Here is a 144179-nt window from a genome sequence, read left to right on the forward strand (position 1 = left end):
CCGAAAGACGTGCTGGTTAGGTGCATTGGCCATGCTAAATTCTCCCTCAGTGTATCCAAACAGGTATGGCGACTAAGGGATTTTCACAATAACTTCATTGCCGTGTTACAAGCCTACTTGTAACTAATAAATTTACTTATTTAAACTCTTGCCTCAATCAACTTGGTCTAAAATGAATTAACTGCTCATTCAGCTCTTTGCAGTTGGTGGTGCTATTTTTGCCTATTTGGCAATAGAAGTTGCATCTCAAAGTAATTAATTTCTGAGGTGCTTCTGGAAGTACTGAGAAATGTGAAAGCGAGAGGCATGAACACAAGTATTTTTTTCCTTTCGATTCTCCAGTATCTATCCAGCAACAAAAAATGTTTGTTTACACTTCTGAATAGGTTTCTTGAAACACGGCCTCTAAGCTGAAAGGTTTATGTTGTTACATTACTCTGTTTTAGCAATTTCCATAGCTGTTTGCTGACATTCCATTGCTGGGCAGTTGACTCAAGGATCCACCTAGTCTTGGAATGATGGATTTATGCTAGGCTGCTGCAAATGAATTGAACATCATTGAGGTTGAGAGTCAGCCTGTGGATGCAAGAATCCAAATTAAAAGAATAATATGAAAGCATTGAAAGTTTAAGAAAAACCTGCACTTATATAGCACCTAATCATGTTATTAGGACATTTCAAAGTGCTTCACAGCCAATGAATTGCTTTTATGGTAGAGACAAGTGTGACAGCCAATTTGCCCATAGCAAAGATTAAACAAACATAAAAATAGAAGGGGAGTTAACCTCCTGTTGAGTAAGGGAAGAATGTTGGCCAGGAGCCCAAGAGAACACCCTACTTTTCTTCAAAGAGGGCCACCTGTTCCATCCAAACAGCAGAAAGCTTAACTTCCATCAAAAAGGCATCTCTAAGCATACAGTACTGTCTTATTATTAATCTAAATTATGTACTCAGGTTCAGAAAGGGACTTGAATCCATAATCTTTTGTACGTGTCTGTATTGTGTGAATAGGGAGGGATGTTGAGCCCACTGTCGCTGTCTGTGGGACTGGTGGTGGGGTTCAAGATCTGGTGAAACCCGGATATCGCGAATATGGCAGGGAGTTTTTATTTTCCTGCCCTCCAAATATCCCACCCGCAAATATCCCAACCCCCCCTCCCCCCAAATATGCCCCCCCAAATATCCTATCCACAAATATCCCACCCCCATTCTCCCATTTATCCCACCCCCCCAAATATCCCACCCCCCAAATTCTGTCTGTTCAGTCACATGACGACCGATGACAGAAAGCCGAATCCAAGAGTTGACATCATCCTCAAATTGAGGGACTGTCAATAAAGACAATGACCAGAATCCAAATGGAAAAAAACAATATGAAATCTGCTAACGTTTAAAGGAAGATAGAACTTGCATCCATATAGCATCTTATCATGTTTTTGGGGCATTTCAAAATGCTTCAGAGTCAATGAATTGCTTTTAAAGTACAATCAGTGTTCTTGTATAGGTAGATGTGACAGTCAATTTGCCCATGGCAAAATTTAAACAAACAAAAGAATGAATGGAGAATTAACCTATTGTTGAGCGAGGGAAGAATGTTGGCCAGGAGCCCAGGAGAGCTCGCAACATTTCTTCAAAGAGAGCCATCTGTTCTTTTACATCCATCCAAACAGCAGAAAGCTTAACTTCATCAAAAATACAGCGGGTGGGATTTTAGGACCTCGCTGACCCGAGACTGGAAAATCCCGCCCGAGGTCAACGGACCTTTCCATTGTCCGCCCCTCGCCCGCTCCAATTCCCGTGGCAGGTGGGGTGGTAGAATTCCGGCGAACATCTCCAAATATGCAGTACTGTCTTATTATCAATCTAAATTATAAATACTCAGATGCAGAGAGAACTTGAACCCATAACCTCTTGTATGTGCCTGTGGTGTGTGGCTGGGTGAGTGTGTGAGGGTGGGTGGGTGTGCGATAAGAAATCTACCAAGGCAGCCAAGCTGCCACTTAAAAAATATTTGATGTGAGCTACAGTTTCTCCACTTTGAAATCCTTGATAATTTACCAATGGATAATGGCCACACTTCCGATGTTCAGGAGTCCTGGGCCTTCTACATATAGGAAAGGAAAGTTGTCATATCTGTGATTTAATGGAGGAGTACCATCCCTTTAATCTCAGCGACCTGACACAAAAGCATCCCAGTTCTTGTTAATAATGTGTTCTATTTTTAAAAATTCAATTGTGGGACATGGGTGTCACTGGCTGGCCAGCATTAATTGCCCATTTCTTGGAGGGCAGTTGAGTGTCAACCACATTGCTGTGGCTTTGGAGTCACATGTAGGCCAGACCAGGTAAGGACGGCAGATTTCCTTCCCTAAAGGACATTAGTGAACCAGATGGGTTTTTCCAACAATCGACAATGGTTTCATGGTCATCAGTAGATTCTTAATTCTAGATTATTAATATCTGTATTACAAAAGAACAATCATAAATTTGGTGGAATGTCTTGTGAAAAGGAAGAGGGAAGCTTATGTAGGGATGAGGAAACAAGGTTCAGATGGCTCGATTGAGGGTTACAAGTTAGCAAGGAATGAGCTGAAAAAGGGGCTTAGGAGAGCTAGGAGGGGACATGAGAAGTCCTTGGCGGGTCGGATCAAGGAAAACCCCAAGGCTTTTTACTCTTATGTGAGGAATAAAAGAATGACCAGGGTGAGGTTAGGGCCGGTCAAGGACAGTAGTGGGAACTTGTGTATGGAGTCAGTAGAGATAGGCGAGGTGATGAATGAATACTTTTCTTCAGTGTTCACCAAGGAGAGCGGCCATGTTTTTAAGGAAGAGAAGGTGTTACAGGCTAATAGGCTGGAGGAAATAGTTGTTCGGAGAGAGGATGTACTGGCAGTTTTGAATAAACTGAAGGTCGATAAGTCCCCTGGGCCTGATGAAATATATCCTAGGATTCTTTGGGAAGCAAGGGATGAGATTGCAGAGCCTTTGGCTTTGATCTTTGGGTCCTCACTGTCCACGGGGATGGTGCCAGAGGACTGGAGAGTGGCGAATGTTGTTCCTCTGTTTAAGAAAGGGAATAGAAATGACCCTGGTAATTATAGACCGGTTAGTCTTACTTCGGTGGTTGGTAAATTGATGGAAAAGGTCCTTAGGGATGGGATTTACGACCATTTAGAAAGATGTGGATTAATCCAGGATAGTCAGCACGGATTCGTGAAGGGCAAGTCGTGCCTCACAAATTTGATTGAATTTTTTGAGGAGGTAACTAAGTGTGTTGATGAAGGTAGGGCAGTTGATGGCATATACATGGATTTTAGTAAGGCATTTGATAAGGTCCCCCATGGTCGGCTTATGATGAAAATAATGAGGTGTGGGATAGAGGGAAAGTTGGCAGATTGGATAGGTAATTGGCTATCTGATCGAAGACAGAGGGTGGTGGTGGATGGAAAATTTTCAGATTGGAGGCAGGTTGCTAGCAGAGTGCCACAGGGATCAGTGCTTAGTTCTCTGCTCTTTGTGATTTTTATTAATGACTTAGAGGAGGGGGCGGAAGGGTGGATCAGTAAATTTGCTGATGACACCAAGATTGGTGGAGTAGTGGATGAGGTGGAGGGCTGTTGTAGGCTGCAAAGAGACATAGATAGGATGCAAAGCTGGGCTGAAAAATGGCAAATGGAGTTTAACCCTGATAAATGTGAGGTGATTCATTTTGGTAGGACTAATTTAAATGTGGATTACAGGGTCAAAGGTAGGGTTCTGAAGACTGTGGAGGATCAGAGAGATCTTGGGGTCCATATCCACAGATCTCTAAAGGTTGCCACTCAAGTGGATAGAGCTGTGAAGAAGGCCTGTAGTGTGTTAGCTTTTATTCAGTAAGAAGTTTAACAACACCAGGTTAAAGTCCATCAGGTTTATTTGGTAGCAAAAGCCACACAAGCTTTCGGAGCTCCAAGCCCCTTCTTCAGGTGAGTGGGAATTCTGTTCACAAACAGAGCATATAAAGACACAAACTCAATTTACATGAATAATGGTTGGAATGTGAATACTTACAACTAATCAAACTGTTTGTGAACAGAATTCCCACTCACCTGAAGAAGGGGCTTGGAGCTCCGAAAGCTTGTGTGGCTTTTGCTACCAAATAAACCTGTTGGACTTTAACCTGGTGTTGTTAAACTTCTTACTGTGTTTACCCCAGTCCAACGCCGGCATCTCCACATCTTAGCTTTTATTAACAGGGGGTTGGAGTTTAAGAGCTGTGGGGTTATGCTGCAACTGTACAGGACCTTGGTGAGACCACATTTGGAATATTGTGTGCAGTTCTGGTCACCTCACTATAAGAAGGATGTGGATGTGCTGGAAAGAGTGCAGAGGAGATTTACCAGGATGCTGCCTGATTTGGAGGGTAGGTCTTATGAAGAAAGGTTGAGGGAGCTAGGGCTGTTCTCTCTGGAGTGGAGGAGGCTGAGGGGAGACTTAATAGAGGTTTATAAAATGATGAAGGGGATAGATAGAGTGAACGTTCAAAGACTATTTCCTCGGGTGGATGGAGCTATTACAAGGGGGCATAACTATAGGGTTCATGGTGGGAGATATAGGAAGGATATCAGAGGTAGGTTCTTTACGCAGAGAGTGGTTGGGGTGTGGAATGGACTGCCTGCAGTGATAGTGGAGTCAGACACTTTAGGAACATTTAAGCGGTTATTGGATAGGCACATGGAGCACACCAGGATGATAGGGAGTGAGATAGCTTGATCTTGGTTTCAGATAAAGCTCGGCACAACATTGTGGGCCGAAGGGCCTGTTCTGTGCTGTACTGTTCTATGTTCTATGTTCTAAATACAATGCTGTTTTAGCACAAAGATTTATTTTGTTCAATCAATTTCTGTTTTGCAGTGGCAATTGATGTCTCCAGTTCTTAGTGAGATGGTTGCCACCAGCCTACTAAAAATGATCTGATTGCATAAAAGTTTTGGAGACAACTGATTTATCATTACCAATATGATAATTGAGCATTTGCAATTCCATATTGTCTTAGTAAAACAAAGAACAAAGAAAGGTACAGCACAGGAACAGGCCCTTCAGCCCTCCAAGCCTACACCCATCATGATGCCTGCCTAAACTAAAACTGTACGCACTTACAGAGTCCATATCCTTCCATTCCCATCCTATTCATGTATTCATCCAGATGCCCATTAAATGCCGCTATCGTACCTGCTCCCATCACTTCCCGGGCAGCGCGTTCCAGACATTCACCACCCTCTCTGTAAATAACTTGCCTCGCACATCTCCTCTAAACTTTTCCCCATGCACCTTAAACCTATGTCCCCTAGTACTTGACTTTTCTACTCTAAGAAAGAGCATCTGACTATCCACTCTGTCCATGCCACTCATAATCTTGTGAACCTCTATCAGGTCACCCCTCTATCATTCCAGTGAGAACAAACAGAGTTTATCCAATCTCTCCTCATAGCTAATACCCTCCAGACCAGGCAACATCCTGGTAAACCTCTTCTGTATCATCATCCACGTCCTTTGGTAGACAGAAGCATGACTGATTTCTTCTCACGTATTATAGGGAATGCGCAAATACAGTCTTATTCGGGTATGAGACCAACACCCTTTCTTCACTAATGGAGAAATACAGGGCCCGATTTTACCAAAGCTTCGCGCCCGTTTTCGGGTGCTAAATCATGGTAAAGTTGGGCGTCGGGCCTATACCGCGATCTGCACCCGATTCCGAGCAGATCGCGGCTTTACCGACACTCGATTCGGGCACGGGTCCGGCGCGCACCCCGAATCAGGCGGTCTGACGATTTAAATGTATTTGCATGCATTTGCATGCATTTAAATCGACTTAATGAACCGCGAGCCCAACTCTACCGCCAAATCCCTCTTTACCGTCTTCTGGTCCGATCCGTGTCCGCGCTGTTACCGACCTGCAAAATAAAAGTCTGAAGTCGCCGCTGCAGCCTTCGAAGAGCGGGGTCAGAGACTGCAACGGCTCCCTGACCCAGGTCATCCTCTAGTCGGGGCGGGAGGGGAGGTGGAGAGGGGGTGTGACGTCTCATCCCCTGGGGGGGGAGGGGAGGGGGTGAGATGTCTCATCCCCTGGGGGGGGGGGGGGGGGTGTTGGTGGTGGTGGGGGGGGTGTGACCGATCATCCTCTGGGGGGAGGGGGAGGAGAGGGGGTGTGACGTCTCATCCTCTGGTCGGGGGGGTTCCGCTGCGTGTCTGCGGCCGATCCCTCCTGGCACCATCACTGGTTCACTACCAGCCACTACTCTTCCCTGCAGGTGCGAGAGAGTGGCTGGTAGTGTACCAGTGATGGTGCCAGGAGGGATCAGCCGCAGACAGGCAGCGGAACCCCCCTGACCAGAGGATGAGACGTCACACCACCTCTCCTCCCCCCAGAGGATGATCGGTCACACCCCCCCCCCCCCCCGCCCCCCCCGGACCAGAGGATGAACGTCAGCTTTCAGCTTTTTTTTCGCGCCTGGGGGCGCTCTGTCAGATATTTTTCAAACTGCGCGTGCGCAGTTCAGAGCTCCGATCGGTCCGGCAGCACTAAGCCCCGCCCACAGCGCGGATCGGGCCGGAGCCGGCAAAACGCGCATGGGCACGCTGGAAAGAGGATTCCAGGCACGGATCTATTTGACGCCCAGATCCGGCACTTAGACTCAAAATGGGAAATTCCCCCCACGGAGTTGAAATAACCATCTCAACCTGAAATGTTAACTCTGTGTCTCTCCAGGGTCGCTGTCTGACCTGCTGAGCATTTCCAGCAGTTTCTGTTTTTATTTCAGATTTCCGCCATCTGCACAATATGTTGCTTTTGTGTTACCCCTTCTGCATTACCCCATTTGCACAACATCTTGCCCCTGACAGCTCGGAAGACTCCTTGCAGGGCACGCTCTTACTGGTCTTTCACACCACGTTCCTGCTGCAGTGAGGTCGAAGAACTTGGCGCCCAGCCAAACCTCCGTTCACTGCAACAGGATGGGAAAATCCCACCAATGTGAATGGTGGTAATATTCTGGCCGTGTTATTTAACTGAGACTGGTTTTGGCAAAAGCTAATGAGGTGAGCCTGGAAATATTGACAATTCTGCATTCATCAATACCATGCTGGTGTAACATGTAAAAGGTGTACACTTCTCAAGCTGGTCTTGCTAAGTATGTAAATTTAGGTTACGTACAGGGCATACATGAATGAGAAATGTATGGTTGCACAAAGCAAATGATTTTCTCCCATATTTAACTCTTATAAGAGGCAGAAAACCACATTAGACATGCAGTGCAGAGTTAAAAATTAAATTTATGAATTGCAAGGTCTATGTTCGAAATTCCACAATTAAGTTTGGGCGGCACGGTGGCACAATGGTTAACACTGCTGCCTCACAGCTCCAGGGACCCGGGTTCAATTCCCAGCTCAGGTCACTGTCTGTGTGGAGTTTGCACATTCTCCCCGTGTCTGCGTGGATTTTCTCCGGGTGCTCCAGTTTCCTCCCACACTCCAAAGATGTGCGGGTTAGGTGGATTGGCCATGCTAAATTGTCCCTTAGTGATAGGGGGACTAGCAAGGTAAATGCATGGGGTTATGGGGATAGGGCCTGGGTAGGATTGTGGTTGGTGCAGACTCGATGGGCCGAATGGCCTCCTTCTGCACGGTAGGCATTCTAAACATAAATAGTTATCCGAAAATTGCACTTACTCTGTCGGCATTTTACTTGAAAAAGAATTGCTTTCTTAAAAAAAAGGTCCGAATTTTAAATATAATCATGGAGCTAAAGGTTTTATAGCGGCTCTTTTAGTTCCCAGTACATAGGCTGACTAGGCAGTTGAGCACAGTGTGGGGGTGAAACGGGATAACCCTCTGAATATACGCACGGGGATCACTGTGTGCAGATAGCCCACACCCCTTGGTTGCAATGCCAGCAGCACGCCAACTTTGTGTTGCCTGCTCCTTTGAATGACCTCCGCCTTGAGCCAGCACTAACCAAACCGGGTCGTCCATTGACTGGATTCATCAGGCGGAGGCCAAAATCACGGGTGGCTAGCGCTGATTAAATTTAACCTGAGCCTCTTAAAGGGGAGGTGTATATTTGGCTGGAGCAGGCGGAAAGAACCTGAGAAAGAGAAGGCACTAGCACAAGAGGACAGAGAGCAGGCAATGTTTCCAATGCTGCACTGGCAGGAGAGAAGGGAGGAGAGATACCCTGTATTTGCAGGCGTTCCACATGCCCTCCAGCCACATGGTTCAAAGGCACTGGGTTGCACACACCTGGAGCTGTCAACACCAGGTGTCTACCCCCAAAGACCTGAATGTAGTGCTGCAGGAATTTCACATGAGTTAAAATCAGTGAATGCAACATCAGATGCCGTATCCTAGCCTCGCACAGCACAATTAGCCTCAACCACTGCTCAGTGCACCACACCCCCATCACTCACCTAGCAAGCTCTGTCAATCAGGACATTCATAGTCACCTCACCCTCACGTACTGAGTACTGCTGCAAGCTCCACACCCACAGCTCACAGCCTGCACACACAACCAGCTGGCTGAGGCTAATGGTGCTATGTGAGGGTAGGAAATGGCGTTTAAAGTTGCATTCAACCATGATAACCATGTAAACAGGTTGCATGACACTCACTGATACACTTCCCTCTCTGCTGCAGGACAAAGTGGCACACAGCTAGAGGCAGCATGAACTAGCTGGCGGGGGTCAGGTGTGCCTGGATGTCGTAACCACCACCACCGAGGGGAAGGTGGTTGCCGTGATTGCGATGGTGTTTGCCCTGGCCAGGGCCAGCTGCAGGGCTGAAAGCATCGAAAATGATACTATACTGATCATTTAAATGCTATTCGCAGGCCCGGGACTGAATTCTCTGGGCCCGCTAGCCTCTCCCACCCCCCCAGGAGTATTTCACTCCAGTGGTGTTTAGAGTAGCTCCCCACTTTCGGGGAACTAGCGGCCCAACCCTGCTGGAGTGAAGGGGGGATAATCGGGGTTCCCCAAAGGGTCGGGCAGTGGGGGTGTGGTGCCCCCTTGAGCATTGGCACCCTGGCAGTGCCAGCCTGTGCCCCCCCTGGCACTGCCCAAGGGGCAAAGTGTCCACGCTCAGGGCATGGAGAAGTGCCAAGATGGTGCGGCGTATGGGGGCAGGGCATATGGGGGGGGTGGGGCATGATGGGGGTGGGCCTAAGGCCGATCGGTAGGGTGGGGAGTCCCACTGCCACTCTGTATTGGGACCAATGGGGCAGGAGGGAGGCCAGCGATCGGGGTGGGTTGGGGGGCAGGTCTGTCATGGGGGAGTCTGACATAGAGTGGGGGAGGTCTGGGTCTGCTGGGGGGGAAAGGGGGACTGCTGCGGGGGGGGGGGGGTGGTCTGCCTGAGGGGGAGGGGCAGGTGGGGGAATTGGCACTCCGGGGGAGAGCGGGGCTGGAGATCAGGGCAGTCCGGGATGGTGGGGGGTTCGAGGCTGGCTCGGGGATGGTCGGGGGGTCTGTGTTGGGCCATGGGGGTTTAGGGGGGCAGCACTGCGGGGGTCCTGGGTTGGCCAGCAATCAAGCTAGCCAGCAAATGGGAGGCTGACAGTTCGGTGCATGCGCAGAGTTCCACTGGTTTGAGCCTTCTGGGCGGGAATAGACCCTGCCCACTGAAATCTAATGATAGACACGCTGGTGGCCTCTGCATTGAACAGAGTGTGGGAGATCCTAGTGTGAACTCCCACTGGAAAATACAGCGTGAATTACTCCAATTTTCCTGCAAATTCAACACTTAGAAATTTTTGGGGAGAATTCCACCGGAGTCTCCCTTTGAACATCCAAGGGAAGAGCTATAATTTCATATGTTTGTGACCTATTGGACTGCAGTAAGGAATCCTCTTATTCACATCTCCTCAATTGGAGAGAAAACCAAATTCAAAAATCATGTTTAACATAGCAACTTTTCAGCTTCTGTTGTATCGTACTCCTTGTGAATTAACAATGACTGCTTAATATCATGAAACAGAAAATCCTCATTGGCAATAATACACACATTTGAAATGAAGCTTAAATGAAGTCTGAATGGATCTCCTACCTGTCTTTAGGATGGCAGTATATCAAACAACATCGGGCCAAAAGGCAGAGGGGGGGGCACATTCCAACCTGAACATGGCAAGATGGACTCACTAGGGTCTCTTATTCATAGAATCATAGAAACCCTACAGTGCAGAAGAAGGCCATTCGGCCCATCGAGTCTGCACCGACCACAATCCCACCCAGGCCCTACCCCCACATATTTTACCTGCTAATCCCTCTAACCTATGCATCTCTGGACTCTAAGGGGCAATTTTTAACCTGGCCAATCAACCTAACCCGCACATCTTTGGACTGTGGGAGGAAACCGGAGCGCCCGGAGGAAACCCACGCAGACACGAGGAGAATGTGCAAACTCCACACAGACAGTGACCCGAGCATCGAACCTGGGACCCTGGAGCTGTGAAGCAGCAGTGCTAACCACTGTGCTACCGTGCCGCCCTGGCTGTAAAACACTCTGGCATGTCCTGAGGTTGTGAAAGGTACTATATAAATGCAAGTTCTTTTTTTGTCTGGCCACTGACTCTGTCAACATTTGATTGGTGAGGGGAGGTGGGGGGATGAATTGTCAGAGAGACCCTCTCGCGAACTGCTCAGTGACAACTGGCCATGCTGCGTCCCCCGGGCAGTGGCACCGGCAGCTCTTGCCCCCCCCTGACAGGGAAGCCAGTACCAGGTTCAAACCATTTTGGTGCTACAAACAGGTACAGGTGCGTGTGGCCATGCCCACATATGTTCATGGAGAGCCTACATGTGTTTTTTGTATTAGTCAACGACATACCTGGAAACTCGGCACTTGTACCTGGTACCAGGAGAGAGGTGCTGGGTTGATTTTACCCAACAAAAGAGGTTATGGGCACTCCCACTGTGTCCCTGAAAGTCCCTTTGTAAAGGGGCAATTCAAAAAGATGAGGAATGTTCCTTGGGAATTTAACTCTGGTGGGTCTAACTTTTGCTATCGTTGAGCTGAGTGTGTCTAGTCTAACCTGGTTAGACTTGGTTGCCCCTATATTGGATACCTCTGAGGACCTGAGAAATGCAATCCCAAATTTAAGTGCTTCCCTAGCCCCTCTTTTGTTGAGAACCTTGTTTGAGTGGGCGATGGTTCTACCCTCAAAACATCAATCATAGAAGTTAAGGCAATTCCTCAGCCTCCCGGTCTTGGGAGACAATGGATCTGCTCCAATGGCTTACTGGCGTGACATCTCCATGACACTAGGATACCACCTCCCGCCGACTTCTGGGTCCCCGGAGCTGTGAGGCAGCAGCTCGAACCATTGGCCCACTGAGCCACCCAAGGCAATAATGTGTCAAAATGGCCATGAATATTCAACCTGTGTACAATGACAAACAAAATTCAAATTTAATCCAGCACTCGCCCCACCGTTTACATATTTGACTCTGCAAACTCTTATTTTACTTAGGTGTTTTTTTCTCTTAGGTGTTTTGTGTGAAATTAAGGATTTGTGTCTTAACATTGGTGCAATTCATTCAACCTGCAACCATCTGCAGACCAGAGTGCCATTGGGAAATTATTATTTTTGTGTGGATGTGGAAGGTTTGTTCGCCATTGGGCTGGTGTAGATAAAGTCCAGAACTGGCTTGGGTTCATGCAGCTCCTGTTCCATTAAAGAACAGATTGATATAAAAACGGAAGTGTTGAAATTTAGGTTAACAAATGGAGATGTTTTATTCAGACTTAGTTCCTCTGCTTCCATGTGGCACAATGGGCAATAGGATTCCACCACCACACTTGGTCCATTGGAATCTCTTTCGCTCCAGCTCAGGTGGTGTCCTGTTCTAGATGGCCCTGTTTAAATGTACTTTGCCAGCTCTTTTTTGGCTCGCCCCGTCTCATTTTTCCATCTGGTGCTGTTCATTCTACTGCCGCATTGGGCCTACGTCTAGGAGGTGACAACCCTCAGCTGTTTCTCCATCACCATGCCCCACAGATGCTTCTGAGCAATACTCTGTGGCACTTCACACTGGTGATGTTGTCTCTCCGCGTGATACCCTGGATCTTTTATAGGCAGCGTTGGTGATATGCATCCAACTTATATGACACCGTGCTGTTCTCTTCCATGTCTTGCTATCATATGTTGCACTTAGTACTACTATGGACATATAGGCTGGAGTTTTCCATCTGTTCTCGCTTGCGGGATCTTCTGGTCCTGCCGGCAGCACATCCCTGCTATGGGTTTCCCAGCAATGTAAGGGGTGGTCAGTGGGCAATCCCATTGACAACGGCAGGACCAGAATATCCCACTGCCAGCGAAGGGTGGGCTGCAAGAAACACACCTTGGGGAGGCCAGAAAATCCACCCCCCCCCACCCTCCACCCCCCCCCCCCCCCCCCCCCCCGCCAACCCCCCCCCCCCCCCCCTCCACCATACAGTCACAGCTTCATGGGCCATTATGATTCTATTTGATGCCCAGATCATGTGGATACCAGATGCTGCTTTGCTGATTCTTGAGTGGACATCGATCTCTACATTGTCCCCCCCTGTTTCTTCCTAAGTATTAGAAGCGGTTGACATCCTCAATGTTCTGTTGCCCAATGGTTGTGGGGAGGCCTTGTTGCCACCAAGTCATCATTGTCTTGGTCTTTTCGCTGCTGATGAGTAGACCGACCTTGGTGCCACTACTCTCAAATCTAGTGGTCATGTCTTGGAACAAGTGCAATTCTTCGTCCAGCTTGCAAAATTCAGGTCGATCAACTGGTGGGGTATTGCTATGGGATGCCAAAGTCAGCACAAATCTGAAACAATAGTTTTAAAGTTTAAAGTTTAGTTACAACCGACAGTTACAATATACAACCAATAATTACAACACAACTATAGTTACAACCTATAATTAACCGATAGTTACAACCTACCGAGTGCACAATGTGACTTCTTGTTATTTAGAACAAAGAACAAAGAACAAAGAAAATTACAGCACAGGAACAGGCCTTTTGGCCCTTCAAGCCTGCACTGACCATGCTGCCCATCTGAACTAAAACACTCTACCCTTCCGGGGACCATATCCCTCTATTCCCTTCTATTCATGTATTTGTCCAGACGCCCCTTAAAAGTTACTATCGTGTCTGCTTCCACCACCTCCCCAGGCAGCGAGTTTCAGGCACCCATCACCCATTTGTAAATACGTCAGGGCTGATTTTAACTTCTATGGTGAAAGACGTGGTTGGTTGTTAGGGGCCCAGCAGGTTTTATTTTCTTTGCCTCATTTGAATACCATCAGCTTGCTGCTTGACTGTTTTTAGCAGCTGATTGACAGGGGAGATGGAGATGAGGCAGCCAGCACATTGAGAAAAATGCTAACAGCAAGGTGTGGCGGGTGTGTGAAGGTCTTGCGGTTGGGAACCTGATGGAGTCTTCAACTGCTACCAAAATCAGTGGTGTGCACATTGGAGATGGAGTGCAGGAGCCCAAGCTTCTGCATTCGAACTACTTCCTGCACATTTCCCATCAATCAGGGAGGGTTAGGCCTGGATTTTCACTCCCAAGATGCGAAGGGGACTTGCCAAAAAACAACTCTCCCAGCCTATACCCTACACATATCCTCACACCGACACACTCCCTATGCCCCATCGATACCAACCAGGTCATTACGCTGGATCTCTGGATTACTAGGTTACTCTGGATTACTGCTAATTATTCTGGATTACCATGATGCCACCACCTCCCCCTCGATCACTTATACCAGGCAGGAGAAAAGGCCAAACAGTTTCTACTTGTGCTGTGTCACATGTATCCTCAGCACCACTTGACCAGACAAGGTCAGCAGGTCAGAGCTAATTCAATCAACATACATTCATCGGTAAACCAATGATACCTGCACTGGCTCGGCAACTTTCTTCAGACGGATAATGACGGCACATCTAACGACATTTTGACCATTGGGCCACGACCTTCTCAGCGTCGATACCTCCGCTACATGGAGTTATGAAGATGGTGGATACTGACACTGACAGTTGGGTGACAGTCTCTGACAGATTGAGCTTTGGAGGCTGACTGTCTGGAAGAGCATTGGAAGAGACGAAAGGAAACAAGACGTTCAGATGACTGAGAAGACGGCCCAGAGAAAATAAAGGCTGATGAATGCGCTTTCGCGGCCCATTGTGCGGCAGACATTGCCATGCCTGAGGGGGGTTCCTGAGCCACACCGGGCCATGGTTAACACTGAGTTGACCACCAGAACGCAAACCAGTGTCTTACAAGTGAGAAGGCAACCAAGCTTTGGCAACAACAAAACAGCAACTAACACTGGCATGCAAACTGATGGATAACGTTGATTGTTGCTTATTTCAGGTCATGGAATCTCATGTGTTAAAGCAAAAATAATTCTCACCCCAATCTTATTGTTGCCGACATTTGGGCAGCACGGTGGCACAGTGGTTAGCACTGCTGCCTCACAGCGCCAGGGACCCGGGTTCAATTCCGGCCTCGGGTTAATGTGTGTGCGGAGTTTGCACATTCTCCCCGTGTCTGTGGTGGGTTTTCTCCGGGTGCTCCAGTTTCCTGCCACACTCCAAAGGTGCGCAGGTTAAGTTGATTGGCTATGGTAAATTGCCCCTTAGTGTCAGGGAAGTTAGCAGGGTAAATATATGAGGTTACGGGGACAGGGCCTGGATGGGATTGTTGTCAGTGCAGACTCGATGGGCCGAATGGCCTCCTTCTGCACTGTAGGGGTTCTATGACTATTTATCAAAGTAATCTTGAATCCACACGAGAACATAGATACATACAGAATACATTTCAAGTAGGGATTATAGTGTTTAGAATATGCATACTCTGTGTACTTTGTGGCTTTTACCCATTGCGCTAACGCACTTCTTATTCAGCAGCTATATACCTGTGTTTGTGACCTTGCTACTCTTCTTCTGATGCAAATAACTCATCCAGTTCAGCAGGTACATTTTTGGCAGCAGCGCAGACTGAGGCACTCCTTGGGCATGGCCGCAAATTTCCCTGACAGTTGTCATGGGAGGGTAGACTGCCTTCGATTGGGGCATTCATGGATACGTGACCTAGGAACAGCATGCAATGGAAAAGAAGTCCAATAGAAGAAAATGGAAAATAATGGAATATTTTATCAAAATAAATAAAAGTAAAATAACCTCTAGTTTTACCCATCATCACAGAATCTTGGAATCCCTTCAGTGCAGAAGGAAGCCATTCAGCCCATTGAATCTGTACCAATCCTCCAACAGAGCACCTTACCCAGGACCACCCCCCACCCTAGTCCTGTAACCCCATGCATTGACCCCACTAATCCCCTAACCTACATATCTTGGGACACTAAGGGGCAATTTAGCATGGCCAATCCATCTAAACTACACATCTTTGGACAATAAGGGGCAATTTGCCATAGCGACTCCATCCAGCCCGCACATCTTGAGACACTAAGAGGCAATTTAGCACGGCCAATCAACCTACCCCGCACATGTTTGGACTGTGCGAGGAAACCAGAGCACCCGGAGGAAACTCATGCAGACACGGGGAGAACGTGCAAACTCCACACAGACAGTGACCCAAAGCTGGAATCGAACCCGGGTCCCTGGCCCTGTGAGGCAGCAGTGCTAACCACTGTGCCACCGTGCCACCCTGTGTGATTCAAAGCTGATGGTACGCCACAGAAAATTGCTACCTAAAAAGCAATTAAAAAGAAACTTTGCATTACTAGAGTTAGTGATTGAAACAGAGACCATGTATGGAATCTTACTATATTTTATCAAAGTGTCTGAATGAAATCCGACGTGTTGCTCTCCTGCTGCACTGTCCAGTTTTCAATCCAGAGCTTGAGCCTCTCTGAATAAAATAAATGAGTGGGTGGGGCTTACGTCATCATTCTGTTGGGGCGGGGCCTGATAGAGCTGGCAAGGCCAGCTCCACAGAGATCGGGGAGCCATCTTTAAAGGACGCCTCAATCAGCACTGAAGTCGAACTCCGCCCCCTGTCCCCATACCATCAAGGAGACATTGGGGGCTTCCCCCACCCGCACAATCATTGGGGGCTCTCTACCACAATGGAAGTATCACCACAATTTCCCCCTCTCAATTCCTGCTCCTGCAAGTTACTGACTACCCTCACCTCCCCCCCACCTCCACCCCCCGCCCCCCCCCCCCCACCCGCCCCCCCCGCCCCCACACCACTGACCACACATAACTGGGATTCCACATGAGGGCCTGCCCCTGGCACTGGCCTGGCACTGCCTCCTGGCACAAATTGGTACTGCCAGTTTGGCACTGCCATGTTAACATTGTGGCAGCATGGCAATTCCAACCTGGCAGTACCAACCTGTGCCAACGGCAGTACCAGGGGCCACTGCTCGGGCATATCCCTCTATGCATACCTTTGCGTCCCCGGGAGAGCCCCTTGACTAAATCTCAGCCAGAATACTCCCGCTGTTCATGTCCCGCCACCGCTGCAAGCAAGGATGGAGAATTAGGCTCTCAGCCAAATCTCCGTTCACCGCAGCGGGACTGGAAAATCCCACTTGCAGGAGAATTCCAGGCCTCGTCTTTCAAAATCTGTTGTAAACCTCGCTGACATGCCTCACGTTGGTGAGCTTGACTATTCAGTGAGGGGGATGTCATGTGGCAGGGGGCTGACTAATCTTTAATATATTAAAATCCATTAAAATAAGGTTCTTGCCCTTTGTGGGCATGAACTTGTGATGTGACTGGCAAGGGGCGTGGAAAATCAGGAAACACGACCCCTCCTGAGAGAATTGTGTTTCCTGATTCTCTCCAGACTTTCCGCCTGTGTTGCAGTTCTTTCTGCTGGTGAATGTGCGTGGAAAATTGCACCACAATCTCACATTTGCTCCAGACTGACTGTAGTCATAGGCCAAATTCCACCATTCATCAGAAATCCCAGCGCACCGTGGAAGGGATGGGGAGTCAGTGAACCATGTCTGTTTGTCATTCAAATTCAATCATGGACTGAAGGTCCTACCTGGCTTGCTGTAGTCAGGTGTCCTCTGCTGTGAGGCACTGGCTGGGGGCAGCCATGTTACCTTCAGGTCGAATAAAGACAGAAGCAATGTATTTTTCCATGGTGTCAGAAGTGGAGTTGAGATTAACTGTTGAAGAGCTGGAGAGAAGCCACAACCACTGAAAGAGAAACACAAAAATGTTCAGAGCAGCAGAAATCAGGAAAAAATAAATGAAGCCCTTGAAAGTAAGGGCGCATGCTAACAGGGGACCGACCTGCCTTCAACCTATAGGGCAGCTGCTATCGCTAACTGCAGTTCAACTGGAATTCAACAGTCCCGGTGCACAGTTACAACTGTTCCATTAGCTTTTTTTTGTTTTGGGCAGTGGGTAACTTGGGTAACTCACAGTTACACATGATTGTGCAGGCAATTTTTTTCTTTTGTCTGTTATGAAAAGGGGGATGTTTGGGATTGAAATACAGTCGTGTAATCAATGTCCTACCTGACTTGCCATAGTTGCGTGATCTCTGTCATGCTGCACAGGCTGGGGGTAGCCACGTTACATTCAGTTCCAGTAAAGTCAATGCACCAGAAGCAATGTATTCTTTAAACTTTTAACAATCATGTTTTCCTGACCTTTGTGCCTTGTGATCTGAGCACTCCACAGTGGAAAAAGGCAGCAAACTGTTCTAAATTCTTCCACACTTGCATGGGGAAGTTAAGGGGAAGAAAAACAAAAGGCAGGAGAAGCCCAGTGATTCCTGTGGAGGCCCAGAAGAGTTCCCTTACTTTTTCCAGCCCACACTGACACCATTAAAAGTTTTGAAGCATTGCTGCCCTGAAGCCTTCTTTGAATCTGGATTGGATTCCTGGGCATTAAGACCAAAGCACATGACCTACGGTTAAGGGAGAAATATTAGGATTATTTGACATGGTGGGGACCTGGCTTTTGAAAATTACTAATGTCGTTTTCCGCCTACTGAAAACCAGGAGTTAACATTAAGGCTGGCCAAAGTGTACTGAGAATGGGAAGGCAACTATCCTGTAGCTGTTTTAACCCCTTGCTCACTCAGTTCTTCCTGGGCTCGGGTGGTGGTGGGGATATAAAATCAGGATTATTAATTCTACTTCCTTCGTTAAAAGAGATTTTTTAATTTCGGTGTATGAAGTTAAAATGATTGCTTGCCTTTCGTTGCATTAGAAAATGATTGAAATAAAACAGTAAAAAGAGAGCATTAAAGTATAAAAGTCAAGCTGCAGAATCTACTGTTTAAAATTTACCATTCTAAGACAGGAGAAATCTGTAACTTTATGCAAGTTTCTACTCGTATAGACTATACGTGCTTTGAGGATTTGAGAAGAGAAACAAAAAGGCTGCTGCTCTGTTTATGTGGTGGATTTTCTTGCTTCTCTCTCTCTCTCTGTCCCACCCTCTATCTCATGGCATCATGAGATCATGACACATCGTCCACACTGCTGCTTCATGTAATCTTGTCTTCAGGCTCCTACTGCCTACTCCAATCTTGTGTTCCCTGTGCTATCCTCCTCACCTTCACTCTTCCAATGGATTTATATAGATTCACATAAAATTTGCAAACAGAAACAGGCCATTCAGCCCATCTGGTCTGATCTGGTGTTTATGATCAACACAAGCCTCCTCCCATCCTCCTTCATTTTATCCTATCAGCATTTCCTCTCACTCCTTTTCCCCTCATGACTTATCGAATTTTTCATAAATGCATCTATATTTTTCACTTTAATTACTCCACGTGGAATTAAGTTTATTTTCTAACCATTCTTCAGCTGAAGAGGATTCTCCTGAACTCCTTATTGAATTTATTAGCAACTACCTTATATTTATGGGCCATTGTTTTGGATTCCTTCACAAGTGAAAATATCCGCTCAATCTATCCTATCAAACCCCTTCATAATTTGAAAGACCGCTATTAGGTCAACCCTCAGGCTTCTCTTTTCTTCATGTTCAATCTTTTCCAATAGTGAGATTTACCTTTCACTGTCCCCTGGCTCCCTGGACTTCACTACCCTACTGGTCCACTGGTTTCACTCCCATCGCTCCTCCTGTTCTGCTGGCTTACCTGAGGCCGTAACACACCTCTGCTAGACTCCTGAATAAAGCTTTGCTCCTTCATGTCAGCTCTTCACTTCTCTGCCCTCCAGCAATGTGTCCAGTCACCACCTCCCTGATCTCCATCTTGAAGTCATTTCAAGAAGCTTATCTCTGACCAATCTTTAGGTCACTCCTTCAAATGTTTCCTCCTCTGACCTGATTATGTCCTTGTGAAACCCCTTGCATCTTTTTTTTATTTGTTCATGGGATGTGGGCATCGCTGGCTGGGCCAGCATTTATTGTCCATCGCTAATTGCCCTTGAACCTGAATGGCTTGCTAGGCCATTTCAGAGGGCAGTTGAGAGCCAACCACATTGCTGTGGCTCTGGAGTCATTTGTAGACCAGACCAGGTAAGGACAGCAGATTTCCTTCCCTAAAGAACATTAGTGAACCAGATGGGTTTTTCTATAATATATATAAATGCCCATTGTGGTTGTTCTGGAGGAAGAAAAGTTCTGTGTACGATCCTGTAAAGTGCAGTCATATCGATAAGTTTGAATTATTCTTAAACTACTTGTGGCTAAATGTGTAAATAAAGGGATCTTTCATTGCTCAGCCTTGGTCTAAATGCAGCGAGCCCAGTTGTTGCTTTAAAACTGTGGGTTTCAATTTCAAAGTGTCTTGATGACACTGCTTTAGGCAGCTAGATTAGAAGAGACCCAGTCAAATTTAACTCTGATGGACCGCCCCCTTAATCCTTACATAGACGAAACTAGTTTCACAAAAAACTCCCCTCAGTTGTCACTTACACACTGGCAGAGAGCAGCAGTCAGGCTGACGATCAGGGCTCGTTCACTCCAGGCTAGTTTCTACAAATTCTTAAGATTCCCTGGTCTTGAACTGTGGCAGATCTTCCGGTAAGTTTTAGGATTGAACTTTTCCCTTGCATGCTAAGTTAGTGCAGTCTGCGGTTCAAAAGAAGGTTTGAGTGTCTCAAGCTGAAAATCCTAATCACGGATTTGCTTGTTATTCAATAAGACCCTGTCCTGTTGAAGAAAAACTTAAGATGCATGCATGCTTCTGTTAGGGGATTTGTTGTTAAACTAACGTCATGAAACAATAGTGTTCATTAGTGTCCCAAGAACATAACTGAGAGTGTTGGTCTGGTATGTATTAAGATGTGAGCAGGATCAAAATATCACTACTGGCTTTGTTTTTGTATTTTTGCCAAAGAAACTTAACTCAGAAACAAGGGCTATAGCAATAGGGGGGGAAAAAGCAGAACGGTGTTTGGTCATGACAGTTGTAAAGGAGAAGATCAAGCTACTGCATATCTGAAGGGCAAGAACTTCAGGCATGTCCACTACGGTTTTGATTACCACGCTGTGTACGAAACATACAAGGTCAGAATTTCCAAACAGCAGAAAACCTGTCATTAAAATCTTGCCTTGCATCAGGGAGCAAATTTAACCTACGTTGTTCCCTGCTTGAAAGGAGTAGAGGTTTGTTTTTGCTAAATTAATCGAGGGGAGATAAGTAAATTTCAAATTTTGGGGTGATCCCAGATATGCACACTGTTGTACACAGAAAGCACTGGCTCCTGTTCATTGCAAAAGTGGAGGGGAAGTAAAGTAAACTAACATTTCATTTGGAACGTATCTCGATGGCAAATTGTGCAGTAAGAGAGGAGCAATAGGTTCAAACTATAATGAAAGGATATTAGGCATTGTGCATCTTGGGACTGCAAGCAGCTGAGTGTTAACTGATAAACAAGTGAGTCAAAGTAAAGTTTATGCTGCATGAATTGGTAACAACTTTGGAGTTATTTGTAATTTGCAACATGTTTTCTGGAAAGACTTTATAAACCTTAATGCGTGTTTGATATACTTGACAATATAGGTTAATATGGTCCATCTGAGTTTATATCAAGGGAGCTATCTGCAGGTTGAACAGAGTTTAGTTGTGGTATACATCAGAAAAAAATGTGATCACTCAAGCAGCCGCATTAACTATTTGGTGTGTAATGTAGAGCAATGCTAGAATGCTTGAAAGTTATTAAATACACTCCTGCTGCAATCACGTCCTGTCTCACAATGTAGGACGTAAGCCAACTGCTCAACGCATTTTCAACAACAATTGGGCAAAACACAGGTCGCCCCATGCAGTTCATGTTACTTCACAGCAACTACTTAATTGACACTTGTGAACTCCACTCACATGAATTTACATGATTTTACATATCTGGCATCTGTGCTGTCAGATTGTTTTTCTAATGTCCAGTACCGGATAAACAGCGATTTCCTCTGAATAAACATTGGAAAATCCAAAGCCATTCTCTTTAATCCTCATCACAAATCCTGTACCCTTCATCATTGATTCAATCGCCCTCCCTGGCTGCTGCCTCAGACTGAGCCAGACTGTTCATAACCTCAGTGTCCTAAATCACTCTGAACTGAGTTTCCTAATCCCTGTCCTCTACATCGCAAAATCCATCGACTTCCCCATCTATGGCATTGCCTGTATCCACTTCTGCTTTAGCTGGCACCCAAATCTGTGCTTTAGTTACTTCCAGCATTGACTACTTCAATATACTCCTGGCAGGCGTCCCATTTGTCAGCCTCCAGAAAATCATTCAAAAAACTTTACAGTCCCTATCCTAACCTGCACCCAGCCTGGCTCACCCATTACATCTATGCTTGCTGTCCATCGACAACTCCATAGTAAAACTGCCATCCTCATATTCCAATCCTTCGATTGCCTTGGCCTGCCCAACCTCCATAACATTCCCTGGCCCTCCAAGAACTCTCTATACCTACAACTCTGACATCTTGTTCAGTTGCTTTCAGCTGTCTAGGCCCTAAGCTCTAGAACGCCCTCTGTAAATACCTCAGCTTTTTTGCCTCTCTCTTGTCTGATAAAATGGCCCTTTCAATGTATCTCTTATACCGAACTTCAAGTTACCCATCCTAAAACCTCTATCTTTGGCTTGATGACAATTTCTGTCTGATTATGTTCCTGTGAAGCACCTTGGGATGCTTCACTACATTAAAGGTGACATGCAAATGCAGGTTTCTGCTGTCGATTTTGTTGATGGTGCTTTTACAAATTCCAGTGAACAGACTAACCTAGAATACCTACAGTGCAGAAGGGGGCTGTTCGACCCATCGAGCCTGCACCGACAACAATCCCACCCAGGCTCTATCCCTGTAACCCTATGTATTTACCTTGCTAATCCCCCTAACACTAAGGAGCAATTTAGCATGGCCAATCAACCTAACCTGATAAAGATACACACTTGAATCAATCTTTGTACAAAAAGCTTAACTTCCAGAGCTAACTAGTGGTGGTTTAATGTAACATCTCAAACATTGTAAAAGATGAAGAGGCGAGTGCTGTCTTTGCCAAAGTATATGATTGTATGAGGTCCATATGGTTCATGTCTTGCAGACAATGATGAATGAACTGTTTGTATGTGCAGTGGATTTTGTGCATATAACGTAGTTAGACTGGATGAGGTCTTGTCAGCAAGAAAATACAACCTAGACTGAGCTTTCTGGTATCACCCAGATTGTTCCAGTACTTCTGTGGAAAGTTAACTTTTTCTAACAGCTTTGTTAAGTATAACGCTTTGCCTATTGGAGTGAGGACATGTTAGTCTATACAAATTTATCATTTTGCATTCAGTAGGCTAAATACAAATGAAATGCAAGGGCAGCTTACATTCTGATCGCTTTTACTTTCAGCGTAATTATAAAGTTGGATCCTATTTCACCATGGGTCTGTAACATTTCAAGTCATGTGCAAACACCAACATTTTGTGGACTCGCTAGTCATTCATAGGATATTGAGACTTAAAGCTGAGGGAGCAGTGAAGTTTCACAGTAATTTTTATTTACAGCATTTTGCACTATAGCTCTTAGAGGCTGGTGCCAAAAAAGAAGTCTTGGCATTGGCTACTTTACATTGTTTGTTTGACTGTTAAATCTCCGGGGTGATTTCATTCTTCTTGAATATGCAGGATTGTTTTCAGTTTTGTTCTCGGATATATTCTCTCCCTCATGTCTTTTTATAGTAATGGGGCGTTTTGTAAAGCAAGGTTGTAAGTTTTTAATTCATTGGCGTTGATAGTGCCTTAGACACCAATTAGTTCCATTCCTCTCTGCATTGGTTTTGAAACAAAAATAAACAGAGGTTTAGCACAGAACTGCTAGGTCACAGACAGTGGACGGAATAATAGTTGGCCTTCTCTGAAATGCTCAGGCTAATAAAGACAGCAGCCCTGGCAAGCAAGGGGAGTCATATCTCTTCTGAGATTCCGGCCCCACCTCTGATTTTGACAGCTTGAGCATTGCATGTAATACAACCCAGATGTATGAATAACACCTAAGCTGCATGCCTGGGCTAATGGGTCCCTTTTATTAGGGAAATTTAAGCCTTTTTTTGTAGCAATTTCAAGTTATTTGCCAATACTGCTGTAATGACTCCACTTCAGAGGCATTTCATTGGCTAAAAAGCACTTGGGAGATTCTGTTGATATGCACTGTGTCTTACATCAGGGGAGAAAATTGGATAAGGTCAGTAACTGAGTGCGGGGGGTGGTGACATTTGATTAGCCTGTGCTCATTTGTAACAATAAGATAAAAGCAAATTACTGCGGATGCTGGAATTTGATGAAGAGTCATCCAGACTCGAAATGTTGGCTCTATCCTCTCCACAGATGCTGTCTGAGCTGCTGAGATTTTCTGTTTTTGTTGGTTTGCAACAATGTAGACAGCACACACACAGCCTGCTGATTTAAATGGAAGTGAAGTGGAACTAGTCTAGAGCTAAAGCATGTTTCAGCCTCAGCAGATGACCCAGGTTCATGAGAGGCTAGCACCCCTTGTTTTTAAAAGGCGCATTCTGGCTTTGGTAGCTCCTGGAAAGAAGGCTTTGTGAGCAGAAAGAGGAGTGGAAATAGCTCATCGGGCCAGCAGCAGGTTCCGAAGTTTTCCAGTGCAGCACTAGAGGCCTTGCTCCAGGAGGTGTCAGGGGAATAGAGAGATCTTCCTTCCCTCAGGAGACCAGGGGGTCTTCTATGAAGACACGGTGGGGGTAGTGGGACCAGACCGTTGTCACAGACACTAATCTAGCTTGAAAAACCTGGGTGTGAAAATTCAATTACTTCACATATGACTCGCATTCCAACCATTATCTTGTAAATTTGAGTTTGTGTCTTTATTTGCCCTGTTTGTGAGCACAACTCCCACTCACCTGATGAAGGAGCAGCGCTCCGAAAGCTTATGGCTTGTGCTACCAAATAAACCTATTGGACTTTAACCTGGTGTTGTGAGACTTCTTAGTGTGCCCGCCCCGGTCCAATGCCGGCATCTCCACATCTTCACATATGTAGTCAAGGCCAGTGAATAATCCACACATGCCAGAGTCTTTGAAAGGAACCACAGGCCTCATACGCTGCTCCATTCACTATACACCCTTCATTCACCAACCGACAACATTATCAACTCACATCTTACATTCACTGGCTCACCTTATCCTCACACATTTAGTTATAAGCTTCGCACTCACATCTCACAGCTTGTGCACACTGCCAACTATTCGACATCATCCAAACAAATTGTACCACACTCACTGACGCACTTCCCTGTCTGATGTGGACCCGGTGACCCATAATCAGAAGCAACAGCAGAGGACACAGGCTTGGCTGCAAGGCCTCACCCCCATGGAGGTGATGGTGCTGAGCATCATTAGGGTGACCATGACTGTGGTTGTGGCCAGCGGTGGAGCTGAAATCACAGAGGATGACGGTATGTTCCTAATCCATCTCCCAGCATCCCACAATCTCTTCTGATTTACAAGCTCCACATGGTGTAAGCGTTCACCTCTTACTTTCCCTCAGCTTCCCTGAGCACAAGCTAATCCTTGTCTCTTTTTGGTTGCCACTGGGTTAAGCTCTGGTGCAGGAGGGAAGAGGAAACAGGTGCACAGCCAGGCCTCCCGGGCCTAGGGCCTCTGGAGAATGCCCTGGAGGGCCATCTGCGGTCTCCCCCACTTAACGTCAGCAACCTTCCAGCAGCCACTGGAGTAACACTACTTAGCATCACTCAGAAAGGTGACAATACCCACAGGACAGGCGCTAAGGGAATGCACAAGGAGGTTATTTAATTTATAGAATAACTATTTTTTGTTGGATAAAGTTGGTTTGGAATCTTTTGTGATGGCCTTTTATTTTCAGCGCTGTGGCCAGGAGGAGGTTCTGCTGGTTCCTAACTGAGGGATGGTAAAGAATGAGACAGCAGAGATTTGGGGTTGTGCCCCATGGAACCGTAATTGAATGAGATAGTTACCGAAGGCCTGTCTGGAAAGGGGATGTACCTCTGGCTTCTCCTCCCTTTCCTCCTGCTCCACCTTCTCCTGCTTCCTGATCTGCCCACTGTGTCCCTGGTAGCACGGGCTGTGCCCACAGGGCAGGTTGCGGAGGATGCAGTAGATCATCATGAACCAGGATGTACGCTCCGGCAAGTGCTGGAGAGCTCTTTCAGAGGAATTCAGACAGCAGGGCGATTGTTTCAGCTCCCCCGTGGTTTACCCCATGACGTTGTGTGTGGCAGCATGGCTCTCATTGGACGCATGCTGTCCTTGTGTTGTTGGGTTGTAGAGTGGTGTCGTGAGCCAGGTGTTAAGCAGTTAGCCCTTGTTGCCTAGCAGCCAGCCTCTGCATTGCTGTAGTGGTTTTAATACTTAGGAAACAGTGAGTAGATTGGCACAAAATGAAAGCCCCGTGACTATCAGGATAGTGGGTGTGCACCAGCAAGATTTGGTGAGTACAGCTGCACCACGGAGTGGATTCGGCGATTACAACCTTTGTGGTTGTGCTACAACTCACTTTCAGAGGTGGAGCCCACAACGCCACTTGTGCGGAGTTGGTGGCACCCTGTTCCATTGGGGATCGAGGGCGGCACGGTAGCACAGTGGTTAGCACTGCTGCTTCACAGCTCCAGGGTCCCGGGTTCGATTCCCGGCTCAGGTCACTGTCTGTGTGGAGTTTGCACATTCTCCTCGTGTCTGCGTGGGTTTCCTCCGGGTGCTCCGGTTTCCTCCCACAGTCCAAAGATGTGTGGGTTAGGTTGATTGGCCAGGTTAAAAATTGTCCCTTAGAGTCCTGGGATGCGTAGGTTAGAGGGATTAGCGGGTAAAATATGTGGGGGTAGGGCCTGGGTGGGATTGTGGTCGGTGCAGACTCGATGGGCCGAATGGCCTCCTTCTGCACTGTAGGGTTTCTTTCTTTCTTTCTAAACATATCTTGTTACATCAGGCAAGATCTGCCTACGTCTCTCTGTCAGAGAGAATACAATGAGTCCCCTCTCCCTTCAGGCTTGCGACGCAGCAGTGAACAGTGAACTGGGATTGCAAACATTGCCAGCTCCAGCCTGGAAGGACTCAGACTCAAAGAAATTCAGGACACAGCTACCTTCACAGCCAGGGGCAGCACCATTCTCAGGGGCAGCACCATTCTTACTCTGCTGTCAGGCTGCAGGTACTGAGCAGCATCAGAGTTCTGTGAGCAGCTCCTTTGTAAAGTTCAAGCAACCAGCTCATGGCTTAGGGGAAAATAAGGGAAAGGCTCCCGGAAGACCCCCAGGTGGATAAGACCTCCTGCAGAGAGCCCTAATCTCCCACCTCCCTCTGCGAGCATCTTGTCCTCTTCTTGCCTCTGTTCCACTTTCCTTTCATGTTGCAGCTCAAGGCGGATGGAAAACAAAGCATCCATAACTGGGGGAAAGCGGTCTGGCCCTTGGAGTCAGAATCAAGACTTTTCCCACGTGTGGCACCACACCTTGTCAATCTCACTGGGCGCGATCTTACCGGCCGTTCACACCATGCTCCCACTGCAGCAAGATCAGAGAATTTGGTGCTCAGCCAAATGACCGTTGATCGCGGCGGGGTGGGAAAGTCCTGCCTGTGTGAACGGTGGTAACATTCCGGCTACTGACTTTAACCAACTCTGGAAATCACCAAGAATTCCTACAAAGGCAAGCGTAGTCAACGGAGATTAATAAGTAACTAACCTGAAAGCAGATGACGATTCCTTTAAACAGTGTTGGTGGTAGGTCTTTCCTACTGCTAAATGCAGTGCTCATGAACACTGACGCCATCGCTTGCCCACTTTGCATACTTCCACATTCTTAACAACCTCAGCAAAATTATGTCTGGCATTGGAAATGTTGACTTGGAACAAGACAGTATTTTGATACCAAAACAGCACCTGCAACGCAGAAAGCAGGGCTGCGACAGAGCCCAAATTGGTGGCCAAGTTCCTTGCGCGGAGTAAAAAATTCTCTCTTTATTTTATCATGTTGGAGGAATCAATTTAATTTTGTTCTAAACAGTATGACTCACCGAAATGATTTATTCAAGAAATATAAAGACAGATTTGGAACTTGGAAAGGGTTCTGTGAACTAAATATAGGAAACAGGCAGCACATGAATCAGAATGGATCAGATTTCAAATGAGTGAGACACTAAGTCCATCATAAGAACAAAATGGGAACAGGAGCAGGCCAGGCACAGTGGTTAGCACTGTTGCCTCACAGAGCCAGGGACCCGAGTCCAATTCTGGACTTGAGTGACTGTGTGGAGTTTACACGTTCTCCCCATGTCTGTATGGGTTTCCTCTGGGTGCTCCAGTTTCCTCCCACACTCCAACGATGTGCAGGTTAGATGGATTGGCCAAGCTAAATTTCCCCTTAATGTCCAAAGATGTGTAGGTTAGGTGGATTAGTGGGGTAAGTACGTGAGGTAACAGGGAGAGGGTAGGTGTGTGGGCTGAGGTAAGATGCTCTGTTGGGGTGTCGGTGCAGACTCGATGGGCTGAATGGCCTCCTTCAGCACTGTAGAGATTCTATGATTCTACAGCTGATTCCTGGGATGGCAGGCCTGCCATATGAAGAGAGATTAAGTTGGTTAGGATTACATTCACTGGAGTTTAGTAGAGTGAGAGGGGATCTCATAAAATTATAAAATTTCTAATACGGTTAGACAGGGTAGATTAAGAAAGAATGTTCCTGATGGTGGGGAGTCCAGACTTAGCGGTCATAGTTTGTGGATAAGGGGTAAACCTTTTAAAACTGAGGTGTGGAGAAATTTCTTCACCCAGAGGGTGATGAATGTGTGGAATTTACTACCACAGAATGTAGTTGAGGCCAAAATGTTGTCTGATTTCAAGAAGAAATTAGGTATAGCTCTAAAGGGATCAAGGGATATGGGGGGAAGGGGTGGAGGGGGAGATCAGGCAGCCATGATCAAAATGAATGATGGAGCATGCTCGAAGGGCCAAATGGCCTACTGGCGTTCTTGTTTCTATGATTCTATGTGGCCTCTCAAACTTATGCCACCATTGAATAAGATCATAGCTGATCTTCTATCTCAACTCCACTTTCATGCCCTATCAATTGATTCCTTAATGCCCAAACATCTGTAAATCTCCGCCTTGAATGGACTCAACAAAAGAACATCCGCAGCCCTCTGCGTTGGAGAATTCCAAAAATTCATAACACTCTGAAAGAAGACATTTTGCTCACCTCAGTCCTAAACAGGTGACCCCTCTTCAGAGGCTATGACCCTTAATTCCACACTCTCCAAACAGCGTAAACAGCCTCACTGCATCCATCATATCATGCCCTCTAAGAATTTTACTTTGCTAAACCTCATAAAATGTAGATTTATTCTTCTCAATCTTTGTTCACAGGCCAGCTCCCTCATACCAGGAATCAGCCTAGTGACCCCTCCTTGCATGTTGTTGTAACTCTAGCCATTCTTAGGTGGGCAGAACAAAACTGTGCGCAGCATCAGGGGGTCTTGCTAAAGTCCTAAAGATTTGCAGCAAGTCTTCCTCACTCCAACATCTTTGCAATCAAGGCTAAACATTCCCACCCCCCGCAAAAAAAATATTTTATTGACAACGTTTGTAAAAGTACATTACAAAGCATTTCAACTTTAAATTCATGGAAAGTGCCATAAAAACCGACTTGTCTCCTCCCAGTGGGAGGAATTTTATGGCCGTGTTGTGGTGAGAGCTGGACCAGAAAATGCGATGAGGTGTTCAAATGTCCGATGGGACTGGAAAATCCTGCCAATGAGAGGGGTTGTAAAATTCCTCCCACTGTGATCCACGACACAGCTGTAAGTGGTTTGATATTTTCAATATACATTTCAGGTCAGGCGAACAGCTCGGGGGAAGAAACATTTCAGATTGAATAATTGCAAAAAGTGCTATAGAATTCAACGCTCCTTCATATGGCAAGTTCCTCCCTGAGGTGCCTCAATGCAATTTCAATACATTTCCATTTGTATTCAACCTGAGGAGATTTTCCAGCTCCATGCTGCACTGTGGCTGGAATGCCTTAGACAGCAAACTTTCCCCGTTTCTTTTCAACGGCAACTAGTCCAAGCTTTAGTGTTGTCTTGTACCTTGGAATGCACCAGTTTGCAACACTTGGACGAGGACTACTCTTTGCAATGTCTGCTCGTGGGTGGCATAGTGGTACGATGCTTAGCACTGCCGCCTCACAGCGCAAGGGACCCAGCTTCGACTCCCGGCTTGGGTCACTGTCTGTGTGGAGTTTGCACGTTCTCCCCATGACTGCGTGGGCTTCCTCCGGGTGTCCGGTTTCCTCCCACAATCCAAAGATGTGCGGGTTAGATGGATTGGCCATGCTAAATTGCCCCTTAGCGCTAGGAGGATTAGCAGGTAAATGCATAGGCTTATGGGGGTAGGGCCTGGGCGGGATTGTGGTTGGTGCAGACTCAATGGGCTGAATGGCCTCCTTCTGCACTGTAAGATTCTATGATTCTAACAGATATACTGATTATGAAATATCATTTGAATTAGGTGGTGTGATTTGCACTTAACTAGACAAGCACTTTTTTGTAAATCACTGGGGGGAGTTCTTCGGCCATTCACCCCAGCGGGATTCTCTGGTCCCACTGGTAGTGCACTCTATCCCGCGGGTTTCACTGTGGCAAGGGGCGCCATGAATGGGAAATCCCATTGGCAGCGGGGGAGTCAGAGAATCTTGCCACCAGCAAACAGCACGCCACCACTCGCCTCTGAGAAACACACGGCTGGGAGGCTGGAGAATTCCCCCCATTGACATCACAATTAATAAGAATGGTCTCTGAATGTCTGTCCCTACAATTGACTGTTCCATCATAAAACAATCCTAAGTTCAACGTTAGTACATTTGCTACACATTTTGTACTAAAACATGGGCTGGAATTCTCTGGCCTTGCGTGCCCCACTACTGCTGCCAGGGAGAATGGAGAATTTGGCGCACAGCCAAATTACCATTTACTGCAGCGGGACTGGAGAACCCCAGCTGCGGGGTGCGGTCAAAAAATGCCGATTGTGATGTTATTTAAATTTTTTAAAATGATATTGATGTCATAAAATCACAGAAAGGGGTGTTGATCTTTGAATCACTTAAGACATTATTAGATCACAGCTGCACCTTTATTTATCCTGTGTCCCTAAGGCAACAGCATAATCTGGCTCATTTCTTATTAACCCTATTAACAGTAGGCACCAACTTTTCAAATTGCTGGCACACTTCCTCATTTACCTAAATTTTAAAGGACATTATCTTCCTGAAACATGTGATGATGTGAAGATACCGGCGTTGGATTGGGGTGGGAACAGTAAAAAGTCAGCTTGAAGAACACCAAGTTGACAAATAGATTTATTTCGTATCACGAGCTTCCGGAGCGCTGCTCCTTGATCGGGTGAGTGGAGAGGTGGGTTCACAAACTTCTCCTCAGTTTACGTTTCTACCTAGCTTTGCACTGTCAGCAAACTCATCTCACTTTAACACAGAAATAAACAAAGCTGTAATGGATAATTGGTTAAATGCTTTAATTCAAAAAGTTGATTGCCACATTGAGCTAGCATTTATGAGCACCATTCACTAATGTATTCAGTTTTACCATTCTGTGTCATGCGGAATCTTGGCACTGTGATAAAAAAGTTGAATTTTATTAATTAGTATGTAATTAACATAAGGGCAGCACGGTGGCACAGTGGTTATAATGCTGCTGCCTCACAGCGCCAGGGACCCGCGTTCGACTCCCGGCTTGGGTCACCTGTGTGGAATTTGCACGTTCTCCCCGTGACTGCGTGGGCTTCCTCCGGGTGTCCGGTTTCCTCCCACAGTCCAAAGATGTGCGGGTTAGATGGATTGCCACACTAAATTGCCCCTTAATGTCAGAAGGACTAGCAGATAAATGCATAGGGTTATTGGGGTAGGGCCTGGGTGCGATTGTGGTTGGTACAGACTTTGATGGGTTGAATGGCCTCCTTCTGCACTGTAAGATTCTATGATTCTAACATGTATACTGATTATGAAATATTATTTGAATTAGGTGGTGTGATTTGCACTTAACTGTACAAGCACTTTTGTAAATGATTGGGGGGAATTCTTTGGCTGTTCACGCCAACGGGATTCTTTGGTCCCATTGGTAGTGCACCCTATCCCGCGGGTTTCACTGTGGCAAGGGGCGCCATCAATGGAAAATCCCATTGGCAGCGGGGGAGTCAGAGAATCCTGCCACCAGCAAACAGCATGCCACATGTGATGATGTGGAGATACCGGCGTTGGATTGGGGTAGCACAGTAAGAAGTCTCACAACACCAGGTTGAAGACAAACAGGTTTATTTGGTATCACGAGCTTCCAGAGCACTGCTCCTTCATCAGGTGAGTGGAGAGGTGGGTTCACAAACACAGCATATATAGACAAAGACACAATTGCAAGATAATGGTTGGGATGCGGGTCTCTACAGGTAATCAAGTCTTTACACCAGACAGTGCTGGTGGAGAGAGGGATAATCACAGGTTAAAGAGGTGTGAATTGTCTCAAGCCAGGGCAGCTAGTAAGATTTTGCAAGTGGTGGGGGTTACATGTAGTGTGACATGAACACAAGATCCCGGTTGAGGCTGTCCTCAACCTTTGATAGCCAAGTTCCGCACGCATGAGGAGAACGTCATGAAAAAAAAGTCAGATTACAAACTGAGTACTCCCAGCAAGTCAGACACCTTCGGGCAAATTTTCTCTTTCTGCCACGGGAATCATAGCGGGCGTGGGGCGGACCATGGAAAGGTCTTTTGACCACGGGCGGGATTTTCCGGTTTCGGGTTGAATGCGGCTGGAAAATCTCGCTCCTTAGTGATACAAGAATGAAAGTCCCTCACAAACTGATTGTGGCTTCAGGGAGAATTGCTCCCTATTAAAAAGCTGGTTTTATTGATCAAAAATAAATTAATTAGTGTTAACTTTTACAGGCAATCCATGATGCTACTTTCCTGAAATACTTTCCTCTTTAAACATCTGATCATTTAATAGTGTTTTCTTGCATTTTAAAAAATAACTCTTCATTCAAACAATTACTGCACCAGCTGACGGTATTTGAACAGTGACTGACATTCGCTGCTTTGCCTGATCGGTGCAAATCCTGAAATTTCCAACACTACAGCTTAAAGTTCATTTGTTAGTGTCACAAGTAGGCTTACATTAACACTGCAATGAAGTTACTGTGAAAATCCCCTCGTCGCCACACTCCGGGTGTCTGTTCAAATACACACTGAGAGAGAATTTAGCATGGCCAAGGCACCTAAGCAGCACATGTTTCAGACAGTGGGAGGAAACCAGAGCACCCAAAGGAAACCCACGCAGGCACGAGGAGAACGTGCAGACTCCACGCAGACAATGACTCAAGCCAGGAACCGAACCCGGGTCCCTGGCACTGTGAGGCAGTGATGCCAACCACTGTGCCACCAGTTCTGCTGTAGTGGCTCCACAGAATTATGCGCATTCAGCTGCAGGAAGCAGATGAACATGCATGACTGAGATCACAGCGGCTTACTTCAGAACAATATCAGTCATGACAGGGTGAACTCGAGTACACCTGATCTTTGGCATCATCTGTAATATATGAGGAAAATGTCTGCCATTTGGAGCACTTTACTTCTAATGCTCCTGGTGTTTAATGCAGCAGGAGAAACATGATGGCTGCCATAGAGTCAGCGCCTGGGCTTATGCCATGTGACTCACATGAACTGCTAATTATTTTTAGCTTGGTATGCTGTTTGCTTGCCTGATGATCCATTTGGAAGAGCAGACGATTCCCCCATGACTTACTCATGGGATTCATGTCGGTAGTTCATACAACTAGATTAGAAACCTAAATGCACAATATCAAATTTTTCAAAATATGTTTGTGGAAACTTAACAAAAAAGCCATTATTCTTGTAATAATGCTGCCACTCTGGACGTTTGCCGCCAATTTGTTTACATCACTGCGAAGGGCTTTTGCAAATTGAATTTTAGCAGTTTCTAATATACAAGATATACTTGTAAATATTTATTCTTTTCTGATCGAGATCAGATTGATGCTTAAGTTGGGTCGGGTTAATCCAGTTAGAGTCCTAAAGTGCCACTACATGGATTTGTGGAATGAATGTTTAGATTTGTAATTCCCTCAGATGCCGCAGTTTCACTCTCAGTGACTTACTCTAAGGCTGTAAGTGGCACAGACTTCGAGTAAGTTTCTTCTCCATAGGAATTAATGGAAAGAAAACTGAAGCCAGGTTGATGTGCCTAATCCTTAACAGGAAGTTTTAGAGCAGCATTACCGAAAGCTTGAGAGTGGATTGTTTGTCACCTGTAAAGCATGAAAGTAGCATTTGCAGAGGGATTTGGTCTAAAATGGAAGTAGAATAAAAACTTTTAAAAATCATTGGCGTAAATTGATGGAATGATGGGAATGGGGATTGCTGTAAATAATTGTCTTTTGTTGAAACTATCTTCCGAACTTCTTAATGCTCCTCTTTCACCACAGCTCAAGATATAAGTTTTATCATAGAATCCCTACAGTGCAGAAGGAAGCCATTTGGCCCATTGAGCCTGCACCAACAACAATCCCATCCCATCCCATCCACTTACCCGACTAATTCCCCTGACGCTAAGGGGCAGTTTAGCAGTTTAGAATACCGGTGTGTGTCCCTCCAGCCACACAGCCCGGGTTCCACTCCAGGTCCTGAGCCTGTCTGAGTAAAATAACTTTGGAGAGTGGGAGGAAACCGGAGCACCCAGAGGAAACCCACGCAGACACAGGGAGAATGTGCAAACTCCACACAGACGGTCACCCAAGGCTGGAATCAAACCTGGGTCCCTGGTGTTGCGAGGCAGCAGTGCTAACCACTGTGCCACCATGCCACTATATTAAAACTGCATGGTATTAGAAGTACCATATGTGCAAAGGATCCTAAAATAAGTGGGAAAAAATAAAATCTATATATACAAAGTCATCTTTGAGTGACATGACATTAAATCCATTGAGAAGTTGTTATTGACCTTAGTGAGAGAATGAATCATGAACAGTTTATGAATAATTGTGCGCCCTGAGCTTATCTCAGCATTATCTTGTTTCCAGTATTACTAGATGCTTAAAATCTCTTACTGTAATTGAGTATCCTATCAGCATATTATTGTTGCCATGGGAAAAGGCAACTGAAGAAATCCAGAGCAGAGTCAAAATATTTGAAATTTTAAATTATAACTTCTAAATGTTCAGAGCAGAATACATTTGTGAGAACTTGTACTGGCACGCTAGGTTATGCTAGGCATGCTAGGGTAGCACAGTGGCACAGTGGTTAGCACTGCTGTCTCACAGCGCCAAGGAACCTGGTTCAATTCCGGCCTCAGGTCACTGTCTGTGTGAAGTTTGCACATTCTCCCCATGTCTGCGTGTGTTTCCTCCGGGTGCACCAGTTTCCTCCCACACTCCAAAGATGTGTAGGTTAGGTTGATGGCCATGCTAAATTGATCCTAGTGTTAGGGAGACTAGCAGGCTAAATATGTGGGCTTATGGGGATACCAGGCCACCAGCCTGGGTGGGATTGTGGTCGGTGCAGACTTGATGGGCCAAATGGCCTCCTTCTGCACTGTAGGGATTCTATAATAATTCTATGAACTTGGATGACATAGATTTTAAGTGTCTTTAAGGATTGTTCAAGTTCTTTGAGACCATATTGTAGTTTATACATGGCAGCAATGATGCTTTTAATTAATTTCTTTAATACCTTCTTTTTTGAAAGTTTATATCTGCTTCTCAGTAGATATGATAACAGATTGTCAGGCTAACTAATCAAGGGTTATCAATCAAATAGCATTAGATTAACTTGTAAAGCTCACTTATCAGTTGGGCCAGTAAGCAAGTTAATAAATGTGAGATGTAGTTTGTTAGCATCAATTAGATATTAAGAACAATTTTCTTCAGATATGCAAAAATAAATAGCTTTGAGGGGATTGAGGGGTAATTTATTCCCACACTTACGTTTCTAAGTGTCGACAGTGGGAAAGCAAAAATGGCTGTATTATTATAAAGACGGAAGATTTTACAAGAAGCAATATTTAACTCAGGTAAAATAGTGGCAGTGGGAATCAATGCTACCGTCTTGTGTTCATTATATCTAACCTAGCATTCCAGTACAACAACAATAGCGTAATACTTCCTGTGCGAGGGGTTTAGAAATGTTTCATAAAATCATCCCTACAGTGCAGAAAGAGGCCGTTCGGCCCATCAAGCCTGCACCGACAACAGTCCCACCCAGGCCCTACCCCCATAACCTCACGTATTTACCCTGCTAGTTTCCCTGACACTAAAGGGCAGTTTAGCATGGCCAAACCACCTAACCCACACATCTTTTGGAGTGTGAGAGGAAACCGGAGCACCCGGAGGAAACCCACGCAGACACGGGAGAACATGCAAACTCCCCACAGTCACCCAAGGTCGGAATCGAACCTGGGTCCCTGGTGCTGTGGGGCAGCGGTGCTAACCACTGTGACACTGTGTCATAGAGCAGCATATAATGATAAATATTATAATTGAATTAAATCAATTAATTCTCTTACAGCATGTGTGTTCAACACACTTAAGCTGCCACTAAAGTCAGTGATATCAAATTAAGAATGATGTAGCCCAATTGCTTTTAATTTTAAATTCAACTGACTTCCCACTTCCCACACACCTTGGTGGCATGATGGCACAGTGGTTAGCACTTCTGCCTCACAGCGCCATGGACCTGAGTTCGATTCACGGCTTGGGTCACTGCCTGTGTGGAGTCTGCACGTTCTCCGTGTGGGGTGTCTGCGTGGGTTTCCTCCGAAAGACGTACTGGTTCAGTGCATTGGCCATACTAAATCCTCCCCCAGTGTACCCAAACAGGCGCCGGAGTGTGGCGACTACGGGACTTTCACAGTAACTTCATTGCAGTGTTAATATAAGTGTACCCGTGACTAATAAATAAACTTTTAATGGATACATAAGCAAGCCTGTGTTGGAGCAGCAGTTTTTGGAGTATCGGAAACGAACCCTCAAGCATCATGCTAAATCTTTTTGATACTGTGTAATGATACATGAAAGTCACTAAATTTGTTTGTAGTTCCTTGGCAGCAAGAACCTACAACAAAGATAGCTTTCAGCCTGTAAATATTGTTGAGTAGCTGCCAAAAACAGAGATGTCGCTCAAAGCCATTAATTTTTCTTGTTTTTTAAAAAAAATGTGTGGCACTAAAACTTCCATACGTGCAATGGATTCTTACTTTGAATTAAAATATAAACGAGGGAAATATTTTTGGTATTGAGAAGGTGTGTCATAAGCTTTACAAGTGAAATAACAAAATCCAACAACTGTAGCTAACATTTGTAAAGTAGCTTTTGTGGGAACAAAGGAGTTGGCCATTCAATCTTCCAAGTTTGTTCCATTGTTCCATTGGATCATGGCTGATCTCCATTTCAACTCACCACCATATTCTCAAGAGCAATTGGGAAAGAGCAACAAATGTGGGTTTGAGGGGTTGCATGGTGGCACAGTGGTTAGCACTGCTGCCTCATAATGCTAGGGACCAAGGTTCGATTCTGGCCTTGGGTGAATGTCTGTGTGGAGTGTCTGCATAGGTTTCCTCCCATAGTCCAAAGATGTGCAGGTTACGTGGATTGGCCATGCTAAATTCTCCCTCAGTGTCCAAAGATATGCAGGTTAAGTGGATTGGCCATTTTAAATTCTCCCTCAGTGTCCAAAGATATGCAGGTTAAGTGGATTGGCCATTTTAAATTCTCCCTCAGTGTCCAAAGGTATGCAGGTTAAGTGGATTGGCCATTTTAAATTCTCCCTCAGTGTCCAAAGATATGCAGGTTAAGTGGATTGGCCATTTTAAATTCTCCCTCAGTGTCCAAAGATATGCAGGTTAGGTGGATTGGCCATTTTACATTCTCACTCAGTGTCCAAAGATGTGCAGGTTAGATAGATTAGCCATGGTGAATGCACTGGGTGGCAGGGATATTACAGGGAGGTGGGCCTGGATAAAATAACCTTTCAGCGAGTCAGTGCAGACTTGATGGGCCGAATGACCTCTTTCTGCACTGTGGTCATTCTATGGTCATTAGGAACCCTCATAATCCCAGAACAAATAAAAAGATCTTACTTTGCCTGCTTTGGTTCCGGAACCCTTAATACCCTAGCAGAACAAAGGGCGGCACGGTAGCACAGTGGTTAGCACTGCTGCTTCACAGCTCCAGGGACCTGGGTTCGATTCCCGGCTTGGGTCACTGTCTGTGTGGAGTTTGCACATTCTCCTCGTGTCTGCGTGGGTTTCCCCCGGGTTCTCCGGTTTCCTCCCACAGTCCAAAGATGTGCGGGTTAGGTTGATTGGCCAGGTTAAAAATTGCCCCTTAGTGTCCTGAGATGTGTAGGTTAGAGGGATTAGCGGGTAAAATATGTGGGGGTAGGGCCTGGGTGGGATTGTGGTCGGTACAGACTCGATGGGCCGAATGGCCTCCTTCTGCACTGTAGGGTTTCTATGATTTCTATGACTTCTATGAACAAAGGCTTCCAATCTCAATTTTGGAATATTCAGTTGATCTCGACCCAACTTTTTGTGGGGAAAGGGTTACAGATTTCCACTTTGCTTAGGATTTTCTAACATCAGTCTTGATTAGCCTAATTTTATTTTTAAGGTTGTGTCACCTCTTTCCTGCCTCCCCCACTGAAGGAAATATTTTCACTCTATCTACTGATCAAATCTTTTAAATGTCTCAAATACCTCATTAATCACTGCTTCAGACGTTAAGCAGAAGTCAGGTCAAAGGTTACGGAGGTAACAAAAGGCATGTTTAAAAAGCTTGGAAGAGAATTGGGTGAGATATGGGTGGAGATATGTCCAAGTGCAGAGCTATTGGGGTAGATTTTCCACTCCTGCCCACTACATGAATCAAAATTTGGTGGACTATTTAAAGGTCCATTGACATTGGGTGGGAATTTCTGGTGTCTGGGCTGGCGCGGCTGGAAAATCTGGCTAAAGATGCTGCTGTGGATGGTGGATGGAGAGAGAGAGGCTGAAAGTGCAGTTGGTGCACACTGGAATATAGAGCTTGAGGAAGCTAGGAGGCTGAATGAGTGAGGTAGTGAAGAGCTGCGAGGACATGGGGGATAGGTGAGTGGGGATTAATACAAGAGGGCTTTGGACTTCATGTAGGGTGGAGCTCAGGAAGGTAGTGAAGAAAGTGCTTGAGATGTTGGGACTGGGGGTGATGGTTTGGGAATGAGAGTTTTCGGCGAGGCAGTGAGGCAAAGGCAGGCTATTTTACTGAGATGGCAATTGTAGAATTAGTAATAGACATCACCTAGGGCGGAATCCCACTGTATTTTTTCGAAGTGTCAGCCTCTGACTGAATACCCGTGTGCGTCCCTCCAGCCACACAGCCCAGGTTTCACTCCAGGTCCTGAGCCTGCCTGAGTAAAATAACTGAATCGGCGGGGTTTACTCGGTGGGGCGGGGCCTGATACAGCTGGCAAGATTGGCACCACAGAGGTCAGCGTGCCACTGAAGTTCAACTCCGCCTCTCCAAACCACCCCCCTCACTACCACACGGAGGCATCAGGGGTTCTATCATGCCCCCCACCCCCGCTCCACCCCCACACAATCAGTGGGGGCTCTCCCTCACCCCTCCAGCCACTGCAGAAGTATCAGTGTTGCTCCCCCCTTCCACTGTCCCCTTCCCCCCCCTTTGCCGTTGGCAGTGCCACCCCAGCAGTGCCACCCTGTGCCAAGGGGTAGTGCTAGAGACAATGCCAGGCTTTCCCCCTGACCTCAGGGACTAAACTTCCCTTTACGCCCCGGGGGTGCTCCCCTCGATTGAATCTCATTTTTAAAAAGTTGTTGTAAACTTCGTCACGTCGGCGAGGTTTGAGTATTCAGTGGGGGGGAGGGGGTGTCATGTGGTCAGGAGGGGAACTGGATATTGATATTCACATTTATCTAAATTCATTAAAATGAGGATCTCGTCCTTTTGTGGGCATGAACCTCATGATGTCACCAGCGAGTGACTGGGAAAGGCGATCACTCCGGAGAGAATAGAGTTTCTCAAGTCTCCCGGATTTTCCTGCTGCATCGTCGCTCAAAATGACCCTCCTGGGGTTTGAAGAACACCTCGTGGAAACAGGACACTGGCATTCAAATCATTGGATTCAGCATGAGCAAGCAGCTGCTACGTGTATAGAGTTGGGGCGAGGGAGGGCGGCACAGTGACACAGTGGTCAGCACGGCTGCCTCACAGCGCCAGGGATCTGGGTTTAATTCCGGCCTTGGGTGACTATCTGTGCCGTGTCTGCACATTCTCCCCGTGTCTGCGTGGGTTTCCTCCGGGTGCTCCAGTTTCCTCCCACATCCCAAGGATGTGCGGGTTAGGTTGATTGGCCGTGCTAAATTGCCCCTTAGTGTCAGGGGGATTAGCAGGGTAGATATGCGGGATTACGGGGATAGGGCCTGGGTGGGATTGCGGTCGGTGCAGACTCGATGGGCCGAATGGCCTCTTTCTGCACTGTAGAGATTCTATGGTTCTATGATTCATGACCGGTGGAGTTTCTGTTGGGAGATTCCAACAGGTAGCTCCAGTATTGCCCATGACAAGCTGGGAAAGGCCGGGATGATTTAGAAAGTAACAATGTAAATCAAGAACCTTTCGGGAACAAGTAAGTGGTCAAAGTATCTTAAAGTTTAGATTAGCTATGGAAAAGGACAGGGAATAATCTCGAATAAAATGACTGAACTGGAGGCGGACTCATTTCAGCAGACTGATGGCTTGTGTTAACCGCAAGCAGGGATTTAAAGGCAAGGCTGCTTCAAGTAAACATTTAAAAAGAAGAAATGGTTTGGTTACAATCTCGATACATTCCCATGAAGGTCAAGGGTGGGGCACCCAGAACCAGAGCTGTCTGAATGATGAAAGAGATAGAGAATAAGAAAAAGCAGGAAAAGGGTGCATGTGCCAGAGACTAGGCTGTTATTACAAGTGGCAATAAGACTGAATATAGAATGTTTAGAGGGAATATGAGAAGAGAAATAGAGGGACAGAGATGTGGGCCAGAATTCCCCGATGTCATACGCTGCTGCCAACGAGAATGGAAAATTTGGCACTCAGCCAAATCTCCATTCACTGCAGAAAAGAAAAATTGCTGGAATGATTCCAGGGATGAGGGAGTTCAGTTATGTGGATAGATTAGAGAAGCTGCATTCTTCGCCTGAGAGAAGGGAAGATTGAGGGGAGTTTTGCTAAAGTCATTCAAAATCATGAAAAGTCTAGACAGAGTGGATAGTGTTCCCTGGTGCTTTATCCATGGCGACACCTCTACCAATCAGAGTTCGCTTGCCAACCAATTAGTACTCTCTTCTCACGTGGCATAAATTGTTGTTCATCTTACTTGTTGGTATTCTTGCAAATCTGTCCTGATGAGTACAAGATGAAAAGCTTCGACAGTTTGTTTCTTTTTCAGCAATGCTGAAGTTATCTAATTACTATGGCCTGTCCCCCAGCGCTCCTTGAGTCAGGAGACATCAGCCTTTCGCAAGATTCACAACCGGCATCCAGCCAATCGCGAGTCTCCCAAGTGCTTTTTTTTTAGCGAAATTAACTCCCCACCAGAAATTGGCAAGGAACTGATTATCATTTGGAAATGTCATTGAAATTGACATTTCCATATGATCATTGTTCCCGGGACGATATTCTCCGGGCCCGCTAGCATCTCCCCCCGCCCCGCCGCCAGGAGTTGTTCCCACCAGCGGGGTTTGCAACTAGCAGGGAACAGGTGTCCCCATCCTGCTGGTAGGGATAGAGGCCGTTGAGGCCCCCTGGGAGGTTGGGGGCAAGGGGGGGTTAGTTACCCCTTGGGCAGTGCCAGCCTGCCATTGCCAGCCTGGTGGGAGAGAGAGGGAGGGAGGAGGGTGATCGGGGCGGGCTGTCGGAGGAGGGGGAGACCAGGACTGGTCAGGTGGGGGTTTGGGAAGGCCTGCGGTGGTGGGGGAGCTGGGAAGGCCAACGATCAGGAGGCCGGACTGAGAGATCGGCGCATGCGCAGTGGCCCGCTCAGCACTATGCTGCCAGCCACTCGGGGTGGGAATAGGCCTTCCCACCACTTTTCAGAGTGAATCACGCTGAGACATTCTGTATTGCTCAGAGTATCGGAGACTCATTCAGGTAAGCACGCCCAAAAAATGGACGGGAAATACTTCAGTTTTCCCGCCCGTTGGGCACTTAGTTTGTTTTGGGAGAACCCTGGCCTATATTTGGCCAGCTGATGCAAGAATATTATTATCAGTTGTGACCAAATTCAAAGACCTCAGGAATTCATTACATAAAGTTTATTTGTAAGGTGTTTTTGATAATTTATTGGCTTATCCAGCATGTAATGTCAATCTATCAGATATACTGCTAAATGTGATTAATAATCGCTGCCGAGGGAATAATAGACCTAGAAAAATACCTTTGTTGTGATATGCTGTGCATATACCTTTAAGGGAGCGTGTCTTAAACTACTATCAAACATTACATACCTCGACAGGATGTGATGGATTATTCCATTCACCTGTACACAGCTGGCATGCAGCAGGATAGAGATCAGATATACTGTACTTAGCCTTCTTGTACATTTATCTGTAATTAGCCTTATCTTTAAATAAAGAACCCTCATTATTGTTTTGCCAATTCTTGTGTATGATTGGTATGTTTAAAAGTTGCGGGGGAGATGAGGGGGACCTTGGTGTCTGGACTTCCATGGCAGCACAGTGGCACAGTGCTGCCTCACAGCGCCAGGGACCCGGGTTGGGTTCCCAGCTTGGGTCACTGTCTGTGCGGAGTCTGCACGTTCTCCCCGTGTCTGCGTGGGTTTCCTCCGGGTGCTCTGGTTTCCTCCCACAGTCTGAAAGATGTGCTGGTTAGACACATTAGCCATGCTAAATTCTCCCTCAGTGTACCCAAACAGGCGACGGAGTGTGGTGACTAGGGGATTTTCACAGTAACTTCATTGCAGTGTTAATGTAAGCCTATTTGCAACAATAAATAGACTTAAACTTAAACTTCTGGCTGCAGTTGTGCAGCTGAAATCTGGGCCCCGTTCACTGTGGGGCATTTCGTGCAGGGCACTGGGTTCCCCCAGCTAAGATTGTCAAGATGCCATGCAGGGAACTGAGTTGACCTTGTGAGCTCCTTCCTTGGGATGTGAAGAGATGACTTTGGCAGGCTGGGAGAAGAGTCTGAGGCCTGAATTGTGGGTTCAAGCAGAGGGGACAGAGTCTTAAGCCCAGAGTATGGGCTGGAGAAACTGGGGAGACCAGAAGCTGGAGAGAGAGTGAGAGAGAGAGGGGAGAGAGAGAAGAGGGCAGGGCAGCAGCAAGGAACAAGAGCAGAAGTCCAAGACCAATGAGTCACCAGCATTGAGGAGTCAAGGCTACAGATAGGACACACTGAAGTCTCTGATAGTGGCAGGGGAACCGAGAACTGGCAGTGAAGTGGGAGAACAGCTGTGGAAAACCTAGGCAGCTAGCTTGGAGCTTGTGAGGCCATGAGGTGAGGGAGATCTCCCTTGTGTCAGAAAGACAAGGTAATCTAGTTCATGTGGTCACAGGAAGTTAGTAGTAGGGGCGGCACGGTGGCACAGTGGTTAGCGTCAGGGACCCGGGTTCAATTCCAGCCTTGGGTCACTGTCTGTGTGGAGTTTGTACATTCTCCCCGTGTCTGTGTGGGTTTCCTCCGGGTGCTCTGGTTTCCTCAAACAGTCCAAAGATGTGCTGGTTAGGTTGATTCGCCATGCTAAATTACTCCTTGTGTCAGGGGGACTGGCTAGGGTAAATCTCTGGGGTTATGGGGATAGGGTCTGGATGGGATTGTTATCGGTGCCAATTGTTGGGCCGAATGGCCTCCATCTACAAAGTATGGATTCTATAATTTTACCGACTGAACTCTGCTACTTGGCTGTTTAGCGATCAGGAGTTAAGCTGTCAATGGTATCCCAGTGGATCTGGAGTGTTGGCCCTGAATATCCATTGTACGAATGTCATTCCTCTGAAGTTAAACTTTCTCATTAATATTTATAAAGAGGTGATCCCTGTTTTATAATGCGTGTGCAGTACCTGTACTTGAATCACATGCTCCCCTCCCCCAGTGATGGGAGGAAGCCCAACCCCAGCATTTCATGGACAAGTTTCTCAGAAGCACTAACAGCTGCTTCTTCACTTCATGCTGGCTGACTGTGGTCTTGGCAAATTTAGCAATAGGTAGTCACTTCCCCGCCCCACCCAAGATCTCGGAGTGATGTGGAGGTGGATAGTGAGTCGAAGAGCTAAGTACAAAATAGCTTTGCTTGGTGAAGGTCAAATAGAGCAGTAACATAACCACTGGCAGGAATCGCAGGCACAGCTGTTTAAATAACGCTCCGTTCAAATAAGAGCAAAAGAAACAGGAGTAGGAATGGATCAACCACTCCCTGTTCTGCTATTCAATATGATCATGGCTGATCTTTTGCCTCAACTCCACTTTCCTGTCCACCCCCCCTCCCCCATACCTTGATTTCGAGTCACTCTAATTACATTTAATGGTGGAGCAGCCACAAGATTTTGGAGTAGAGAATTTTAAAAAGTCGCAACCTTTTGAGTGAAGAAATTTCTCCTCAACTCATTCCTGAATGGGTGACCTCTCACCCTGAAACAGTGCCCCCATGCTCTAGATTTCCCAGTCAGAGGAAACAACCTCTCAGTGCCTCCCCAGTCGAGCTCCCCTGTATTTTTCAGCAGAACACCTCTCATTCTTCGAAACTCCAAGCAGTACAGGCCCAATTTGCTGAGTCTTCCCACACAGGACAACCATCTCCATGCCTGGGACCAATCTCGTGAAGCTTCACCTTGTGGCCTCCATTGCAAGTAGGCCCTTACGTTGCATGGATCTCTTGAAGGCTAAAACTGCACATAGTACGCAAGGCGTGGTCTCACCAATGACCTGTACATTTGAGGTACGACTTCCTTATTCTTGTACTCTTGCAATCCCTTTGCAATAACGGCTCTTTGTGTAGTTTGATTTTGTCAGAATTATAACGCGCCTCATTATCACAGACAGGATTCCTTGGTAAGTGCATTGGAAAGGGAACTGGAATGATGGGAGCGAAAACAGAATTTGCCCAGTAAGTCCTGAATGAGGATGGTCAATCTAATTTAAGATTATGCATTGCCACTTGTAACTCTCCAGTTAATCAAAGTAAGCCATGAACCCCCACTACACACAATGTGTGGATGGATATGTACACTATTAGACAATCTAATGTCTTAGTTAGCAGTTAGAATCATAGAATTCTTACAGTACAGAAGGAGGCCATTTGGCCCATCGAGTCTGCACCAACCACAATCCCACCCAGGTCCTATCCCCATAACCTCAAGCATTTACCCTAGCTAATCCCCCGACACTAAGGGGCAATTTAGCATGGCCAATCCACCTAACCTGCACATCTTTGTGAGCTTCAAGAGTCAGTCCATGTTTCATAGGTCATAGAGATAATGAATTCAAATGGTTCAGTCTCTAATGGTCTATTCAGACTTACCAAAAACTGCGACAGGAAATTCTTCAATTTCTTTCTCAACAGGATATGCTTTTCATTTTATGTCTGTAAAAAGACTTGGAATTCAGTAACTATGGCAAACTATAAATGCTATAAATCTATAAATGGAGTGGGAGCTGGCATATATTAGGCAGTGATCCATTATTCTAGCAAAGTAGAAAATACCATTCAGTTGCTAAGGATGTCTGCTTTTTAAGACAAGGGCCTTACATTTTTGTGAGTTGGGTTGTCTCTGGAGGCCTTTAACAATGGTGGCAGGATGTGATTCCAGGATTCCCACCCCTATTCCAGTTCCTGGGAATTTTTGGCAGCTGGGGATAGAGTGTGGGGCAGCGAGGCCGCACGCTGCACTTCCGACCTAGCTGGCACCATTACTGGGATCAGCATCTCACAACCCTGTCCCTGCAATTCTCCCATGTCCGGATAGCTTCCAAACATCTCATGGTGCACAGCTCTTCAGAGGACTCATCAACCATAGTCAGAATTTGGGAACCTTCTGATGGGGAAGTTTAAAGGTCTTACTTACCATTTCCTCTTCATATCCACCATGCCCCTCCATGCCTCTCACACCCCCATATGTCCCCTCACATCTCCCATGCCCCCAAGTTCCTTCCATATCCCTTCCATGAGCTTCTGAAGGATGCGGAGGCATGGGGCGGGGGGATATGAAAGGGGGACTTGTGTGGAGTGAAGGGGTCTGGATGGCATAGAAGGGGCATGGGATATTTGGGAGGCGTGGGGCATAGAATATATAAGAGGGCTTGGGTGATATGCAGGAGCAAGGGAAGCATGGAGGAGTTATTGGGGGGTGGGGTGGGGAGCTGAGGGTATGTGAGGACTGAGGGTTACAGGATCTAACAGTCTTTAACACAATTGGGCTAAAGCACCACAGGACTGATCTGGATCTTCTAATCATCCTGCCCTGGCACTTGAACTCCTCTGTGGCCATCTCTGAACTGCCTCTGGGGCATTGGGTCCGATTCCAACTCACCATCACCTCCTCAGAACTAAGATATGGTTAGTTCTTTAAAAAGCCTTTAAGAGGGGGCAGCTCTGCTGGATTGGGAGGTTTCCCAACTAGAGCTCCCCCGCCCCTCACGACAATCCGGCCCTTTAATCATGGTCCAGTGTTTAACCCAGTGAATGTCTGAGCCTAGATTTCACACGTAGGAAACCAATAGCTAACTTTGTAGTTTTGTTTGAGATGTGTACCCGGAAGATGTTGGTCAAGGGCTTGTTTCCAATTGGGTTTAAGTCTTATTTCCATGAAAGCATTGGGCTGGGGACACCAGCCAGGCTTCCTGATGCAGCTCGTCCATTGAGGCCTTTGCCAAGTGGGGTTGGCTTGGTGTTGAACCAGCCTACTCTCTTGTGAGAGAATGGAGGCAAATGCTGTGTGTATATGTGTTGTGGAGGGGAGGAGGGACTGTGGGTGGAGGAAGCATGGGGCAATAATTCAGCCTCCATACTGTTGTAGAATTGGAGGTAGGAAGTCAGCTGTTGGTCCATGGTTAACATGTTCAGAAGGGCTAATGCCTGTTACAGGTGAGTGACCCAGACACTCAAATCAATAATTACCAACAGGTACGAGGCACTTGCTCCCTGTGTGGATGGCAAACAGGGCTGCAGGAAGGATGAGTCAGCTGACCAAGGCACCATGGTCCAGCAGGCCATTCAAGGGGAGGAAGTAAATAGGCAAGTTGTAGTTGTAGGGGATTCTATTATCAGGGGGATAGATAGTATCCTTTGTGAGCAGGATAGAGTGTCCCGCATGGTATGTTGCCTGCCCGGTGCTAGGGTGCGGGACATCTCTGACCGGCTTGAAAGGATACTGGAGAGGGAGGGGGAGGATCCAGTTGTTGTGGTCCATGTTGGTACCAACAACATAGGCAAGTCTAGGAAAGAGGACCTGTTTAGAGATTATAAAGAGCTAGGATTCAAATTAAAAAACAGGTCCTCAAGGGTCATAATCTCCGGATTACTGCCCGAGCCACGTGCTAATTGGCATAGGGAGGCAAGAATAAGGGAAGTTAACACGTGGCTGAAAGAGTGGTGTGGGAAAGAGGGGTTCTTTTTCATGGGACACTGGCATCAGTTTTGGGGCAGGGGGGACCTATACCGTTGGGATGGTCTCCACCTGGACTGAGCTGGGATCAGTGTTCTGGCGAAGAGAGTAAATGGGGTGGTCAATAGGACTTTAAACTAGAGATTGGGGGGGAAGGGAAAGTCAGGGAACCAAGAGGTGAAGGAATCAGTGGGAAGCGTAGCTGCTTAGGATTACAAAAAATCACGAAAAGACAGCGCTCAGGAGAGGTTACGATAGTCCCCATCTCACAAAATATGACACAGTGTCTGGAAAGGCTCAGTAAACCAAGGTCCACCACACTACGAAAACAAAAAGGGACGGTCAATAGGGAATTAAAGGTGCTATATTTAAATGCCCGCAGTGTCCAGAACAAGGTAGATGAGCTTGTGGCCCAGATTGTGACTGGCAGGTATGATGTGGTAGGCATCACAGAGACGTGGTTGCAGGGGGTTCAGGACTGGCAGTTAAACATCCAGGGATTCACAACCTATCGAAAAGACAGAGAGGTGGGTAGAGGGGGCGGGGTTGCCTTGTTAATTAGAAATGAAATTAAATCAATAGCACTAAACGACATAGGGTCAGACGATGTGGAGTCTGTGTGGGTAGAGTTGAGGAACCACAAAGGCAAAAAAACCATAATGGGAGTTATGTACAGGCCTCCTGACAGTGGTCAGGACCAGGGGCACAAAATGCACCACGAAATAGAAAGGGCATGTCAGAAAGGCAAGGTCACAGTGATCATGGGGGATTTCAATATGCAGGTGGACTGGGTAAATAATGTTGCCAGTGGACCCAAAGAAAGGGAATTCATTGAATGTTTACAGGATGGCTTTTTGGAACAGCTTGTGATGGAGCCCACGAGGGAACAGGCTATTCTGGACTTAGTGTTATGTAATGAGCCAGACGTGATAAAAGATCTTAAAGTAAGGGAACACTTAGGAAGCAGTGATCATAATATGGTAGAATTCAGTCTGCAATTTGAAAGAAGGAAGGCAGAATCAGATGTGAAGGTTCTACAGTTAAATAAAGGTAATTACAGGCGCATGAGGGAGGAACTGACAAAAATCGACTGGAAGCAGAGCCTAGTGGGAAAGACAGTAGAACAGCAATGGCAGGAGTTTCTGGGAGTAATTGAGGACACAGTGCAGAGGTTCATCCCAAACAAAAGAAAGGTTATCAGAGGGGGGATTAGGCAGCCATGGCTGACAAAGGAAGTCAGGGAATGCATCAAGGCAAAAGAGAGAGCCTATAATGTGGCAAAGAGTAGTGGGAAGTCAGAAGATTGGGAAGGCTATAAAAACAAACAGAGGATAACAAAGAGAGAAATAAGGAAGGAGAGGATCAAATATGAAGGTAGGCTAGCCAGTAACATTAGGAATGATAGTAAAAGTTTCTTTAAATACATTAAAAACAAACGGGAGGCAAAAGTAGACATTGGGCTGCTCCAAAATGACGCTGGTAATCTAGTGATGGGAGACAAGGAAATAGCTGAGGAACTTAATAAGTACTTTGCGTCAGTCTTCACAGTAGAAGACATGAGTAATATCCCAACAATTCAGGAAAGTCAGGGGGCAGAGTTGAATATGGTTGCCATCACAAAGGAGAAAGTGCTAGAGAAACTACAAGGTCTGAAAATTGATAAATCTCCGGGCCCAGATGGGCTACATCCTAGAGTTCTAAAGGAGATAGCTGAAGAAATAGTGGAGGCATTAGTTATGATCTTTCAAAAGTCAGTGGAGTCAGGGAAAGTCCCAGAGGATTGGAAAATCGCTGTTGTAACCCCACTGTTCAAGAAGGGAACAAGAAAAAAGATGGAAAATTATAGGCCAATTAGCCTAACCTCAGTTGTGGGCAAAATTCTAGAATCCATCGTTAAGGATGAGATTTCTAAATTCTTGGAAGTGCAGGGTCGGATTAGGACAAGTCAGCATGGATTTAGTAAGGGGAGGTCGTGCCTGACAAACCTGTTAGAGTTCTTTGAAGAGATAACAAATAGGTTAGACCAAGGAGAGCCAATGGATGTTATCTATCTTGACTTCCAAAAGGCCTTTGACAAGGTGCCTCACGGGAGACTGCTGAGTAAAATAAGGGCCCATGGTATTCGAGGCAAGGTACTAACATGGATTGACGATTGGCTGTCAGACAGAAGGCAGAGAGTTGGGATAAAAGGTTCTTTCTCAGAATGGCAACCGGTGACAAGTGGTGTCCCGCAGGGTTCAGTGCTGGGGCCACAGCTGTTCTCTTTATATATTAATGATCTAGACGACGGGACTGGGGGCATTCTGGCCAAGTTTGCCGATGATACAAAGATAGGTGGAGGGGCAGGTAGTATTGAGGAGGTGGGGAGGCTGCAGAAAGATTTAGACAGTTTAGGAGAGTGGTCCAAGAAGTGGCTGATGAAATTCAACGTGGGCAAGTGCGAGGTCGTGCACTTTGGAAAAAAGAATAGAGGCATGGACTATTTTCTAAACGGTGACAAAATTCATAATGCTAAAGTGCAAAGGGACTTGGGAGTCCTAGTCCAGGATTCTCTAAAGGTAAACTTGCAGGTTGAGTCCGTAATTAAGAAAGCAAATGTAATGTTGTCATTTATCTCAAGAGGCTTGGAATACAAAAGCAGGGATGTACTTCTGAGGCTTTATAAAGCACTGGTTAGGCCCCATTTGGAATACTGTGAGCAATTTTGGGCCCCACACCTCAGGAAGGACATACTGGCACTGGAGCGGGTCCAGCGGAGATTCACACGGATGATCCCAGGAATGGTAGGCCTGACATACGATGAACGTCTGAGGATCGTGGGATTATATTCATTGGAGTTTAGGAGGTTGAGGGGAGATCGGATAAAGACTTACAAGATAATGAACGGCTTAGATAGGATGGACGTAGGGAAGTTGTTTCCATTAGCAGGGGAGACTAGGACGCGGGGGCACAGCCTTAGAATAAAAGGGAGTCACTTTAGAACAGAGATGAGGAGAAATTTCTTCAGCCAGAGAGTGGTAGGTCTGTGGAATTCATTGCCACAGAGGGCTGTGGAGGCCGAGACGTTGAGCGTCTTCAAGACAGAAATTGATAAATTCTTGATTTCTCGAGGAATTAAGGGCTATGGGGAGAGAGCGGGTAAATGGAGTTGAAATCAACCATGATTGAATGGTGGAGTGGACTCGATGGGCCGAATGGCCTTACTTCCGCTCCTATGTCTTATGGTCTTATTACAACTTGTATTTATAATGCTCCTCTGACATAATAAATCTTTTACAAATATGTAATGACTCAGGGAGCCCAGCTGGAAAGGAACATAGTTTATTACAGAATGTAAAGTAAAACCACTACCTGCCTTGGACTATAGTTCAGCAGGCCCAGTCCTGGGCCTGCCTGATAAAAGGTTTAGATAATGAGTTCCAACTGGGCAGGCCACTTGTTACCAGGGGAACTCATACTCAATGAGACCCACAAGGAGATCAATCAGTGATTCCCCATGGACCTTGTATGGGTTTTCACAAAATGCAAAGTTTGTAACTCTGCCACGCTTTAAGGACTCTCAATTCAATTACAGCTAAAATGGAGTAGCGAAGAGGGTCATGTGACTTGCTTTAAATCCTGCTTCACCACAAGCATGTGTTCAATTGCTATGGAGACAGTGAGGCTCAGCTGGATTTACTGGGAAGGAAGTTCAAGATGTTTGTACATCTGGACAATTGCAAGGGCATGTGTGATGACCCGGGTAGATTGTTTGCCCTGAATTGTTGCTCCTGAGATGGGTACACAGAGTTATGACATTTCCCAGTTTTGCGAGGCCGACTTGGACAGAGTGGATCAGATGTTGGGATGGCAGGGTTCTCTGGGAATCACGGAGGGTGACCCCGGAAAGAGTGCGGTGGCTGCTGGTTGTGGAGGTGGACTGGGCAGAAACGGTGAAATAGAGGCAGCCAGTCTCTAGTGATTATTATGCAGATTGTGGATGGGATCTTGCACTTGGATTAAAGAGACCAAGTCCAAGGCTAGAAGATTCAACTAACTTTGGCAGAGGGGAAGTATCTCCAGGATAACCGCTACTGTGGAAGTCAGTTTGGGGATTAAAGTTATCCGGCTGAAAAAAGGGAAAGGAAGTAAGCCATTAGTGGCTGAGAGCAGCTTTGGACCAATTCCTGGAGAGCAAAATGTTCATTTAAGGGACAGAGTAAATTTAAAGTTTATTTATTAGTCACAAATAGGCTTACATCAACACTGCAATGAAGTTACTGTGAAAATCTCCTAGTCGCCACGCTCTGGCGCCTGTTCGGGAAAATTAAACATGGCCAATGCACCTAACCAGCACGTCTTTGGACTGTGGGAGGAAACCGGAGCACCCAGAGGAAACCCATGCAGACACGGGGAGAACATGCAAACTCCGCACAGACTGTGACCCAAGCTGGGAATTGAACCCGGGTCCCTGGCACTGTGAGGCAGCAGTGCTAACCACTGTACCACCATGCCACCAATTATAATAATGGAGGGGGAATTTTGGCCAATTTAAAAGTTAAATGTGGGATCTTTTCAGTAATTTAGAGTATACATTGCCTGTAGAATAGTGTTCAGATACTGTCACATTTAGTCTGTTTATCACAGTCTTAAAACTTGAAACTTTGGCATATGATCCTTCCAGACTGTCACTGGAAATTCAAATATATTTTTTAAGTTACTGGTCTCTGTGGAGATTGTAACAAAATATACCAAAGTGCTTCACAGGTGTATTGTTAAACAAAATCGGACGCAAAGCCATATAAAGATGTATTCGGGCAACTTGGTCAATGAAGATGGTGGACAAAAGACAGGAGGACAGTTGGAGGTAGGAGGGAGTGCATTGCAGAACTTACTGCCTTGACAGCTGAAGGCATAGCCAATGGTGGAGTGATTAAAATTCAGATTGCTCACATGGCCAGGATTAGAGAGTAGCACCGATATTTCAGAGGGTGGTGGGGCTGGAGGAGATTACAGCCATGGAGGGATCTGAAAATGAGAATGAGAATTGTAAAATTGAAGCAGTGCTTAACTGGGAGCTAATGTAGGTCAGCAAGAATAGTGGTGTGGGTGAATAGGAGTGGCATGAGGTGGGCAGAAAGGGTTTTGCTGACCTCAAGTATATGGAAGGTGGGAAGGTCAGGCAGGAGTGTGTTGGAATAGTTATGTCTGTGGGTCCAGGAAAATTGATGAGCATTCCAGTAGCAGACCAGCCGATACTCTGTTAGAGTTGGGTGATAGTACAAATGTGGAAATAGGTGGAATGTATGGAAATGAACTCAAGAACAGTTTCTTCCCTGCTGCCATCACACTTTTGATTGGACCTACTTTATATTAAGTTGCTCTTTCTCTACACCCTAGCTATGACTGTAACACAAGATTCTGAACCTTCTCCTTTCCTTCTCCCCTATGTACTCTATGAATGGTATGTTTTTCTGTATAGGGCAAGAAACAATACTTTTCACTGTATAACAATGCATGTGACAATAATAAATTAAATCAAGTCAAATAGCTGGCCTTCGTGTTGGCACAGATTTGATTGGAAGCTCATGTAAGGACCAAATGTGACACCAAGTTTGTGAAAAATCTGGTTCAACTCAAGATTGTTGCAAGGGAGAGGGATGGACTCAATGATAATCAAATAGGGTTTGTGACAGATACGGAAGACAAAGGCTTTGGTCTTCTCAATATTTAGTTAGAGGAAACTTCTGTTCATTCAGTTCTAGATGTTGGACAAACAATGTGTAGCAACTATCTATTTTGGATATGTTTTAGAATAAAACTTTCAGTTTTAGGAGTTGAGCTGTTAAATGGAAAATAAATGGAAAAGACTGGTTAAGCAACCCTTATGTAAAGATGAATCAAACAAGCCTAACTTTCATTAATCTGTGTTTATCTTACAAGGTCAGAGTGAAAAAAAAACTTGAACACTAAATGATCTTTCTCTAAGCTTGTAATGGAGCCAGCAAGTTTAGAGAAAGATTAGGAAAACTTCATTGGGAATATACATTTTTCATATGGGTTACATAATCAAAGAGTTGTGTTGAAGGTAAAATAATTTATTTAAATTTATGTTTGAGACCACCCCAAATCAGGCCATGTTGTAATAGAGATGGGTTGTGTGGTTAAATTCCCTTTGTTTAAGTTAAAAAGGTATATGCTCAGAAAGCAGGCAGATGTAGTTTTGCCTTCTTTGTAGACTGCATCTCATTGCAGTGATGGAGCCAACCAGAGATGATTGTTGGTGACCTGCATCTCTAAGCAGAGAAAATACTAACTTTCCTGTTCATGTATAGAATATGGGTGGGGCTCAGTTTGCATTTTGTGAGGGAAAATGCAGTTTGAAGATTTCCCTAGCTTGTCGCTAGCAGACAAATTCTACAGTGGTCCTTATAGCAGAGGGAAGTCATGGCATAAGCTTCGAAAGCTGTGAGAAGGCAGTAGGGCACTGGCCGACAACCAGAACAAGGAACTGAGGCATCCACAATCATGAGGTATTAAACAAAGGAGACTATAAAGGGATGAGAGAGGAGTTGGCTAAGATGGACTGGGAGCAAAAACTTTATGGTGGGACAATTGAGGAACAGTGGAGGACTTTCAAAGCAATCTTTCACAGTGCTCAGCAAAAGTATATACCAGTGATAAGGAAGGACTGTAGAAAAAGAGACTGTAGAAAAATGGATATCTGAGGAAATAAAGGAGGGTATCAAATTGAAAGAAAATACATACAAAGTGGCAAAGATTAGTGGGAACCTAGAGGATTGGGAAATCTTTAAAGGTCAGCAGAAAGCCACAAAAAAAGCTATAAAGAAAGGTAAGATGGATTATGAGAGTAAACTAGCTCAGAATATAAAAACAGATAGCAAAAATTTCTACAAATATATAAAACGAAAAAGAGTGGCGAAAGTAAACATATGGTCCTTTAGAGGATGAGAAGGGGGATGTAATAACTGGAAATGAAAAAATGGCTGAGGCATTGAACAGGTATTTTGTGTCAGTCTTCACAGTGGAAGACACAAATAACATGCCAAAAATTGATGACAGCAAGGCTATGGCAGGTGAGAACCTAGAAACTATCATTATCACGAAAGAGGTAGTGTTGGGCAAGTTAATGGGGCTCAAGGTAGACAAGTCTCCTGGACCTGATGGAATGCATTCCAGGGTACTAAAAGAGATGGCGGGAGAAATAACAAATGCACTAGTGGTAATTTACCAAAATTCGCTGGACTCTGGAGTGGTTCCCGCAGATTGGAAAACAGCAAATGTGACGCTACTGTTTAAAAAAGGAGGTAGACAAAAGGCAGGTAACTATAGGCCGGTTAGCTTAACTTCTGTAGTAGGGAAAATGCTTGAATCTATCATCAAGGAAGAAATAGCGAGACATCTGGATATAAATTGTCCCATTGGTAAGACGCAGCATGGGTTCATGAAGGGCAGGTCATGTTTGACTAATTTGGTGGAATTCTTTGAGAACATTACATGTGCAGTGGACAATGGGGAACCTGTGGATGTGGTGTACCTGGATTTCCAGAAGGCATTTGACAAGGTGCCACACCAAAGACTGCTACATAAGATAAAGGTTCACAGTGTTACGGGTAATGTATTAGCATGGATAGAGATTGGTTAGCTAACAGAAAGTAAAGAGTGGGGGTAAATGGGTGTTTTTCTGGTTGGCGATCAGTGACTAGTGATGTGCCTCAGGGATCAGTGTTGGGACCGCAGTTGTTACGATTTACATAGATGATTTGGAGTTGGGGACCAAGTGTAGTGTGTCAAAATTCGCAGATGACACTAAGATGGGTGGAAGAGCAAAGTGTGCAGAGGACGCTGAAAGTCTGCAAAGGTATGTAGATAGTCTAAGTGAGTGGGGGAGGGTCTGGCAGATGGAGTACAATGTTGGCAAATGTGAGGTCATCCATTTTGGTAGGAATAACAGCAAAATGGACTATTATTTAAATGGTAAAAAATTGCAGCATGCTGCTGTGCAGAGGGACCTGGGTGTCCTTGTGCAGGAATCTCAAGGAGTTGGTTTTCAGGTCCAGCAAGTAATTAAGAAGACAAATGGAATTTTGTCCTTCATTGCTAGAGGGATGGAGTTTAAAAACAGCGAGATTATGTTGCAGCTGTATAAGGTGTTGGTGAGGCCACACAAAGAACAACAAAGAACAAAGAACAATACAGCACAGGAACAGGCCCTTCGGCCCTCCAAGCCCGCGCCGCTCCCCGGTCCAGGATTGAATCCTGAATCCAGGATCCCCGCCCAATTTTCCAGCCTATCTACATACCAATATCCTATCCACCGAGCTGTCCCTCACAGCTACGATGCTTTGTTCATTACAACCTATTAACTCACCCCCACCCCCCCCATTCCAGACCATGTGATCTCCAGGGAGAGGCGAAAACCCAGAGTGAAAAACCCCAGGGCCAATATGGGGAAAAAAAATCTGGGAAATTCCTCTCCGACCCCCTGAGGCGATCGAAACGAGTCCAGGAGATCACAATGGCCCTGATCGGAAAATGCTTCCCAACCCTAGTCATTTCCACTTCCACGAACACCATCTGAATTCCCTGCCCCCGAGACAGGTTCCCAACTATCCGCAGTCTCGCTCTGTACTGGCACCAGCAAGATGATCATAGAATGAAGCCTTGAAACGAGAAACAAGGAACAATTAGCCCGCGCCGCTCCCTGGTCCAAACTAGACCACTCTTTTGTATCCCTCCATTCCCACTCCGTTCATATAGCTGTCTAGATAAGTCTTAAACGTTCCCAGTGTGTCCGCCTCCACCACCTTGCCCGGCAACACATTCCAGGCCCCCACGACCCTCTGTGTGAAATATGTCCTTCTGATATCTGTGTTAAACCTCCCTCCCTTCACCTTGAACCTATGACCCCTCGTGAACGTCCCCACCGACCCGGGGAAAAGCTTCCCACCGTTCACCCTATCTATGCCTTTCATAATTTTATACACCTCTATTAAGTCTCCCCTCATCCTCCGTCTTTCCAAGGAGAACAACCCCAGTTTCCCCAATCTCTCCTCATAACTAAGCCCCTCCATACCAGGCAACATCCTGGTAAACCTCCTCTGTACTCTCTCCAAAGCCTCCACGTCCTTCTGGTAGTGTGGCGACCAGAACTGGACGCAGTATTCCAAATGCGGCCGAACCAACGTTCTATACATCTGCAACATCAGACCCCAACTCTTATACTCTATGCCCCGTCCTATAAAGGCAAGCATGCCATATGCCTTCTTCACCACCTTCTCCACCTGGGACGTCACCTTCAAAGATCTGTGGACTTGCACACCCAGGTCCCTCTGCGTCTCTACACCCTTTATGGTTCTTCCATTTATCGTGTAGCTCCTCCCTACATTATTCCCACCAAAATGCATCACTTCGCATTTATCAGGATTGAACTCCATCTGCCATTTCCTTGCCCAAATTTCCAGCCTATCTATATCCTCCTGTAGCCTCTGACAATGTTCCTCACTATCTGCAAGTCCTGCCAGTTTTGTGTCATCCGCAAACTTACTGATCACCCCAGTTACTCCTTCTTCCAGATCATTTATATAAATCACAAACAGCAGAGGTCCCAATACAGAGCCCTGCGGTACACCACTAGTCACAGGCCTCCAGCCGGAAAAAGACCCTTCCACTACCACCCTCTGTCTTCTATGACCAAGCCAGTTCTCCACCCATCTAGCCACCTCCCCCTTTATCCCTGGAGTATTGTGTACAGTTTTGGTCTCCTTACTTGAGAAAGGATATACTGGCACTGGAAGGGGTACAGAGGAGATTTGCTCAGTTGATTCCGGAGTTGAGAGGGTTGGCTTATGAGGAGAGACTGAGTAGACTGGGGCTATACTCAGTGGAATTCAGAAGAATGAGGGGAGATCTTATAGAAACATATAAGATTATGAAGGGAATAGATAAGATAGAAGCAGGGAAGTTGTTTCCACTGGTGGGTGAAACTGGAACTAAGGGGCATAGCCTCAAAATAAGGGGAAACCGATTTAGGACTGAGTTGAGGAGGAACTTCTTCACACAAAGGGTTGTGAATCTGTGGAATTCCCTGCCCAATGAGGCTACCTCATTGAATGTTTTTAAGGCAAGGATAGATAAATTTTTGAGCAGTAAAGGAATTAAGGGTTATGGTGAGCGGGCGGGTAAGTGGAGCTGAGTCCACAAAAAGATCAGCCATGATCTTATTGAATGGTGGAGCAGGCTCGAGGGGCCAGATGCCCTACTCCTGCTCCTAGTTCTTATGTTCTTATGTAAACAAAATTGGAGGTCACTTAGCCAAAAAATTAATGAAAGGATCCCCATAAAATATTACATTGGTGAATAGCTAGGTCATTGAGGCTATTTAAAGTGAATTCCTGAGGGCTGTGACATACCCCATGGTTGATCCCCATGAAATTAAATGAACCTTGAAGATTGTTGTAATATATTCCTGATAGAAGTCTACAAGATCCTGATAGAAATCTACAAGATTATGAGAGGCATGGACAGAGTGGATGGTCAGAAGCTTTTTCCTAGGGTGGAAGAGTCAATTACTAGGGGTTTAAGGTGCAATGGGTAAGGTTTAAAGGCGATGTACGAGGCAGATTTTTTACACAGAGGGTGGTGGGTGCCTGGAACTCGCTGCTGGGGGAGGTAGTGGAAGCGGATATGGTAGTGGCTTTTAAGGAGCGTCTTGACAAATACATGAATAAGATGGGAATAGAGGGATATGGTCCCCGGAAGGGTCGGGGTTTTAGTTAAGTCAGGCAGCATGGTCGGTGCAGGCTTGGAGGGCCGAAGGTCCTGTTCCTGTGTTGTAATTTTATTTGTTCTTTGTTCTTTGTTCTGTACAAGGTAATTCTTAGTGGGAAACGAAAAATGGAACTGAGTTCATTGCATTAGTGATTATAAATTGATAGTGTTAATTTAATAGTGTTTCTTTTGCTTAATTATTTCTATGTATAATAAAGTTTATTTTTGTATAAAAGCATGAAATCTTGTAGTGTTGTTCTGTCAGTTGATTGCTGGATGTTTAAATTTCTCTTGAAATAATAATGGTCCCAAACTGGTTAATAGCAGATGTGACAATATAGAAACAGGGAGGAAACAGCAGTAATGGTTGCTGAGGTACAGCTGGATGGCATTAGTATACTTGTGAAAAGTAACACTGTGATTTTGGATGATGTGAAACAGGAGAGAGCCATGGATAGATCTAAAGGGGACAGCTGAGGTAATGGTCTGGGAGCAGGAAAACAAGCCATCGCAGATAATCCTCTTGCATTAAATTGGCATGGAGGTTATGAGGAGACCAAGAGGGGGAGGTGAGGAGGTGCAAGGAGTAAAGGTTAGGGGGCCGAACAAGTTCTACAATTGCTGGGATGTAGTGCCAGAGAACCTAAGCGGGCCTTTGAACCCCCGTGAGTGCCAAAGCTCTGTTTCCATGGTCAACAGGCCCAAATCTATCCCACCCCCAGCGTAAAGGCATCGGTTGGAGAAAAGATTCAATGTTATTTGTGAATGTTGAAGTTTCTGAGCATTGTTTGGGGATGCTCGACCTGTAGTTTAGGAATGTTTGTTTGGGGTTAATGGTGGGATCCATAGGTTATGCGTTTATGAGCTGTTTTTGGAATTAATGGTGAGAGGTTTGGTCTGGTAAAATAACTATCTAAGTTGACTGGTGGGTAAGAGAATTCTTGTACGAATTAGAAGTCTTAAATTTGTTTGAAACAGGTAGATGTGAACCAAACCAAAATCAATTTTACAACTGTACAAACTTGCAAAAATGATGGGCAGAGAAACACCACTGGCCTATTAGCCTGCCTCACGCTCACAAAGCACCTGACCATAACAATGTCGCCAACCCATAAGTAGACACTTGGGAGATATGAAACGCTAGGTTAATTCAAAGAGAAAATTTCCGCAAACCCCAAGAGTGGTGAAAATAAGATTCAGGAGTTTACTTTTTTTAGGCAGTCCTGCGGGATTGAGGATGACTTGCTTCCACTCAGTTTGATGGGTTCTGAGTTGATTGATATGTCCAATGCATGATGTGCAGTTCCTTACAGGACAGGGGGTGTGGAAGAGTTGGGTAGTGTTGGCTTGAAGGTTTATGCGCTCCCTCCAACACCTCGACTTCACTTCCGCATATTCCGGACAAAGTCTCTCGATGCGTTCGGTGCCTTCCCAAATAACCCTTCCCCATTTTGGTTGGTTACAAGCCAGAGACACCCATGCATTGGTCGGTATGTGTAACCTCTTCAGGGATACTTTGAGGACATTCCTGAAATGTTTACACTATCATGCTGGGAATCTCCTGCCACGACTGAGTTCTGAGTTGAACAGTTGCTTTGGGAGTCGGGTATCAGGCGTATGAACAGCATGCCCCATCCAGTGGAGCTAGTTTTGAGTGATTAACGCCGCGATAATGGGCAAGTTGGCCTGAAAGATGATAATGCTGTTGGGTCACCTTTCTTGCCACCAGAATTGGAAGATCTTAGTTCAAGAGATTATAGTGAGTGGAAGACATGTCGTCCAGTATCCCAACTACATTTTGTATGCTGTGATAGCCACAGTTAAAAACCCATCCAACTCTCCAGAAAGCCGGAATGAGCTAGTACTCCTTGTAGAAGCCAACAACTCACACCAAAACATTTGACATCCAATCAAATTCTATGCTTAGAAATATTTTCTGCATGTTCCAAGTTCTTCCTAAATTTCTAACTCAAATAGTCTATCCACATGCACATTTTAATACTGTAATTGTTTTAAACATCTTACTCAAATCCCTATGAGTCTATCCTTTTCCTTGAGGTGAATAACCCAACTTTCCAAGCTGTTAATAGTAACTAAGGACCTTTCAGCTAGATATTAATGTAATGCCTTCTTTTGAACTTCTCCCAGGGCCTCTATATCATCGACCAGCCAGAACTGGATACTCTAGTTGACACATTACCCAAGATTTTGTCAGTATAGTGCAGTAATAAATGTTGACGTGTTAGAGATGTATCATCCTTTGGATAAGAAGTTAAACCGTAGCCCCACCTTATTACTCAGATGGATGTAAGAGATCCCAGCACTATTTGCAGAATAGTTGGAGACTTTTCCCGACCAGTATTTAATCCTCAGCCAACATCACTAAAATGGGTTATTTGATCATTACCTTATTGCTGTTTGTGGTGTCTTTATGGTACCATCATGTTTCCTACATTATTCCAGTAGCTGCACTTCAACAGTGTTCCATTGGCTGTAAAGTTCATTGTGATGTTCATGAATCACGAGAGACATGATAGAAATGCAAGTTCTCTCTTTTGTTCTATGCTCTGGACAACACCAGGATATCCAGGACCTCTACAATTACCTGGGGGAGGTGATCTTACAGTCCATAGAATTTCAATCCTTGGACCTGCTAACAGCCCCTTAATTTGCCTTCCATAGAGCACAGAAGTACCACTCACAATTCAACGGTGAAAACCCAACACAATAGATTTTCATGAGTCCAATTCCATTGGTGGTGGGGTGGGTGGAGGGGGTGAGTGGTTGCTGGTATGCACCCAAGGGATTTGATCTGAAGCCCTACCAAATTTCATGACCAGACCACAATTCCATATGCTTGGCAGGTTTGAGCGTTATGTTGATTGGACTATAATACTTGCCCCTTTTTGCTCACGGTTTTGGAACGCAGTCTATTACTGCTCAAAGTGCAGGCGATTCTGAAAGATCATTGTAGAGTAGCTATGATGAACAGTGTTTGGTAAAAGAAGTGTTCTCACAGGTTATAAAATCTAGCCAAATTGACAAGTTAAAAGCTACTTAGAAACTTACAATGGCAAATCAATGTTTACCAATGATGGGTGCTTTAATAGGGCAATTGGCTCATTTACAAAGGCTTCATTCCAAAAACCATACATTGTTGATAGCCATTACACTTCTGCACAGTCGATGCTTTGACAAATCCTTTAGCTCACACAATCCAAATCACATTGAATTGGATTCATCTCATGCTGGTCGTTGTGCCAAAACAAACTGATTATACTGTCAAAACAAAGTACACCTCTACCTTAGAGAAAAACGTAACTCTTGTCCACAGATAATGCACGCATGTAATATTTTAAGATTATCCTAAGCCTTTTGTTCCGAGGTTGGAAAATAGCTACCGTTGTAATGGTCAGAAATAGCTTCCAGCAACTTTGGGAGATGTTCCAATGTATGTTGATAAGAACAGATTGTACCTCATTGTTCTAAATATGATGTAACTTGCTTTTGCCTGGTAAATTTATCATCTTGAATTCAGTGACCATATTAGAAACAAGATATTTGCATGGAGTATCAGAAAATATATCATCAGATTTTTGAAGTATTTGTGCAGTTTTTGCAGCATGATACACAATAAAATTATTAAGTCCCATTTATTTTAATGCTTTTGTAGGTTCAGTCCAGTGTTTAAAAGAGGCTGAGGTAGACCCTGGGGAACGTGACTCTGTAAGTAATACATTTTTTAAAATCTGTAAGACATCGAAATGCACTTTAGGTCAAATATTGGAGTACGTTGGACCTTTAAAATGGTTTTCAAAATGAAACTTAGGATTTGTTAAATATATTAGCGCGGAATTTCATTGTAAAATTTAAAACCAAAAATAAAAGAAACCATTCTAATTTGATTGTATCATGCTCATTGAAACAATATAGATTTACACATAATAATATTGCTCTACTGTGTTACATTCAGCCTCTAATTTGTTAAATGTTTAGCATTTGCCCAAAAATGTCTAGATCGTAATACAAAGTGTTGTAATTGCTAGTAAACTTAAAAATACAAAGACAGGCAGAATAATGTCAATGATTGTAACGTTTATTGCTGTTCCATTATAAAATGATTCACTTAAAAAGATCCGTTTCAAGATTTGGCATATAGGCTCATTATAAAATGTTAGATTGATATTTTATTTTTTGAGGCTAAGTTAATATTTCATTGAAAAGTATTGATTTCATTTGTAGTTCATTCTTTCACAGGTGTGTGAGCTGCCAACAGAATTTGTAGAAACTGTTAGACCAAGGCCTCAAGGGTCATCACCAGTATATGATTATGCATTTATAGAAGAATACAAAAGCAAAAAGGTGAGTGGGAGAAGAATACAAAAGCAAATGTGAAGATGCAACCGTGATAACAAAAATGCTAAAATCTGGGAGTTACCTGCAATTTGGCATTGAATGCAAAATCATAGATTGTCTGAGCACCATTTTCTGAGGTATTTTTTCTTTTTTAAAAGAAAGCTTAGTTATTAGTGTCACAAGTAGGCTTACATTAACACTGTAATGAAGTTAATGTGAAAATCCCCTGGTCGCCACACACGGGCGCCTGTTCGGGTACACTGAGGGAGAATTTAGCATGGCCAATGCACCTAACCAGCACTTCTTTCGGACTGTGGGAGGAAACCGGAGCACCCGGAGGAAACCCACGCAGACACGGGGAGAACATGCAGACTCTGCACAGACAGTGACCCAAGCCGGAAATCGAACCCAGGTCCCTGGCGCTGTGAGGCAGCAGTGCTAACCATTGTGCCACCGTGCCGCCCTGTTTTCTGTTAACGCCATTCCTTCTGGAAATGGTGGATTGCGGAATTCCCTCAACCCCCCTCCCTCCATCAAGGTGAATTCTGAAATTATTTGGCAGTCTTGTATTTGCCTGTTTCAAAATAAAGCTCACTCTGCCATTCTTGTTCATGCCAACAATTGTAGTAAATTTGACCACCTGCTCTTCCAAACTTCCATTAATGATTCCACAACAAACTCAAAATAATTCACCAAAGATCCTTAGACAGCATCCTTCAAGTCCATGACCACTTCCATCTAGAAGGACAAAGGGAGCAGATACATGGGAAGACCACCACCTGCAAGTTCCCCTCCAAACCACTCACCATCCTGACTTGGAAATATATCACCGTTCCTTCGCAGTCGCTGGGTCAAAATCCTGGAATTCCCTCCCTAACGGCATTGTGGGTCAACCCACAGCACGTGGACTGCAGCGATTCAAGAAGGCAGCTCACCACCACCTTCTCAAGGGCAACTAGGGATGGGCAATAAATGCTGGCCAGCCAGCGACGCCCATGTCCCACAAATGAATAAAAAAAAGTAAGAGGGTTTGCTTACTTTACACACACTCAAAATGCGGGAAAAGGGTTTTGCAGGTCTACCCATTTTTCGCTCACACATTAAAAGAGGGATAAGGGAAAGAAAGGGGCAGAGGACAAGACCATGATATAAGAGTTATGGTTTCATGTGAGTCCAGAGTCCAAAATCAAAAGCCCAGTGGCATATTCCTTCAGGGGGTAGTAGGCTTATGGTTGCAGAGTGATCTGTCTTTCCAAATGCAAGGACTTCCACAAAGGGAGAAGGTACGTAGAGCTGAATTAGTTTTAAAGGCAGAAACACGGATGTTTCAATGTTCCAGTAGTTCACAGTGTAGATAGGTCCAGGCAATTTTAAATGTGGACCAGGTCTCTTTCTGCTGATTCCTGTGAGATGGCAAACAGTAGACAGAGACAGGTTGCTAGCCTGGAGTACTGCTTCCCTTATGAGGTCAAAAAGTGGACGCCCGGGTTCAATACCAGCCTCGGGTGACTGTCTATGTGGAGTTTGCATATTCTCCCTGTGTCTGTGTGGGTTTCCTCCGGGTGCTCTAGTTTCCTCCCACACTCCAAAGATGTGCGGGTTAAATGGACTGGCCATGCTAAATTGCTCCTTAGTGTCCCAAGATGTGTAGGTTAGATGGGTTAGCCATGGGAAATGTGTGGGGTTGCGGGGATGGAAAGGGCCTGATGAAGGGTCATCCAGACTCGAAACGCTGGCTCTATTCTCTCTCCACAGATGCTGTCATAGAAGTATCATCATAGAAACCCTACAGTGCAGAAGAAGGCCATTCGGCCTATCAAGCCTGCACCGTCAACAATCCCACCTAGGCCCTATCCCCGTAACCTCACATATTTACCTCGGGGTTGTGGGAATAGGACCTGGGTGGGATTGTAGTTGGTGCAGACGCGATGGGCCAAATGGCCTCCTTCTGCACTATAGGGATTCTATGATTCTAATCCCTTTAACCTACGCATCCAGGACACTAAGGGTTAATTTAGCATGGCCAATGCACCTAACCTGCACATCTTTGGACTGTGGGAGAAAACGTGAGCACCCGGAGGAAACCCACGCAGACACAGGGGGAACGTGCAAACTCCACAGTGACTCAAGGCCGGAATCGGACCCGGGTCTCTGGAGCTGTGAGGCAGCAGTGCTAACCACTGTACCACCGTGCCGCCTCATCAGACTTTCTGAGTTTCTCCAGCATTTTCTGCTTTTGTAAACCTGCCTCCTCTTGGCTTTCCACAGTATAATTGCAGCTAGTCGAGTATCATTTAGTATCTCCCAGAGGAGAATTGCTTTTTGAGCTGTAAAGTTCAAATATAAAAGCTTCAACCAACTGTTGTATTTATTTTGCTATATGTCAAGTGTCCTATGCAAAACATGGGAAAATGCTGCAGGGTTATTTAGTGCAAGAGCCTCACCTCCTGTTCTAGTTCACACCCAGCTTTCTGCTGCTATTTGTTTGTCTTTTCCCTTGTCTTCATGTTCAAGAAGCTAAGCAGAGGAGCAAGAAATGCAAGATGCAGGAAAAGGCATTTTATTGTTGCGATTGCCTCTCACGTGCTAACACCACTCCCAGTTGGCAGCACTCTCGATTGTGAATCAGACAGGCGTGGATTCTGTGGTAGATTTGAGTATACTGTGGCACTTCAATGCAGTAGCCAGGGTGTCCTGTAATATCAGATACTGTTCAAAACTTGCTTTCCTACTAAGATGGGTATGTGGGATCAAGGAGGTCTCTGGCCAATCTTTCTCTCACAACCAACGCAAATGGGCGACATGGTAGCACAGTGGTTAGCACTGCTACTTCACAGCGCCAGGGACCAGGGTTCAATTCCGGCTTTGATAGCATCCCTACAGTGCAGAAGGAGGCCACTTAGCCCATTGAGTCTGCACTGACCACAATCCCACCCAGGCCCTATCCCCATAACCCCTACTTGTCCCCCTGACGCTAAATGACAATTTAGCATGGCCAATCAACCTAACCTGCACATCTTTGGACTGTGGGAGGAAACTGGAGCACCCGGAGGAAACCCACGCAGACACGGGGTGAACGTGGAAACTCCACACAGTCAGTGGCCCAAGCCAGGAATCGAACCCTGGCGCTGTGAGGCAGCAGTGCTAACCACTGTGCCATCGTGCTGCCCCTTTGGGTGACTGTGTGGAGTTTGCACGTTCTCCCCGTGTCTGTGTGGGTTTCCTCCGGGTGTTCCAGTTTTCTCCCATACTCCAAAGTTGTGCAGGTTAGGTGGATTGGTCATGAAAAATTGTCCCATAGTGTCCCAGGATGTGTGGGTTAGGGGGATTAGCAGGACCTGTTCACATAAAAAAAAGGAAGAGGGTTTGCTTACTTTACACACACTCCAAACCTGCTCCAAATTTCCAAACGTTAAGACAATGGTTGCACTTCAGAAAATAATCCATTGGTTGTAAAGTGCTTACGGATGTTCTTGGAATGTGGAAAAAGCATGGATATTAGTGGCAGAATGACTGGAGTGGCTTCAGGAAATAAATAAGTTCAAATAACAAACACACTCCCTCTTCCCAAATATCCCGATATATTCTTAAAAGTAACAAATTATTTGAATTAGAAAATAGTATTAAACGTTCATCGATGCATAAACACATTGGCTGGAATTCTCCGGCCATTCACACCCTGATGCTGATGCCGGCGAGAACGGAGAATTTGGCGCGCAGCCAAATCTCTGTTCACTGCAGCGGGACTGGAGAATCCCAGCCGCAGGCGAGGTTGGAGAATCCGGCCCATTGATGCAAATATACAGGATTTCTGAAACATCCCTCTGATCATTAGTTATCCGACTTAAACACAATCATAATCTGTGCTGTGCTTGGAAACCGGTTTCAGAAAGTCAATGTCCTTTTGTAGTTTAGTGGTTGCAGCATTTGTGGTAAGTAAAAATTAGGTTTCAAAATTATCCATAATGTAAATGGTTTTTAAAATGTTTTCAGGATTGAGTTGCTTTCAAAATTTTCATCCCATCTTTAGACTTAAACCTTCAGACTGGCACTCGTTCCAATGCCAAGGGCCCTCACATCCTCCACATCGAGCCCACAGTGGCAGCAGTGTGCACCGTCTATCAGATGAACATAAGCAATACACCAAAGCTTCTTTAACAGTGCTTCTCAAACCTGTGGCTTCCACTGCCCAGAAGGACAAGCGCAGCAGATGCATGGGAACACCACCAACCTCAAGTTTTCTTCCAAGACACTTACCACCTTGACTCGGAAATACATTGCAGTTATCATCCCTGGGTTAATATTCTGGAATTCGCTACCCAACTCGAATACCAGCTCACCACCATCTCTGTCAGGCAAATTGGGGATAGGCAATAAATGCGGGCCTTATCAGCTGTGCACAAAACCCACAAGCAAGTAAATGAAGGCATTCATTTTGCCTCTTTCTAGAGCACATAAGAACACAAGTACTAGGAGCAGGAGTAAGCAATTTAGTCCCTCGAGCCTGCTCCGCTATTCAATACAATCATGGTTGATCTCATCTTGGCCTCAACTCCACTTTCCTGCCCGTTCTGGAATATGGAATGTGTACTAAAATGTAATCAGCCTGGATTTTGTGGAGGCTATCAAAGTTCACCATTATGAAGCAGCACATCAACTTCCAGTGATTGCACATGAGCAGTTAAATGTGGAAATAGTGTTCGTGATCGGCTCCAGAACATGAATTCACACTGGTTGGGAGATTAATGGGCAGCCAGTGTGAAACACAAGCTGGGGAAAGCTGGGCACTGCCAGGGAGGTTGGGGAGAGAATGGGCACTGAGAATAGGGAGAGTGCAGACATCCCTCAGGGGATTAGCCGCTGCCGAACTGTCTCAGGAAGGCCCAAACTTGTAAAGAATAAATTGTGATGGAAAAACACAGCAAACGGTGTTTTAAGTAAGCTAAGTAGAGTTTATTTATTAGTCACAAGTAAGGCTTACATTAACACTGCAATGAAGTTACTGTGAAATTCCCCTAGTCGCCACACTCTGGCGCCTGTTTGGGTCAATGCACCTAACCAGCACGTCTTTCAGACTGTGGGAGGAAACTGGAGCACCCGGAGGAAACCCACGCAGACACGGGGAGAATGTGCAAACTCCACACAGACGGTGACTCAAGCCGGGAATCAAACCCGGGTCCCTGGCGCTGTGAGGCAGCAGTGCGAACCATTGTGCCACCGTGCTGCCCTATGTGTTTGGGCAACACGGTGGCACAGTGGTTAGCACTGCTGCTTCACAGCTCCAGGGTCCCGGGTTCGATTCCCGGCTCGGGTCACTGTCTGTGTGGAGTTTGCACATTCTCCTCGTGTCTGCGTGGGTTTCCTCCGGGTGCTCCGGTTTCCTCCCACAGTCCAAAGATGTGCGGGTTAGGTTGATTGGCCAGGTTAAAAATTGTCCCTGAGATGTGTAGTTAGAGGGATTAGCGGGTAAATATGTGGGGGTAGGGCCTGGGTGGGATTGTGGTCGGTGCAGACTCGATGGGCCGAATGGCCTCCTTCTGCACTGTAGGGTTTCTATGATTCTATGATATAAACACATTCAACTTCAATGATGCTGCCTCCTGAAGAGTTGTCCTTCCATCTACAGGATTAACTCAGCGTGTTACCTCGATGCAAGTGCCATTAAGCTTCATGATCAAATCCTCTCTCATTTCAACCACTCACTGGGCTTTTACATTGCAGGTGCCAGAGATCCCAGATGGGGCATTTGACAACCTCGCAGACCACAAAAAAGATTTAGAAATGTGGTCAAAGAAACAATTACCTGCAAACATGAGTCGGAAAGTGGTGGGTTCAACTTTCTTTGCTGTTTTAAAAACTTTGAAAAATATAATTCAGAGGTTAAAAAAATTGAAAGTGCCCTGCTGCCCCATTCACCGGGATTTGTATTTCCTCTATGTTTCTTTCCAGGAAGAACAGGTTGATGAAGTGCTGGTGAACACAGTGGCTGAAGTAGGTGTGACTGGTTTCAGTATTAAAAGTGGAGAAAAGGAGGGTATATTTATCAGACACATCCTGAAGAAATCTCCTGCTGCAAAACTTCTAAGCATGAGAGAAGGTAAAATATGAAAGATTTACCCCGCTTTTCACAGAGTATTGCATATGTGTTTAAAAGGTTAAAGAGGTTTCGAGGCCTAAAAGGCTTGAAGCTTGAAAATTGACCTCAGTTTCTCTGAACTGGGAATGAAATCAACCAGTTATCCTTCAGCTTTTCATGACCTAGTGACCTCTACTGGAAAGTGCAAGTGGTGACAGAACCCAGCTGCATGCAGATGTGTGAATATTTTGCCTTGCACATCAAGCACATTGGAGGCCGGCTAAGGCAAATGCGGGGCATATCCTCCAGAATACTCCTGCCCCACAGAGGATTAGACAATATCCCTGATACACCTGTTAATGGGGCTTCCACCAATCTGTTTTTCAAAATTAATTTACGGCATTCGGGCATCGCCGGCTATTTATTAAATCAGGAGAATCCCTGAGAAAATTTGCAGAAATCATCTTTAGGAGAGAAGTAAGGACTACGGAAGATAAATGTTGTTGTTTCATGGAATCGCCAAAGAGACATCAGCCCAGAAATACTAGCCGACAAGAAGACATTCCTGGGTCCATGCCTAAGTTAACATCTGTATGAAAATAGCAAATAAAAGGATATCATGGAAAAGCACTGGGGGTGATCTTGAGCCCACTCCCTCTGTCTGTGAGAATGCTGGCGCAAGATCCGAAAGTCGCGCATCTTGCCAGCAAGATCGTTACTTTGGATCTTCCCTTTCCCTCGCTGGCAATGTCATGTAAGAAGTCTCACAACACCAGGTTAAAGTCCAACAGGTTTATTTGGTAGCAAAAGCCTCCACTAGCTTTCGGAGCGCTACTCCTTCACCAGGTGAGTGGGATTTCAGTTCACAAACAGGGCATATAAAGACACAAACTCAATTTACAAAATAATGGTTGGAATGCGACTTTTTACAGGTAATCAAGTCTTAAAGGTACAGACAATGTGAGTGGAGAGAGGGTTAAGCACAGGTTAAAGAGATGTGTATTGTCTGCAGCCGGGACAGTTAGTGAGATTTTGCAAGTCCAGGCAAGTCGTGGGGGTTACAGATAGTGTGACATGAACCCAAGATCCCGGCTGAGGCCGTCCTCATGTGTGCGGAACTTGGCTATCAGTCTCTGCTCAGCGACTCTGCGTTGTCATTTGTCGTGAAGACTGCCTTGGAGGACGCTTGCCTGAAGATCAGAGGCCGAATGCCTGTGACCGCTGAAGTGTTCCTCCAACAGGAAGAGAACACTCTTGCCTGGTGGTTGTCGATGTTCAGTCATCCATTGTCGTAGTGTCTGCATGGTCTCCAACAATGTACCATGCCTCGGAACATCCTTTCCTGCTGGTTATCAGGTAGACAACGTTGGTCGAGTTGCAAGTGTATGTACCATGTACCTGGTGGATGGTGTTCTCACGTGAGATGATGGCATCCGTGTCGATGATCCGGCACATCTTGCAAAGGTTGCTGTGGCAAGGTTGTGTGGTGTTGTGGTCACTGTTCTCCTGAAGTCTGGGTAGTTTGCTGTGGACAATAGTCTGATTGAGGTTGTGCGGTTGTTTGAAGGCAAGAAGACAATACACATCTCTTTAACCTGTGCTTAACCCTCTCTCCACTCACATTGTCTGTACCTTGAAGACTTGATTACCTGTAAAGACTCACATTCCAACCATTATTTTGTAAATTGAGTTTGTGTCTTTATATGCCCTGTTTGTGAACAGAACTCCCACTCACCTGATGAAGGAGCAGCGCTCCGAAAGCTTGTGCTACCAAATAAACCTGTTGGACTTTAACCTGGTGTTGTGAGGCTTCTTACTGTGTTTACCCCAGTCCAACGCCGGCATCGCCACATTATGTCACAATTAAACATGGCGCCCTGATTAAACACGCCGGCGTGTTGAGGCATTTGGCTGCACGATGGCGTGAAACTTGCCCCCTTGATTTTACTGGCAGATTGTCATAAGATCTGGAGAGAAAGCCGATGTGTTTTTTTGAAGAGAAATGCTGTTTTTCTGGCCGGAAACAATGCTTTGCCATTTGGTGATAAGATTTCGCCCATTGTCCATCGGCTAATATAACCAGCAGTCGTTTCCAGGTTAATGTTGTGGAATAATAGTATACAGACATTTAACTCGTTCATCCACATGTCTTTGTTACTTTTGAAACGGATTAATACCTTTGCTAAAATGCAAAAGAAAGAATTTAGTGTGAATACGTTAAAGGCTGATACAGAAACTGTTAGCAAAGAATCATAGAATCATAGAATCCCTACAGTGCAGAAGGAGGCCATTCAGCCCAGCGAGTCTGCACTGACAACAATCCCACCCAGGCCCTATCCTTGTAACTCCACGTAATACCCCTGACACTAAGGGCAATCCCACCCAGACCTCTTTCCCATAATACCAAGTATTTACCCCACTAACCCACCCCCCCCCCCCACCCCCCCCCCCCCCCCCCACCCCCACCCCCCCCCCCCCCCCCCTAACCTATTCATCTTGGGAAACTAAGAGGCAATTTAGAATGGCCAATCCACCTAACCTGTACATCGACAGCATCCTGCTATAAAAGTGTAGAAGACTGTGTTATTGATGTCCACATTCTCTAAATAGTATATGGATGTCATAAAAATTAAAATTATTTGTAACATGTACAAGGATATTTTGCTTATTGGAGCTTCATAAAACTATTTGTGACTTGAGTGTGTAAAACTCTGATTACCAGGCTGATTCCGGGGTTGGTGGGACTGATGTATGAGGAGAAATTGACTAGGTTAGGATTGTTTTCGCTGGAGTTCAGACAAATGAGGGACGATCTCATAGAGACTTATAAAATTCTAACAGGACTAGACAGGGTAGATGCAGGGAGGTTATTCCCAATGGTGGGGGAGTCCAGAACCAGGGGTCACAGTCTGAGGATTCAGGGTAGACCATTTTAGGATGAAGGTGAGGAGACATTTCTTCACCCAAAGAGTGGTGAGCCTGTGGAATTCATTACCACAGGAAGTAGTTGATGCCAAAATATTGAATGTATTCAAGAGGCAGCTGGATATAGCACTTGGGGTGAATGGGATCAAAGATTATGGGAAGAAAGCAGGATTAGGCTATTGAGTTGGACGATCAGCCATGATCATGATGAATGGCGGAGCAGGCTCGAAGGGCCAAATGGCCTCCTCCTGCTCCAATCTTCTATGTTTGTCTAATTACATGCATTGTTTTAAAGAGAATTTGAAAGCATTCTATATGGCTATGTTAAGTCCATGGATAGATTACTGTCAGTGGGATCATTCTTACCCCTCCAGATGTAGTTCCACATGGCCATAACATAGAAAAATTGTTTACTTGAACATTTCAGGACACCATTGTCTGTTTACAGGAGGAGCTGATGGAATATTGGAAGAGAAGCAATTGTTAAAATTTGCAATGCTGTAATAGTTCCCTTAATATTAATTTGTGTGCAGATACAATTCATAGCAGCTAAATAACAGAGCAATAATTTGCTAACACTGATATTATAGGAAGATTGATTGAGGCCTAGATCTTGCAGTGGTAATCATGGTGAAAGTGTCAACTTCTTTGAAACTGACCAGAATTTCTGAAGCCCATACATGCACAGTCAAGGGCAGCAGTCCAAACGTTGCTGTCAGGGATTCTTCACTTCTCCATAAGGTGCGCTATTGCAATGTCCCACAGTGAAATCAACTAGAAATCACTGAATTGATAAGAAATTTTCTTTTTATGCTGTAACAACACAGTTAAAATCCCTCCAGAAATACATCTTACCAATGGATTGTCATTTTCTTTTAATGTGGTACTGTGTTATAACTGCTCCTGAAGAACCTCTTGGACCCTAAAAGACTAATTTTGTATTTGTCTAACGTCATTTTCCCTAATGAAAAAAATTCCAAGTTTTAAAATATAATTTTAGACGTTTATGGTATTTCAGCTTCCAATGTTCATTATTTAACTCTCTGTATGATGTAATTAAAATTGAAGGATAATCAGAACATTCTATGCCCTAGTTTACTGTCTATAAGAATTATTCAATGTGATTGGCTGCTTTTGCTGCTCTATTGCATCATGGATACTGGATGCCCGGTGATTGGTCCCCTTAACAGGTGGGAGATTCAAACTAATGGGAAAAGGGAAATTTACATTGTAAAGGTCACTTGATTCAAAGTGCATCTTTCTTCAAGGACAACAACTAGTGTCATTGCATTGCCACTGATCAGAACTGAGCCATAATTTTATTCAATAGCAAGATCTAAACATATTGCACTTAATGAAATAATAAATTAGTTCATTAAGTCAAAGGAAAACCTTGCTATTAATATCAAGTATTTTCAATTTATCTCAACAAATCCGCTCATTGAAGAACATTAAGGTCAAGGAAGCAAACAATATAGACTCTGTTACAGCAATATTACATTTGTTTAAGTAACTTGTGTTTCTACCCATGCTCCATTATGCTGACAACAGTTGTAATTGTAAAGTTGCATAGAATATGGTTTACAAGTTGTTTGCAAAGTTTAACATTCAATGATAGCTAAATTTGTGCATTCCATCTGTATTCATGAAAGAACTCCCTCAATACAGCACTGAAGTGTCAGCTTATGGATTGGGGCTTGAACCCACTATCCTCCGAGTCTGAGGCAAGAGTGCTATTACCTCAGCCAAGCTAATACATTGTTAATTTTAATTATTAGTATCACAAGTGGGCTTACATTAACACTGCAATGAAGTTACTGTGAAAAATCCCCTAGTCGCCACACTCTGGCGCCTGTTCGGGTACACTGAGGGAGAATTTAGCATGGCCAATGTGCCTAGCCAGCACGTCTTTTGGACTGTGGGAGGAAACCGGAGCACCCGGAGGAAACCCACACAGACATGGGGAGAACGTGCAGACGCCGCAAAGGCAGTGACCCAAGCCGGGAATCGAACCCAGGTCCCTGGCACTCTGAGGCCTCAGTGCTAACCACTGTGCCACCGTGCCGCCCACCAGTCAAGGTTATTTTATGTTTCTATTACTTGGAGAAACAAAATTTGTTTTTGACAGGGGTTTGCATTCATATTTTTGTTTCAGTTTGCTAAATGCAGAAAGGTTTACTGTACCGGATAATGCTTTGACTACGGAGCTTTTGCCAATGATGCTGAAAGATTATAATTCATTTCAGGATCCGATCTTTATATAACCTAATGTATGATTTATTTTTGATCAGGTGATCAACTAATCAGTGCTACAATCTATTTTGATAATGTTAAATATGAAGACGCACTCAAGATTTTGCAGTACTCAGAACCGTACAAAGTGAAATATTGTCTGAGGCGAACAATACCTTGTGCAACAGGATCTGAGTCAACTGAAGTTAAAGGAAGCAAACCTGTTGTGGTGGGTCCAATTTCAGTAAGAAATCAAATGTTCATTACCTGTACTGCGAATGTTATTTTCTTAGGAACTCACTTCAAACAATACAGTTAAGTTTAATCTATTGGCATTTTTAAAAATTCATTCATGTCCTTTAGGGAAGGAAATCTGCTGTCCTAACCTGGTCTGGCCTACATGTGATTCCAGTACCGGAATTTTACCGCCACACCCGTCCTGGAATTGGGGAGGGCGCGGCTCGCGGAATGGAATACTCTGTTGGCCTTGGGCGGGATTTTACGGGGCCTCGCCTGAGCGAGATCGTAAAATACTGGCCCAGATCCCCAGTAGTGTGGTAGCTGATTCTTAAATACCCTCTGAAATGGCCTAGCAAGCCACTCAGTTATATCACAATCATTAGAAAATCTATAAGGAATTATACCAGATGGACCACCTAGGCACCGTAAATGACAGTGAGAGACTCAGCCCTGTCGACCCTGCAAAACCCTCCTAATTAACATCGGAGGGCTTGTGCCAAAATTGGGAGAACTGTCTCACAGACTAGTGAAACAACAGCCTGACATGGTCATTCTCACAGAATTGTATCTTACCGATAATGTCCCGGACACTGCCATCACCATCCCTAGGTATGTCTTGTCCCACTGGCAAGACAGACCCGGCAGAAGTGGCAGCACTTAGTCAGGAGGGTGATGCCCTGGGAGTCCTCAACATTGACTCTGAACCCCATGAACCTACCTTGCACTAAGTTGATCTTTCTCTACACCCTAGCTATGACTGTAACACTACATTCTGCACCCTCTCCTTTCTTTCTCTATGAACTGTATGCTTTGTCTGTATAGCGCGCAAGAAACAATACTTTTCACTGTATACTAATACACTGTATACTAATACACTCTATACTAATATATTTGAGGTGGGGGGACTGCGATGCCCATCACCAAGTGCGGCTCAGTAGTACCACCGCAGACTGAGCTGGCTGGGTCCTAAAGGACATAGCTGCTAGACTGGGTCTGCAGCAGGTGGTGAGGGAACCAACAAGAGGGAAAAACACACTTGACCTCGTCCTCACCAACCTGCCTGCTGCAGATTCTTCGGTCCATGAGAGTATCAGAAGGAGTGACTACCCCACAGTCCTTGTGGAGGTGAAGTCCCATGTTCACATTGAGAATACCCTCCAACGTGTTGCGTGGCACTACCACCGTGCTAAATGGGATAGACTTTGAACAGATCTAGCAGCCCAGGACTGGGCATCCATGAGGCGCTGTGGGCCATCAGCAGCAGCAGAATTGTATTCAACCACAATCTGTAACCTCGTGGCCTGGCATATCCCCCACTCTACCATTACCACCAAGCCAGGGGATCAACCCTGGTTCAATGCTGAGTGCAGGAGGGCATGCTGGGAGCATTACCAGGCATACTGAAAAATGAGGTGTCAATCTGGTGATGCTACAACACAGGACTACTTGTGTACCAAACAGCATAAATAGCAAGTAATAGGCTGAGCTAAGTGATCGCACCACAAACGGATCAGATCTAAGCTCTGCAGTCCTGCCACATCAAGCCACGAATGGTGATGGACAATTAAACAACCCACTGGAGGAGGGGGTGATTTGAGGGAGGGGTTTTTCCATTGTGTGGTAGGTATATTATTTCTGGTCTATACCCGACTTGCAGAAGATTTCAGTTTTCATCCTATAAACAAATTTATAGCAGGCTTCTTTTGCATAAGATAGAATTGCAGTTTACGGATAGTTGACTTTTGGAATGTGCGCAAGAGAAGATGATTAGAATATGCCTGAGCTGTAACAGTGTAAATCAGGTCACTAAAAGAACTCACATGAGTATTTCCAGACCCATCTACATGAGAAAATGGATCCATACAAAGTGCTTGCCACTTAGACATTGAGTACAATACCTAATCCATTTGCAAAGCAGCTTAAGTAACTAAGAAGTACCAAAGCATTGTCGAGATCAGACTAGCAATTGAGCTAAGCACTCCATTCAACAAAAAAAAGCACACTCGCTGGCGTTATAAGCTTGTCTGTCTCTATTAATCTTATGGATTTCTTTCATATGAAAACCAATGAAATAACAAAATGCTTTCTTTTAGGGAGGGGAAGAAGATTTGTTTGCAAAACTTTATGAGAAGAAAACAAAAGTCACAAAAGATGCTGCTGAAGAAATGAGCACAGAAACACAAATGCAAGATGCGACTCAGAAGGGGAAGACTCAGGCGGCTGAAGTACCCGATGTCACGTTTTCCTGCACCAAATTTCCATCTTTTAAGAAGACAAAGAAGTACAAACTGGACAGATCTCACAGCTTATCCGAGACAGAGGAACGCGATCAACATGACATAACTGCAACAAGCACAGACATAGAATCGCAGTTAAAAACAGCAGAACCCCCTGAAAAAGGGAAGAAACGGAGAAGAAAAATAAAACTTCCACATTTTGGTGCCAGGGAGACAAAAACAGGGAAAACGGAAGCCTCCGAGGAGGAGGAAAAAGAAACACCTTTGATAAGTACCAAAGAATCACTCGCTTTAAAATATGACATACTCCAAACAAGTGCAACGAGCACATCTCAAACCGCAAATGGCACCACAATAGCAATAATGAAACAACCTGAACCAAAGCTGGAGGATCAAAGTCATGAAATGGATTCGGATCATGTTAGTATTGACTCCAAACTCAAAATGCCAAAACTCAAAATAGCAAAGTTTGTCCTTTCAGAACCAATTCAGGCCACAGTTGACAGCGAGACAAAATTACCAGAGAAAGGCGCATGGTTGCAAACATTGGACGCCAGTATGGAATGTCAAAAAGTTGAAGTTGAGCATTCAACAAGAGACAATGACACCGAATCAGCCATTCCGATTACAGGTTCAGGAATTCAATTAAGAACAGATAGTGGAACGCCAAACGGTAAGTTCCAAATGGCTGGCATTAGCATGCAAGTTCCTGACATTCAACTTTCAAAATCTGAAACGCAAACTAAGAAACCCAAGACCAACAAGCAGGAAAAGACAAAAAAGCCCAAAAGGAAAGAAGCCAAAGATCAAACTTCTGGGACACAGCTAAAGTCTTCAACACTGGCCATTGATGTCAGCTTAATGAAGGTTGATGCCACAGTTCTGAGCACTGACACAGATGTGAAAGAAGCAGCGGTAAAAATGATACCAGGCAAATTGAAGGGTGATCTCATATCTGGGATTGCTGAGTTGGAAGGCTTCGATTACAGTATGGGAGTCAGCACAAAGAAGAAACACAGCGATATTTCAGACTATAGCCATCAACCTGATGTGAGGGACCAAAGCTGGGACACATTAGCGCCAGAAAGTGAAACAGTAGTGGAGATTTCTGGCATGCAGGTGGGGGAAAGAGGAAATGTAGAACAATTGAAAATCAAAGGACCGAAATTTGGGCTTTCAACGACTGAAGAAAAAGCTCCCAAAATTGGTCTTGAAGTAAAGCGACCCCAGGCTGAGGCCTCACTACCAAAATCCGATGCGGATGGGAAAAGGCCAACAAAAAATGTGAAGGTGCCTGGCATTGATGTAAAGCCAGGCAAGTTGGAAGGTGATATCAGTGTTGGAGACATTGAACTGAAAGGACCTGATATCAGTCTAAAAATGCCCAAGGTGGAGAAACCGTCATTTTATATTGGAACCACAAAGGTGAAAGGGAAATTTGATGTTGATTCATCTACTCCTAAACCTGAAGCTGACATTTCAACCCCTGAACTGTCAGTGGACATCAAAGCCCCAACCACTGACATCCGTGCACCAACAGTAGATGTCAATGTTCCAGCAGCAGATCTGAAGGTGAAAGGTGATGGTGGGACTTTCAATATGCCATCGATGAAAATGCCATCGTTTGGCGTCTCACTTCCCAAATTCCAAGGTCCAGAGATTGATGTGAGTGTGAAGAAGCCAGATGTGGAGGTTTCACTTGAAAAACCTGAGGTAGATATTCAAGGGCCGAAAATTGACGTTAGTGTCCCAGAATGTGAAGTTGATGTGGAGGCACGTGATATAGATGTCAAGGGGAAAGGAGGAAAATTTAAAATGCCTAAATTTAAAAGACCGAAATTTGGATTTTCAGGACCTGACATCAAAGGGCCCAACATTGATGTCAAACTACCAAAAGTTGACATGTCAATAACAAAAGCTGACGTGGACGTGACGGTGCCTGGTATTGATGTAAAACCAGGCAAGATAGAAAGTGAGATCGGTGTTGGAGACATTGAACTGAAAGGACCTGATGTCAGTCTAAAAATACCTGAGGTGAAAGAGCCTTCAACTGAAGTTGATGTTCCAAAAGTGAAAGTGAAATTAGATGTTGATTCATCCATTCCTAAACCTGTAGTTGATTTTTCAACTCCTGGGCTGTCAGTGGACATTAAAGGTCCAACCACTGACATCCATGCACCCAAACTAGATGTAGATGTTCCAGCAGCAGATCTGAAGTTGAAAGGTGATGGTGGGAGTTTCAAAATGCCATCGATGAAAATGCCATCGTTTGGCGTCTCATTTCCTAAATTCCAAGGTCCAGAGATTGGTGTGAGTGTGAAGAAGCCAGATGTGGAGATTGCACTTGAAAAACCTGAGGTAGATATTCAAGGGCCGGAAATTGATGTCAGTGTCCCAGAATGTGAAGTTGATGTAGAGGCACCTGATATAGATGTCAAGGGAAAAGGAGGGAAAATAAAAATGCCTAAATTTAAAGGACCGCAATTTGGTTTTTCAGCACCTGACATCAAAGGGCCCAACATTGATGTCAAACTACCAAAGGTTGACATGTCAATACCAAAGGCTGAGTTGGACGTGACAGTGCCTGGTATTGATGTAAAACCAGGCACGTTAGAAGGTGATTTCAGTGTTGGAGACATTGACCTCAAAGGACCTGATGTCAGTCTAAAAATGCCCAAGATGGAGAAACCGTCATTTGATATTGGTATCCCGAAAATGAAAGGGAAATTTGATGTTGATTCATCCATTCCTAAACCTGAAGTTGAGATTTCCACTTCCGAACTGTCAGTGGACATTAAAGCTCCAACAACTGACATCCAATTAACAACTGTAGATGTCGATGTTCCAGCAGCAGATCTGAAGTTGAAAGGTGCTGGTGGGAGTTTCAAAATGCCATCGATGAAAATGCCATCGTTTGGCGTCTCACTTCCTAAATTCCAAGGTCCAGAGATTGATGTGAGTGTGAAGAAGCCAGATGTGGAGATTGCAGTTGAAAAACCTGAGGTAGATATTCAAGAGCCGAAAATTGATGTCAGTGTACCAGAATGTGATGTTGATGTGGAGGCACCTGATATAGATGTCAAGGGAAAAGGAGGGAAATTTAAAATGCCTAAATTTAAAGTACCAAAATTTGGATTTTCAGCACCTGACGTCAAAGGGCCCAACATTGATGTCAAACTACCAAAGGTTGACATGTCAATACCAAAAGCTGAGATGGACGTGACAGTGCCTGGGATTGATGTAAAACCAGGCACGTTAGAAGGTGATATCAGTGTTGGAGACATTTACCTGAAAGGACCTGACGTCAGTCTAAAAATGCCCAAGGTGGAAAAACCGTCATTTGATATTTGTATCCCGAAAATGAAAGGGAAATTTGAAGTTGATGCATCCATTCCTAAACCTGAAGCTGATATTTCAGCTCCAGGCCTGACAGTGGATATTAAAGCTCCAATCACCGACATCCATGCAGCAACAATAGATGTCAATGTTCCAGCAGCAGATCTGAAGGTGAAAGGTGATGGTGGGAGTTTGAAAATGCCATCGATGAAAATGCCATCATTTGGCGTCTCACTTCCTAAATTCCAAGGTCCAGAGATTGATGTGTGTGTGAAGAAGCCAGATGTGGACATTGCAGTTGAAAAACCTGAGGTAGATATTCAAGGGCCGAAAATTGATGTCAGTGTCCCAGAATGTGATGTTGATGTGGAGGCACCTGATATAGATCTCAAGGGAAAAGGTGGGAAAATAAAAATGCCCAAATTTAAGGGTCCGAAATTTGGAATTTCAGCACCTGACATCAAAGGGCCCAACATTGATGTCAAACTACCAAATGTTGACATGTCAACACCAAAAGCTGAGGTGGACGTGGTAGTGCCTGGTATTGATGTAAAACCAGGCGAGTTAAAACGTGATATCAGTGTTGGAGACATTGACCTCAAAGGTCCAGATGTCAGTCTAAAAATGCCCAAGATGGAGAAACCGTCATTTGATATTGGAATCCCGAAAATGAAAGGGAAATTTGGTGTTGATTCATCCATCCCTAAACCTGAAGTTGACATTTCAACTTCCGAACTGTCAGCGGACATGAAAGCTCCAACCACTGATATCCATGCACCAACTGTAGATGTCGATGTTCCAGCAGCAGATCTGAAGGTTATAGGTGATGGTGGAAGTTTCAAAATGCCATCGATGAAAATGCCATCGTTTGGCGTCTCACTTCCTAAATTCCAAGGTCCAGAGATTGATGTGAGTGTGAAGAAGCCAGATGTGGAGATTGCAATTGAAAAACCTGAGGTAGATATTCAAGGGCCGGAAATTGATGTCAGTGTCCCAGAATGTGAAGTTGATGTAGAGGCACCTGATATAGATGTCAAGGGAAAAGGAGGGAAATTTAAAATGCCTAAATTTAAAGTACCAAAATTTGGATTTACTGCACCTGACATCAAAGGGCCCAACATTGATGTCAAACTACCAAAGGTTGACATGTCAATACCAAAAGCTGAGATGGGCGTGACTGTGCCTGGTATTGATGTAAAACCGGGCACGTTAGAAGGTGATATCAGTGTTGGAGACGTTGACCTGAAAGGACCAGATGTCAGTCTAAAAATGCCTAAGGTGAAAAAGCCTTCAATTGATGTTGATGTTCCAAAAGTGAAAGGGAAATTTGATGCTGATGCATCCATTCCTAAGCCTGAAGTTGACATTTCAACTCCAGGACTGTCAGTGGACATTAAAGCTCCAACCACTGATATCCATGCACCAACAGTAGATGTTGATATTCCCGCAGCAGATCTGAAGGTAAAAGGTGATGGTGGGAGTTTCAAGATGCCATCAATGAAAATGCCATCGTTTGGTGTCTCACTTCCTAAATTCCAAGGTCCAGAGATTGATGTGAGTGTGAAGAAGCCAGATGTGGAGATTTCACTTGAAAAACCTGAGGTAGATATTCAAGGGCCGAAAATTGACGTCAGTGTCCCAGAATGTGATGTTGATGTGGAGGCACCTGATATAGATGTCAAGGGAAAAGGAGGGAAATTTAAAATGCCGAAGTTTAAAGTCCCAAAATTTGGAATTTCTGCACCTGATGTCAAAGGGCCCAACATTGATGTCAAACTACCACAAGTTGCCATGTCAATACCAAAAGCTGAGGTGGACGTGACAGTGCCTGGCTTTGATGTAAAACCAGGCAAGATAGACGGTGACATCAGTGTTGGAGACATTGAACTGAAAGGACCAGATGTCAGTCTAAAAATGCCCAAAGTGAAAAAGCCTTCAATTGAAGTTGATGTTCCAAAAGTGAAGGGAAAATTTGATGCTGATGCATCCATTCCTAAACCTGAAGGTGACATTGCAGCTCCAGGACTGTCAGTGGACATTAAAGCTCCAACCACTGATATCCATGCACCAAAAGTAGATGTTGATGTTCCAGCAGCAGATCTGAAGGTTAAAGGTGATGGTGGGACTTTCAATATGCCATCGATGAAAATGCCATCGTTTGGCGTCTCACTTCCTAAATTCCAAGGTCCAGAGATTGTTGTGAGAGTGAAGAAGCCAGATGTGGACGTTTCAGTTGAAAAACCTGAGGTAGATATTCAAGGGCCGAAAATTGACGTTAGTGTCCCAGAATGTGAAGTTGATGTGGAGGCACCTGATATGGATATCAAGGGAAAAGGAGGGAAAATAAAAATGCCCAAATTTAAGGGACCGAAATTTGGAATTTCAGCACCTGACATCAAAGGGCCCAACATTGATGTCAAACTACCAAATGTTGACATGTCAATACCAAAAGCTGACGTGGACGTGACGGTGCCTGGTATTGATGTAAAACCAGGCAAGATAGAAAGTGAGATCGGTGTTGGAGACATTGAACTGAAAGGACCTGATGTCAGTCTAAAAATGCCAAAGGTGAAAAAGCCTTCAATTGAAGTTGATGTTCCAAAAGTGAAGGGAAAATTTGATGTTGATGCTTCGATTCCTAAACCTGAAGTCGACATTTCAGCTCCAGGACTGTCAGTGGACATTAAAGGTCCAACCACTGATATCCATGCACCAACAGTAGATGTCGATGTTCCAGCAGCAGATCTGAAGGTTAAAGGTGATGGTGGGAGTTTCAAAATGCCATCGATGAAAATGCCATCGTTTGGCGTCTCTCTTCCTAAATTCCAAGGTCCTGAGATTGATGTGAGTGTGAAGAAGCCAGATCTGAAAATTGCAGTTGAAAAACCTGAGGTAGATATTCAAGGGCCGAAACTTGATGTCAGTGTCCCAGAATGTGATGTTGATGTAGAGGCACCTGATATAGATGTCAAGGGAAAAGGAGGGAAATTTAAAATGCCGAAAATTAAAGTCCCAAAATTTGGAATTTCAGCACCTGATGTCAAAGGGCCCAATATTGATGTCAAACTACCAAAAGTTGACATGTCAATACCAAAAGCTGAGGTGGACGTGACAGTGCCTGGCATTGATGTAAAACCAGGCAAGACAGACGGTGACATCAGTGTTGGAGACATTGAACTGAAAGGACCAGACGTCAGTCTAAAAATGCCCAAAGTGAAAAAGCTTTCAATTGAAGTTGATGTTCCAAAAGCGAAGGGGAAATTTGATGTTGATGCATCCGTTCCTAAACCTGAAGTGGACATTTCAGCTCCAGGACTGTCAGTGGACATTAAAGTTCCAACCACTGATATCCATGCACCAACTGTAGATGTTGATGTTTCAGCAGCAGATCTGAAGGTTAAAGGTGATGGTGGAAGTTTCAAAATGCCATCGATGAAAATGCCATCGTTTGGCGTCTCACTTCCTAAATTCCAAGGTCCAGAGATTGATGTGAGTGTGAAGAAGCCAGATGTGGAGATTTCACTTGAAAAACCTGAGGTAGATATTCAAGGGCCGAAAATTGATGTCAGTGTCCCAGAATGTGAAGTTGATGTAGAGGCACTTGAGATAGATATCAAGGGAAAAGGAGGGAAATTTAAAATGCCTAAATTTAAAGTCCCAAAATTTGGATTTACTGCACCTGACGTCAAAGGGCCCAACATTGATGTGAAACTACCAAAGGTTGACATGTTAGTACCAAAAGCTGAGATGGACGTGACAGTGCCTGGGATTGATGTAAAACCAGGCACGTTAGAAGGTGATATCAGTGTTGGAGACATTGACCTCAAAGGACCTGATATCAGTCTAAAAATGCCCAAGGTGAAAAAACCGTCATTTGATATTGGTATCCCGAAAATGAAAGGGGAATTTGATGTTGATGCATCCATTCCTAAACCTGAAGTCGACATTTCAGCTCCTGGCCTGTCAGTGGACATTAAAGCTCCAACCACTGATATTCATGCAGCAACAATAGATGTCAATGTTCCAGCAGCAGATCTGAAGTTGAAAGGTGATGGTGGGAGTTTGAAAATGCCATCGATGAAAATGCCATCGTTTGGTGTCTCACTTCCTAAATTCCAAGGTCCTGAGATTGATGTGAGTGTGAAGAAGCCAGATGTGGAGATTTCACTTGAAAAACCTGAGGTAGATATTCAAGGGCCGAAAATTGACGTTAGTGTCCCAGAATGTGAAGTTGATGTGGAGGCACCTGATATAGATGTCAAGGGAAAAAGAGGGAAAATAGAAATGCCCAAATTTAAGGGACCGAAATTTGGAATTTCAGCACCTGACATCAAAGGGCCCAACATTGATGTCAAACTACCAAAAGTTGACATGTCAATACCAAAAGCTGAGGTGGGCGTGGTTGTGCCTGATATTGAGGTAAAACCAGGCGAGTTAAAAGGTGATTTCAGTGTTGGAGACATTGACCTCAAAGGACCAGATGTCAGTCTAAAAATGCCCAAGATGGAGAAACCGTCATTTGATATTGGTATCCCGAAAATGAAAGGGGAATTTGATGTTGATTCATCCATCCCTAAACCTGAAGTTGACATTTCAACTGTCGAACTGTCAGTGGACATTAAAGCTCCAACCACTGACATCCATGCGCCAACAATAGATGTCAATGTCCCAGCAGCAGATCTGAAGGTTAAAGGTGATGGTGGGAGTTTCAAAATGCCATCGATGAAAATGCCATCGTTTGGCGTCTCACTTCCTAAATTCCAAGGTCCAGAGATTGATGTGAGTGTGAAGAAGCCAGATGTGGAGATTGCAGTTGAAAAACCTGAGGTAGATATTCAAGAGCCGAAAATTGATGTCAGTGTCCCAGAATGTGATGTTGATGTGGAGGCACCTGATATGGATATCAAGGGAAAAGGAGGGAAATTTAAAATGCCGAAAATTAAAGTCCCAAAATTTGGAATTTCAGCACCTGATGTGAAAGGGCCCAATATTGATGTCAAACTACCAAAAGTTGACATGTCAATACCAAAAGCTGAGGTGGACGTGACAGTGCCTGGCATTGATGTAAAACCAGGCAAGATAGACAGTGACATCAGTGTTGGAGACATTGAACTGAAAGGACCAGACGTCAGTCTAAAAATGCCCAAAGTGAAAAAGCCTTCAATTGAAGTTGATGTTCCAAAAGTGAAGGGGAAATTTGATGTTGATGCATCCGTTCCTAAACCTGAAGTGGACATTTCAGCTCCAGGACTGTCAGTGGACATTAAAGTTCCAACCACTGATATCCATGCACCAACTGTAGATGTTGATGTTTCAGCAGCAGATCTGAAGGTTAAAGGTGATGGTGGAAGTTTCAAAATGCCATCGATGAAAATGCCATCGTTTGGCGTCTCACTTCCTAAATTCCAAGGTCCAGAGATTGATGTGAGTGTGAAGAAGCCAGATGTGGAGATTTCACTTGAAAAACCTGAGGTAGATATTCAAGGGCCGAAAATTGATGTCAGTGTCCCAGAATGTGAAGTTGATGTAGAGGCACCTGATATAGATGTCAAGGGAAAAGGAGGGAAATTTAAAATGCCTAAATTTAAAGTCCCAAAATTTGGATTTACTGCACCTGACGTCAAAGGGCCCAACATTGATGTCAAACTACCAAAGGTTGACATGTCAATACCAAAAGCTGAGATGGACGTGACAGTGCCTGGGATTGATGTAAAACCAGGCACGTTAGAAGGTGATATCAGTGTTGGAGACATTGACCTCAAAGGACCTGATATCAGTCTAAAAATGCCCAAGGTGAAAAAACCGTCATTTGATATTGGTATCCCGAAAATGAGAGGGATATTTGATGTTGATGCATCCATTCCTAAACCTGAAGTCGACATTTCAGCTCCAGGACTGTCAGTGGACATTAAAGCTCCAACCACTGATATTCATGCAGCAACAATAGATGTCGATGTTCCAGCAGCAGATCTGAAGTTGAAAGGTGATGGTGGGAGTTTGAAAATGCCATCGATGAAAATGCCATCGTTTGGTGTCTCACTTCCTAAATTCCAAGGTCCTGAGATTGATGTGAGTGTGAAGAAGCCAGATGTGGAGATTTCACTTGAAAAACCTGAGGTAGATATTCAAGGGCCGAAAATTGACGTTAGTGTCCCAGAATGTGAAATTGATGTGGAGGCACCTGATATAGATGTCAAGGGAAAAGGAGGGAAAATAGAAATGCCCAAGTTTAAGGGACCGATATTTGGAATTTCAGCACCTGACATCAAAGGGCCCAACATTGATGTCAAACTACCAAAAGTTGACATGTCAATAACAAAAGCTGACGTGGACGTGACAGTGCCTGGTATTGATGTAAAACCAGGCAAGATAGAAAGTGAGATCGGTGTTGGAGACATTGAACTGAAAGGACCTGATGTCAGTCTAAAAATGCCAAAGGTGAAAAAGCCTTCAATTGAAGTTGATGTTCCAAATGTGAAGGGAAAATTTGATGTTGATGCTTCGATTCCTAAACCTGAAGTCGACATTTCAGCTCCAGGACTGTCAGTGGACATTAAAGGTCCAACCACTGATATCAATGCACCAACAGTAGATGTCGATGTTCCAGCAGCAGATCTGAAGGTTAAAGGTGATGGTGGGAGTTTCAAAATGCCATCGATGAAAATGCCATCGTTTGGCGTCTCTCTTCCTAAATTCCAAGGTCCTGAGATTGATGTGAGTGTGAAGAAGCCAGATCTGAAAATTGCAGTTGAAAAACCTGAGGTAGATATTCAAGAGCCGAAAATTGATGTCAGTGTCCCAGAATGTGATGTTGATGTAGAGGCACCTGATATAGATGTCAAGGGAAAAGGAGGGAAATTTAAAATGCCGAAAATTAAAGTCCCAAAATTTGGAATTTCAGCACCTGATGTCAAAGGGCCCAATATTGATGTCAAACTACCAAAAGTTGACATGTCAATACCAAAAGCTGAGGTGGACGTGACAGTGCCTGGCATTGATGTAAAACCAGGCAAGATAGACAGTGACATCAGTGTTGGAGACATTGAACTGAAAGGACCAGACGTCAGTCTAAAAATGCCCAAAGTGAAAAAGCCTTCAATTGAAGTTGATGTTCCAAAAGTGAAGGGGAAATTTGATGTTGATGCATCCGTTCCTAAACCTGAAGTGGACATTTCAGCTCCAGGACTGTCAGTGGACATTAAAGTTCCAACCACTGATATCCATGCACCAACTGTAGATGTTGATGTTTCAGCAGCAGATCTGAAGGTTAAAGGTGATGGTGGAAGTTTCAAAATGCCATCGATGAAAATGCCATCGTTTGGCGTCTCACTTCCTAAATTCCAAGGTCCAGAGATTGATGTGAGTGTGAAGAAGCCAGATGTGGAGATTTCACTTGAAAAACCTGAGGTAGATATTCAAGGGCCGAAAATTGATGTCAGTGTCCCAGAATGTGAAGTTGATGTAGAGGCACCTGATATAGATGTCAAGGGAAAAGGAGGGAAATTTAAAATGCCTAAATTTAAAGTCCCAAAATTTGGATTTACTGCACCTGACGTCAAAGGGCCCAACATTGATGTCAAACTACCAAAGGTTGACATGTCAATACCAAAAGCTGAGATGGACGTGACAGTGCCTGGGATTGATGTAAAACCAGGCACGTTAGAAGGTGATATCAGTGTTGGAGACATTGACCTGAAAGGACCTGATATCAGTCTAAAAATGCCCAAGGTGAAAAAACCGTCATTTGATATTGGTATCCCGAAAATGAGAGGGATATTTGATGTTGATGCATCCATTCCTAAACCTGAAGTCGACAGTTCAGCTCCTGGCCTGTCAGTGGACATTAAAGCTCCAACCACTGATATTCATGCACCAACAATAGATGTCAATGTTCCAGCAGCAGATCTGAAGTTGAAAGGTGATGGTGGGAGTTTGAAAATGCCATCGATGAAAATGCCATCGTTTGGTGTCTCACTTCCTAAATTCCAAGGTCCTGAGATTGATGTGAGTGTGAAGAAGCCAGATGTGGAGATTTCACTTGAAAAACCTGAGGTAGATATTCAAGGGCCGAAAATTGACGTTAGTGTCCCAGAATGTGAAATTGATGTGGAGGCACCTGATATAGATGTCAAGGGAAAAGGAGGGAAAATAGAAATGCCCAAGTTTAAGGGACCGATATTTGGAATTTCAGCACCTGACATCAAAGGGCCCAACATTGTTGTCAAACTACCAAAAGTTGACATGTCAATAACAAAAGCTGACGTGGACGTGACGGTGCCTGGTATTGATGTAAAACCAGGCAAGATAGAAAGTGAGATCGGTGTTGGAGACATTGAACTGAAAGGACCTGATGTCAGTCTAAAAATGCCAAAGGTGAAAAAGCCTTCAATTGAAGTTGATGTTCCAAAAGTGAAGGGAAAATTTGATGTTGATGCTTCGATTCCTAAACCTGAAGTCGACATTTCAGCTCCAGGACTGTCAGTGGACATTAAAGGTCCAACCACTGATATCCATGCACCAACAGTAGATGTCGATGTTCCAGCAGCAGCTCTGAAGCTTAAGGGTGATGGTGGGAGTTTCAAAATGCCATCGATGAAAATGCCATCGTTTGGTGTCTCACTTCCTAAATTCCAAGGTCCTGAGATTGATGTGAGTGTGAAGAAGCCAGATGTGGAGATTGCAGTTGAAAAACCTGAGGTAGATATTCAAGGGCCGAAAATTGATGTCAGTGTCCCAGAATTTGATGTTGATGTGGAGGCACCTGATATAGATGTCAAGGGAAAAGGAGGGAAATTTAAAATGCCGACGTTTAAAGTACCAAAATTTGGATTTACTGCACCAGACATCAAAGGGCCCAATATTGATGTTAAACTACCAAAAGCTGACATGTCAATACCAAAAGCTGAGGTGGACGTGACAGTGCCTGGTATTGATGTAAAACCAGGAAAGATAGAAGGTGACATTCGTGTTGGTGACATTGACCTGAAAGGAACAGATGTCAGTCTAAAAATGCCCAAGGTGAAAAAGCCTTCAATTGAAGTTGATGTTCCAAAAGTGAAAGGGAAATTTGATGCTGATGCATCGTTTCCTAAACCTGAAGTTGACATTTCAACTCCAGGACTGTCAGTGGACATTAAAGGTCCAACCACTGATATCCATGCACCAACAGTAGATGTCGATGTTCCGGCAGCAGATCTGAAGGTTAAAGGTGATGGTGGGAGTTTCAAAATGCCATCGATGAAAATGCCATCGTTTGGCGTCTCACTTCCTAAATTCCAAGGTCCTGAGATTGATGTGAGTGTGAAGAAGCCAGATGTGGAGATGTCACTTGAAAAACCTGAGGTAGATATTCAAGGGCCGAAAATTGATGTCAGTGGCCCAGAATGTGATGTTGATGTGGAGGTACCTGATATAGATGTCAAGGGAAAAGGAGGGAAAATAAAAATTCCTAAATTTAAAGGACCGGAATTTGGAATTTCAGCACCTGACATCAAAGGGCCCAACATTGATGTCAAACTACCAAAAGTTGACATGTCAATACCAAAAGCTGAAGTGGACGTGACAGTGCCTGGTATTGATGTAAAACCAGGCGAGTTAGAAGGTAATATCAGTGTTGGAGACATTGACCTGAAAGGACCTGATGTCAATCTAAAAATGCCCAAGGTGAAAAAACCGTCATTTGATATTGGTATCCCGAAAATGAAAGGGAAATTTGATGTTGATTCATCCATCCCTAAACCTGAAGCTGACATTTCAGCTCCAGGACTGTCAGTGGACATTAAAGCTCCAACCACTGATATCCATGCACCAACTGTAGATGTTGATGTTTCAGCAGCAGATCTGAAGGTTAAAGGTGATGGTGGAAGTTTCAAAATGCCATCGATGAAAATGCCATCGTTTGGCGTCTCACTTCCTAAATTCCAAGGTCCAGAGATTGATGTGAGTGTGAAGAAGCCAGATGTGGAGATTTCACTTGAAAAACCTGAGGTAGATATTCAAGGGCCGAAAATTGATGTCAGTGTCCCAGAATGTGAAGTTGATGTAGAGGCACCTGATATAGATGTCAAGGGCAAAGGAGGGAAATTTAAAATGCCTAAATTTAAAGTACCAAAATTTGGATTTACTGCACCTGACGTCAAAGGGCCCAACATTGATGTGAAACTACCAAAGGTTGATATGTCAATACCAAAAGCTGAGATGGACGTGACAGTGCCTGGTATTGATGTAAAACCAGGCAAGAGAGACGGTGACATCAGTGTTGGAGACATTGAACTGAAACGACCAGATGTCAGTCTAAAAATGCCCAAAGTGAAAAAGCCTTCAATTGAAGTTGATGTTCCAAAAGTGAAGGGGAAATTTGATGCTGATGTATCCGTTCCTAAACCTGAAGCTGACATTTCAGCTCCTGGCCTGTCAGTGGACATTAAAGGTCCAACCACTGATATCCATGCACCAACTGTAAATGTTGATGTTCCAGCAGCAGATCTGAAGGTTAAAGGTGATGGTGGGACTTTCAAAATGCCATCGATAAAAATGCCATCATTTGGCGTCTCACTTCCTAAATTCCAAAGTCCAGAGATTGATGTGAGTGTGAAGAAGCCAGATGTGGAGATTGCAGTTGAAAAACCTGAGGTAGATATTCAAGGGCCGAAAATTGATGTCAGTGTCCCAGCATGTGATGTTGATGTGGAGGCACCTGATATAGATGTCAAGGGAAAAGGAGGAAAATTTAAAATGCCTAAATTTAAAGTACCAAAATTTGGATTTACTGCACCTGAGATCAAAGGGCCGAACATTGATGTCAAACTACCAAAGGTTGACATGTCAATACCAAAAGCTGAGATGGATGTGACAGTGCCTGGTATTGATGTAAAACCAGGCACGTTAGAAGGTGATATCAGTGTTGGAGACATTGACCTGAAAGGACCTGATGTCAGTCTAAAAATGCCGAAGGTGGAAAAACCGTCATTTGATATTGGTATCCCGAAAATGAGAGGGAAATTTGATGTTGATGCATCCATTCCTAAACCAGAAGCTGATATTTCAGCTCCTGGCCTGTCAGTGAACGTTAAAGCTCCAACCACTGATATCCATGCACCAACAGTAGATGTCAATGTTCCAGCAGCAGATCTGAAGTTGAAAAGTGATGGTGGGAGTTTCAAAATGCCATCGATGAAAATGCCATCGTTTGGCGTCTCACTTCCTAAATTCCAAGGTCCAGAGATTGATGTGAGTGTGAAGAAGCCAGATGTGGACATTTCAGTTGAAAAACCTGAGGTAGATATTCAAGGGCCGAAAATTGACATCAGTGTACCAGAATGTGATGTTGATGTGGAGGCACCTGATATAGATGTCAAGGGAAAAGGAGGGAAAATAAAAATGCCCAAATTCAAAGGACCAAAATTTGGAATTTCAGCACCTGACGTCAAAGGGCCCAACATTGATGTCAAACTACCAAGAGTTGACATGTCAAGACCAAAAGCTGAGGTGGACGTGGTCGTGCCTGATATTGATGTAAAACCAGGTGAGTTAAAAGGTGATTTCAGTGTTGGAGACATTGACCTCAAAGGACCAGATGTCAGTCTAAAAATGCCCAAGATGGAGAAACCGTCATTTGATATTGGAATCCCGAAAATGAAAGGGAAATTTGATGTTGATTCATCCATCCCTAAACCTGAAGTTGACATTTCAACTTCCGAACTGACAGTGGAGATGAAAGCTCCAACCACTGATATCCATGCACCAACAGTAGATGTCGATGTTCCAGCAGCAGATCTGAAGGTTAAAGGTCATGGTGGGAGTTTCAAAATGCCATCGATGAAAATGCCATCGTTTGGCGTCTCACTTCCTAAATTCCAAGGTCCTGAGATTGATGTGAGTGTGAAGAAGCCAGATGTGGAGATTTCAGTTGAAAAACCTGAGGTAGATATTCAAGAGCCGAAAATTGACGTCAGTGTACCAGAATGTGATGTTGATGTGGAGGCACCTGATATAGATGTCAAGGGAAAAGGAGGGAAATTTAAAATGCCTAAAATTAAAGTGCCAAAATTTGGATTTACAGCACCTGATGTCAAAGGGCCCAATATTGATGTCAAACTACCAAAAGTAGACATGTCAATACCAAAAGCTGAGATGGATGTGACAGTGCCTGGTATTGATGTAAAACCAGGTAAGATAGATGGAGACATCAGTGTTGGAGACATTGAACTGAAAGGACCTGATGTCAGTCTAAAAATGCCCAAGGTGAAAAAGCCTTCAATTGAAGTTGATGTTCCAAAAGTGAAGGGAAGATTTGATGTTGATGCATCGATTCCTAAACCTGAAGTTGACATTTCAACTCCAGGACTGTCAGTGGACATTAAAGGTCCAACCACTGATATCCATGCACCAACAGTAGATATTGATGTTCCAACAGCAGAGCTGAAGGTTAAAGGTCATGGTGGGAGATTTAAAATGCCATCGATGAAAATGCCATCGTTTGGCGTCTCACTTCCTAAATTCCAAGGTCCAGAGATTGATGTGAGTGTGAAGAAGCCAGATGTGGAGATTGCAGTTGAAAAACCTGAGGTAGATGTTCAAGGGCCGAAAATTGATGTCAGTGTCCCAGAATGTGATGTTGATGTGGAGGCACCTGATATAGATGTCAAGGGAAAAGGAGGGAAATTTAAAATGCCTAAATTTAAAGTACCAAAATTTGGATTTTCTGTACCTGACGTCAAAGGGCCCAACATTGATGTCAAACTACCAAAGGTTGACATGTCAATACCAAAAGCTGAGATGGACGTGACAGTGCCTGGGATTGATGTAAAACCAGGCACGTTAGAAGGTGATATCAGTGCTGGAGACATTTATCTGAAAGGACCTGATGTCAGTGTAAAAATGCCCAAGGTGAAAAAACCGTCATTTGATATTGGTATCCCGAAAATGGGAGCGAAATTTGATGTTGATGCATCCATTCCTAAACCTGAAGCTGATATTTCAGTTCCTGGCCTGTCAGTGGATATTAAAGCTCCAACCGCTGATATCCATGCACCAACGGTAGATGTCAATGTTCCAGCAGCAGATCTGAAGGTGAAAGGTGATGCTGGGAGTTTCAAAATGCCATCGATGAAAATGCCATCGTTTGGCGTCTCACTTCCTAAATTCCAAGGTCCAGAGATTGATGTGAGTGTGAAGAAGCCAGATGTGGAGATTGCAGTTGAAAAACCTGAGGTAGATATTCAAGGGCCGAAAATTGACGTCAGTGTACCAGAATATGATGTTGATGTGGATGTACCTGATATAGATGTCAAGGGAAAAGGAGGGAAATTTAAAATGCCTAAATTTAAAGCACCGAGATTTGGAATTTCAGCACCTGACATCAAAGGGCCCAACATTGACGTCAAACTACCAAAGGTTGACATGTCAATACCAAAAGCTGAGGTGGATGTGGTCGTGCCTGATATTGATGTAAAACCAGGAGAGTTAAAAGGTGATATCAGTGTTGGAGACATTGACCTCAAAGGACCAGATGTCAGTCTAAAAATGCCCAAGATGGAGAAACCATCATTTGATATTGGTATCCCGAAAATGCAAGGGAAATTTGATGTTGATTCATCCATCCCTGAACCTGAAGTTGACATTTCAACTTCCGAACTGTCAGTGGACATTAAAGCTCCAACCACTGACATCCATGCACCAACATTAGATGTCGATGTTGGAGCAGCAGATCTGAAGGTTAAAGGTGATGGTGGGAGTTTCAAAATGCCATCGATGAAAATGCCATCATTTGGTGTCTCACTTCCTAAATTCCAAGGTCCAGACATTGATGTGAGTTTGAAGAAGCCAGATGTGCAGATTTCACTTGAGAAAGCTGAGGTAGATATTCAAGAGCCGAAAATTGACGTTAGTGTCCCAGAATGTGATGTTGATGTGGAGGCACCAGATATAGATCTCAAAGGAAAAGGAGGGAAATTTAAAATGCCTAAATTTAAAGTGCCAAAATTTGGATTTACTGCACCTGATGTCAAAGGGTCCAACATTGATGTTAAACTACCAAAGGTTGACATGTCAATACCAAAAGCTGAGATGGACTTGATGGTGCCTGGTATTGATGTAAAACCAGGCAAGTTAGCAGGTGATATCAGTGTTGGAGACTTTGACCTGAAAGGACCAGATGTCAGTCTAAAAATGCCCAAGGTGAAAAAGCCTTCAATTGAAGTTGATGTTCCAAAATTGAAAGGGAAATTTGATGTTGATGCATCGATTCCTAAACCTGAAGTTGACATTTCAGCTCCAGGACTGTCAGTGGACATTAAAGGTCCAACCACTGATATCCATGCAGCAACAGTAGATGTCGATGTTGGAGCAGCAGATCTGAAGTTGAAAAGTGATGGTGGGAGTTTCAAAATGCCATCGATGAAAATGCCATCGTTTGGCGTCTCACTTCCTAAATTCCAAGGTCCAGAGATTGATGTGAGTGTGAAGAAGCCAGATGTGGAGATTTCACTTGAAAAACCTGAGGTAGATATTCAAGGGCCGAAGATTGACGTCAGTGTCCCAGAATGTGAAGTTGATGTGGACACACCTGATATACATCTCAAGGGAAAAGGAGGGAAAATAAAAATGCCTAAATTTAAAGGACCGAAATTTGGAATTTCAGCACCTGACATCAAAGGGCCCAACATTGATGTCAAACTACCAAAAGTTGACATGTCAATACCAAAAGCTGAGGTGGACGTGGTAGTGCCTGGTATTGATGTAAAACCAGGCGAGTTAACAGGTGATATCAGTGTTGGGGACATTGATGTCAAAGGACCAGATGTCAGTCTAAAAATGCCCAAGATGGAGAAACCGTCATTTGATATTGGTATCCCGAAAATGAAAGGGAAATTTGATGTTGATTCATCCATTCCTAAACCTGAAGTTGACATTTCAGCTTCCGAACTGTCAGTGGACAGTAAAGTTCCAACCACTGATATCCATGCACCAACAGTAGATTTTGATGTTCCAGCAGCAGACCTGAAGGTTAAAGGTGATGGTGGGAGTTTCAAAATGCCATCGATGAAAATGCCATCGTTTGGCGTCTCTCTTCCTAAATTCCAAGGTCCAGAGATTGATGTGAGTGTGAAGAAGCCAGATGTGGAGATTGCAGTTGAAAAACCGAAGGTAGATATTCAAGAGCCGAAAATTGATGTCAGTGTACCAGAATGTGATGTTGATGTGGAGGCACCTGATATAGATGTCAAGGGAAAAGGAGGGAAATTTAAAATGCCTAAATTTAAAGTACCAAAATTTGGATTTTCGGCACCTGATGTCAAAGGGCCCAACATTGATGTCAAACTACCTAAAGTTGACATGTCAATTCCACGAGCTGAGTTGGACATGGTAGTGCCTGGTATTGATGTAAAGCCAGGCAAGTTAGAAGGTGACATCAGTGTTGGAGACATTGACCTGAAAGGACCTGATATCAGTCTAAAAATGCCCAAGGTGAAAAAGCCTTCAATTGAAGTTGATGTTCCAAAATTGAAAGAGAAATTTGATGCTGATGCATCGATTCCTAAACCTGAAGTTGTCATTTCAACTTCCGAACTGTCAGTGGACATTAAAGCTCCAACCACTGACATCCATGCACCAACAGTAGATGTCGATGTTGGAGCAGCAGATCTGAAGGTTAAAGGTGATGGTGGGAGTTTCAAAATGCCATCGATGAAAATGCCATCATTTGGTGTCTCACTTCCTAAATTCCAAGGTCCAGAAATTGATGTGAGTTTGAAGAAGCCAGATGTGCAGATTTCACTTGAGAAACCTGAGGTAGATATTCAAGAGCCGAAAATTGACATTAGTGTCCCAGAATGTGATGTTGATGTGGAGGCACCAGATATAGATCTCAAAGGAAAAGGAGGGAAATTTAAAATGCCTAAATTTAAAGTGCCAAAATTTGGATTTACTGCACCTGATGTCAAAGGGTCCAACATTGATGTTAAACTACCAAAAGTTGACATGTCAATACCAAAAGGTGAGATGGACCTGACGGTGCCTGGTATTGATGTAAAACCAGGCAAGTTAGAAGGTGATATCAGTGTTGGAGACTTTGACCTGAAAGGACCTGATGTCAGTCTAAAAATGCCCAAGGTGAAAAAGCCTTCAATTGAAGTTGATGTTCCAAAATTGAAAGGGAAATTTGATGTTGATGCATCGATTCCTAAACCTGAAGTTGACATTTCAGCTCCAGGACTGTCAGTGGACATTAAAGGTCCAACCACTGATATCCATGCAGCAACAGTAGATGTCGATGTTGGAGCAGCAGATCTGAAGTTGAAAAGTGATGGTGGGAGTTTCAAAATGCCTTCGATGAAAATGCCATCGTTTGGCGTCTCACTTCCTAAATTCCAAGGTCCAGAGATTGATGTGAGTGTGAAGAAGCCAGATGTGGAGATTTCACTTGAAAAACCTGAGGTAGATATTCAAGGGCCGAAGATTGACGTCAGTGTCCCAGAATGTGAAGTTGATGTGGACACACCTGATATACATCTCAAGGGAAAAGGAGGGAAAATAAAAATGCCTAAATTTAAAGGACCGAAATTTGGAATTTCAGCACCTGACATCAAAGGGCCCAACATTGATGTCAAACTACCAAAAGTTGACATGTCAATACCAAAAGCTGAGGTGGACGTGGTAGTGCCTGGTATTGATGTAAAACCAGGCGAGTTAACAGGTGATATCAGTGTTGGGGACATTGATGTCAAAGGACCAGATGTCAGTCTAAAAATGCCCAAGATGGAGAAACCGTCATTTGATATTGGTATCCCGAAAATGAAAGGGAAATTTGATGTTGATTCATCCATTCCTAAACCTGAAGTTGACATTTCAGCTTCCGAACTGTCAGTGGACAGTAAAGTTCCAACCACTGATATCCATGCACCAACAGTAGATTTTGATGTTCCAGCAGCAGACCTGAAGGTTAAAGGTGATGGTGGGAGTTTCAAAATGCCATCGATGAAAATGCCATCGTTTGGCGTCTCTCTTCCTAAATTCCAAGGTCCAGAGATTGATGTGAGTGTGAAGAAGCCAGATGTGGAGATTGCAGTTGAAAAACCGAAGGTAGATATTCAAGAGCCGAAAATTGATGTCAGTGTACCAGAATGTGATGTTGATGTGGAGGCACCTGATATAGATGTCAAGGGAAAAGGAGGGAAATTTAAAATGCCTAAATTTAAAGTACCAAAATTTGGATTTTCGGCACCTGATGTCAAAGGGCCCAACATTGATGTGAAACTGCCAAACGTTGACATGTCAATACCAAAAGCTGAGGTGGATGTGATGGTGCCTGGTATTGATGTAAAACCAGGCAAGATAGAAGGTGACATCAGTATTGGAGACATTGAACTGAAAGGACCTGATGTCAGTCTAAAAATGCACAAGTTGAAAAAGCCTTCAATTGAAGTTGATGTTCCAAAAGTGAAGGGAAAATTTGATGCTGATGCATCCATTCCTAAACGTGAAGTTGACATTTCAGCTCCTGGCCTGTCAGTGGACATTAAAGTTCCAACCACTGATATCCATGCACCAACAGTAGGTGTCGATGTTCCAGCAGCAGATCTGAAGGTGAAAGGTGCTGGTGGGAGTTTCAAAATGCCATCGATGAAAATGCCATCGTTTGGCGTCTCACTTCCTAAATTCCAAGGTCCAGAGATTGATGTGAGTGTGAAGAAGCCAGATGTGGAGATTTCACTTGAAAAACCTGAGGTAGATGTTCAAGGGCCGAAAATTGATGTCAGTGTCCCAGAATGTGATGTTGATGTGGAGGCACCTGATATAGATGTCAAGGAAAAAGGAGGGAAATTTAAAATGCCTAAATTTAAAGTTCCAAAATTTGGATTTACTGCACCTGACATCAAAGGACCCAACATTGATGTCAAACTACCAAAGGTTGACATGTCAATACCAAAAGCTGAGATGGACGTGACAGTGCCTGGGATTGATGTAAAACCAGGCACGTTAGAAGGTGATATCAGTGTTGGAGACATTGACCTGAAAGGACTTGATGTCAGTCTAAAAATGCCCAAGGTGAAAAAACCGTCATTTGATATTGGTATCCCAGAAATGAGAGGGAAATTTGATGTTGATGCATCCATTCCTAAACCTGAAGCTGATATTTCAGTTCCTGCCCTGTCAGTGGACATTAAAGCTCCAACCACTGATATCCATGCAGCAACAGTAGATGTCGATGTTCCAGCAGCAGATCTGAAGGTTAAAGGTGATGGTGGGAGTTTCAAAATGCCATCGATGAAAATGCCATCGTTTGGCGTCTCACTTCCTAAATTCCAAGGTCCAGAGATTGATGTGAGTGTGAAGAAGCCAGATGTGGAGATTTCACTTGAAAAACCTGAGGTAGATGTTCAAGGGCCGAAAATTGATGTCAGTGTCCCAGAATGTGATGTTGATGTGGAGGCACCTGATATAGATGTCAAGGAAAAAGGAGGGAAATTTAAAATGCCTAAATTTAAAGTTCCAAAATTTGGATTTACTGCACCTGACATCAAAGGGCCCAACATTGATGTCAAACTACCAAAGGTTGACATGTCAATACCAAAAGCTGAGATGGATGTGACAGTGCCTGGGATTGATGTAAAACCAGGCACGTTAGAAGGTGATATCAGTGTTGGAGACATTGACCTGAAAGGACTTGATGTCAGTCTAAAAATGCCCAAGGTGAAAAAACCGTCATTTGATATTGGTATCCCAGAAATGAGAGGGAAATTTGATGTTGATGCATCCATTCCTAAACCTGAAGCTGATATTTCAGTTCCTGCCCTGTCAGTGGACATTAAAGCTCCAACCACTGATATCCATGCACCAACAGTAGATGTCGATGTTCCAGCAGCAGATCTGAAGGTTAAAGGTGATGGTGGGAGTTTCAAAATGCCATCGATGAAAATGCCATCGTTTGGCGTCTCACTTCCTAAATTCCAAGGTCCAGAGATTGATGTGAGTGTGAAGAAGCCAGATGTGAAGATTTCACTTGAAAAACCTGAGGTAGCTATTCAAGGGCCAAAAATTGACATTCGTGTCCCAGAATGTGATGTTGATGTGGAGGCACCTGATATGGGTCTCAAAGCAAAAGGAGGGAAAATAAAAATTCCTAAATTTAAAGGACTGAAATTTGGAATTTCAGCACCTGACATCAAAGGGCCCAACATTGATGTCAAACTACCAAAAGTTGACATGTCAATACCAAAAGCTGAGGTGGACGTGGCAGTGCCTGCTATTGATGTAAAACCAGGCGAGTTAGAAGGTGATATCCGTGTTGCAGACATTGACCTCAAAGGACCAGATGTCAGTCTAAAAATGCCCAAGGTGGGGAAACCGTCTTTTGATATTGGAATCCCGAAAATGAAAGGGGAATTTGATGCTGATGCATCCATTCCTCAACCTGAAGCTGATATTTCAGCTCCTGGCCTGTCAGTGGACATGAAAGCTCCAACCACTGATATCCATGCACCAACAGTAGATGTCAATGTTCGAGCAGCAGATCTGAAGGTTAAAGGTGATGGTGGGAGTTTCAAAATGCCATCGATGAAAATGCCATCGTTTGGCGTCTCACTTCCTAAATTCCAAGGTCCAGAGATTGATGTGAGTGTGAAGAAGACAGATGTGGAGATTGCAGTTGAAAAACCTGAGGTAGATATTCAAGGGCCGAAAATTGACATCATTGTCCCAGAATGTGATGTTGATGTGGAGGCACCTGATATAGATGTCAAGGGAAAAGGAGGGAAATTTAAAATGCCTAAATTTAAAGTACCAAAATTTGGATTTTCTTCACCTGACATCAAAGGGCCCAATATTGATGTCAAACTACCAAAAGTTGACATGTCAATACCAAAAGCTGAGGTGGTCATGGTAGTGCCTGGCATTGATGTAAAACCAGGCAAGTTGGAAGGTGATATCAGTGTTGGAGACATTGACCTGAAAGGACCAGATGTCAGTCTAAAAATGCCTAAGGTGAAAAAGCCTTCAATTGAAGTTGATGTTCCAAAATTGAAAGGGAAATTTGATGTTGATGCATCGATTCCTGAACCTGAAGCTGACATTTCAGCTCCTGGACTGTCAGTGGACATTAAAGTTCCAACCACTGACATCCATGCACCAACAGTAGATGTCGATGTTGGAGCAGCAGATCTGAAGGTTAAAGGTGATGGTGGGACTTTCAAAATGCCATCGATGAAAATGCCATCGTTTGGCGTCTCACTTCCTAAATTCCAAGGTCCAGAGATTGATGTGAGTGTGAAGAAGCCAGATGTGGAGACTTCACTTGAAAAACCTGAGGTAGATATTCAAGGGCCGCAAATTGACATCAGTGTACCAGAATGTGAAGTTGATGTGGAGGCACCTGATATAGATGTCAAGGGAAAAGGAAGGAAATTTAAAATGCCTAAATTTAAAGTGCCGAAATTTGGAATTTCAGCACCTGACATCAAAGGGCCCAACATTGATGTCAAACTACCAAAGGTTGACATGTCAATACCAAAAGCTGAGGTGGACGTGATGGTGCCTGATATTGATGTAAAACCAGGCGAGTTAGAAGGTGACATCAGTGTTGGAGACATTGAACTGAAAGGACCAGATGTCAGTCTAAAAATGCCCAAAGTGAAAAAGCCTTCAATTGAAGTTGATGTTCCAAAAGTGAAGGGAAAATTTGATGCTGATGTATCCGTTCCTAAACCTGAAGCTGACATTTCAGCTCCTGGCCTGTCAGTGGACATTAAAGGTCCAACCACTGATATCCATGCACCAACTGTAAATGTTGATGTTCCAGCAGCAGATCTGAAGGTGAAAGGTGATGGTGGGAGTTTCAAAATGCCATCGATGAAAATGCCATCGTTTGGCGTCTCACTTCCTAAATTCCAAGGTCCAGAGATTGATGTGAGTGTGAAGAAACCAGATGTGGAGATTTCAGTTGAAAAACCTGAGGTGGATATTCAAGGGCCGAAAATTGACGTCAGTGTCCCAGAATGTGTTGTTGATGTGGAGGCACCTGATATAGATGTCAAGGGAAAAGGAGGGAAAATAAAAATGCCTAAATTTAAAGTCCCGAAATTTGGAATTTCAGCACCTGACATCAAAGGGCCCAATATTGATGTTAAACTACCAACAGTTGACATGTCAATACCAAAAGCTGAGGTGGACGTGACGGTGCCTGGTATTGATGTAAAACCAGGCAAGAGAGACGGTGACATCAGTGTTGGAGACATTGACCTGAAAGGACCAGATGTCAGTCTAAAAATGCCTGAGGTCAAAAAGCCTTCAATTGAAGTTGATGCTCCAAAATTGAAAGGGAAATTTGATGCTGATGCATCGATTCCTAAAGCTGAAGTTGATATTTCAACTCCTGGACTGTCAGTGGACATTAAAGCTCCAACCACTGATATCCATGCACCAACAGTAGATGTCGATGTTGGAGCAGCAGATCTGAAGGTGAAAGGAGATGGTGGGAGTTTCAAAATGCCATCGATGAAAATGCCATCATTTGGTGTCTCACTTCCTAAATTCAGAGGTCCAGAGATGGATTTGAATGTGAGGAAACCAGATGTGGAGATTTCACTTGGAAAACCTGAAGTAAGTATTGAGGTCCCGAAAGTTGATGTTAGAGCCCCGGAATGTGAAGCTGAGAAGGAGGCACCTGGTGTGGATATTCAGTTGGGAGGTGGAAGAATGAAACTGCCAAAATTTAAAGCGCTGAAATTTGGATTTTCGACGCCCGACATCAAAGCTCCAAAAATGACCGTTGATGTCACTGAGCCTACAGTTGACATCTCACTACCAAAACCTGATGTGCGTGTCAAGGTTCCTGGTAAAGATGTCAAATTAGAGAAGATGGAAGGTGAATTTAGTCTTCGGGCTGTTGATCTTGAAGGCCCTGATGCCAGTCTTCAAATATCTGAGATTAAAATGCCATCCGTTGTCAGTGCCCGTCAAAAAGTGAAAGGTACATTTGATGTTGATTCATTCATATATAAACCTGAACTGCTAACAACTCCTGGACCGTCAGTTGACATTAAAAAGCAATCATCTGACATTCCTGTCCAACACATGGGTGTTGATGTTGATTTTGCAGACCAGAAGATCAAAGGTGATGGTGGGAAGTTAAAAATGCCATCGTTAGGAATTTCACTTCCAAAATGTAAAGATCCCGAAGTCGATGTTAGCATGAAGAAGACGGATGTTGACTCTTCTCTTGGAAAACCGGAGATAGATCTTAAAGGCCCACATGTTGAGGCGCGCACACCAGCAAGTGGCATGGATGCGAAGACATCTAAAACATTTAAAGTTGATGCTGATGGGAAGTTCATTGGTGAGCTTAATGTTTGGGATCGTGGACTACATGACTCTGATACCTTGTTAAAAATGTCAAATGTCCAAAATCCATTAACGATGCAAGATAACGTCAATCTTGATACAAATCAGCCAAAACCTGAAGCTGTCGTGCCTGGAATACCACTGGACCTCAAAAGTTCAGAGCATGTCACTCATTCATCAAGATTAAATGTGGATGCTGATTCGGCCCATATTGCAGCAGAAGATGCAGGTCCACATTTGAAACCACCTGAGCCAAAAGTGTCATTATTTGGAGTATCACTTTCTAAATTTAACTTTCCAGATGTCGACTTTGGCGCGGAAGCAACAGGCAAAGATGTCTCACTATCTGAAGATCCTAATGTTGCCAAGGCTGAGACTGATGATCCAGGTACTGATATTTAACGACATTTAATGTTTAAGTTGGTTATGTTGTAGGAAAACTGTTTCACCTCACAGTAATAGTGGATTAATTTGAAATATTGAGGAATAACGTATCTGGGGAGGTGAACTTAGATTTGGGCATTCGAGTGAAGTGGACAATTTACATGTCACTCACACTGTTATTCCATTGAAAACCAATGAAAATAATTGTTCTTTACTGACCAGTTTGTAATACCTTCAAAAGATAATGTCACCTCTCTGATGTTCTGCGACAGGCAATTCAGCCCCAAACTGTGCTCTTTTTGGTCATTAATAAAATTTAGATAAGTTAAATCTTGTTAAAACTGACAATTTGGTAATGCTTAGCTTTGGCTCAAATGGCAGATGAATTAGCCTGAGAGATGTTGACATGAACTTGGTGTTGGAGTGCTTTAAAGTAAATATGATGAAAGGAAGGTGTGCCTGAAAAGTTCAGTACATAATACTCAATCACCCTTGTTGTCTATGTAATAAACACTAAAGAAACAGGAGATTCCAGAAGCCATTTAACCACATCTCAGAAGGAAAATACCATCAAAATTGAGGCCCATTCATTAAAGAAGGGAGCAAAAAAATTGATTCTCATATAGTCAATAAATATTGCAATGATACATTGAGTACAAATCATCAATAGCACGATCAGTCAATTGTTGAGATACTGAGAACCCTTTTGCTGATTATTTAACTAAAATGAAGGCACATGCTTGGCAGTAGTTTTAGTTTAGCTCATTTATTAGTGTCATAAGTAGGCTTACGTTCACACTGCAATAAAGTTGCTGTGAAAATCCCCTAGTCACACACTCCGGCACCTGTTCGGGTACATTGAGGGAGAATTTAACGAATGCATCTAACCAGCACGTCTTTCAGACTGTGGGAGGAAACCGGAGCACCCGACGGAAACTCATACAGACGCAGGGAAAACATGCAGACTCCACACAGATGGTGACCCAAGTCGGGAATCAAACCTGGGTCCCTGGCGATGTGAGACACCAGTGCTAACCACTGTGCCATCGTGCCACCCTCAAAGTTTAATCAAAGTTTGATCTTGATGAATGAATGACATGCTCTGGACTTTTGAGGTCCGGTAATTAAAGAGCTGCCAGAGACTGAAGGAGGAAAGCTTTTCTCAACCATAAAAGTCTCTACGATGAAAAGTATGCACATTTGAAGTTATACAGTATGAAGAAGTTACAGATGTTAATGACTGAAGTAGCAGTGTAGATGTCTTAATATTAATTCATTCAGAAAAGAAAGAATCTATTTCCATATGAATTGGAATTGAATGTTGATCAGAAAAGTACAGTAGAGAAAATTGATGAGATTAAATTTAAATTCCCTTATACTCTTTTTTTTCATCCCCTCACATCTTTTTCATTCAATTCAAGGAAAGATTGGTGAGGATCTGAATACAACGGTTCCTAAATTCAAAGGCCAAAAGGATGCTGAATTAGCAACAACCGATGAGAGTTCTCCATCAAAGGGGAAGACAAGTTGGTTTAAATTTCCAAAAATTAGCTTTTCATCCCCATGGAAAAAAGAAAAAGGCCCTGATGACGAGAAGCAAGTTGCACATGCAATGCCAGCATCCAGTTCAGGACATGTTAAATTTAGTGTCAAAGCGACTGATGTGAAAACTGGTGGCCATGACATTTTACCTAAAAGGTCTTCAGATGAAGTATCGCCATTAATCACCCCGACATCAAAAGAAGTTGAAGGCACTGAACATACATCAGCTGAAGGTGACACAACTCACACAGTAACAATCACGTGCAAAATCCCTGATAGCACAACATCAGGAACACAAGTGACGAAGCCCAGCCAAATAGTGACATCAACTGCAAGAACCGAGCTTGCCTTGCTGGAATCAGGTGATTTCACGACGCATGTACCGTCATCCAAAGCAATCAAGACGTCTTTGCTTGAATCTTGCCATCAAGGCCAAGTTCCAACCTGCGAATCTGGACTCTGTCAAACTACTCTGACTGAAACCAAAATTACAAAGGCGAATGAGAAACAACAAAGTCTCAAAAAGCCAGGAATCTTTCAAGGTCCTCACCCATCAATATCCTCACTACCTGAAGGTTTAAAACATACCCAACCAACAGAACATTCCACAGTTGTCACTAAAGAATATCTTATTCGAGAGCAAACTGCCAGTGGGACACCTGAACCAGTGACGTACACCAAAGAATGTTCTTCATTCCTGTCTGAATTTCATTCTCCCAAACCAGAATACACTGTATCTTCTGAAGGGCACACCTTCACTAAGAGATATACCAAAACTGAAGGAACTGTAGTTGTCTTAACTGAGAGTTCCATAGTACAAGGAGACATGGCTCCTGAAGCAACAGTTATCACTGATACATCTACTCCTTTCCAAAGAAAGGGGGGAATGGTTCAGAGTGAACAAAAGCAGTTCTTGGAAATATCCCAACCTCCCTCGCTTTCCCTCTCCATAACTAAATCTGAGACAAAAGAAGATAAAAAGGCAGAAAATAAGGAATAAGGCATTCACGGCCTTATTTACAATTGTGATATGATGCTTTTACACAATAGTTACCTTTGCTGTTTTCTGTATTTAACTAAATATTTACTTGATTATTCTGTGCTAGAGAGATGTTTTGTATAACAAGTAAGGACATTTCATATTGCATTAGGTGTTAAAGATCACACTTTCACATTATAATAGAACGAGTTCAATAACAAATTCAGAATTTAAAATATTGACTACTTCAGTAAGTTATGCACTGTTTTGCATATCTATACATAGGCTACTCAGAAATTACTTTAAACCTAAATATAACTGGGACAAAGCTTCATGCCTTTAAATCATCATTCAGTGACACACATCTTAACTATGGTTTTCAATTAGTGACCTCTTGTCTTCACATAACTTGATCGAGTAACCATCTCCACAGTTAGTTTCATGAATATGTAAGTGTTAATAAGGAGGCATTATCTCAAAATCATTTGTACATTCAAATTATATTAAACAGGAATAGTTAACAAAGAATAAGTATGAAGACATTAAGTTTTTGCCAGCGATTAACATTATTTTTAAAAGTTCGCACTTCATCTCGAATTAAAAGTAACATACTTGAATTATCTGCAAGTTCTGAATAATAAACATTACGAAGTACGACCCACTGACCTAAGTAGTGGAATTGGACAATTGCTCACTCAATTCGCCTCACCATTTCGAAGCAGATATCACAATGCACCTGTATTGTGTTTTCTCATTTCTCACATTGGTCATCATTAGGCCTGCCTGAGCGACATTGGCTGGGATTCTCCGACCTCGCCTGTGGCTGGGATTCTCCGGTCCCGCTGCAGTGAACGGAGATTTGGCTGAGTGCCCAATTCTCCGCTCTCGCCGGCGGGCAAATGACATTGGAGAATTCCGGCTAGCGTCAATTTAGCAGCAATTTCCTGAGATTGGCCTGTGCCCACTAGAATTCATTTCACATCAAATACTTCCAGCCAGAAGGTAGAGAGCACTTCCATCTCATCAGTCTTGGATCCAGGTCTCAGGGGTGGCCTAATCCACCGCACCACTCAGTTTTTTACAACACATTACTTCTGAAACGATTATAGTGGATTTCAAGTCACTGAACTAATACTTGTAATACATGGTGTAACAAAACATTTAAAGCATGCGTGTGAGTAACGTACAATCAGTACAAATGTCACAAAGGAGGATTCATCACTCAAGTGGTTAATTTCAGAACGTCAGTGGAGCTTAGTAGATATAACTTTAATTTGTTCTTTTCCAATAAATCTTTAAAACGTATGCAAATCTATGCGAATATTTTTGGTGTAAATATGATTAACCAAAATTTGTATCCTGTAAACTGCTGTTGATTTTTGACACAATTGCTGTGGGGTATTACTCACATGGATTATTGATTTTGCTTTGCTAAGTTTCTTACAGTTAATTCATTTGCAATTTTGTGTATGTGTCATCAATAAAAAAATTCTGTTTCAACATAAAATTTGGAAAACAGCTTGGTTTGGTTTGGTTTAGTTTGGTTCGGCTGAAGTGGTGACTATGTGCAGAATTTGAACAAAATGGACCTGTTTCTGGTGGGTAGAGAGTGAGGAGTGGGACTAGTGGAATGCCAACAGTGAGCTGAGAACCTGCTTGTTGCTGGAGTGAGCTTTTTTTAAGTTAATTCAGGGAACGTGAACATCGCTGGCTTGGCAAGCATTTATTGCCCATCTCTCATTACATTTGAGAAGGTGGTACAGTGAGATGCCATCTTGAACCACTGCAATCCATGCCTTGTAAGTACACCTATAGTGCTGGTAGGAAGGGAGTTCCAGGTTATTGACCCAAGGAAAGGCAATATATTTCCAAGTCAGAATGGTGAGTAGCTTGGGAGGGGACTTCCAGGTGATAAAAGTCCCATGCATTTTCTGCCCTTGTCCTTCGAGGCAATAGCAGTCGTGGATTTGGAAGGTGCTGCCTAAGGAGCCTTGGTGAGTTCTTGTGGTGCACCTTGTAGATGGTACACACTGCTGCTGCCGTGCGTCGGTGCTGGAGGCAGTGAATGTTTGTGGATGGGGCCAATCAAGTGGGCTGCTTTGTCCTGGATACATGTAGTGTAGTCTAGGTTATGTAGCAACTGAACCCTCCCATGTTTTGAGTGTGTGTAAAATAAACTAACCCTTTTAATTCATTCTAGCTTGAGTTTGCTGTGGTGTTACTAATAGAGAATTGGATCATACTAAAATGAGGAGTTTGGAAATGCACCAGTGCTTATTTGGCGGTAGGGGGTGTGGTGGGGGGGTGGGGGAAATCAAACTCTGAAACATCATTCTGTTTACAGATAAGCGGCAACAGGAGAAATCAGAGCTGTTTTAATTACGCACCTCCCCACACCCCCACGATCTGTAACAGGAAAGATTACATTAATTTATGAGTATTCCCTAGAATATAAGAGAATAAACAATGATTTGATTGAGATTTTCAGAATTTTTGAAAGGAAGTAAGAAACTTTCTTATGCTAGTTTGTGGGGGGGGCGGTTGCAGGGGAGGGGTTGACAGCGATGGGATTGACAGTGGTGGGAGTGCAGTGGTGGGGTTCACAGTGGTGGTGTTGATAGTGGTGGGATTGACAGTGGTTGGGTTGCCAGTGGTTGGGTTGACAGTGGTGGGATTGACAGTGGTTGGGTTGCCAGTGGTAGTGTTGACAGTGGCGGGGTTGACAACGATGGGGTTGACAGTGGTGGGGTTGACAGTGGTGGGGTTGACAGTGGTGGGGTTGACAGTGGTGGGGTTGCCAGTGGTTGGGTTGACAGTGGTGGGGTTGCCAGTGGTGGGGTTGCCAGTGGTGGGGTTGACAGTGGTGTGGTTGACAGTAATGGGTTTGACAGTGCTGGGGTTGCCAGTGGTGGGGTTGACAGTGGTGGGGTTGACAGTGGTGGGATTGACAGTGCTGGGTTTGCCAGTGGTGGGGTTGACAGTGGTGGGGTTGCCAGTTTTGGGTTTGCCAGCGGTGGGGTTGACAGTGGCGGGGTTGACAGTGGTGATGTGTGGTTGAGGACAAGAGGATGTAAACTTAAATTAGAGTCAGACTATTCAGAAGAGAAACATTTGTTCATGAAAAGTGTGTTAGGAATATGAAACTCTCCACAAGCCCCAGTAGATGCTAACTCCACCTGGAGATTAGAAATTTAGAAGTGTTTCTTTTTAAAGCATGTTCTTGGCAGTATATCAAGGACTGAGAGGCATTGAGAGCTGCATCAGGCCTCATGGTGAAAGAATAGCAGCTCACGTGAAGGAATCATGTGCGGCACGGTAGCACAGTGGTTAGCACTGCTGCTTTACAGCTCCAGGGACCTGGATTCGATTCCCTGCTTGGGTCACTGTCTGTGTGGAGTTTGCACATTCTCCTCGTGTCTATGTGCGTTTCCTCTGGGTGCTCCGGTTTCCCCCCACAGTCCAAAGATGTGCGGGTTAGGTTGATTGGCCATGCTAAAATTGCCCCTTCGTGTCCTGAGATGCGTAGGTTAGAGGGATTAGTGGGTAAATGTGTAGTGATATGGGGGTAGGGCCTGGGTGGGATTGTGGTCAGTGCAGACTTAATGGGCCAGATGGCCACTTTCTGCACTGTAGGGTTTCTATGCTTTCTAATCCATTCCATATATAGAACTTTGGGGATATCTAAAAACATGCAGATTCCCATGGAGCATTTTAAGAATTGATTTACGGGATGTGGGTGTCGCTGGTTAGACCAGCATTTATTGCCCATCCGTAATCTCCCTTGAGAAGGTGATGGTGAGCTGCCTTATTGAACTTCTGCAGACCATGTGATGTAGGTACACCCAGAGTACAGATAGGAAAGGAATTCCAGGATTTTGACCCAGCAACAGTGACGGAAAGGGGATATATTTCCAAGTCAGGAAAGTGTGTGGCTTGGAAGGAACAGGCTTGGTAACAATGAGGCAGTGCTTCACTGATCTCACTGGCACTGTACCCATATGAAACCATGACTAATACTAATGGAAAAGACGAGGATGATGATGCTGTCTCTCAGAATAACAATAGGTTGGCTCCCTTCCCACTGCTCTCAGTAATGCATCTGTAGCAGAAAGAAGACTGGGCCAGGCAGAGATGAAGCTTACAGCAGGTTCAATTCACAACTTAAATGTTGTTAACTCTGGCTCTGTACCTCTCCACGTTTGCAACAAGTATAAATGTTTAGACATGCCACTTGACGAATTCACTGTGTGATTTTACACAGTTGTCTGTTGACTTTCACTTGTAAATGTGCTTTCAGACGCAGGCAATGCCGTGATCTCTTGCTCCCTCAGACAAACCTTGCAGTGGACAGCCAGGCATGCTCAAGGACTTTACCTCCAAGAAGGTGGCATTCAGATTGCCTGGAAACCCCAGCAGGTCATTTTATAGAGGATGTTGGCATGGCTGCGCCACCCCTGTTATTTTCGGTTGCGGTGCAGTATGGGAGTTGCATGGCAGGTGTAAACAGCAAGGGAAAGATCATTTTTCACTCACCAGTTTCCAGAATAGAAAGAATGCTTCAGCCAGCAAATTCCTGCGCACGTTATCTAACTTCAAACCCTGAAATGGATTTACTAAAGTTGACTTTTGTCAATTTCTATCTCATTTTAAAAGACGGGAGATGCTATTCCGCATTGATACAATTCATCAAATTTTTGTTGATCAAATATTACTTGAAGGCGTGTTGCTGCAATCGATCAAAATAATTCAATGTTTCGCTTATTCTGGAATTATCCAATTTTTCTCACCTACATTTTCAGTAATATCTCTCACAGAACGGTCCTGCTATCCTGCAGGACCTTTTTCAGTTTGAAAAGTTATTGTTCGACCACCCTCCCCCCCCCCCCCCCCCTCAAGTCATGTTGTGCTCTTTGCAAGCAAGCAGATTGATGCGCGATATAACACACGAGAGGCTGGATGTACTCGGGAAATCAAGGCTTTTATTGCCAACAATAACAGAGCTACTATATACAGTATACGATCCCAGACTAAAGGGTCACCAGGCAGAGCAGTGACCTTTATACCTCTCCCAGGAGGCGGAGCCAACATAGGACTATATTAACAGGTAGAACAGCCCAACCCTAACCCCAACAGTAACATATCTACAGACTCATAGTACTGGCCAGACCATGGCTCAGCACTACCTGGTGGGAACCAACAATGGTTCACCACACAGATAACACAGACAGGATTCTGAGCGGTGATTTTCAGCCTGCTCAGGTTTCTCACAAAACCCTGAACACGCGTGGCTGTACAACAAGTCAGCATTAATATGTAAATTTTAACTATTACCGACCAGGCTTCGATATTATTTGAAGGCAAATTCTGAGTGACTCGTGTAGTGGTGCAATCTAATTGAGGGAGAGTGGAGTGTGCCATAGTGATGGGAAATGGTTCACTCCTGTGATCATTTGCTAAACCCAGCCACTCCACAGTGGATAGACTCCCAAACAAAGTACTTTCTCACTGGGAGAGACAGTTCATGGAATCATCCTTTAAAGTTTTAAAGTTTATTTGTTAGTGTCACAAGTAGGCTTGCATTAACACTGCGATGAAGTTACTGTGAAAACCCCCTAGTCGCCACACTCCGGCGCCTGTTTGGGCACACTGAGGGAGAATTTAGCATGGCCAATCCACCGAACCAGCATACTGTGGGAGGGAACCGGAGCACCCGGAGGAAACCCACACAGACACGGGGAGAACGTGCAGACTCCGCACGGACACTGACTCAAGCCAGGAATCGAACCCAGGTCCCTGGCACTGTGAGGCAACAGTGCTAACCACTGTGCCACTGTGCCACCCACAAGAATTCCTGCAGTGCAGAAAGAGGCTGTTCGGCCCAGTGAGCCTGCACCGGCAACAACCCCACCCAGGCCCTTTCCCCGTAACCCCACATATTTATTCTGCTAATTCCCCTGACACTAAGGGGCAATTTAACATGACCAGTCAACCTAACCTGCATATCTTTGGAGAATGGGAGGAAACCGGAACACCCAGAAGAAACTCACGCAGACACATGGAGAACGTGCAAACTCTACACAGACAATTACCCAAGGCCAGAATTGAACTTGGGCCCTGAAGGAAGAGTTATTAAATCCTTTGGCTTGATACGTTTTAGGGCTTTACTCATAGACTTTAACATTGAGTACCACTCTGTGACATTGTTCGCCCTCCCAACAAAGCAAAGGGTAACTTTCTCAATCTAAGATGATGTAATATCTCTTCGGGGGTCAGAACTATCACGAGCCGTGGTCTTCTGGAGCCCCAGTAAACATAATAAACATTCATGTGGGATACACAGTAAAAATAAGAGAATCAAAAAGAAATACAGCAGATGTTACTTGATTTTATATTTTTTCTAAAACTTTTGTTTCCCTGAAATAATAAAAGTAAATCTTACCATGGGAGTGGAAACTGGAGCTGGTGGATCATTGGTAGATCCCGCGTGACTTTATTTCCATTGGCTCGAGGGCAGGTTATATAACAGGTGGCCAATCAACAATCACCTCAGGGGCAGACCGCCCCCCCCACTCCCCACCCCCCCCACTCCCTACCCCCCCCCACTCCCCCCTCCCCCCCACCCCCCCACCCCTACCCCCATCCGATGCACTACAAAGAAGATATTTACGATTTACTTGGTGCACAGAGGAAATTTTTACAATATGTTACGTGAGGATGCCTTTTTTTTGTGTTGGCTATTTAGAAGCCGTACAGTGTAGAAGAAGGCCATTCGGCCCATCGAGCCTGAATTGATCCTATGAAAGGGCACTCCACTTACGCCCACCCCATAATTATATCATGTTGTTTCTTTGCAAGTTTCATTAAATAAAGAAATTATTGGCATTCAGTGTTAAATATTTTTAGCAGTCTTGTAGTTTCCAAAAGTAAGAGCAAGTAAGCAGGTACAATGGACAATTCTGTATCTCGAGTGTTAAACTGAGTAATGTAAAAATTGCGCAAAAGCAATAATGGTAATTCATCCCAGATAAGATTTACATTTCTTATTCTTTTGGTCAGATTCCAAATTCCACTCTGAAAATAATGACTAATGCTCCAAGCACTGGCAACCCTCCAGTAACACATTCAGATTATCCTGGATCTCCACAGTAATTGTCAGAAAGATACTCCATCATTGTGGCAACACAACCAGCTCGCAATGTTTGCTGACTAAATCACCCCCATCCCCACATATACACAATCAAAATTCTAATGCTAATATATCCAGTAGATATATTGTAATACTCGAGCAACTATGAGAACCAAGTTCATATCACAATTTCAACTAATGTTTGTGCTTAGCATTATTGGAGGATGTGCCATTTCCCATCAGTCTCTGTAAGTTAAAGATACACTGCCGAAGGAGGAATTAGTCATAGAATCCCTACAATGCAGAAGGAGGCCATTCAGCCCATCAAGCCTGCACCAACAACAATCCCATCTAGGCCCTATCCACTTAACCCCACGTATTTTCACTAATTTCACTGACACTAAGGGGCAACTTAGCATGACCAATCCACCTAACCCGCACATCTCTGGGACTATGGGAGGAATCCGGAGCACCCGGAGAAAACTATGCAGATGCGGGGAGAACATAGAACAGTACAGCACAGAACAGGCCCTTCGGCCCACGATGTTGTGCCGAGCTTTATCTGAAACCAAGATCAAGCTATCCCATTCCCTATCATCCTGGTGTGCTCCATATGCCTATCCAATAACCGCTTAAATGTTCCTAAAGTGTCTGACTCCACTACCACTGCAGGCAGTCTATTCCATACCCCAATCACTCTCTGTGTAAAGAACCTACCTCGGACATCCTTCCTATATCTCCCACCATGAACCCTATAGTTATGCCCCCTTGTAATAGCTCCATCCACCCGAGGAAATAGTCTTTGAACGTTCACTCTATCTATCCCCTTCATCATTTTATAAACCTCTATTAAGTCTCCCCTCAACCTCCTCCGCTCCAGAGAGAACAGCCCTAGCTCCCTCAACCTTTCCTCATAAGACCTATCCTCCAAACCAGGCAGCATCCTGGTAAATCTCCTTTGCACTCTTTCCAGCGCTTCCACATCCTTCTTATAGTGAGGTGACCAGAACTGCACACAATATTCCAAATGTGGTCTCACCAAGGTCCTGTACAGTTGCAGCATAACCCCACGGCTCTTAAACTCCAACCCCCTGTTAATAAAAGCTAACACACTATAGGCCTTCTTCACAGCTCTACCCACTTGAGTGGCAACCTTCAGAGATCTGTGGATATGGACCCCAAGATCTCTCTGTTCTTCCACAGTCTTCAGAACCCTACCTTTGACCCTGTAATCCACATTTAATTTTGTCCTACCAAAATGAATCACCTCACATTTGCCAGGGTTAAACTCCATCTGCCATTTTTCAGCCCAGCTTTGCATCCTATCTGTGTCTCTTTGCAGTCTACAACAGCCCTCCACCTCATCCACTACTCCACCAATCTTGGTGTCATCAGCAAATTTACTGATCCACCCTTCAGTCCCCTCCTCCAAGTCATTGATAAAAATGTGTAGACTCCGCACAGTCACCCAAGGCTATAATCAAACCCGGGTCCCTGGAGCAGTGAGGCAGCAGTGCTAACCATTCTGCCACTGTGCCACACCTACCATGATATTACATCCCATCCCTCCCCATACCTCTATGCCTGCCACTGCTTGAATGCATTCTGTGATAAGCTAACAAAGCACTGATGGCAAACGCAAGTGGAAAACCTAACTGATTTCGTCCTTCCTAGCCCAAGACAGTGTGAGTAATTGTAATGATCCACTGTTAACCTCAGCAAATTACAGAAACATAGCACAGAAGGCCATTTGGCCCATTGTGCCCACTTGAAAAAAGCAGGAGTTAAATCTGAGCCTTTCTCATCACCGGAGTCCACAACGCCAGGTCTAACGGAATGCACAAACTGGGTCATTGACGAGGGTGCCGTCACTGCTATGTCGGTGCCTAAATTCATAGTGACTGCAAACTATTCTTTTGTGATCCAACATGTGGCAGTGAGCAGCCCAACTGCTAGTGGATGCTGAAGGAATGGTCCACAGAAGAATTGCGTGTAGTATTTTTGTGGGGCGGTGGCAGCAATGCTCTGCAACCCATTGACTGGCATGTGTGTTACCCCCTGCAAGGCCGGCTCCTCCTCCCAATATGAGGACTGGTGTGGTGTGATAGGTGGATAATTTCCCTCCTGCACCAGATTGATTGTAACCAAATTCGTCTGGGCCTCCTGATGCCAATTCCACTCACTTTGTGCCCAATTTTGGGCATGAAATCAAAATCCTGCCTTTATGAAGCTCAAGCAAACGAAATATCGAGAGGATTGAATGGATGCAGCAGCCAGCACTGACATTCTGTACTTGTGACTCAAGACCCGTAAATCCTTGACTTTATTAATACCTGACAAAAACGCAAACCAATTGAAAAGAAAAATAAGGAAAAGGACAGCCAAAAGGCTTTGCACGTCAGCATCATAAAGAACCCAGTGAACAATTTAACCCGCATACCAGTAACATGGTGGCTAACAGGACATAACAAATACTGTACTGAATATATTTGATTCTAAGTCAGTTGAAAAAAGTTCTAACTCACAGCATTTCTGACCAATCAGATGCACTGTTTTATTTGGAATCCTGACTGTAATCCCTTGAAGTGCATCATTCTGTATTAATACCTAATATGGATTGAAGTCCAGTTGGCTGTTTCTCACGAGTAAACTTGGCAGACTGGGATAGAACGAATCATGTAAACATGTTAGACTCCCCTGCATCTCCACACCAAGTTATGCAGCGTTCTGTTCTGCTGCCGAGCTCTTTCTGAGCTGCATGTCACCCATTGCCAGAACTGGAAACATTGTAAAACTTACAATCAATTTTTAAAATTCTATTATGTATGTATTCTTGCTCACAAATGCTAAATAAGGAAGTGAAAACTGTGTTCTGAGGAGATGTCATTTCTTTACCAAGTTCCATATTTAGCAATGAATGTTTTTTTCAAAATATTCTCGAGTTATTCTGTTTACTTTTGATTGCGTTTGTAACAATGGCGAATTAGAAAGCCTCTGTTTTAACTGAGACTATTGGTGTTGCTGCAATTGCTGAGTCTCAATACTTAAGTAGTAAAGTACTGAAATACTTAAGTAGCAAAGACACATGGCGGTACGGTGGCACAGTTGTTAGCACTGCTGCCCCACAGCGCCAGAGACCCGGATTCAATTCCGGCCTTGGGGCCACTGTCTGTGAGGAGTCTTCACTTTCTCCCCATGCCCATGTGGGTTTACTCCAGTTTCCCCCCACAGTCCAAAGATGTGCAAGTTAGGTGGATTGGCCATGCTAAATTGCCCCTTAGTGTCCCAAGATGTGTAGGTTAGGGGGATTAGTGGGGTAAATATATGGGGTTATGGGGCTACAGCCTAGGCAAGATGCTCTGTCGGAGAGTCAGTTCAGATCCAATGGGCCGAATGGGGTGGGTGAGGGGTGTGCCACAGGAGTGGCATATTTGCCCACCAGGGGGCCTCTCCAGGGACTATGGAACAGCCATTAAGGAGGGTATCTTCCAGGAATCCATTGGCAGGTTGGCAGGGTTTACCTAATACATGGTGGCAGGCCCTCCTGACGCAGGTGAAATGATAGCAGAGACATGAAGTGGCTCTGAACTGAGCACTTAATTGGCCTCCTGAATCCTGCTACTGAGAATATGCCATAGCATATCCTCCAATATCAGACTCTCCTCCCATCACCTTCCTTTAACAGCCCTCCCATCTCATTATTACATTGTTAAAAGGCTACTATGACTAAAATGGACATGATTTGACTTTCTGTGCCAAGTTTAGTTTGTATCTACCATGCAAATACAGAAATGCCATGCCATTCAAAGTATTTTGTTGGTAAGCCAGACAGCACAATGCCATTTTGTGATGTTAATTGTGGAGTGCCGCACCTTGGAGAATTAATTTTGGATATTGGAATTTAAGCGTGCATTTGCCCCCTTGTTTGGCGTTTGCACCATTTGCACATAAATAACAATAACTTTAACCTCAATGTTATTTTGGCAGCACATTATCATTCCTAGAGACTTCTATTTTTTAAAAACTTAACATAATAATCAAAATCATTTTATATTGGACTTGTGGTATAGATTGTTGAGTCAATAAATGCTTAGTTTCCTATGTTACATGAGTGGGAAGATGGAGGGGTGGGGATGGGGAGTGTGGGGAGCAGTGTTGTGCGCTTTGCCTGATGCAATCACATGTTTTAGTCGGCATTGCATGTGGCAGAAATGCTGCAGTATCTTACTGCAGGGTTTACGTTAACATATCCCAAGGTTAACTGGAGACACTAATGCAGTTAAAGTCAGAACTCAGGCTGGCATTCATATAAATTTGCCAGGGCCTGTATTAAAAAAGCACTGCCTAAATTTATTTAACGCAATCTCTTTCCCCCCTTCCATTAATTTTAGATAGGCAGTCGCAAATTCATTCTCATAAGTGCTTCCATTCGGAACAGAGACTCTGGTTTCCTAGACAACTAATGGATATTAGTAATGGAAATGATACAAGATGCAGACTCATCTTGATCTCCCAAGATTTCAAAGGTCACATACATACTCGATTTCTGAAGAGATATTGTTCACATTTGTTTGCTGTTCCTCAAATGGTCTCCAGTTTCCATGATATTTCTCAATTACTTCAACCAAGTGGCAGGAATCCTGCCTGACCTTTCCATATTGTGTGATATATTATCCGATTAGGAATATCAAAGTTATTCAACTAATAAAGTGACAATGGAACTTTAGATGTGGGACCTGCTAAAATGAATTGCTGAACATTACCAGGTCCCTCTAGACATTTGCGTCATTCAATGATTGATGGGATGGTGACTCGACCACGGAATTAATTACACTGAAGTCAAGATCTGAGGGGAAAAAAAATCAACTTATCAATAAATCTGAAACCATGAAGTCCGAAACCATCTTGATCTGCTCCAGCCAAAAACCTTAGCTACCAACTCCACCCCTCTTCATTGCAGTTAATTCAGGCTAATCCAACAGTGCATACCCTCAGAGCCCCCTTTCCCCATCAAATTAACTTCAAAGTCCACAAGCTACCCACCACTACAATAATTTTCTTTCACCAATCTTCACATCTACTTCACACAATGCCACTAAAGTGGGTTTATTCATTTGCCACCTCTGGGCCCAATTAGTTTGGATAGATTTCTTGCTGTTCTCCCAGGTCTTTTCCTTCAGAAATACCAGCTTGATCAAAACCCCACAGCCACAGGGTGGCACAGTGGTTAGCACTACTGCCTTAGAGTGCCAGGGAGGCAGGTTCGATTCTTTGCCTTGGGTGATTGTCTGTGTGGAGTTTGCACATTCTCCTCGTGTCTGCATGGGTTTCCTCTGGGTGCTCCAGTTTCCTCCCACAGTCCAAAACTTGTGTTGGTTAGGTGAATTGCCTATGCTAAGTTCTCCCTCAATGTACCCAAACAGGTGCTGGAGTGTGGTGACTAGGGGATTTTCACAGTAACTTCATTATGGTGTTAATGTAAGCCTAGTTGTCACACTAATAAATAAACTTTAAAACATGTTACTTCAATGAAGCCCCCTCCTCTTGCCTCACCAAATCCCCACTCTCTTCATATCCCAATAAATCAACTTCAGATTCTTTGTTTTCAACGATAAATCTCTCCATGATAACATCTCCCTCTACCTCTCCAATCTCTTGGGTAAGTAGTCCTGCATGGTTTATTACCTGATATGGAGTAAATGCCATTTCAATGTAAGAGCGAAGCTGCAGTTTCATAGAATCCCTTCAGTGCAGAAGGAGGCTATTGGGCTCATTGGCCAGAATTTTATCGCCCTGCGTGCCACAGGAATCAGAGCGGGCGAGGGGCAGACGATGGAAAGGTTCCTTGACCTCGGGCAGGATAGAACAGTTTTGGGACGAGCGAGGCTGTAAAAACCCACCCATTGAGTCTGCACCAACTCTTACTCAGACTTGCCCCGTAACCCTTCGCATTTACCCTGCTAACCTATATATTGTGGGACACTAAGGGGCAATTTAGCATGGCCAATCAACCTAACTTGAACAGCTTTGGACTGTGGGAGGAAACGGAGCACCCAGAGGAAACCCATGCAGATATGGGGAGGACATACAAACTCCACACAGACAGTCACCCGAGGCCGGAATTGAACCCAGGTGCCTGGTGTTGTAAGGTAGCAGTGCTAACCACTAAGCCACCATGCCGCCGATTATTAAATGTTATTATTGGCCACATGCTGTCTAGAGTGATATGATGTGGAGATGCCGGCGTTGGACTGGGGTAAACACAGTAAGAAGTTTAACAACACCAGGTTAAAGTCCAACAGGTTTATTTGGTAGCAAAAGCCACACTTTTGCTACCAAATAAACCTGTTGGACTTTAACCTGGTGTTGTTAAACTTCTTAGAGTGATATGGCCATAGCTAATGACTTTCTCTGAGATCAATTTCAAACTCCCTAGCACAAGCTATTTTCCTTGAAGATCTAACTCTTTGCTAGATTATCTTGGTGATCTAGGACAATTATTTATTGTGTTAGAAATATTTTATTTTATACATTCATAAACATTTTCAACAAAATAGATTTCAAGTTGTAACTGTCCAAAGATGTGCTGGTTAGGGTGATTGGCCATGCTAAATTGCACCCTAGTGTCTGGGGACTGGCGGGTAAATGTGTGGGGTTATTGGGATAGAGCCTGGGTGGAATTGTGCTCGATGCAGATTCGATGGGCCAAATGGCTTCCTTCTGCACTGTAGGGATTCTATGATTCTATGAACTGTCCATTGTATTTTTATGCAGCATTTGAAATAAGTATACACACATTATGTCGCATCATTCATAATTCAATTTACTTAAGGCCTAGGATCTGTCACTTTACTAATGACTCAAATTGCCATGTTCAAATTGAATGGAAAACAGGCTAAGCTCTTTGAAAGTTTAATTTTATTTGCACTGTACAGGGTGATCACAACTGTAATCGACATTAGCACTGTCACATCGTGTCCCCTTTTATCCTCTTAATGCTCATTGTGCTCATTGCAAAGGCACCCATAGCCCTTCTACAGCTCACCTGTGTGGTCAATCGTCATCCTTGATCATAGACAGTGGAGAATGGTGTGGGGAACAGAACTCAACTCAATCCTGCCTTTGTCTAGGGTGAAAACGTGAGCTCTTTCCAGGGCAAGATTACCGGATGATAATTGGGGAACTTGTTCTTCATTCTCTACCTTGCTAAACTAAAGAGATTAAACTCAACTGTAGTGCTCTTAATGAGCTATCTAAACTGAAATCAGTTAACTCAGCACAGATAAAGAAAACAATCTGAAACTTTCCTCGTCTACATGCCAGAATCGTATATCATGCAGTGCATTCATTAAATAACTTTGGCAACTCTTATGTTGGAACATTTTTCAATGTACTTTATACCCAACAACAGGTTTAGGACTTAATCAATAAAAAATGCCTTTATGGGACTTTTCCCTGTCTCAATATACTCGCAGTTAATCTGCCAGCTCATTCTGGAGTGTGCAATGGAATAGATGGTTCTACATCTATTTCTAATTCAGTTCAATTCTATGCCATGACTACAATAGTTAACTTGTGTGTGTTAATGTATGCTTGTACCCATGTTATTTAGGTTCATTGTGTATATTTTCAAATAATCTCTTTAAAAGACAGCATTTCAGTGGAAACATAAAATTTGCCGAGGTGGCCTAGTGACTACTAAAAGAGTGTTTAGCGGTGTTCTAAAGAACCATGCTGTGCTGAATGTATAGCCTAAGGAATTTCAAATAGAATTTGTACAAATTTACAAAATACAGGAAACAGCACTTTACAGCCAAAGAAGTGTGGGGCAGCACGGTGGCACAGTGATTAGCACTGCTACCTCACAGCGCCAGGGACCCGGGTTCAATTCTGGCCTCGGGTCATTGTCTGTGTGGAGTCTGCACATTCTCCCCGTGGGGATGTTTTCTTCGGGTGCTCCGGTTTCCTCCCACACTCCAAAGGATGTGTGGGTTAGGTGGATTGGCCATGCTAAATTGCCCCTTAGTGTCAGGGGGATTAACAGGGTAAATACATGGGGTTACAGGGATAGGGCCTGGGTGGGATTGTTGTTGGTGCAGGCTCGATGGGCTGAATGGCCTCCTTCTGCACTGTAGGGATTCTATTCTATGGAGTGTGGCAATTGTTGTTTTGTAGGGAAACACATATTAATGGTTTCACAATCTAACTGAGTTGTGGAATTGCTAAATTTAATACGCTCACCCTGCTGTAACAATGCAAGTAACATTCACCAGAAGGCACAATGCATGTAAAGTGACGGTCAAAGGCAAAAGGAAATGGCTTGAAAATTCATTGGGCCAAATGGCCTATTCATGAATAAACATCTGGCAGCTGGGAGATGTTTGACCAGATGGTGAGGTTGCCACTCGGTGATATTATAATTTTCCAATTGCTTCCCGTCTCTTCCTGAACTCAAACTGCCTAAGATCACACTCACATTGCAGGTGAGATGTTAAATTATTAGGTGCTGGGAAATTGAGGATATGTCTCCAATGTGATGCCAGTCAAGGTTATTCCCATCATGCAACACTTTCATGCATGGCAGCAACATGGAGATCGTTTTGCTGCAAAACTATGGCTGGTGCATGAATACAACCTTAGGCCATGTCCTGGCATTACAGAGTGACTCACCGTTTCATTCATAACTTCCCATGGAAACAGGTTTAAAGAATTAATAAAGCTTAAAGTCTATTCATTGGCGTCACAAGTAGGCCTACATTAACGCTGCAATGAAGTTATTGTGAAAATCCCCTAGTCGCCACACTCCGGAAAAGCAGTGTTACTTTATTCCCAATAATCAGGACAGCATTAACAGCTTAGCTTATAGTTATGGACATTGCAAGAAAATATACGTGACTTTTAATAATGTAATGGTTTACTTTTAATCACTTTTCTTCCTCTAACTTCCAACAAAATCCTTGCAGCTATAATTAGGAAGTGTGATTGTGGGGTTAAGGTGATTTCTTTCTCAGCGAGGCATCATTGTAGTCCATTCACTTTAAATGGAAATTTGGAATTATCTCCCAGATCATCCAAGGTCACGGAATAGTTGGAATTCCAATCTCTTTGAAAGAGTGCCTTCAGCTGATGGTGAGCTGTATCACCAGGCTTTTCTTCATTTTCCTCAGCCTGATTAATGAGCAGACCCACACCAGCTGTAGAATTGAAATAGTCAAAAGACCAATTTGAAGTACCTGTAAGCCAATAAGATTTATTTAATAATTCAAAATAGCATTTACTGTTTGAAGCAAACTAGAAACTGCCCCCCTCCAAAATCTGAAGAAGTAAAAACAATTGGCTGTTGAATCTCTTCCGCAAGCCAAACAATTCTTTGTATCAGCTCCCCTATAATTCCAGATGAAATGGTCAACTGAATTTTCCCGACCTGAACATTTCGGATGGGGATGGGGGCTCAGTCCCCGCCATCTGGTGAGATATCGGATCTGCTGTCATTTTACTCTCGAACAAACATTGATTGGCAGTAAGTGGGACTTCATCCCGTTACCGGGGGCGGAGAGGGGGAGAGGGGGGTTGACGGGATGGGTGAAGCCCAGCCTTAGAGAGCCACTGGCAATCAGATTGGCTGACAGCTCTCCAGGCACTCCAGGCACAGCGTTGCAGTGGATGGAGGAGGAACTACAGCAATGTGCCTGGGACTAAGTTTCAGGTCATCACCTGAATTCTACCGCCCCACCCGCCACGGAATCGGAGTGGGCGAGGGGCGGGCAATGGAAATGTCTGTTGACCTCGGGTGGGAATTTCCGGTCTCGCTCGAGCAAGGTCGTAAAATCTTGCCAGATGAATAGCGGGAGTCCCGGCAAAGGGAGGGCAGGGGACAACTGGGGCGGCGGTTGTGAAGGAACGATTGGGGTCCAGGGGCGAGGGCTGGGGTTGGAGGGAGGGATGAGGTGGGGGAGGGGGGAACTTCTGATGGAGGTGCCCCCTTTCCTGCCCAAGATGTAGGTTATATTTTTCTATTTCCTCCTCCCCCTCCGCCCCAAATCTGTCATCGCCCACCAGCCTAAAAATTGAGGCCGGGCCAGAATAGGCCATTAAGTGGCCCTTTAAGGACCTTAGTTCGGGTGAGGGTGGGTTTCCCCCCAGAAGCCTTGCCCACCCCACTGTAAAATTGCTTCCAGGTCAGGACGGACGGACTCTCAGAGCGAATCCCGTCCATGCAATTTCACACTCTTCCACCCCCCTTCCCCCTCCCCAGCTCAAAACTCAAAATTCAGGCCCATTACTCATACAAGGGATGCAAGTTTAAAACCTTCACCTTGGAATGATAATGAACTCATCTATATCCGTGATTCATGGTCAGATGAAATGCGTCGCTGTCTTGGAGTAAATGTGGTTGCGGGGTGGGGTGGGGCCGGGGGGGGGCGGCTGGTGGGGGAGTGGTTGAGGCATGGCATGTGCTGGTGACAAGGATGAAATATGTTTTAACAGATTAAAAGATATGAACAAAGAGCTGATCGTGATTCAGTGACCAGAGAAATGTGACTGGCTAAGGTTGCAATTCTGTATTAAGATCAACAGAAGTATCCTGGGGTACATATTAACTGGTGGTACCAGTCAAAGAATCAGCGGGGAACACAGGCAAAAATCCGAGAATCATTTCAGAGCAATTACAAAATTGGAATAGCAAATTTGGAATTTTGCATTTACCTGGAAATTTCATCAATGCTTTTACTCATCAAATTATTTTGCGATGTAGGTGCTGGGGATGATGACAGTAAACATCACTGATGCTTCCGTTCAATCAAAGCTAATTACATGAATGTCAAAATTATCCTTGAAACGGATTTTTTAATTGTTGAAACATCCTAGAATACTTGATAACACAATCTTCCCATATTCCTCGCTTATTGATAGTTTAGAAAGCGCTGCATGGAAGATAAAGCTCTTACCTATATAAGCAACATTTTCCGTCACAAAGTATTTGGTGTGACATACTCTCGCATAAGGAATATTGTGAAACTTTCCCACAGGAACAATGAACAGTTTCTGCAAAAGGATCACATTTGTGAAGCATTAAGATGTTGGCTTATTGTTCACCAGCAACGTGTACTTTATGCATAAAATATATCAAACAATTCAAACTAGAAACCCCTCAAAATAATTGTGTATCTGGTAGAATTTTTGGAAGTCCTAAGAAGTGCATCAAAGATATTTTTCAATAAATTTCTTGGAACAATTTTCTAAACAGTTTACTAACATCAGTATTTTCATTAAGTTGCTTCATGGAATGAGTTAATAGTGTAAAAGACTGCTGTTTATCCTGCGGATAATTTAGCTTTCAAACAACTTTGTAGAATTAGCTGAGAATGAATAAACTCATATTTAAGAGTTAGTAAAATGTTAGTGAAATAAAGCGCTATTCACCACATCAAAATGGACTTTCTTGATATTTCCTAGAGCTTGCAATGACTGCAGGTAAGCCAGCATGGATTTATCAGTATGTTTCCAGTATCCAATCAACATCTGAACATGAACATGACGTTCAATAGCTGCTTTTCTCAGTGAGTCATCAATATGTGGCCAATATCTAGATTGTAAAGTGAGATTTAACATTGTCAGAGATCCTGGGAGCCAGCAACCTTAGGCACACTTAGTCAACTCTTAATACAAACAGCGCAGACACCATGCATCCAATGCAAGGTCTTAATTATGCACAAGGAGAACTCCCCTCTTCCATCAAAATGGCTGAAGTGGTTCTGACGTTACGGAAAAACAACTCATCAGTTATAGTCAATTACAGCAAATCAGGAACAAGCATTTTGTCCACATCCTTCATTGACATATATATTTGCCAATTAAATCCTGGCTTTTCGCCCTTTCTCATTCGATGAAAAATTGACTTCTGCTAATCCTTCATTTGCATAGCATATCCCCATATCTCGTCTTTGGTATTTTTTATGGGAAAAAAAATCTGGTCTTGCTCACCCTCTGGTGAAGGTCACAAAGCAGAATGTTATGAGGCCTATGCAAAAGAAGATTAGTCTGAAAGCAGACAGGCTCCCTCGAAGGCCTGCAACTGATAACATTCTCACAAGCTGTTACAGAGAAGGCATGATTGTTTTAATCTGAGCATTTTAACTTCCACACTTCCCTCCTTTTTGTCCTTAAGGTCAACCTTATGGATCATCCATGATTTCTACATCTATACCCATCAGCTTTCTAAATTCTTTCTCGGTCGGTTTGTTAACTGGGAGGACTGGAAGGGGATGGGGGGCCTGGGCTGTGGACAAAAGAACGAGGATGGCAGATAGAATGGGTGCAACAACTCACATTTTAGGTTTCCAATGAAACCAGAACTGTTATGATGTGTCCCTTGGTGCACTGGTAAATTATCTTACTTACAAGACATGTCGTAGAAAACGTGATGTTGGAAAATATTCCATGACAGAAACATACAGAAACTTCTTTGCAGAATTGATACCACTGAGAATTGCTTCAAGGTCAGTAGTGCGACCTTTGGCACACATCCTGGAAGGTGAGCTCTAGATGGAATAACAATTTCAATAGCTTGAGCATTTTTCTACTCAATTACAATACAGTGATTGATTATAGTTGTCTCTGTATCATGTGAAGGTACACGGTTACAAAGTATCTATATTGATTGCAATATCATCTCCATATCATCCTTGATCCTATTTTAAATGTGGTGCCTTCAACGAGCTGATCACCTGAGAGACATTAAACATTGTCGCATCATTCAGTCCTGCAGGGTTACACCTGTCCTCGAGATTGCTCCCAAACCTATGGGAACAGAACGGGGTGGGGAGGTGACAGAGGAAAGGAGCAAGGAGGGATGAGAAAGAAAGGAGAGGCAAAGGGAATGAAGAGTGGCAGAGAGAGTAAGGAGAAGGGAGAGTGAGTAAGAGGGTGAGAGAAAGTTGGAAGAGGGAAGGAGGGAAAGTGGAAGGGTAGAAAGGGAGAGGTCAACAGGGAAGGGGCAGGATTATGGATAGGGGAGTGGAAGGAGAACAGGAGAAAGGGAGAAGAGGGAAAAGTTGGAGGAGTGGGACGATAAGAAGGATAGGAAACAGAGATAAAGCAAATAAACAATCTCAGCAATGTGGCAGGCCTGAACCATTGGCTGTTAAGTGTTCGGAGCAGTGTATTTTATCCACGTGAGTTTGTGACTGAGAGATTGAAAGCGTTCAGATTGGGGAGACTTGGGAGGAGCAACACCTTCTCAGGAGGTTTCTTCTAGTTAACACAGAACTACATAGAAACTGTAGCATAGAAACAGACCAGACAACCCAACTGGTTGGGCTATGCCAACGTGTATATTCTGTGAGGGCCTCTTCCTAATATATTTACCTCCTCCCAACCTCTAGCCATGTCTGTGAGGGTTGTCTCTTTGGAATTCCAGGGATAATATCCAGCCTGCTTGACAGGAAGTGGCAGACTGTATCAACAGGTCTCAAATACATACAGGACCTACACAGGAATTCATACTCACAGGATCTCTGGCTTGATAAGGCTAGTAAGACGTCTCACAACACCAGGTTAAAGTTCAATAGGTTTATTTGGTAGCACAAGCTTTCGGAGTGTCGCTCCTTCTTCAGGTGAGGAGGAGCGACACTCCGAAAGCTCGTGCAACCAAATAAACCTGTTGGACTTTAACCTGGTGTTGTGAGACTTCTTACTGTGCTTACCCCAGTCCAACGCCTGCATCTCCACATCATTGATAAGGCTAGCCGGCATTGCATAACAAGTTGTGAAGTATCGTGCCCACTAAATGTTTCTTCCGACAGTCTGACTGAAGCTCTCCGCTCAGCCCTCTGAAAGCAGCTTTTGCTAAGCATCACAAGCACATCTCAGCAAGACGCTCTCTATTGTTCTCACTTAATGCAACAAGTTGTGCCTTAACAATTGAGAAAAGTGACTCCAATAAACAAATTTCATACACTACATATTTGTATGATAAATGACAGTGAATGGCCGCTTGTTTCTCACTAGGCTAAGTCCTTTAGTGATGTCAGGTCAACAGTGGGGTCGGAGTTCACACAGTTAGCTCAGTTGGTTAGACAGCTGGCATGTGGCTCAGTGCCAATATGTGCAGGGTTCAATCCCCATTCTGGCTGAGGTAGAAAGGGGTTTGTCTCCTCACCCTGCCCTATTGTAAAAAAACATAGATAAGCAGAAGGTACTTGTGGTGAACCATCGTTGGTTCCCACTGTGGGATTGTTCTAATGTTGTTGTTGGATTGTTCTAATGTTGTTGTTGGGCTAGGGTGGGATTGATACACCTGTGGTTGTTACTGTTGTGGCACATCCCAGTCGGGCTCCGCCTCCTGGGAGAGATATAAGACCCCCTGCTCGGGCAGGACCCCTTCAGTCTGGGATAGTGTGTTAAAGTTCTGATAGTTCCATTGTTAGTTAATAAAAGCCTTCTTTTACCGAAGCTTTGTGCCTCGTGTCCAATTGATGCGCATCAGTACTGAAGGCAGGGAAGAAACAGCAGGACCAGTCCTAGCCACAGCTCAGATCTCAAAATGTAAAATATAACAGAGAGATGCAAGCAGTTCCTGCAGTCATTATAAATTGGGTCACTGTATGTGCACAGTCTGTACGTTCTCCCCGTGTCTGCATGGGTTCCTCTGTGTGCTCCGGTTTCCTCTCACAGTCCGAAGGACGTGCTGGTTAGGTACATTGACCATGCTAAATTCTCCCTCAGTGTATCCGAACAGACACCGGATTGTGGCGGCTAGGGGATTTTCACAGTAACTTCATTGCAGTGTTAATGCAAGCCTACTTGTTTCACTAATAAATAAACTTTTTTTTAAATTAGCGTATACATCAGCACCAATATTGTAATGAATATCCGACAGCGGTATTTCTTTGAAAAAAGTGTCTACTCACTGATAAGTACATTTTTGTGGCAGTTCCATTCAGTTTTACTTCGAGAGGTGTTTCTTTGTTAAAATTAGTCGAATAAAACGATGGCCAGGGCGAGGGGATGGTGGCATTTGGCAGTCCCAGGATCCAGTAAGCTTCAAAGATTTTGGAGAAATCATTGGCAAGGCAACTGCAGTTGTAAACCACAGCACCCAATTCTTTCACCTGTCAGAGATTACAGTAAATGATCCGTGACTATGCTTCATAATATAATAGGAGCCAAATCATCCAGATAATTGTAGATTTACTTGATACAGCATTTACACGACCAGACCACTTTCGTTATCTGCTTCAAATCAATTCTTGTGGTTGCTTTTCTCAACATGTTGCTAGTGATCTGAACAAGAGCATTTATATCTGCCTGATTCAAATCAACCAATGCATGTTCAGACTTGAGATTGTTCTAAAACTGTTAACTATCACGTTGAACTACTGCTCCCATAGCTGATGTGAAATTGTATCTGATTTACATTGTTGGAACTAACAGTGCCAGCATATACCAAATATTTCTACTCCATACCATCTGCTGCAACTCAAGGTGACAAAATATATCAAATGCTGCTCTTAGTAAATCCAATTTCTAGGTTTCGGTGATGCTGTGAACATCACAATTTCAATTTCTGTTGTTTTAGCATTGGAGCCACAGGAGGAACTGGATAATTCAGCTTAAATTGATGGCATTTTGTCAGCATCATTCACTGATCCCCTTCAACTCAGCAGCCTTTTCCATAATTATTTTTATGTTTTGGGCTGGGTGAGAGGTTAAATGTATTCGGGGTAGTCATTTTCAAGATCATACAGACAGCTTGGATACTCACGGGATTGATCTTCAATCCAGATCATTTCCGGGTCTGGACTCTGTGTCTGCATTGCCAATGTGATGCTATCATCAAATGCAGAGAAGCTAATTGGGTCAGAGGTGAGCTTGGCACCCAATTATTGGCACCAAACTCTAGGAACTGACTGCTAAGTACAATCCTCCAAAGCAGTCATGAATTCACCAAGCCATTAGCTAATCAAGTTGAAACCATACATTTTGAATCCACTAGCCGTGACCATATTTGGGTCACTGGTCAGACGATGAGAGAGGATCATGTGACAAATCAGCGAACCTTCTTTTTTGTGTTGCAAGAAACTGTTTTCTCCAGGTCAGGTAGAAGCAGAAAAGATGCCAAAGTGGTATGATTCCTATGTGGGCCTCTCTCTCTTTCCTCATCCAACTTGCAAGTTTGATCCCTATCTGTTGTTTGACTATCTACTGGCTGCAGGCAGAGATTTTGAAATAAATCAGCCCAACAGTTATTGCCTCCAGAAGAAAAGATAAATTGACCACTCGATGCCGAACCCTGAGGGACCACTAGGCTCAGCCTGGATCCACCCAAGTTATCAATCTACAAGGTCTGTCTGACTTTAACCTTTACTAGAGTGTAAAGTATCAATTAATCTATCCTCGCAACTTGGTAATCCATTTTGCATGTATGTATGGAAATTGGAACGTTTTTATCATTTCAACCTAGACCGTGTTAAGTATGCTAAGTACTATTTTCTTTTTTAAAAAACCGTAAGGAAACCTGTCTGTGTCCTTTAGATTCACAGCACGGGAACAATTAAACATTCACTGAATTGCCCTGCATATCCTTGAAAAAAAATTGTTGCAATCCAGCAACGAGCAAGGAATGAGTGGAGTCATCCTTCCTCTCCTCTCTGGGCGGCACGGTAGCACAGTGGTTAGCACTGCTGCTTCACAGCTCCAGGGTCCCGGGTTCGATTCCCGGCTCGGGTCACTGTCTGTGTGGAGTTTGCACATTCTCCTCGTGTCTGCGTGGGTTTCCTCCGGGTGCTCCGGTTTCCTCCCACAGTCCAAAGATGTGCGGGTTAGGTTGATTGGCCAGGTTAAAAATTGCCCCTTAGAGTCCTGAGATGCATAGGTTAGAGGGATTAGCGGGTAAAATATGTGGGGGTAGGGCCTGGGTGGGATTGTGGTCGGTGCAGACTCGATGGGCCGAATGGCCTCCTTCTGCACTGTAGGGTTTCTATATCTCTTTCTTCTATTCTATATCTCCTCACTTGATCGTAGCAATTAGACAAAGTTGTGATGAAAGTGGAATAATCTTTGATATTATTTAAAAATAACAATTGGAAAGGACCCCTGCTCCCCTTGCAATGGGATTGGAGATTGTGGATAAAAAGTTGGAATAGTAATTTCTTTTTACAAAAAATTAACATTTTATGAATAAATTACGAATAAATAATTTTATGAATAACGGGCGGCACGCTAGCACAGTGGTTAGCACTGCTGCTTCACAGCTCCAGGGACCTGGGTTCGATTCCCGGCTTGGGTCACTGTCTGTGCGGAGTTTGCACATTCTCCTCGTGTCTGCGTGGGTTTCCTCCGGGTGCTCCGGTTTCCTCCCACAGTCCAAAGATGTGCGGGTTAGGTTGATTGGCCATGCTAAAATTGCCCCTTAGTGTCCTGGGATGCGTAGATTAGAGGGATTAGCGGGTAAAATATGTAGGGATATGGGGGTAGGGCTTGGGTGGGATTGTGGTCGGTGCAGACTCGATGGGCCGAATGGCCTCTTCCTGTACTGTCGGGTTTCTATGATTTCTAATTGAGGACTTAGGATGATCGTAGAATCATAGAAACCCGACAATGCAGAAGAAAGCAATTCGGCCCATCGAGTCTGCACCGACAACAATCCCACCTGGGCCCTATTCCCGAAATCCCACATATTTACCCCGCTAATCCCTCTAACATGCACATCCTGTTACACTAACAGACAATTTACCATGGCCAATCAACCTAACCTGCACATCGTTGGACTGTGGGAGGAAACCGGAGCACCCGGAGGAAACCCACGCGGACACGGGGAGAATGAGCAAACTCCGCACAGACAGTCACTCAAGCCGGGAATCGAACTCAGGCCCCTGGAGCTGTGAGGCAGCAGTGCTAACCACTGTGCCACCGTGCTGCCCAAAATGGGATACAACAGCAAATATCCCGTATGGGATTTGAACTCAGGACCTCTTGTAAAGTCACTAATAATTGCACCCAAAGTGAGAAATATATCCCTACACCAACGAGCCAATGCTGTTGGACACTCAATGATTAATAGGAATGCTTTATTACTGAGAAGGTATTACACTAACCTGAGTAAGTGCTCTCCAATCCATATTAGCACTGCCAATATATATATGTTTCTTGTCAACAATCCAGAGTTTTGTGTGAAGCACGCCATTCATTAATTTATGAAAATTCACTTTCCTTATCTGGATTCCTGTAATTTAAAATAGTCTGTTCGAAATATGGAGCATTAGAGGCAAATTCTACATTATTGTATCACCAAATGATACCCATTAAATACAACAACTGAAGGTTTTTGGAAAGAAGAATCTTTATAAATACGTCTGCGAATCAATTTTCTTCTTTACTGGTTAGTTATTTTTTATTAATTATTTTTTCATTTAATTTGAAATTAAATACACTTACAAATGTCTGGTATGGAGCGTACAATAGGAGAAAACAGTGCTGAAAATCCGAATCGTTAAATAATTTCTCATGGGATCTGGGCGTCACTCGCTGGGACAGCATTTATTGCACATCCCCAATTGCCCTTGAACTGAGTGGCTTACGAGGCTATTTCAGGGTGCATTTCAAGAGTCAACCACATTGCTGTGGGTCTGGAGTCAAATGTAGGCCAGACCATTAAGGACAGCAGATTTCCTTCCTTCTCTAAGAGGCATTTGAGAATCAGATGGGTTTTTACAACAATCAATAGTGGTTTCATGGTCGTCATTGGATTTTTAATTCCAGATTTTTCCAAATTCAAATTTTGCCATCTGCCCTAGTGGGATTTGAACATAGGTCCCCAGAGAATTACCCTGGGTTTAACTAGATTATTAGTCCAGCGACAATACCACCATGACACGCCAATACCAACAGAGAATGCTAGAAATACTCAGCAGGTCAAGCAGCATTGGTGGAGAGAGAAACAGAGTCAACGCTTCATGTCCACGATCTGCACTAGTTCTTTCAAAGGATCACTGACCTCTATTTCCCTCTGTACAAATACCATCAGATGTGTTGAGCATTTCCAACACTTCCTGTTTATATTGGAGAAAAAAAAACCTTTTGCCAGTCCTCCAGAAATCAATTAGACGCTTGTGAGTCTCTTATTCCCCTTCAGCAAGAAACCCAGCAGCATCTACCTGAGGTCTGGTTTTGCACAACATTAAACAAGAATTTTTAAAAAAATCTTAAGTTATGAAGAAAGCATAAACAACTTGCTGAGCACAAAAAAATCTATGTCACAGGAATAAATTGATAATTATAAAAAAGAATAATTAATAAAAATGACGATTAAAAAGAGCCAAGCAGCAGAGTTAATGCAGCTGAAATGATAGATTGCCAAGCATCACCTTTCGCCTTTAGAATATTGAGGTCAGTGGAAAGTTGATGTGGGAAAGAAAGTGTACTTGATGCAATACGCACACTGACGTTCCTTAATGGCAATTTCCCCAATTCATGAAGCAGGATTTCACCCTGGGATAGTAAAAACAATATTAAGAGCACAATGCGCAAACAAAAAAAATCATTCAGCCCACTCTCTCCATCAGGAAATGTACAATATGCAGGTACTGAAAATACCAGGCCAACACAAGTGGCAGGGAGGTGTTTAACATAAATGCAAAATTAAAAATATGAAGGCAAGTGGAAGTGAGCAATTGGCATCCATCACAAGTTAATGCAACCCCTAAAATAAGCCTTCAGTAATTCTTTAGTAATACTGTTTCCTGGGGGCTGGTTAACTCAGCTAGCTAGATAACTAGTGTGTGATACTTGACAACGCTGAGTTCAGTCCCTACACTGGCTGAGGTGCCTGCCTCTTCCTTTTGCCCGATGGTGTCATCCATCACTTCTTGGCCTTTTGGCTAAGATCAAGCATCAGATCAAGCCCAGGATGGGGTGCAATGCCTCATCTTGTCAGCTTGGATCTTGCGTGTGTCTCTCCCAAGGGAACCTTGGATTGGATTCAATTGGATTTCGAATTTGGTTGTTGGAGCAAGCAACATATGGATTTGGATTTGTCCCGTCCACTCCTGAGCATTGGCTTTGTAACGTTAAGGGATGGAGTAAAACATTAAAAAGAAGATGGTGACATCCAAGATCAAGCAACCCTCAGTTAGCAAGGATGCTGCCTGAAAAGTGATAGAATTGTTCCATGTCTTTCACAGCTTAACATTGCAAATGTTTAACCCCAACATTAACAGGAATAAAAAAAAGAATGCAATGCTTTCATTTGTGTCATAGAACATGGACCTAATGCTACCTAGTGGTGGAAGCACCTCATTACTGTACAGTCGAATCTTTTAGTCTGTCAATATAAAAACATGCTGAGTTTAAATAGAAGGGAACACTTGTACTGAACTTATTGCCAGAAACTCTAATCCAACATAAATAGTTTAAATAAAATCTCTTCAGTTTATCTTATAGCACAGAAGGAGGTTATTAAGCTTTTTATGTTTGTGCTCGCTATTTGAGAGAGTAGTTTAATTTAATCCCTCACTCCACTTTCTCCCCAATCACCTGGCACATTAATGCTCTTTAGGTACATGTTCAATTGCTTTCATAAAGTTTCCATGGAATTCACTTCCACCATTTTTTCAGGCAGTGTATTCCAGAATAACATCTCTCTCTGTGAAGAAATTTCACCCCTGATTCATGTTTAATTGTATGATTTCTGCTTGCCATCCTGCTTGGGAAATGAGTTTCTCTTTACTTGCTCAATCAACACCTCTAATAATTTTGAATTCCTTAATTAGAGCTCCCCTTAACCTTCCCTGCCTGAAGGAGGACAATCTCAGCACCTCCAATTTCTCCAGATAACCACACTGCCTTCCTCCCGAAAACCCTCCATTGTTCTAAAAAGCGGTGCCTAGATTTGTAAACAAAACTCCAGCTGAGAAATAACTGGGGAGGTGGTGGCATAGTGGTATTATCACTGGAGACCTGCTCTCCCGCGACCTGGGTTCGAATCCCACCACGGCAGATGGTGAAATTTTATAATGGGGAATTAGCTCAAATGGTAGAGTGCTCACTGAGCATGCAAGAGGTAGCGGGATCAATGCCCACATTCTCCAATGCTTTGGGGGTGCCACGGTGGCACAGTGCTGCCTCACAGCACCAGGGACCCGGGTTCAATTCTGGCCTTGGGTCACTGTCTATGTAGGGTTTGCACATTCTCCCCGTGTCTGTGTGGGTTTCCTCCAGGTACTCCGGTTTCCTCCCACACTCCAAAGATGTGCAGGTTAGGTGAATTGGCCATGCTAAATTGCCTCTTAATGTCAGGGGACTAGCAAGGTGAATACATGGGGCTACGGGGATAGGGCCTAGGTGGGATTGTGGTCAGTGCAGACTCGATGGGTCAAATGGTCTCATTCTGCACTCTAGGGATTCTATAATTCTGAGAGTTGGAAAGATTTAGCAAGACTTCCTTGTGTTCAGTGCACCTATTTACAATTCCATATATTTATTTAACTGCCTTCTCAACTTGCCCTCCCACATTTAAAGATTTGTGAAAATGCACCTTACCCCACCCTCCCTCTCTTTTCCCCTCCAGATTATACTGCATCTTCATGTTGTTCCTCTCAAAGCACATCGTCTCACATTTTGCTGCATTAAATAGCATCATCCACCTGCCTATGCATTTCACCAGTCAGTCCATGTCCGCCTGAAGTCTGCTGGTTCCTTGGTCACTATTCACAATGTTGCCAACTTCTATAATATTCTCAAACGTCATAACTGTACTCCCTATACCCAAATTATATGTAATAGGAAAAACAATCACCCAAATACACACCCCCCCCCCCCCCCCCACCTTGGGGCCCCACTTCATACTTCATGGTTAGAAAAAACATTCATTCATCTCAATGCTCTGTCTCCTATCCCATAGCCAACTTTATACCTCAGTTACCACCCTCTCTTTAGTATCAGGTGCTTCTATTTCCTGATTAAGTCTGTCGTGAGATATTTTTTCAAATGCTTTTGAAAATCCATATATACACCCACTGTACTACCTTCAGCCCCAAACGTCCTTGTTAGTGCATCAAAGAACTTAACCAAAACAGACCCAATGGCCGGATTTGTACCGGGACACCCCCCCCAAAATCGGGACGAGCAAGGCTCACAGTATGGCAATCTCTGTTGGCCTTGGGCGGGATCTTACGAGCCTCGGGCGGGTGTGCTGGTAAAATTCCAGCAAATTTGCCTTTAACAAATCTATACTGACTATCTCTGACTAACCCATGCTTCTTCAAGTGAGAATCGTCCTTCATAATGGTCTTTAGTATTTTAGTTTGTCATTATACTGAATGGCCTGTCGTTACTGGGTTTATCTCTCGCCTCTGTTTTGAACAGGAGTATAATATTTAAAGTCCTTGAGTCCTCTGGCATTGCTCCAATGTTCAAGGAGGATTGAAAGATTGTGGTCAGGGTATCTCTTATCTCCACCCTTGGTTCCTTCAGCAACTTATGAGCACATTTCATTTGGACCAGGTGGCTTGTTGACTTTGAGTGATGCCGACATATGTAGCAAGTCCTTTCTATCTTTCTATTTGGATTCTAATAAATGTTTGCATTTTGATTGATTTTAAAAGCACAATAGAGGGCTCAGAAGTACTAGATAAACCAGAACAGATTTACTTACAAGTTTGGAGGTGGGATCAGTCACGTTTATATCACGTCCGGTCAGAGTCCAATAAAAGGAGGCAATGTCCAGGCTGCTGTTTGCTATATTGATCAGGTTTAACCAGGAGTTGTAAGTCGATTGATATTTTGTAGCATTTTTATTGTAGACGACACCATCTGGGACACTCTCTGTAATGACGAAGCTGAAAGAACAGTGTGGTTCTCTGTTAGGTGCTCAATGTCACAGGTCAGCATTATCTAGAAAATACATTTACTTGGACCTCCGCTAACCTGACATGGGACTAGAATTGCCAGTAGCAACTCCAGCTCAGGCCTGCTCCTGACAGGGTCTAGAACTTGCAGAAGGGGAACAACGCCAACAGACAACTGAGACCGGCAACTTCAGTGTCAGTTCTTTAAGAGCGGAGCCTTCTTTGGGATGTTGATGGGGTTTAGTCAGAAAGCCTCAGTTTTATTCCAACATCCTGAAGGGAGGATAAAGCCTGGAAGTTAAAGATTGCTGTCACTTGCCCTCCTTTGTCCAGTCTCTGGAGACAGGCCACAGTGGTATTCTTTCAAAGGCCACCCCTACATGTATGAATATACGTGGATGGAAAAAGACTCATCTCCTAATATAGCACCCCAGCAAATTCCTTTAAAATAATGTTTCTCAGCAGTTCGTAAGTGGACAATTGTATATGTTGGGAAACATCAGTCCATGGAAATGTATGTGTATTAAAAGTCACATGTGGCAGACATCTTAACTACAAAATGGTATTCTAATCATGCTGTTCATTCTTAATATCTTTACCATGCGATCCTGTTATTAGCAATTCCTATAACTGGATTTGTCTTTGCATTTTCCAGCCTTACGTACAAGTGTACAGTATGTCCCCAAATTAGGTTTTTGATGTTTACAGGGGGTGGCAAACTGCGTACAACGGACTGAGGAAGGATAAAAAATAGTTTAATGGCGTGAGCGAATAGGTGACTCATATCATCCAAAGTAGGGAAATGTGAAGGGGCACATTTTGGGAGAAGATTTTCAAATGCAGACATAAAGATTTTTAACTTTATGGGGCTCACAGCGCCAGGGACCTGGGTTTCATTCCAGCCTTGGGTCACTGTCTGTGTGGAGTTTGCATGTTCTCCCTGCGTCTGCGTGGGTTTCCTCCGGGTGCTCCAGTTTCCTCCCACAGTCCAAAGATGTGCGGGTTCGGTTGATTGGCCATGTTAAATTCACCCGAGTGTCAGGAGGATTAGCAGGGTAAATACGTGGGGTTATGGGAATGGAGTCTGGTGGTGATTGTGGTCGGTGCAGACTCGATGGGCCAAATGGCCTCCTTCTGCACTGAATCTGGGGATTCTATGATTCTATGAACTATGGAAGGGCAAGATTGAAAAGATGATAAAATTAAATGCAATTCTACATTTTGTTTATAGAGGCATAAAATAAAAAAGTAAGGAATTGAGATTGAATGTGTATGTTATAAAGAAAGGTTTGAAAGAATTGCAACTTTTTTTTCCAGAACAGAAGCATTTAAGGGTGGATATAATGGATGTTTTCAAAATTTTGACAGATTTTGAGAGGATAAACAGTGAAAGATTTTTGTTTCCATTGATTGGCAGATCAGTTAAAAATATTGGCATAGGTTTCCAGTAATCGCTGGAATAACAGAGGACAAATTAAAAAGATTTGTTTTGCACAGGGTTTTTGAAACATCAAACGCAAGTGGTTACTGAAGCAGAGATTATGGGACCAATTCTCTTGACCTCTGCCCCCAGCAAATATTCATTCTCTGTAGAACAAAAGGCAGGAAATTTGGAAGCAGAGACTCAATCTGGCAAATTTCCATTACCTTTAGGTTCCATTTGCTTTTCCGACAGGGAGGAGGCGTGGAGTAGGGCCTGAGTGGGCTCTACAGTAACATATGAATGAGGTGGAGGTGACAAAAATAATTGATGCGGGAAGGGCTGTGGATGTAGATTATATGGACTTTCGTAAGGCATCTGACAAGGTCCCACATGGCAGACTGGTATAAAAATTAAAATCACATGGGATTCAGGGTGGGCTGGCCAGATGGACACAGAACTGGCTTGGTTATAGAAGACAGTGAGTAACAGTGGTAGGGTGTTTTTCAGAATGGAGATTTGAAGCTAGTGGTGTTCTGTAGGGATCAGTGCTTGGACCTCTCTTGCTTGTAGTATATATAAATGATTTGGAGGAAAATGTGGGTGGTCTAATTAGTAAGTCTGTGGATGACGCAAAGATTGGTGGAGTTGCTGACAGTGCCGGGGTTTGTCAGAGGATGCAACAGGATATAGATGGATTGGGGACTTTGGCAGATGGAGTTTAATCTGGACAAATGCGAGGTGATGCAGTTTAGAGGATCAAATTTAAGTGTAATTACACTTTAAATGGCAGAACCGTTAGGAACATTAACATGCAGAGGGATCTGGGCGTGCAGGTCCACAATTCCCTAAAAGTGGCAATACAGATGGCCAAGATGATTTAAAAAGCATAGGGCATGCTTGCCTGCATCAGCCGGGGCATTGAGTTCAAGAGCTGGGAAATCATGTTGCAGCTATATAAAATCTTGGTTAGGTCGCATTTGGAGTATTGCGTGCAGTTCTGGTCACCACACTACCAGAAGGACGTGGAAGCTTTGGAGAAAGTGCAAAGGAGATTCACTAGGTTGCCTAGTCTCAAGGGCGTTGGCTATGAGGAGAGGTTGAATAAACTAGGACTGTTTTCACTGGAAAGTCGAAGGTTGAGGGGAGACCTGATAGGGGTCTACAAAATTATGAGAGTCATAGACAGGGTGGATAATCAGAGGCTTTTTCCCAGGGTGGAAGTGTCAATTACGAGGGGCCACAGGTTCAAGGTGAGAGGGAGAAAATTTAAGGGAGATGTGCGGGGGGAGTTTTTCACCCAGGGAGTTGTGGGTGCCTGGAATGCGCTACCAGAGGAGGTGGTGGAAGCAGGCACATTAGCAACATTTAAGAGGCATCTGGATGGGTACACGAATAGGGAGGGAACAAAGCCTCTGCTGATTTACAATGACAGGTCCAAATTAATGGCCAGATACTCCACAATTAGCCAGAGCTCTGTGTGTTTTAGCAGCACTGATCCAGTCCAACACCAGAACAGAAAGTGACCAGGAAAATTGATCCCTTTAACGTCATTTGAAATAGAATAAGGGGTTTCCCATTTAAGATGTAGATGGGAAGGAATTTTTTTCTCTCAAAAGGGCGTTAGTCTTTGGGAAGTGAAGCTGAGCGCAGTGAAGGCTGAGTTAGATTTTTGACTGTTCATCCCAGGATGTTAATAGTGGGGGATTCAGTGATGTTCATGCCATTCAATGCCAAGGGGTGACGGATTCTCTTAAGGTGCAGCACTGTAGTTAACACTGCTGCCTCACAGCTCCAGGGACCTGGGTTCAATTCCGGCCTCGGGTGACTGTGTGGAGTTTGCACGCTCTCCCCGTGTCTGTGTGGGTTTCCTCCGGGTTCTCCAGTTTCCTCCCACAGTCCAAAGATGTGCGGGTTAGGTTGATTGGCCATGCTAAATTGCCCCTTAGTGTCTGGGGGATTAGCAGGGTAAATACGTGGGGTTACGGAGATAGGGCCTGGGTGGGGATGTTGTTCGTGCAGACTCGATGGGCTGAATGGCCTCTTTCTGCACTGTAGGCATTCTATGACTCTATGATTCCATGAAGGGAGTCAAGGGCTATGGGGCCAGGGAATGTGGAGATAAGGCCACAATCAGATCAGCCATGATCTAATTGATTGGGGGGGTAGGATCAAGAGGCTGAATGGCTTAATCCTCCTCCTGTTACTTACGGTCTTTCCTAACTACACATGTAATCATGCAAAAAGAATGTGGAGGAAAGGAGAAAAGACTAAGAACTGATATTGGTGTTCGAGTACCTAAAACCAATTAGGAACACACAGGCAAAGGTGCAAAGGGCTTGAATTCATTTTGTTCTGTGAGAACCGAGAAAGCGGAAGTTTCTTCAGGTTTTTGCTTTAGATTGACCAGACTGATTCCGGGGATGGTGGGGCTGATGTATGAGGAGAGATTGACTAGGTTAGGATTGTTTTCGCTGGAGTTCAGACGAATGAGGGGCGGGGGGGCGGGGGATCTCATAGAGACTTACAAAATTCTAACAGGACTAGACAGGGTAGATGCAGGGAGGATGTTCCCGATGGTGGGGGTGTCCAGAACCAAAGATCAGAGTCTGAGGATTTGGGGTAGACCATTTAGGACGGAGATGTGGAGACGTTTCTTCACCCAAAGAGTGGTGAGCCTGTGGAATTCATTACCACAGGAAGTAATTGATGTCACAACACTGAATGTATTCAAGAGGCAGCTGGATGTAGCACTTGGGGTGATTGGGATCAAAGGTTATGGGGAGAAAGCAGGATTGAGTTGGACGATCAGCCATGGATCGTAGTGAATGGTGGAGCAGGCTCGAAGGGCCAAATGGCCTCCTCCTGCTCCTATCTTCTATGTTTTCTATGTTTCTATGTTTTTATAGTTTTGACTTCACAGTCACCTTTCAGTTGAATTGTGCGACCCTAACAACTCACCTACAGGGATCATCGCAGGTTGTGCTTTGCAGGCCTTCCCAAGCCTTTGTTCCATTTCTCTCCATCGGCTTGCGCACCGATTGAACAACTGCAAATGTCACCAGGCAAATGGTGGTGAGTAAGAGAAAAGCAACTGGTCCTTTCCACTGAAAAAAAATCACAATAAAGAAACACTTTTTAGAAGCAGAAGGACTGAATATACAGGGAATGGCAATCAACCATCTGAGATGTTTTTCCATGTTTTCTTCTCATTGTGTTTTTGACTGCTTATCTTGGTCCATGGCAGTGGTTTCAGATATCATGGCACACCTCTGTACGATAAAAATAAGCACACCTTCTCTTTGCACAATTTTACCTGTCTGTGAAGGAGCAGCGCTCCGAAAGCTAATGGCATTTGCTACCAAATAAACCTGTTGGACTTTAACCTGGTGTTGTTAAAACTCTTACTGTGATGACTTCAGCCAGGCTAATGAGGTTGGCTTGCTAGAGTATGAACTACCTGATGAGTCTTAACACCGCAGGGGCTGGGGTTTATTATCGACCCTGATAATCACCTCTTGGTTTGATGTTTTAAGTTTCCTTTCGACTTTGTTTTTGGTTCGGGCTGTTCCCCCTTCCTTTTGGGGAGCGGCCCCTGTAAATTTGTCCCTAAGTTAATTTGAGTTTGTTTATTTGGTTGGTGTTGAAAGACATATCTGATGAGTCTTAACTGATGGTTAAGTCAGGGAGCCTCATGCTCCCTATTTAAAGCAGGTGTGTCAGACTCCCAGCCTGCATTCAGCAGGGAGTGACTGGAGAGCTGGCTGTGTACAGGTGTATGGTGTAAATAAAGTAACTTGGTGACGGGATTTTCGCCTCCGTGGAGTTATTACGCTGCCATTCATGCCACGCTCCCGCTGCAGCGAAGATGGAGAATTTGGCGACATGCCAAATCTCCATTCCCTGCGGCATGGTGGGAAAATCCCGTTGGCGTGATCGGGGGTAACATTCCAGCCTCTGAATTCTTCCCTTACTGGGAACTTTGCTTTTAACTTCTCCCTTTTCTCTCATCTTTTTGTTTAACCTCTTCCAGTCTCTCCCTCGCTCTCTCTCTCTCTCCTCCCATGGTTTTTGCGTCCTTTTTGAGTATTTTACTTTTTGTGCGGACGCGTGGGACCTTTGTCTTCAGCTCCAAGTTCCATTGGTCATGCACATGGGCCTGACCAACGTAAACAAACCAAAACCGCGCAGGCGTGGCTCTTTCCCGCATGCGTGGCAGGCCTAAGATTCATCGTAAGAAGTCTCACAACACCAGGTTGAAGTCCAACAGGTTTACTTGGAATCACAAGCTTTCAGAGCACTGCTCCTTCATCAGGTGAGTCATCAGAACTGACCAGGGTTTTTTTTTTTAGCCCAAGCAGAAGGTGAATTCAGGTGAAGGGAAATGTAGAAATCTAGTTGAGGCCACAAGTTTATTATTTTATTAGTGTCACAAGTAGGCTTACATTAACACTGCAATGAAGTTAGGGTGAAAATCCCCTAGTCGCCACACTCCGGGTGCACTGAGGGAGAATTTAGCACGGCCAATGTGCCTAACAGCACGCCTTTTGGACTGTGGGAGGAAACCGGAGCACCCGGTGGAAACCCACGCAGACACGGGGAGAATGTGCAGACTCCACACAGACAGTGACCCAATCGAACCCGGGTCCCTGGCGCGGTGAGGCAGCGGTGCTAACCATTGTGCCACCGTGCTGCCCCTCAACATGAGTGTACGCTGAAGTTATTTATTAACCAAACCGTTAAGCCTATCAGATTCTTATAATGACACTATGTGGTACAGACCTTGTATTCTTACCTACCCACTCGTGTTTGCATTTCCCATGACCTTTAACATACAACATGCGTGAGATTTGACGGGCCACATCTGTCAGGGACTTCATCTGTACAACAAAAAGAGGGTCACATATTTCAGCAGTGCAGCATGTTATTATATTTATAGCTTTCCAAGATAATCAAGGTGATTAACGGAATGAATCTCTGTGGCCATAAATTTTTTTTAAAATCCATTACTCGAATTATTCTTATCAGTATTATGTGAAAACATAGCAAATTGTTTCCAGCCTCATGAAACAGAAGGTCTATACTCTTCTCCACCACTAGGTGGCAGATTGTAGCCACCAAATACATCAAAGAAAGTTCTGCGAGAGATAAAGGCCTAGGTTTTCACATTGTGAAATGGCAGTAACACGTTTAACATGAATAGGTTAATCAACTGTCACCCTTACAAATAAGACCTGGTTCAAACAGTCTACTGCCATGAAATTACAGTTGCTTAACTGAAGCCTTTATGAAATATATTATTATTATAAACTCAATTTTTGGGCAGGCTTTGGGTCTACACCAGCTCTCTACAAGAGCAATTTGCCCAGTGTCACTCTCCTACCTCTTCCCTGTAGTCCTGCACATTTTCACTCTTCAGATAATGAACTAGTTCTCTTTGAAAGCCCAGTTTTTGAAGAAAATATCTGATGTATAATCTACAGGAGCAATAGGATGGGCCATGGGCGACATTGACATTTATGTAGTGAGGCAGATGATGCTAAATATCAAGCTAGAAAATGTAATCATTTCACCAAGTCTAGTTTTCCATCACCATAACCTTTAATGATAACACAGGCAAGAGCCGCACTCCACAAAGCCCACAGGGGAATAAGTATCATAGAATCATAGAAACCCTGCAGTGCACAAGGAGGCCATTCGGCCCATCGAGTCTGCACCGACCACAATCCCACCCAGGCCCTACCCTCACATATTTACCCGCTAATCCCACTAACCTACGCATCTCAGGGGCAATTTCTAACCTGGCCAATCAACCTAACCCGCACATCTTTGGACTGTGGGAGGAAACCGGAGCACCCGGAGGAAACCCACGCAGACATGGGGAGAATGTGCAAATCCACACAGACAGTGACCCGAGCCGGGAATCGAACCCGGGACCCTGGAGCTGTGAAACAGCAGTGCTAACCACTGTGCTACCGTGCCGCCCCAGGGAGATCCAATGACGATCCTTTGTGTCCTTCGTGGCCATCATAACATCCCTCCCCCTTTAGGTCTATTTCTCCCCCAATACCTCCACCACAAGAAGGTTCTTTCTGCTGCTTGGCAGTCAGTCTGAGGTCTGGGTCTGGCAGTGCGAACTGAATGGGGGCCCTTCCTTTCTGGAGGGAGCATCGCACGATGACTGATACAGATTCCTCCTCATGTTCTGCTTCAGCTGGAATGCCAGCTTCCTCTGTTGCCATCTCAGAATACGTGTCCTCATCTTCTGGAGGAGCTAACGTGGAGTTGGCCTCAAGCTGGGGGCAGATATTAGAGGTGGCCGCCTCCAGGGCCGGTAGAGAGACCTGCTCTGGAGTAGGCTACCTGCCCCTGAGATGGGTCATATGTTTCTTTACAATTGGCCTGGACTTGTAAGACACCGGCCTCGTTTTCTCCATAATGATCCCAGGGACCCAACTGGGACCATCTCTGAAGTTCCACAGGTGGATCAGATCACCTGTTTTAAATGTTCTTCCTGCCCTTGCAGAATCGTGGTTTATTTTTCTACCCGCCAGGTTTTGGAGCAGTAGACTCAGTCTGGTATGAAGCTGTCATCCCATGAGCAGTTCCATTGGAGCAATTCCTGTTGTTGCGTGTGGTGTGGTCCAGTAGTCAAACAAGAATCGTGCCAATCTGGTCTCCATGGATGCAGCCAGTTGTTTTCTTGTGCTGTTTTTTGTAAGTTTGCATCACCTGTTCCGCCAGTCCATTTGACAACAGATGATAAGGTGCTGCTTGGACGTGTCGGACACCATTAGAGAGCACAAAGGACTTTCTCAGAAGACTAAGGAAATTTGGCATGTCCGCTGTGACTCTCACCAACTTTTACAGATGCACCATGGAAAGCATTCTTTCTGGTTGTGTCACAGCTTGGTATGGCTCCTGCTCTGCCCAAAACCGCAAGAAACTACAAAGGGTCATGAACGTAGCCCAGTCCATCACGCAAACCAGCCTCCCATCCATTGACTTTGTCTACACTTGCCGCTGCCTCGGAAAAGCAGCCAGCATAATTAAGGACCCCACGCACTCCGGACATTCTCTCTCCCACTTTCTTCTGTCGGGAAAAAGATACAAAAGTCTGAGATCACGTACCAACCGACTCAAGAACAGCTTCTTCCCTGCTGCCATCAGTCTTTTGAATGGACCTACCTCGCACTAAGTTGATCTTTCTCTACGCCCTAGCTTTGACGGTAACACTACATTCTGCACCCTCTCCTTTCCTTCTCTATGAACGGTACGCTTTGTCCCTATAGCGTGCAAGAAACAATATTTTTCACTGTATACTAATACCTGTGACAATAATAAATCAAATCAAATCAGATCAAAGTTCTGGAAATCACTGCTAGTAAAGGCTGTGCCATTATCAGAAACCAGGACTTCTGATGTTCCGGTGTTCCATGCCTGCAGACATTTTGCTGTAATTTCTTGATCGTAGCAGGAGAGGATGTGGAGCGCATGTGATGCACCTCCAACCACTTGGAGTGTGCATCCATCATGATTAAAAACATGGAAACCACAAACGTATTGATTGAACATTTTCACACCAAATAGGACGGCCAAACCCTCTTTCTCGATTTGAGAATGCCTCAACTCTGCATCCGAAAGGGTCCTGGATCCACACGCAATGGGCATTTCTGTCCCGTCTTTCAAGCGATGTGAAAGTACCGGCCCAACCTCCCCTAAGGGGAAACGTCGCATGTCAGAACGAGTTCTTTCTGTAAAAATGGGTGAATAAGTTAGATGACAGTAGCTGTCGTTGAACTTTGTCGAAAGCTTTGGCCTGTGACGTTTCCCAGGACCACCTTTGGTATTTTCGTGGTAGGGTTTTCAAGGGGGTGGCACGGAAACCAAATTCAGGATGGATTCTCTGTAATAATTGGCTAATCCCAGGAAGGACTTTAACTCTGTGGTATTCCTTGGAGTTTTTGCTTCCTTGACGGCCTTCACCTTATCCTCTACTGGGTATAAGCCTTTGCCATCTACCCAATAATCTAAGTAGGTCACTTCAGTCACTTGAACGACGCAATTTTCCCTCTTCAAGCAAACTTGGATCTTGAGAATTTCTGCAAGACCTCTTCTTTGCCAGGTGTTCTTGTTACAAAGCCCCCATGACCAGGACATCATCAACATACACCACCACTCTGAGTAGCCCTTGGAATATGTTCTCAATAACGCGTTGGAATATGGCGC

General features: G+C 44.3%; 2 protein-coding genes across 5 annotated transcripts in view; one reads left to right on the plus strand and one right to left on the minus strand.

The window, feature by feature from the left end:
• Positions 1-19775: 19775 nt before the first annotated feature.
• Positions 19776-106069, plus strand: LOC144507163 (uncharacterized). Its single transcript, XM_078233980.1, has 8 exons — positions 19776-20003; positions 61586-61638; positions 62170-62274; positions 67990-68094; positions 68218-68365; positions 73561-73730; positions 75835-102040; positions 103458-106069. The coding sequence occupies exons 4-8, from the start codon at positions 68050-68052 to the stop codon at positions 104576-104578; spliced, it is 27690 nt and encodes a 9229-aa protein (XP_078090106.1). The 5' UTR covers positions 19776-20003; positions 61586-61638; positions 62170-62274; positions 67990-68049; the 3' UTR covers positions 104579-106069.
• A 12520-nt stretch (positions 106070-118589) lies between these two features.
• The window catches only part of pld4 (phospholipase D family member 4), a 48364-nt gene continuing 22774 nt past the window's right edge, over positions 118590-144179 (minus strand). The window contains exons 3-12 of one of the 4 annotated variants that reach the window (XM_078233990.1): positions 140750-140830; positions 138912-139057; positions 134338-134521; positions 131051-131174; positions 129782-129909; positions 126596-126796; positions 124086-124225; positions 123108-123270; positions 122633-122729; positions 118590-120916 (exon numbers count right to left, since the gene is read on the minus strand). In XM_078233990.1, the coding sequence (XP_078090116.1) occupies positions 120702-120916; positions 122633-122729; positions 123108-123270; positions 124086-124225; positions 126596-126796; positions 129782-129909; positions 131051-131174; positions 134338-134521; positions 138912-139057; positions 140750-140830 (1479 nt within the window). In that variant the 3' untranslated portion in view covers positions 118590-120701. Of the gene's footprint in view, positions 120917-122632; positions 122730-123107; positions 123271-124085; positions 124226-126595; positions 126797-129781; positions 129910-131050; positions 131175-134337; positions 134522-138911; positions 139058-140745; positions 140831-144179 lie in introns of those variants that run through there. The other 3 variants (XM_078233991.1, XM_078233993.1, XM_078233992.1) reach the window with 3 other exon arrangements.

Source organism: Mustelus asterias, chromosome 18 (assembly GCF_964213995.1).
Source record: "Mustelus asterias chromosome 18, sMusAst1.hap1.1, whole genome shotgun sequence".
NCBI classification, from domain to species: Eukaryota; Metazoa; Chordata; class Chondrichthyes; order Carcharhiniformes; family Triakidae; genus Mustelus; species Mustelus asterias.

Excerpts from the sequence above, each read along its gene's own strand:
- LOC144507163 (XM_078233980.1), top strand. The coding sequence starts at position 68,050 with ATGTGGTCAAAGAAACAATTACCTGCAAACATGAGTCGGAAAGTG. Across the intron at positions 68,095-68,217 it reads CAAACATGAGTCGGAAAGTG|GAAGAACAGGTTGATGAAGT; the intron begins GTGGGTTCAACT and ends GTTTCTTTCCAG. Across the intron at positions 73,731-75,834 it reads AAGGAAGCAAACCTGTTGTG|GGAGGGGAAGAAGATTTGTT; the intron begins GTGGGTCCAATT and ends GCTTTCTTTTAG.